The sequence below is a fragment of the Pinus tabuliformis genome, chromosome 9 (assembly GCF_031772625.1).
Source record: "Pinus tabuliformis cultivar Carrire ecotype Pingquan chromosome 9, CPIR1, whole genome shotgun sequence".
Classification (NCBI taxonomy): Eukaryota; Viridiplantae; Streptophyta; class Pinopsida; order Pinales; family Pinaceae; genus Pinus; species Pinus tabuliformis.
Window position 1 is genome coordinate 95,061,781 of NC_142307.1, and position 144,179 is coordinate 95,205,959.

A 144,179-nucleotide genomic window follows, 5' to 3' on the forward strand; every position below is an offset into this window, starting at 1 on the left:
TCCATGGGGATCTGGAAGAGGAGATCTACATGAAGCAACCTGAAGGCTTTGCAGTGAAGGGTAAGAAAGAACTGGTATGCAAGTTAAAGAAGTCTCTGTATGGGCTAAAACAGTCACCAAGGATGTAATATCAGAAATTTGATACATTTATATGGGGACTTGGCTTCACCAGAAGCAAAGGAGATCACTGTGTATATTTTAAATTAATTGGTGACCGTGTTATTTATTTGGTCTTGTATGTGGATGACATGTTGCTGGTTGGAAATGACAAAGAAATTATCCAGGATTTGAAGACCCAATTTTCCTCCAAATTCGACATGGAGGATCTTGGTGCTACAAACTATATTTTGGGCATGGAAATTAAAAGAGATTGAGCAAAGAGGAAGCTCTGGTTAAACCATAGGAAGTATGTCGAGACAATATTGCAGAGGTTTATTCTATAGTATAGTAATCCGATGAAGGTTCCTATTCCTGTAGGTGTAAAGTTCTCTGTTGAACAGTGTCCCAATACACAAGAAGAGGAAGCAGACATGTCCTGTGTTCCATATGCAAGTGCAGTCGGTAACCTGATGTATGCGATGGTCTGTACTAGACCAGACATTACACATTCAGTGGGAGTCTTGAGAACGTTTATGTTAAAACCAGGGAAGGAGCATTGGACAACAATAAAGCAGGTTTTCAGGTATTTGTGTGGCACTAATGATTATGGTTTGTGCTACCAAGGATGACCAAGATTGGACAGAGTTTTGGATATTCATGGCTTTGTTGATGCAGAGTGGGCTAAAGATCTAGATCAGAGAAGATCTAAAAGTGGGTATGTGTTTAACCTATTTGGAGGTGCAGTCAGTTGGATGAGTAAGAAACAATCTGCAGTGGCACTATCAACTACAAAGGCAGAATACATGGCAGCCACTCATGCAAGCAAGGAAGCAATTAGGTTGCAGAGATTGTGTTCAAGTATGGGGTTAGTACAGGGAGCTCTAAGGATAGACTGTGATAGCCAAAGTGCAATTTTCTTGGCAAAAAACCCTGCTTACCATTCAAAGACAAAGCACATTGATGTTCATTATCACTTTGTGAGGGACATGATAGAAGAAAAAAAGGTGATGTTGGTAAAGGTGGACACTTTTAAGAATACTGCAGATGCATTGACAAAATTCGTGAGCTCTAAGAAGTTCTATTGGTGTAGAAAAAAATGGGCGTTACAGGGCTAGATAAATGAATAAGCTCTCCTGTGGCCCCCTGTGGAAAGAAAACAACAAGTGGGAGGATGTTGGGTTGTGTTATAGTCTTTCCACAACTAGCCCCCCTAGTTAACTGGGGAGTTAGAGGGGGGGCAAAGCCCCCCCTTCGTTGCACCAATTGCGCAGCGCTGGGGTCATAGGGGGGCAGAAACCCTCCCTATCCAGGGGGTTTGAGGGGGGAGGGTAGCCCCCCTCTATGGGGTTTGGGGCAGTGCCTCGGGGAAAATGTTTTTGGACCCTATATTAGGTGCATAAAACCTACCTATGGTTTTGTGCATGGTTTTCGCACATGGTTTTGGTCGTGATGGTTTTCGGTCCATGGTATTGGATGCTTCGGCATGTATATATATGTATTGTAACATTGAAAGGAACATAATGAAAAGTCAATCTGGTAGCCCGAGTTTTGGGATCCAGGGGAAAATCTTTGTGTATATGTGTTTTATGTGTTATGCTCTCACATTATTTATTTTCTATGTTTTAGAATTTTTATGCAGGTAATTTATCTACAGGGTTAAAACCTACATCAAAGAGGTTGGAAATGAAGTTAAAACAGCCCAAGTTTGATCTTGTGTCTGAACTAAGAAATGTGTGCATTAAGATCCCATTACTGCAAGTAATTAAGGGTATCCCAATTTATGCCAAAATAGTGAGGGAGCTATGTAACAAGAAAACAAGAAGACAAAAGAGATAACTCTCTACAATTCAAGTAAGTGGAAAGCTTGCAAGTTTAATGTCCGCTAGATTTGTTACTAAAAAATATGCAGACCCCAGAATCCCTGTGGTTACCACCTTTATCAATGGATATCCCATAAAGAATGCTTTAATTGATTCAGGTGCATCCATGAATGTGATGACTATGGAGACTTTATCTCATATAGGATCCTTTGACTTATTACCTACTCCCACCATGTTAGAACTAGCAGACAGTTCTAAGGTAAAGCAAGAGATGGTATTAGAAGACATTGTCATCTCATTAGATTCTTGGGAGTACCTTGCAGAATTTTATGTTCTTCAACTGAAAACCAACTTGGGAGGGAACCTTTTAATATTGGGGAGGTCGTGGTTAGCCACAGAAGATGCCTACATAGGGTATAGTTCTAGAAACAGGACCATCACTCATGGAGTTGAAACAAAGCACATTAACTTGTATCCCCCTGTTCAACCCATCTTGAGATCAGAAAATAAACATTGGGTTGAAGAAGAGGAGCATGATTCAGAATGTACCTGAACAATTTTGACAATAGCCCAATCCATGAGCCTTAAAGAAAATCTAGAAGAAAATTTGGTAAATTGTTGTATTTTTAATCTTGATTTTTCGCAGCAATTAGAAGGGCAGTCTAGTCATAATTTGGATATCATTACTGATCTGTAGGATTTTCATGAACATAGTATAGTAGTTGAACTACATTCAACCCTCTTATCTACATTTACTACATATTCCTTGACTAAATGGGGGAGTAAGGTAATTGAAATTTTTCTTGAAAAATCTTTAAACATTAATTCTGTGTTAACCCCTAAACAAGAAAAACAGTTAATTCAAGCATTGAAAAACATTTCAGACACATTTTCTTGGGAATATACAGATATGAGAGGAATTCACCCAAACACATGCATTCATCATATCTATATAGAAGAAAATTCTAGGCCTGTGAGATAGCCACAAAGGAGGATGAACCCCGATTTAAGGAAAGTTGTGAAACACAAATTACAAGAATTGTTAAATCTGGGGTTCATTTATCCTATCTCAGATAGCCAGTGGGTATCTCCACTAGTTATTGTCCCCAAAAATAATGGTAAATGGTGAGTGTGTGTAGATTATAGGGAACTGAATAAAGCTACCATAAAAGATCACTTTCCCTTGCCTTTTATAGATCAAGTTCTTCACACTTTAGCAAGGAAAAAGTATTTTTCCTTCCTATAAGGGTTCAATGGATACAATCATATTAGGATAGCTCCAGAAGACCAGGAGAAGACAACATTCACATGTCCTTGGGGTACCTATGCATATAGGGTATTACCATTTGGTCTATGCAATGCACCAATCACATTCCAACGGGTAGTCCTTGGTATTTTCTCTGACCTTTTGCATGATTGCGTAGAGGTCTATATGGATGATTTTACAGTAATGGGTGATACTTTTGAAGAGGATTTATATAATCTAGAGAAATTTTTGCAGAGATGTAGAGAAACTAATCTTTCATTAAGTAATGAAAAATGTTTTATGATAATGTCTGAAGGTATTGTTTTGGGTCATCAGGTTTCTGCTGCAGGAATTAAAGTTGATCCAACAAAGATTGAATTTATTGTAAAGTTGTCCCCACCAAACAGTAAAAAGGGAGTTTGAAGTTTCCTTGGTCATGCAGGCTACTACATAAGGCTTGTTGAAAATTTTACAAAATTAGCCTCTCCATTGTTCAAATTATTGACTAAAGAATATGAATTTCATTGGAATGATGAGTGTCAAGCTGCATTTGACACACTCAAGGAAAATATTTCTTTAGCACCTCTCTTGAGAGGCCCATATTGGAAATTGCCCTTTCATATTTCCACTGATGCCTCTGATTCAGCCATAGGAGCAATATTGGGTCAAAAGGAGGATCCTGTAACCCATGCTATTTATTATGTTAGTAAAAATTTAACTAATGCAGAACTGAATTACTTAGAGGCATTAATTCCTTGCTGTAATTTATGGTATTAATAAGTTTAGACACTACATCACGAGCTATGAAGTTTTTGTACACACAGATCATTCTGCCATTCGATATCTTAGGAACAAACAAGTCACTAATGGCAAGATTACTAGGTGGATTTTGTTGCTACAGGAATTTGACATCATAGTATTGGACTAACCAGGAAAAGAAAATCGTGTAGCTGATTTCTTATCTAGGCTCAACCTTGTAGGTGAGGACGTTCTTGTTAATGATAGCTTTCCTGATGAAAAATTATTTTCTATTTCCGTCAAAACACCTTGGTTTGTAAACATGGCCAACTACCTTGCTACAGGAAAGTTGCCACATTACATTTCATCTAATAAGAAAAAGAGAATTATTAGGAAAAGTGTTCATTACTATTGGATTAGGGGAGATCTCGTTTTCACTGGACTTGATTTGATTATTCGCAGGTGTGTCAAGGAAGATGAGATCTATGAAATCTTGAGAGCCTGTCACGATGAACCTTGTGGAGGACACTTTGCAGACAAGAGGACAGCCTATAAGATCCTTCGCTCAGGTTACTATTGGCCAAGTCTTTTTAAATATGAAAAAGAGTATGTCTAGAAGTGTGATAGATGCCAGAGAATGGGGCAGCCTGTACAATCAGACGAGATGATTTTGTAGCCAGAGGTTCTCATAGAACCTTTTGAGAGGTGGGCTCTTGATTTTGTAGGTCCCATCAATCCTATGTCCAAAGGTAAGAAGTATATTTTAGTTTTTACTGATTATGTTATGAAGTGGGTGGAGGCAAGAGCACTACCTAGAGAAACAGAGAAAGCAATGGTAGATTTTCTTTTCTCAGATATTTTTGTAAGATTTGGGGTAACTAGGGAGATAGTTACTAATAAAGGTACTCATTTTGTGTCAAATATTATGCAGGAAATTGTGAAGAAATATCAGATTACTCATCGGAAGTCCACCCCTTACCATCCACAGGCCAATGGGCAGGTGGAATCAACAAATAAGGTGTTGGAGACAATCCTTACGAAGACAGTGCAATTACATAAGAAGGATTAGTTTGACTGAATTCCTGAATCATTGTGGGCTTACAGGATCACATGGAGGAATACCACTAGCTTCTCTTTGTATGAATTGGTGTATGGAAAGCAAGTTTTATTTCCCATTGAATTTCAGATCGGAACTTTCAAGATGGCAGTAGATTTGGGTATAGACCTTGATGAAGCTCAACATCAAAGAATCTTGCAACTCAATGAGTTGGATGAAATGAGGTAGGATGATTTTCAGCATAATGACTTGATCCAAAAAAAACGGGCTAAATGGCACGACAAGTACATGAACAAGAAGCAGTTCAAAGAGGGAGACTGGGCTTGATTGTATGATTCAAAATTTAAGAACTTTAAAGGGAAATTCAAGACACATTCGCTAGGCCCCTATGAAATTAAGAGAGTTTTTTATAATGGATATGTTTGGGTTAAAACCATTGATGATGGGAATGTTACCTTCTTGGTGAATGGGCACAAAATCAAGCTATATCAAAAAACCCCAATCTAAGGAGGAATTTGTGGAAGAAATTGTGAAGAAAAAAGAGTTGGAAATGGTGGGAGAAGGAGTCATTCCTTCCACTATCTCTTATCAATTTCCTACTGATAAAATTAGCTCACTTTTTTCCTCCTCATGCTCAGTAAACCATGAGAGGAATGCCTATTGGGTACAAGTTTATCCCTTTTTCTAGGCCCAATGGACTAGTTATGGAAAAGGAGCCCCTTGGAGTCTTCTTTTCCAAGTATTTCAAACTCTCTAAAATTGAAATCTGGTGAGCATGGACTGCCCTGGGCTCACTAAAACTATAGGTCAGTAGATCCTCTGGGATCCTCTCAATAAAAAATAAAAAAATCAGTTACTTTTTGGATTTCTCGTGTTGGACTGATGTGGGATTTCTTAAGAACATCCTTCCAACAATCTTGGCCCATCGACATCAGCAAATTATCTAGGTGTAAGATCAGAGTCTTATGATGCCTTGAAGCTTGTATGCCCTATGACAGGTTATCTCACTAGTAGCAATGGGGAATCACTATGGCTCCTTGACTGTTGGATCCTACATGAGGTTTGACAACAGCTCATAAATTCACACCTGATAGGATGCATCAACGTACCTTGGTCCTCACTCTCATTAATAGCGATGGGCCTTGCATTGGTTAACAATTGAACTTAATGGTTGGTAATATAATGAGATCATTTCACATTCGAAAAAAGCATATTCACTCATGTGCAATGAACTGTACATAAATGGGGGAGAAACGATTTTTCCTATAGAAGAATTTCCTGCAGAATGTTCAGTAGTCATGGTTCCATTTCCTGCAGCAATGTCCTAGGTTTCCTGAAGAACAAAAGTCATAGACAGAACATTAGTTTAAATTATTTGATAAAGTACTGACAGTTTTATTATTGGTCGAGGTCATGAATTGTGAGATTATACATATGATGTAATTTTTAAGTGGGTTATCATTTCAAAAATCAAGCAAATGTCATCCAAGGACTGGACCATTGGAAGGTAAGCTCGGTAAGGTACAACCAGTGACAAGACACTTAAGGTAAGAGGTAATTGATGCTTTAATTTTAAAAATTTGTGTGATTTAAGCTATGGTAACCCTTGCGGAAAAACATGGTCGTAAACCATTGCATCATAAATTAAGCTCCATGCCTGATTATCATGACTCTGACATGACTGATGGTTGTACTCTCGATATCCTTCCACAAGTCAGATCATGATGATAATCATGATCACGACCTATTTCTCGAAATCTCCATGCTCTCTGATATTTCCAATTTAACCCTCCCTAGTCGAGCGATCCATTGTGAGTCTTAGCCCAACATTTATGTGAGTTGCATTCATCATGTCTCTCCCGTACTTCATTATTTCAAAATTGCATGCCCCTGTCTGAATCGAGCTGCAACGACCTGCACTGTTGGAAGCCGACCCTCGCAGTAAAGCGAGACTAGAGAAAGCAGGATGGTTAACATTGTTTCAAAAATTCAATGGCCACAATTCAGAGGTTACAAAGTCCTTCGCCTTGAATTTGAATGGTAACAAAGCACAAGTCGGGAATGTCTAGTTTAGATTAACAAAGGATTTGGTCGCTCGGGCATGCAGAATTACATAGGAGGGGGAATGTTGGTTTAAGAATATATGTTTCAATAAGGGAATGTGCACATCCTTTCTATAGAAGGAGCATTCAAACCCTGACTGGAGCAAAGGGATTCTGCAGGATTCCTAAGAAGTGAGTATCGTCACCTATTATTTTTTCGGCAGAAGTATATAACATGTGAAGGTCACTTTGGTCTCGTGTTTTTATTTCACATTCAACTTCTCGCACATTTTAGAGATAAGCCTTTGAATTTTCCATATTATTTGAAGATGTACCTGATGAAAATGTCTACGGTCGCTAAGGAAATGGCAACCCATTTGGAGGAAAACTTGTATCACCATGGGTTGGTAAAAATCATCCTAATGGAGGTTCTAAAGGATAAGAAGAAGACGTGGGAGGATTTTCTGGCTAAGAATTATTTCACGGAGGATGAAGACTTTGAGCCTTCAAAGCCCATGGAGGAAACACCAGCGAAAAAACCAAGGAAGATGCCATGGACCTGTGGGTCACAAACAAAGGAGGACGAAAAAGATGAAGAAGTGGTGGTGACTATGGTGACTGTGGAGACTGCAAGTAAAATGCCTAAGTTGAATGGAACTTACACCCCCGCTAAGACATTCACAAGGAGCCAGGCTGTCAAGCTGGCTATAAAAGACACTGTAGAAGGGGAGGTACTGCCCGAGAAATCTGATAAAAATAAAGAAAAGCTTCACGACCCACCTAAAGGAAAAGAGAAGGTAGAGACAACTGAATTCATTTCCTTCCAAGATCCCCTATTGCATGAGAGTGGACATGAAATAGCAAAAGAACAACGAAGAGAGGAGGACCTTAGTATGCCCCAATATTTCCAAGGACATCATGAAGGGGAAGTAACTCCCCAGAAAAGGCAGTCTCTACAAGAATTAGAGGAGATTATCACTGAGCTCATTGTTTTGGAATGGGCTTTGAGGAAGGAGAATGAGACGCTGAAAGAAAAAAGCATACGCATGTAGAAAGAACATGATGAATGCCATAAGAAGGCAACCCGAATCATGAAGAAGGAGTAGGCTTGGATTGATCATCTGAAGAAGAAAAATGAGTTATACATAGGTCAGATTTAGGCAGAATCCAGTGGGAACCAATTGGATCAGTTGGCTGCAGTAGCTGCAGCCTAGGGCAAGGACTGATTTCCTTTTTTTTTGGAGCGTGAAACATTTTTTCTTGCATAACGGACATGCAAGAAGCCAGGTGTGGGGGAGATGTTGAGACCCAGTTTTGCCTAATTTTGACAACTTTCCTATACTTTATCTCTCCCATTTTGAACTCTCCTTGATGTTGGGTTGTGTTATATTCTTTACATGACTAGATCCCCAGGGAAAACAAATTTGGACCCTATATTAGGTGGGTGGACCTACCTATAGTTTTGTGCATCGTTTTCGCACATGGTTTTGGGTGCGATGGTTTTCGGTCCATATATTTTGTAGATCCGATCAAGGGAACTACGATTATGTTCCAATCCACGGTTAACGGATTGGGGTTTATGGATGCTTCAGCATGTATATATATGTATTGTAACATTGAAAGGAACACAATGAAAAATCAATCGGGTAGTCCCGGTTTTGGGATCGAGGGGAAAATCTATGTGTATATTTGTTTTATGTGTTATGCTCTCGCTATTTTTTATTTCTATGTTTTAGAATTCGTATGTAGGTAATTTCTATACGGGGTTAAAACCTACACTTAACCCCTAATTTTTCTTATTTCGGTTATATCATCTAGGTTTTGGCCAAAAGGGTGCTATATGCTTGAGGTATGTAAATTAACATAAAAAGTGTCATTTTACCTTAATCTGAAGTATTCCTTAATCTATTTGTTTCCTTATTGAATTATCATGCCAACTAATTTAGAAATAATATGCATATTTTCTTTGGTTTGAAACAGTCCCGCAATTTCCTGTAGACGGCTCATGCGGTCACATTTCCTGCAGACACTGCGAAATTCCTGCAAATGCAAATTCCCTACAAACGCCGAGATTTCCTACAACAAAATCGACTGTTAGTTATGTTCCACTTACTTCCAAATCAAATGAGAACATGGGTTTTGTGGGGAGTTTGTCATACATGGATGCTGTCCTATTGGCTATTTCAAATACACCATCGAAACTACCTAGATTTTCATACCTCTTCTCATTGGTTGCATGAGGAGAAACTCCAGCTATGTAACGAATTTTGTCTAATCCATGATTTCAGTCATGGATTAGACTTAGTAAGAGCTAATTTTGATAATCTATATCATTATTGATAGCTAATAGCTTAGTTTAGTATTTTTCCTCATTCGAGCCAAATATGGGCTTTTGAACTTGTATAAATTCGATTATGTTTCATATTGTAAGGGCTTGAGTTTGCTGATAGCACATATCCGATTGTACTCGGCTGTAATATATTCATATTAATATAATACTTGATGTTTTGTCTATTCTACCGAGCAATCCCTCTTACTCTTGAAGGGGTTGTGAGTGAGGGAGGGCCCCCTTTGCTCACAACCCCCTTAGTTGTAGTGTGTGTGCATTTTAATTCCTTTATGTAGTAATAATTTGTTTACACAGTTGATGTACTCTTTCTGACATTTCAACATCAAGTTTCCATTGATTGAATGTTTAAGTTTCCATGTTAATGTGTTGATTTCATTTAATCAAAGATTTTATTTACATTGTTAAATTGATTTCTTTATTGTTGTAAGTTTGATTTCTTACCTTTTCTAATCAACATCAACAATAGTCAAAGTTGTAGAGGGATGTTTGAATCCACTCCATAGCCTTTTTCTACCAAATGGTGATGCAAAAAAGAGACATTAGTTTTATATATGATTGACTGGTTTGATTAGTAAACACTCAAGGTATTAAGCCTACATATATTTTGCACAACATCTCACAGGCTTACCTACCCTGGGTTGATGATTTATGTTGACAAATTATAAGTCTATAATTTGACTCAACAGATCCCTGGGTAGGTAACCAAAACATGTCTAGAATGGTGAGATCTGTGTGTATGAATTTGTTTCTCGATTGTATGCATGTTTCACATAAGGAAGTTGTTCATCCCATAACTTGGGATGTTTTCCACAATAGCCTCGTAGCAAATGTACCACGATGTAGTTAACGAACTCTGTCTGCCCATCAGTCTATGGATGAAATGTCATACTTATTTTCAGCTTAGTATCCATCATTCTCCACAAGATGTTCCAAAAATATCCAAGAAAGGGAGGGTCTCGATCTGACACAATAGATGTGGGCAACCCAAAATGGACCCAAATATGTTGAAATAAAAGATAAGTAGTTTGCTCAGTAGTGACCTGCTTTTTACAAGGTATTAAAATACACATTTTACTAAAACGATCCACGGTGACCTAAAAATAATCGTGACCTTTCCTATACATAGGAAAACCACCTACAAAATCCATGGACACACTTTCCCATGGTGGACTCGGAATAGGGAGTGGTGTGTAGAGCCCAATTTTTCTATTAGAGGGCTTTGAAAGAGAACACAACACACAACCCTTTACAAAGTGTTGGCTTAGGGGGTCCTCACCCAAGTTCAGAGTTAGTCATCCCAACCAAAAAAACCTACACTACTAGCCCTTTTGGCAACAACCCGCATAGTGTAGGCTGCAGTCTCACATGAAGCAGTATGGGGGGATACAAGAACCAAGTTTCTCCATCCAGAAACTAGTGTGATGTCTTCCAGTGCCTTGAATCTGCCTCCGTGCAAATCAATAACTTCTAGGGAACATCACTAAAACTTAGTTAAAGTGTCCTTCAGACCTTCGTGAAGGTCCACAATCAGTCCTTGCAGACTCTTAACAGTCGATTTACCTACTTACGCACATCAAAAAGTAACCCTAGATTGGGGTTAGTGTAGATCTACTTTATTCGTTCGAAAACATAAGAGAAATGATCTAACACTTCGTGGAAGTGGCTAATAATTGATTTCATACATTATTAAGATAGATTCAATAAATTCGTGTAGCATTGAATCATTATTTCATAAAACATGTCATTCATTACAACATATAACATAATAGATACAAATGGAAATACTCAGTAATTATTTGGAAAATTGTCTTTATTGATCTTCAATTCACTGATTATAGACTCAAACTACCCTATGCACACAACTTCAGGGGTCCGCGCACTCAGCTGTGGACTCTACCCATGCCTCCTTGCACTCAACTGTGGGACCTCCCTTCTCTACCTAAGCATAGGAAGCAAAGCCTTCCTGCCTTAGCTCCTACCCTAAACTCTTCAATGAACCCCAATTCTCTATCAAAACTTAACTTTAGGCTCACTAAGACTCGACTATTTATAGATTTTTCCGTACAATGACATGGTCCGCGGACCATGGGTGAATCTCAAAGTATAGAATTTCCCACTTTAGATCAACAGATTATGCAATATACTAAAGCAAAATATAATATCTACTTCTACAACAAACTTGTGGAAGCTTAATCGAATATGATCAAGATCAAATAGAACACATATAACTGAGAATGAGAAAGCAATCACACATGAATACAGAAGAATACTCTAGGGAAAGCCTCAGCTAAAAACCTTGATCTCTGTAATATCATACAAGTGGAAATATGTTCAGATTACACAAATCTTCAGCTCACAAGCTATCCAGCTCTTAGTACAATTGAACAAATGTAGCTCACAGACTGAATAGACATGACATATGCCTTCCTCCAGCCCTCCAAGCCTCCTATTTCCTTGTGCAGTTTCTCTTGGGGTCCAATGTTGCCACCTTGTGTATTAGCCTCATCACACAACCATCAAACTCAAAAGTAACTGTGAAATCTACAAGAAATGAATTCCTTCTGCACGCAAGGGATATCCTCAATGGAATATTCCTGCAACTGATAGTACATTGTCCCATCACCTGATCTCAATTGGGTCTCTGACTGAACTGACATGTATGAGTTATTTATGAGAGAATATTCAATTATCTGAAGTGCGACAGTTACATGCATGCATGCATTAACTAATTGAACTCACAATCATTTCCACAAACTGTTGGAACTAATCTAACTAGACTTAACTCAGATAACTAAGCTAACTAATTACAACTCAAAGTACAACTCATCCCGATCTCCTTAATCAAGGGATAGCTTCCTCAATCAATGGAGAAACTGTTGCATGTCTTCACATAGACTTCATGTTTGATTTCCTACAACTAATTATCTCAATATGAATTAATTAATTATTTTACAAACAGCTGCTAAGATCAAATTCTAATTTTAATTCTCAATTTTAGTTTAGGGACTAACTAAAATTGGAATGTATCCCGAAATGATATTTATAGCAGTGCTATTTTTAGCACTTCTATTTTTAGCATTTCTTGTTGCTATTTTCAACACTCCCTCTCAAAAAGAAAGGGATTATCAGTAACCCTAATCCTGGCTCTGTGGAACTCGAACTTGCATTTTGACAATGCCTTAGTCAAAATATCTGCATCCTGTTCCTCGGTCAAAATATACAGCAATAACATGATCCTCTTCACCACGTAGTCTCGAAGATTATGGTACCGGATATCAATGTGCTTGGACCTGTCATGAAAAACTGGATTCTCAGAGAGTTTGATACAACTCTGATTATCGCAGTAGATCACAGTTGGATCCATCCTTTGATTAAACAATCCCACTAGAATCTTCCGCATCCAAATGGCCTCACACGCTACCTAATTGGAAGCCATGTATTTAGCCTCTGCTGAGCTAAGTGAAATTGACCTTTGTTTCCTGTTGTACCAGGAAACAACAACTGAACCTAGGTTGAAGATTCCTCCAGAAGTGCTCTTCCGGTCTAATGGACTCCTTGCCCAATCCACATCTGTAAAGCCCTGAAGCTTCACTCCCTCTGTCTGTCTGTACCACAATCCATACTGAGATGTGTCTCTGAGGTATCTCAGCACATGCTTCGCTGCCTTCCAAAATAGCTTAGTAGGCTGAACCATAGCTTGACTCAGCTGGTTCACCGCAAAGCATAAGTCTGGTCATGTGTTCACTAGATACATTAGTGAACCCACAAGCTACCAATAAATAGTAGCAGCCACTACCTCACCTGAAGTAGAATCCTTCTTCCTCTAGTTACCAGCTAGAGGAGTCTGCATGGGCTTGCACTTCTCCATGTGGAACCGCCTGAGTATCTCATTGGCATACTTTCCTTGAGACACAAAAACTTCCCCATCCTTCTACCACACTTCCATGCCTAGAAAGTAGTGCATAAGACCCATGTCTTTCATCTCGAACTCTCTTGCAAGGTCCTCCTTGCAAGACTTGATCAGCTGATCATCACCTATCAAAATCAGATCATCGACATAAAGAACAATGATCAATGGCTTACCTTCTACCATGATGTGGTAAAGGTTCGCATCTGCTTCACTCTTGGTGAAGCCCAACCTGGTGAAATAGCTGTCGATCCTGGTGTACCAAGCATGGGGTGCTTGCTTCAGCCCATACAAAGCCCTCTTGAGTCGGCACACATGCGACTTACGATCGAAGGTTTTGAAACCTTCTGGCTGCTCAATGTACACCTCTTCCTCAATCTTCCCACTGAGGAATGTTGTCTTCATGTCCATCTAATGGATCTTCCAACCCATCTGAGCTAATAGTGCCAACATCGATCTAATAGATGAGTACCTTGCTACATGAGAAAAAGTCTCATCATAGTCGATCCCCTCGACCTGTGAGAAACCACGGGAAACAAACCTTACCGTATGTTTCTCAACACTGCCATCAGCTACCTGATTTACCTTGTAAAGACATCTGGAACTCACCACTAACTTGTCCTGAGGTCTTGGGACAACATCCCAAACACAGTTCTGAATGATGGAGTCATACTCCTCCACCATTGCATCAACCCAGATTGGTTGTTGCACTGCATCCTCAAATTAAAAAGGCTTGGACTCTACACACTCCCGAACCAGGGTCATGTAACCAGTGTACCACTCGGGTGACCTCCTTTGTCTGCACTGAGAAGATGGCTGTCCCACATTCTCCCGCACATCCAGCATCAACCTATCAGCTTCCCTTGAGCATTTCCACCCATATCTGGAAGACTCAGCATGAGTGGATGTCTCCACTCTCGGATCCTCTGCATGCGGCTGCTCCGCATCAATCTGAGGCTCCTCCTCCTTAGGAACTGAAAGTTCCTCCTCTGCATGCAACTTGAGCTCCCTCTCAAGTGATACTCACATGGCTTTCTGCTTGCCGAACTTTAGATACATACCACTTTCCTCTGACTGGTAAGCAGGAACACCTGATAGTTGTGGGGTGTATCAGTGTACCCCACAAGTATCCCCAACTCAGCTGTTGGATCTAGCTTCTTATGGGCATCTTTGGTCTCATGGAAATAAATCGATGATCCAAAGATCCGGAAGTTACTCACATCTGGTCGCTTCCCGGAAAAGGCCTCCATAGGTGTCTTCATTCCCAGTTCTGCAAGTATACTACTGTATTGCATGCCTCAGCCCACAAATGAAGTGGTAGGCTTTGGTCATGCAACATCGCTCGAGCTACTCCCACTATTGATTTGTTCTTCCTTTCAGCCACCCCATTCTACTATGGGTTATGGGGTGCCGTCATCTCTCGTTTAATTCCTTCTGCAGCTCAGAAGTCCTTAAACTGTTGGGAGACATACTCTCCACCATTGTCGCTATGCAAGGCCTTTATTTTCTTTCCAGATTCTTTCTCTACCAAGGCTTTAAACTCACAAAACCTCAAGAAGGTCTAATCCTTATTTTTCATAAAGTAGATCCAACATCTACCAGAAAAATCATCAATAAAAATAACATAGTACCTTTATTTAGCAGTGGAGGCTGTAGAGAATGGTCCACAAACATCTGTGTGAAATCGCTCTAGGATTGCTCCAGCTCTACTGTCTCAATCCTGAAAACAAGATTTCACATACTTACCTAAGGTACAACCTTTGCATGTATCCGTCTGCTCTAGTTTTCCCTTGGGAAGTCCGGTAGAAATCTGTTGCATGATCTTCAGGACTCCATGGTGCAAGTGGCCCAATATTCTATGCCATAGCTCGCCAACATCTTGGCTCTACACCAACTCATCTTTGGAACTCAATGCAACACATTCATCTACATCCAGCTTGTAGAGATTCTTTACTCGAATTCCAATCCTCTTGGTCTGTCTAGTGCCAATATGCCTTAGGAATACCTTTCCTTTACTAAAGACTACATCATAGCCTTTATCTTCTAGCATAGCAACAAACACAAGATTCTTCTTCAAACTTGGTACATAATCTACATCAGTTAGGGTGAGAGGAGCTCCATGCTCCCTCTAAAACACAACCGTACCTTCACCTGAAACATGGTACTTTCCATCATCGCCCATCTCGATCCGCATCTAGAGATCCTTCTCCTCCAAGGTACTGAAAATATTCTTGTCACTGGATATGTGGAATGAAGCTTCACTGTCCAGGTACCAAACACATCCCACCATGGATGAAACCATGCATGTGATGAGAGAGAAATCCAACTCAAATTGTGAGGCCAGTGCCTCACCATCTGATCCCTTCGAGGATCCCTTCTTGGATTTCTTTTGTGGACAATTCGTAGCATAATGGCCCACCTCATGACAATGAAATCATCGCACTTTCGATTTTTCAAACTTCCTCCCACCATATGAATAACTGGATTTGGAATGGGACACCTTCCCTTTCCCCTTCCTTGCCTTACTCACTAAGGCTAGATTTTCCTCATCATCTTGCCTTGATGAGGATCCATCTCTAGTGCTTATTCTTATCTCCTCCTACATCAGATTTGACCAAAGTCATTCCCAATCAGGTATTTTCTCTCTTCCAATACTGAGTCTTTGTAGCTATGCCAGCTCTTAGGAAGACCGAGGAGAGCTAGACTCACCATTTCGTCATCGGCTGTCATGATCCCTACAGTTCTAAGCTCATCCCTATAGGTGGTGAGCTTATTTAGATACGTAGAGATCGTGGCGCCCTTTTCACAATTGATTTTCCAAAGCTTGTCCTTCAGTGCCAGCTTCCTCTAATCGTTGTTGTTCAGATATAGATCTTTCAATGTTTTCCACATTGAAAATGGTGTCTTCTTCCCATGGAGACTCGAGACTATGTGGTCTCGAACTCCCTCCAGAAGGATTCTCCTTGCTGTAGCCACACATTTCTTCCATTCCGCCAATTCTGTAGCATTAGCTACTACTGTCTTGGGGACTTCTTGATCAATGAATTCCTTTAGACCGTTATCCTCTAATACTACTTCCATGCGATCCTTCCAGGCTATATAATTCGAGCTGCCATCAAGGGCATACTCGAGTCTTAAACCGTTGAACACCATTGGTGAAATTGAGATGTGATAAGAACACGATTTCTATATTCAGGAACTTCAACCTTCGAACTTATCCCTTCTTTGTATATTGTTCTCTCCTTTGATCACCTTTGCTCCGATACCATGTAGAATTTCCCACTATAGATCAACAGATTATGCAATATACTAAAGAAAAATATAAGATCTACTTCTACAACAAACTTGCAGAAGCTTAATCGAATATGAGCAAGATCAAATAGAACACATATAACTAATAATGATAAATAAATCACACATGAACACAGAAGAATACTCTGGGGAAAGCCTCAGCTAAAAACCCCGATCTTTGTAATATCATACAAGTGGAAATATGTTTAGATTACATAAAGCTTCAGCTCACAAGCTATCCAGCTCTCAGTACAATCAAACAGATGCAGCTCACAGACTGAATAGACACAACATATGCCTTCCTCTAGTCCTCCAAGCCTCCTATTTCCTTGCGCAGTTTCTCTTGGGGTCCAATGCTGCCACCTGTGTGTATTGGCCTCATCACACAACCTTCAAACTCAAAAGTAACTGTGCAATCTCCAAGGAATGAATTCCTTCTGCATGAAGGGATATCCCCAATGGAATATTCCTACAACTGATAGTACATTGTCCCATCACCTGATCTCAACTGGGTCTCTGACTGAATTGACATGCATGAGTTATTTATGAGATAATATTCAGTTATCTAAAGTGCAGCAGTTACATGCATGCATGCATTAACTAACTGAACTCACAATCAGTTCCACAAACTATTAGAACTAATGTAACTGGACTTAACTCAGATAACTGAGCTAACTAATTACAACTCAAAGTAAAACTCATCCTAGTCTCCTTAATCAAGGGATAACTTCCTCAATCAATGGAGAATCTGTTGCATGTCTTCACATAGAATTCATGTTTGATTTCCTACAACTAATTAACTCAAGATGAATTAATTAATTATTTTACAAATAGCTGCTAAGATCAAATTCGAATTTTAATTCTCAATTTTAGTTTAGGGACTAACAAAAATTGGAATCTATCCCGAAATGCTATTTATAGTAGTGCTATTTTCAGCATTTCTTGTTGCTATTTTCAACACAAAGCTGGCTCAAAACTTTACTTAAAATAAAGGGCTAATCCCCTTTGACTCTTATTCATTTACGTGCTCTGTTTACATATATCGTGGAGAATTTACATCTTTTACAAAATTGTATACAAAATTTGGGTTAAATAACCCCAAACTAACCAAGGGGACCCCATCCCAATAGGCCCCCAACATAAAGATCATGGCTCGCCCTCGAGTCACTCAGCTGGTTCTTCCACTTTCTGGCAGAGTTCGTTGAATGCCTTAGTTAGCACCTTAAGCTTCACAGTACTCTTGTCAGCTTCTTTCTGTACTTCCTAGACTACTTTCTCGGTGGTTGGACCTTCTACTGCGAGTTGCATAGTCCACTGTGTCTGCTACATTGCCTTCAGCTTCTCAAGAATGTTTTGTGAAAACTGGTTGTCTTCCTTTGTCCAAGGCTCAAGTTATGCACTGAGCATAGACTTCTTCTTCTGCAATTCTTGTATCTGTAGCAATTTGGATTTTCCTTCCTGTAAGTGTGAAAAGATGGACTGGTGCCAACATCCGTGCTGTCGTACTGATCTCATCGTACTGTTGATGCGCTTCACTGAGTTCTATGCTCAACTATTGTACCGTAGGATCCTCTTGTAGTGTATCCCATAGGCCCAGTGCCTCAGTGAAAATCTTGTCACATCCTTGAATGACGAAATCTAGTTGAGCCATGGATGCTTTAATCATCACACCTCATTGTTCCTGAACCTCTACCGGTGTGTTCAGCTGCAACTTCAACTGCTGCTCAGCTATCTACATCCGTACATCGAAAGTCGCCTTGTCGATCTTCTCCTTTGAAGTGCACACAATAGCAGCTAATTTCCTTACCTTTGTTGAAGCCTCTGTATCATTGGGTATACCCAACTCAGGTACAGATTTGCAAGCCTGCTCAATCATTGTGACTAGGTTCTAACATTGTGTTCGTAACTCCTCCTACTCCTTCAGGGCCTGAGTCTTTCCTACGAAAAGTTGCTGGTTGTTGACTTTGAACTCAATGACGGAAGTGAGTGTGCATTATTCTCTGATATTTAGCTCATCAGTGACCCCCTGATGTAGCGCATGAAGAAACTCAAGTGGTAGCACAACAAGGTTCAGCCCCATATCTTTTATTGCATGAAGCACCACGTGATCCTCATCTGATTCCACATGGACCAACCCTTCAGATAAGGGAAAGACTCTGAGGTCCTTAGGATAGTCAATATTTGATATTTCACTCCTTCCATGTGTTAGGATTGCTTGCACATCACTCTCCTTCCCGACATCCACCTGAATTGTGTTCACATGGATCTGCAGCTTGTGTAGATCCTTCTGGATGCAGATGTTGCAGATCCGTCTAGATGCTCCCAAGTGTCTCATCTCATCGATATTTCCCTCTGCTAGCACCATGGGATCAACATGTGTCTGCTTATCTGAATTTTGTTTCTTTTGCTGCCCACATTTCTTCTCCTGTGCACGCTTCTTCAGGATCAAAGGAGTGGTTTGCTCCTCAACACCACCTTCTCATTGCTCTGACAGCTCTTGCTCATCAGTATGGCGGGGAGCAGACTTCTCACTTTCCTCTGCATCCTTCTGTTCTTGCTCTGCCTGTGCTTTGGCAGTGCGATCATCCTCCATACAAGCCTTCTCTGCAACTTCCATAGCAACCTCCTTCTTTTGCTCTATCAATGTGCGCGTAGCTTTTTGAGCGGCGACCTTCTGCTTTTGCGTAGTAGAGCTTTCTACGCCTATGCTTGTTCCTACATCTAATTCCGTAGGCATGCACCATTCCTGTGACAAAAGCCCCACAACTTCCTGGATATCTATATCCATCACCATATAAGGCAACAGGTGCCATTTCTACTCAGAGTACTTACACGCTTTGATCGAGGCCCTATGAAAATCGACTTTGAATTTTTCATAGGCCAATAGCTACACATACAAGGTGGGAGACAACAATGGCCGCTGGTTAACCACCATGTGCATGTCCATATCCATCAAAACCAAAAATAACTTTTTCTCCTTAACACACTTTGGATATTTTCAGGCCCATAACGAGGAAAACCGCGCTACCTCGGGCAATTCTTCTTTGTGCGGAGGAAACTAGCTATACTCCAGTAACCTTGAAGCAACCAAAATAATGGACAATAATAGCCAGGAATAATGAAATGGACTTCTCTCCTCCTAGGCCTCTCGGCAGTTTGCGAGGAACTCCTTACATAAATACTTGGCCCAGTTGTACTGAACCCCCTTCACGCACTGAGATGCAAGCGACATGAACAGCATCAGAACTTCATCCGCGCAACATTTTCTCATTACTTTGCCTGCTATAATCTAGGAAGCCAACTATACTATTAGTTTTTATGTGAACGTGATTAGAGTACCCTCGCAACTTTTTTATCAAACGAAACTCCTTCTTCATCTTATCTGCCAACTATTTCTCTCTGGTTTTTCCTACAAACTCTTTGGCAGGGTTGACCCCTTTGTAAGGTAAATTAGTGATCTTGTGGATCAACATGTCAGTGTTAGGGATAGGGTCTCTTAGGCACATGCACCCATCATGCACCAGCGCGAGGATCAAGCACACACGGATCGTATTAATGGGGGAGCGATGATAATGCATCACTAACAATAGATTGAGCAACCCTGACTGCTCAACATCATCAACCCAGTTCATAGGCTCCAAAATTGTAACCCTAGTGTCATCATCATAGATTTTCTACATATACTTGTGAGTCACAAAGTGCATAAACTTTGTATGGTCCACGAGGTCCCAATCTTCCATTTTCAGCAACGGAGTGTGTGCCAGCCTAGGACCCTCAAACACAACCTGCTCAGGCAACAAAGGTGTCGAAATTGAAAATTTCCCTGTATCAGGATCCTTCATGACTTTAGTTTTTCCCTTCTATGGAGGGATATAATCAGGTAGCCGCATCATATGCTCCACCCCTTTGGCATCAACATCCTCGATACTTTGGAATTCTTCCTCTTCTAGGTCCACTACTTTTTCTAGCAACTTATCCTTTTTATTCTTTGCATGTGTCTCGGTATGCTTCCTCAGTGACGTGCACACCAACACCGACTTCTTCGGTTTTTCCTTCACAAATGGTTTCTTTTCTTTCATAGCAGGGTTCTTTTCTTTAACCACAGTTTGTTTTGGTCTAGACAACCTCAGCATCGTGGGCACAATAGGCATAGCCTCCAGACTAGACACTTCCGGTCCGGGTGCATCGGACACAGCTACTTCTGAACTCAGGGCTTCGGCGGGGTCAGTGGCAGCCATTCTTTCCATAAATAACTCTCGGGTTGCTGAGGAACAGTTCATGAGCGACAAGAATTCTTCCCAGAACACTCGGATTATATGCATCATAAAGCAAAAGCCTAGAGCACTCAAAATGCAAAGTGTTATCTGCTGGACCAACACACGTAATTTATAGGGGAATTTTAATTCAAATCCAACCATTCCCCACACATTCGAATGATAAATGTTGTTTAGGTGGCAGATCTTCAAAGATTTTCACCTTAATTTCCACCACCCTGCTCCTCTTAACCGCTTTCTGGCCGTCAAATCATGAATAGTAACTCCAACAGTCATTTTCCTGCTGGGTTGCGTAGTACCTTCCCCCTTGGTGTAGCTTCCTGAGAACAACTTTATTTGTTGCATCCGTATCACTCTTCACGTAGTCAGGTCGCTACCTTGTTCTCCAAACCAGGCAGTGTGTTTTATAGTCCCCCATTCCCTTGCAACTGTTTGCAGCACTAAGATTGTCTTGCTACCATATAGTCATTGTGCAATATCCCCCATATACAGCTTCAACCTACTCCGATTCACTTTTCCCAAGAAGGGTTCCCCATTCAGCTTCACGAGATGAACTGTGCCACCATCTGTAATTTCCTTAACAATATATGGCCCTAATTAATGCATCTAGAATCTACCCAGAAATTTAGTGAAGTTACTAACATATAACAGTACAAGATCGTTTACCTTGAATGTGCGAAGCTTGATATGGTGATTATGCCATGCTTTTTCACGTTCCTTCTATAATTGTTGATGGAATCCTATCAAAAATCTGTCTTCTTTGAGCTCCATGAACTGCATGAGCCGTTCTTCCAGGGCCTCATGATCTGCCATATCCGTTAAAGCTGCTATGTGCAGAATAGGCACAATGTATTCCATTGGCATTATGGCTTCGACCCCATATACTAATCTAAACGACATTTGTCCTGTCAGCTTCTTACAAGTAGTCCTATAAGTCCATAGCACTGCAGGTATGTGTACATCCCAATCATTCTGTTATGCATTACAAATCTTTGTCAGCGCGTTATCCAAATATTTGTTAAAAGCTTTGACAGTTCCGTTTTCCTGCGGGTGATATGGTATACTCTTCTAATGGTAGACCTAATATTCATCAGTCAACACGCTGATCGTCTCATTCAGAAAGTGTGTATCCCTGTCACTCATCAACAATTTTGGGCATCCAAACCTTGTTAAGACATATTCAAATAAGAATTTTGCTGTTGTAGCCCTTGTACAATCCTTTACAGGCTGTGCTTCTGCCCATCTGGATAGATATTCCGTCATAGTCATAATGTAGCGTGTGCCAGTTTTCTTTCCAGGGAGATGAATTGGCCCAATAAAATCAATTGCCCACTTCTCAAATGCCTGCAAAGATACCTGAGGATGTAGTGGTAGCTCATCCCTTCGCGATGGTTTACAAGTTCTTTGACATGCATCGCACACCTTACAGTATGCCTTGGAATCCTTGTGCAATGTTTGCCACCATAAACCTGCGCGCAAAATCTTCTACGCAGTTTCTTTGCCTACATAATGGCCTCCCGCAGCTCCCCCATGAGCTTTGGCAAGAATGCTATCATGCTCAAAGTTTAGCAAATATCTCCGCAATATTTCATCTACACCCATTTTGTACAAATGTCCCCCAATCACTAAAAAGTCGGTTGCACGCACTACTAATTCCTTCTTCTGCTAACTTGTATATCATTCCGGTGCCATTCCTATAGTTAAGAACTAAATAATGTCTAAAAAATGGTCATCCATTACGTGCACCACAAAGAGCTATGCATCTAGACACCCTTCCTCCAAATTACTGGGTTCTTCGCCTATTTCAATTCGCGACAGATGGTCAGGTCCAACATTCAACCTTCCCAGCTTCACAATGACTTCAAATTCATACTCCTAAAATAATAACAACCATTTGCAAAAATTTTCCCCCAACACAGGCTTGTTGACCAAGTATTTTAAGGCAGAATGATCTATATACATCTTGAAATTCCCTCCTAACAGATAATTCCTAAATTTTTGTAGCGCGTAGACCATGGTCAGCCCTTCTCACTTAGTCGTTGAATAATTTTTCTTGGCCTCCGATAACTTTCTACTTGTGAAGGTTATAGGATGGTCCATTTCTCCTTCACCAGCCTGTGTTAGCACTGCACCCAGCGCAATGCAAGAACCATCCACATGTACATGAAACTCCTTTCTCCAATTGAGAAATACCCAGATTGGCACAGTTACCATCTTTTCTTTTAACACATCCAAACTGTGCTGACATTCTTCATCACAATAGAATGTCGCATCCTTATTTAGCAGCTTTTCCATGGGCGTGGTAATTTGAGAGCTTTGATAAATTTTCTATAGTATCTCGTATGTCCCAACATCGCATGTAGTTGCTTGACATTCCTAGGGGCCTCCAAGTTCACAATTACCGCAATCTTTGCAGGGTCCACTGTCAATCCTTGCTTGCATAGAACATGACCCAGCAAGATCCCAAAAGGAACACAAAATATTTTTCAAATTCAGAGCTATCTGGTATCTGTGACATTTATCCAACATAAGGCACACACTGGCTACATGGCACTTCACCAAGCCAGACATCGTCTATTCATCAAAGTACACTTCAAGGAACTTATGAATGAATTCTTTGAATGCTACTATGACTACGCAAGAAAATATTGCAAGTGCGTTCTTTAATCCAAATGGCATAACAATGTACTGAAAGCAACCCCACTCTGTTGCGAAGGTGGTCTTTCTTCTATCTTCTGGGGAAATCTTGATCTGATGATACCCGAAAAACCCGTCAATAAAGGAATAGGCCTCCTACCCACCAACATTGTCTAACACTACATCTTTAAATGGCATTGGAAATGGATCGTGAACACATGCATCATTAAGCTTCCGTAGATCTACGCAAAGCCTTATTTTTCCCTTTTGTTTCTTCTCTTGGACCACCATCGGTCTCACCCAATCAGATTCCTCAACTAGTTCTATGATGCCTGCCTCCAACATTTTATCCAGCTCTTGGCGAACATTTTCCTTATACTTAGGGTTAAAGCGATAAGGCTTCTGTTTAACAGGCTTCGTGTCCAGCTTCAGTGTGATCTTCATAACACCCAAATCGGCGATTATTCCCTTTAAATCTAAAAAATTAATGGGAAAGAGATCCTAGTATTCGCAAAGTAATTCAACAAATTTATTTACTGTAGCGTCGTCCCAATAATCTCCAATTTTCGTGAACTTCGATTCTTCTTCAGTGGCAATGTTTACTTGCTTCGTTTTCAAAGGTGCAGAGATGTCTGAGTTCTCTATTTATGGGCCTTCGTCTTCACGATGCCTTTTTGCCTTTGGAATATTGATATTCCTCCAGTATTCCTCCTCTTTAGTGGTCACATTATAGCATTCCAATGCGTTGCGCAACTGGGTGCTCCAGTCTGGGTGGGTCCATTCCATAGGTTCCTTCAGTGTTTTAAAGATAACTGCTTTAATATTTTGCAGCACATCATTGATGCTTGCAAATCCATGTTCAAAGCTGAAAGTTAATAAGAAACCTTCCTTCAATACATCCCATTCCACAGTGCCATGGCAGAGCTTCGTTTCAAGGCACCAGTTCATGGGGATTGTATCCAAGATATGAAAAAATATGTGTACCCATTCTAGATGTGGTTATGTCCCCCATGCCTTAGTCCATTTTTCCAAGCGATAGTGCAAATCATCCTTTCCATTATACTTCTTAGTCATTCTAGTATTAGCACGCCCAAACCATATATTCATCATTCTTCTGTAATCTTGCCATCCAGCAAAATTGTTCTTATGTGTACCCCACCATCGTGCAGGCGTAGCGCACAATGTCAACTCCAAGGCTTGAAAGCAGTGATCCTCAGGTAATTCACACTCAAAGTCATCTAAAAATAGGTCTACGTCAATTAAACCATCATAATAAGGTAACTTTCTTACCTCCGATGAAACACAGCACAACAAATTTGTCATCATATTGCATCACAATGTAGAAACTTCATGTAAGTGATTCTGCCAATGCTCTAATTCCTCGTCTAAATCAGAGGTGCGAACTCTCCTGGTCCTATGCAATCCTTCCATCTGTTGTTGGATTGATCTAGTCCTGATGTCACGTTGTTATCTTGTAGATTTGATCTAGCTCATCGTCACTTTCTTCATAGTCACGAATTGTATAGCGTGCTTCTTCTACAGGATCTAGCGACACTATAACCCGAAGCGATTTTCTTTCAAACAACATTGTCCTTTTCTTCAAATTAATGACCCCATTCATGTCAATATCCGAGTCGATTCCCAGGAGTGCAGGGTAAGGATTACTACCATCGACAATTTCTATAACGTCAAAGTCTGCTACTACACTCGCACCTTCAATATCAATGGTTACTCCATATAACCGTCCCATGGGGATGGTTTTCTGCTGATTCGCCATCTTGAGCTGAAACAGAGACCACTATAGCACAGGTCTCCCCATCCTTTCCCATGTCTGTTTCAGTAGAACATTCGCATTAGACCCCAGATCCGAGATGACCTGGTCCATTTCATAATCACCTATCTGTGTTGTTGGCCGCATCTATTGCCCTGTTCATGCCTTATTCTTACCAATCTTTCTGACCACGTGATGTTCATTAGGGGCTTTTTCTTTACTGGTGCATTTATTTATTAATTCTTGAAGTCCTTCCACAGCCTTGCTATCGCGTAACAACCTCATACAGGTCTCAAAAAATGTATTAAGTACAGAAGGATCAACCTTTGATGGCGCAATGATTTCTTGCATCTTGTCTTGGCTTCCTGAGGTGGAGGCCTCGGTGAAGATATTCTTGGCTTCCATAAATGTTTCCTTAGCGTGATTCATATCAAAGCCGGCTTCTTTCTCTGGAGCTTTACAAAGCCATCCATCTTCTTCAGGATGTTTACCTTTATCAGCACCAGTCATCATTCCAATTCTCAGCATAATATTAACGCTTTGATCTTCCTCGCAGGGTTGAGCCCTCATCATTTTTAAATTCTATGAAGGCTGTTGAGGCTGTGTTTTCTTCTCTTGCATCTTATCTATTAACACCACACATTCTTCTATGGTATGGTCGAACTATCTGCATTATTGACATGACGAGTGTGTAGGATTCTGGAAATCTTGTACAAAGTGCCCCAGATGTCCACTGTTGTAGCAGATAATATGACTACGACCTCTACCAGGTCCTCTTTCTCGGCCCTGTCCTCGGCCCTGAAAATCTTCACGCACTCCTCTGACACCTTGATATGGAGGCTGAGTCTCTGCTTGCATACGGTAAGTAAGGGTCCTTTCCATCATCATCTCATAGCTTCGACATTGACACTCATTGTGGCCTAGATATTTGTAGAAATTACAAAACAGCTGCTAAAGTTTTTTGAATAAACTTCTAAAGCAAGTGGAAATTATCCGTCACATGTTGCCTAGTAACTTGAAAAATGGAACACCATAGTACAACCCCCGTGCTTGGCCCTATTGGTGCTTCTGGATTCAGGGGAATTCCCCCCCCCCCCCCAATATAATTCGCGAACATGGGATAATGATCCTTATCGTGCCCATGGTCCTTGCACTTCAAACACCAAACTTTTGCGTGCATGTCAGGCTTAGTCTCCTTGTCTTTCTTCAAACTCTATAATTCTAGGTGTAGGCTTGCTAATTGTGAGTGGATCTGCTACACCCCTAGGTTCATGTCCTGAATAGGTGATGTGTGCAGCCTCATCGCGATCTCCAAGGCTTCTGCCTATGTATCTATCTTCTGTTGTGACAGAGCAATTCTCAAATGGGGCAAAAGCGACACTATAAACCAGTCGCAATGTTGGCTATCTGAGATCTGCATGTTAGCCTATCTGATCTGGCACTTCAACCTCTAATCAAAGTCCCAAGGCATCTCCTCAACCTTCATCATGATCTCTTTAAATTCAATCACTGACTGTGAGTCAGATTTGGGTTTACTAAACTCTTTGTTCAAAGCCATCTGAGTTTTTGCTAGCGATGCATGAGGATTGTTAGTACAATACTTAATGTACCAGGTTAGCACGCGATCCTGCAAGGTGGTAACCAGTTGAGCCTTCTTTATATTATCATCAGTGATTTTCTGCACTGTCCATACAACATTTGCAACAAACCAGAACTGCTCTGGATCTTCACTTCCTATGCCCTTGAATATTGGCATCTTCATTGTGTTTGCCATGTTAAATGGTGGTGATGGAGGTGGAGGTGTGGGTGAAGGTGTATGTGGTGGAGGTGGAGGTGGAGGTGGAGTGGATGGATGATTTGTCCTAGGAATACCCTAAGTTATTAGCTGAACAACACTTCATGGCATAGTCTGCACCGCCCCTTCGTCATTGCTTGAGGGAGGTCCAACCAATGGGCTATACTCTGGTCTTGATCCTACATGATTTCTAAATAATCTTCCACTTCGCGTAGCTCCAAACATAAAGGTAATGGCATTACCCGTTTTTCACATAATAGCATTTTAATCCAAGTATTCAATGATATTAAATAATTACCTCGTAGTCCTTTGAAGAATCTTCGCTCTGCTTCACTATAGCTGACTGAGGTATCAATTGCAAATTATATAGCAAATCCTCTGACAATTCGATTGAGCAAATGATCGACAACCCACGCGATATTTTTCAAAGACTTCTAATCATCACACTAATTCTAGAGTCCACACTATGGGACTATCGAGCTTCTACCTGCCTTGATTATCTGTCAATTTAGCTAACCACTCGTACAGTTCAATTGGGAAGGTGTAGAAGAAGATTCTTTGTATCTCTGTACATAGATATCTATTCAGCCAATATTCCTTTGACAGGCATGGATTCCTGTTTTCTTGCATTTCAAACTTGTGAATCTTCCGATCCACCCACTTTTCAATTTCTTCTTTGGTCGGGTTCGAATGATGCGACATCACACCTCTTTTAAGCAGATCCTGGTCCTAGCAATGGAACCATTTGCTATATTAGGGGGTCCTAACCTAGGTTCAAAGTTAGTCATTTCAACCAACAAAACCCTACACTATCGGAAACAACCAGCATAGCGTAGGCTGCAGCCTTACCTGAAGCAGTATGCGGGGATGTAAGAACTAAGTTTCTACATCCAGAGACTAGTGTGATGCCTTCCTACACCTTGGATCTGCCTCCGCGTAGATCAATAAATTCTAGGGCATGTCACTAAAACTCAGTTAAAGCGTCCTTCAGACCTTCGCGAAGGTCCATGATTAGTCCTTGCAGACTCTTAACAGTCGATTTACCTACTTACACGCATCAAAATGTAACCCTAGATTGGGTTTTGCGTAGATCTACTTTATTCGTCAGAAAACATAAGAGAAACGATCTGAAACTTCACAGAAGCAGCTAAGCATTCATTTCATACATTATTAAGGCATATTCAATAAATTTGCGTAGCATTCAATCATCATTTTATAAAACATTTCATTCATTGGGAACATATATCATAACAGATACAAACGGAAATACTCAGTCATTCTTTGGAAAAATGTCTTTATTGATCTTCAATTCACTAATTACAGACTCAAACTACCCTATGCACACAACTATGGGGGTTGATGCACTCAGCTACGAACTCTACCTAGGCTTCCATGCACTTAGCTATGGGACCTTCCCTTCTCTACCTAAGTGCAAGAAGCAGAGCCTTCCTACCTTAGCTCCTGCCCAAAACTCTTCAATGAACCCCAATTCTCTATCAAAACTTAACTTTAGACTCACTAAGAATCGAATATTTATAGACTTTTCCATACAATGCCATGGTCCACGTAGCATGGGTGAACCTCAAAAATGACTCAAAACTTTACCTAAAACAAGGGGCTAAGCCTGTTTGACTCTTATTCATCTACGTTATTCACTTCCATATATCGTGGATACTTTACATCTTTTACAAAACTGTATACAAAATTTGGGTTAACTAACCCCAAACTAACCCAGGGGACCCAATCCCAACACAAAGCGAGTCACAATGTTTTTCATATGAGGCCAAAAACAAAACCTCTATGAATGAAAAAGTTTTTTTCAACCCCAAAATGACCAGACACACGAGAGGTATGAGCCTCTTGGATTACATGTACCCCTGCATCAATGGGTATGCATAGTTTTCCAAGGTGTTACAATATTTTTTCCTGCAAATGATAACTATCCACCTGCGATCCACTGGTCAATTTTGCATAGATTTCTTTAAAATCATTATTGTTAGCATATTGTTCAACATAACCTTCTAACGATAAAGAATCATCTTGCAAAACTAGAGATGCATAAATAGAAGGGCGAGAAATCATATTTCCTACTTTGTTGCTGGTGCCCTTCTTGTATTTTATTACCAAATGAAACTGTTGGAAGAATCCCATCCATCTGAAATGACGGGCTTGCTAAAGCTTGGTCTATGACGGAAGGTACTGCAAGGGTTGATGATATGTATGAATGATGGTCTCCTTGCCGATCATATAGTGTTTCCACTTCTTTACACTCTGAACCAAGGTGTACAACACCCTATCGTATGTGGGATAATTCACAACAACCTAGGAGAAATTCTCTTAATGGTAACATATAGGATTTCTTTGTTGCATCAATATAACAACCATGGCATATCCGTCGGCATCCATTTTCCAATCTCGAAAGGCTACTGAAGGTCTGGGAAGGCTAACATAGGTGTTGTGATGATTTTCTCTTTTAGTGTGTCGAAGGATTTTTGTTGCTTTCCTCCCCACTCCCCACTGAAAGGTCTACTTCACACTGGTCAATGCATGTAAGAGAGCTGCGATAACAGAGAAGTTCACAATGAAACTTTTCCAATACTGTACCCCACCCAAAAAACTTCAAACCTCTGTAACATTTGTGGGCTCAGGCCACTTCATAATCACTTCTACTTTAGAGGGATATATTTTCAATTGACCGTTACCAACTATGTAACCTAAATAAACCAAAGAGGTCTTCCCAAACTCACACTTTGACAGTTTTACATACAATTTTTTTTTTTAAGAACATCAAGCACTTTCTTCACATGACATGCATGTTCATCCCATTTCCGACTATACACAAGAATATCATCCAGATATACAAGCACAAAATTATCAAGAAAAGGCCTTAACAGATCATTCATTAGCCTCATAAACATGGCTAGAACATTGCACAGTCTGAATGGCATCACCATCCATTCGAACAACCCCTATTTGGTTTTGATTGTAGTCTTTTAAATGTCTTGTTAAAACTATAACCTGTTGATATCCACTATGCAAATCCAGTTTTGTAAAATAGACAACATTTTTCAACTGATCTAATAATTCATCAATGCGAGGGAGAGGGTATCGATTTTTCACCATAATTTTGTTTAATGTTGTTGGGATAGGGTCCCTAGTGTAAATTTTGGCCAGTTTAATAAGTTTTTGGTTAAATTTTTTTAAAGAATGTAAAGTATCCATGAAATGAGGAAGCAGAGCACATAGCTAAGAAAGAGTCAAAGGGGCTTTAGTCCCTTGTATGGGTGAGTCAAATATTGGTTTTGAGACTCACCCATGGGCCGTGGGCCATGGTATTGTAATGAAAAATTTATATATATAGTTCAGTCATAGCGAATCTAAGGACATAAAAGTTAATAAAACAAGTGTAAGGGTAAAGTGCTAAGGCAGGGAAGCTCTGTTTTCCTGTGCTTAGGTGAAAGGGGAAGGCTCCTACAGTTGAGTGCACGGAGACCTTGGAAGTCCCAACTGAGTGCGCGAGCCCCTGCAGCTAGGTGCGCATGGTGGAACGACCTGTAAATTGATGTTGAATATAATAAATACTGTTTGGACTAAATCTATTGCATTTGTGCCTTCTTCTTATTTTTGTTTAAGTTTATGCATTGTCACTTAATGATTTGTTTTCTATAAAATAAAGTGTATTATCTGCATGAATCTATTGAATAGTTACTATCTATGCATGAAGTGAGTAATGAATTGTTTTCACGAAGATAGTAACTAGATATGTTGTGATAACTATTTAGACGGATAGATCTGCGCGAAGGAAGATCTAGGGTTGCTAGTAACTAAGAGAAAGTAGTATATCTACCTATTTTTTGTCTACTAAGCATGATCATGTACCTTCACGAAGACGTAAAGGTAAATTAGATAGAGTTGCAGACTTGGACAGAAGGAAGGTATAGATCTGCGCTGTTATCACTCAAGTTGTTCCCTTTGACTCCCAAGGGAATACGGCCGAGGTAACCACTAACCAATCTTTGGATTACAGGTTCTAGCCTACCTGCAATCAGAGAGGGCTCTCTCTTTAGGATTTAGCTTTGTTTTGATAATGTTTTAGGCTAGTTATGATGTACTAAAGTTTGTTTATAGTTTTGGTTGAATGATGTCTTCTAGCAGCTGAGATGAGATCTTCAGCGGGTTCAATCCATTGGGCAATGGAGTTTGTGATTAAGGGTTGTTTCAGGTGTTGAGTTAGAGTGATGAAACTACAAGGCCATATAGATGTATCATGAAACAAACTTCAAATTGTGAGTACGGAATATGTCCAGCCAGTGAGAGGCAGTTAAGAATCTTTCACTAAGATGGTGATGTGGGGAAAGGAAATATTACTCAGGAGCAGATTTGAATTCCTAAACAGTATTTACTGTGAAAGATTTAGTATGAAGGTGAGCAACTAAGAATTACACATTCATAACTGAGCCTGAAGAAAACATTCATAAGAGCATAGATTGAGTTCAGGGTGCTTTAATGAACAAATCCTGAACTATTCTTTTTATGTGCTATTAAACCTGTGAAATATGGAGCATGAGCGGATTATGAAAGAACGAAATACATAAAAAGATGGTTCAGAAAACTTATTGTGACATGAAACAGTGTAGGAATCCTGTAGCAGCAAGCAATCACACCAGAACACATCAAAACGACTCAGAACTTTAGAAATTCCAATAACTTCCTGTAGTAAATGTCTGAAATTACAGCATAGCTTCTCCAGAAGAAAAATCAACAACCCCAGCAAGTTCATGCGTGGGGATATATATACAATCGTTTTTACAAAATATCTTAACGCTGAGTCATTTGCTCAATAACTGCGTTTACCAACTTTCAAAAATAGCAGATACGAAAGTTATTGTTACTTAAATGGAAAATGAATGCCTTTTCAGCTCTGTCAGAAACTTTTTGACTTTTGGAGGAAACTGCGTCGGTTGGGTGCTTCGTATTGATTCTGAGTGATATGCCTTTTGCTGCTTTGTCGAGGTGCAGCTATCTCAGCCCCGTCATCTGCATCTGTAATCATCTGCTTTTGTAGTCAAGCTTGATTGCTGAGTTGTCCTTTTCAATTGCTTTCCCAGTCATAGCAAACATATATTAACTTTCTGAAATTGCTGACTTTCTGATGAATACAAAAATATGGTGAACAACCTGTTTTCTACAGCAGTGTTTGTATCATGCCTGTCCACTATTCCTGAGTAGGCAACTGGTGCCTTAAGATTGCGCCCAAAGTCTCATCTGCCTCAGTATATTTGTAGTAGTTTGGAGGCACTTCAAAAATATGTCTAATCTCATTCATAATAAAAAACAAATTCTCTAGTTTATCATAGAGAGTTTGCCCAGATGGAGGCCCTGTTTCCTCTCGGATACTTGATGCTGCAGTGATCTGATTTGTGGCATATGCATTTACCCTCTTGGCATAGTTTTCATGAGATAGTAATCTTCCTACACTGGTTACTAAGCTGGGAAGGCCTCTGTTATGCAATACTGTAAATTTCTCCATGAATTTGTTCACCTCTGTCTGCATCTCGTGGCACCTTCTGTCCAATGTTTGCACATGATTTCTCAAAGCGAGAACCCTCTTTACTAGTAAAATGGTACCAGTTCTGTTAGAGATACCCAATGCTGCCAGCTGGGGGCCTGTGCGATTGTTAAGGACATTGATCATCCTATTGGCTATCTCAGGCATATTGCCTAGAGATGCTCTCGCTCTTTGACTTTCTTTTTGGGCCCTGCCTATTAGATCCATATGCTCATGGATAGTTTCTATGTATTGCCATTGGTCTGTTATATATTGACCAATATTGGCCCACAGGATCTTCTTGATTTCAATTGCAGCCTTATCAAGAGAGAGTGCTTTTTCTTTTTCTAATTCCTTTATTTGCTTCTCCAGAGCCCTTACCTCTCTTGTCTTCTCAGCCACGCTCTGCTTTGATTTGTCATATTTTTCATTAACTGTAGCCAATTTTTCCTTAGCCTCATTTAGTTCTACCATCTGGGCCTCCAGAGCTTGAAGTTCTTTCATCATATTTTGCATATCAAGGCTGGGTGCCTGTTCTGATGTTGTTGCTGGTGCTGTTGCTTCTGTAGCTGGTGCCGGGCCTGAAGGGCCTGCCTCTGATGTTTGTCCTGTAGGAGGACCTGTAGCAGTAGTAGAAAGTGGCACACCTTCAATAGATGTAGATGTCTGCGCTGGCTGCATTGGTGCCTCACTTTGTCTTGTTTTCAGTGCCACCTCTAGTGCACTCTCTGTTTCCATTAACCTCTTGTATAAACTCAGGAGTAAAGCAACTACATCCTGATCCTTTTTCTGCTCTGCCACCTCTCCAGTTTGAGGGTGAAGGCCAGCTGGCAGCTTGATTAGCTTTCTCATAGCTGCTAAGTCTTCATCTCTTTTCTTCAACAATGCTTGCACACCCGTAGGGTTCCTTGGATCATGGCCCAACTCTATGATAATCTCTTCCAAGGACTTGATTCTGTTGTCCTTGGCCTGAGATGATGCTTTCTCCAATTCCAGTTGAGCTGCAGTGTTATGTAAAGAATTTTGTAATTGTTGTGCCAACAGGGTCTTATCAGCCAATGTAGAATATATCATTTCCCCTGTTTGTCTATGTAACTCAATTTGATCCAAGGGGTGGATATCTCTGGCAAAAATTTCCAGATTAGTTCTAATGTAATCGACAACTGTTTGAGGTTGCTGCATGGTGGGCTTGAAATGACTAAGAGTCATTTTTTGTTCTTGAATGTCATAGGCAGACATTAATCTCTGCTGATTTGTTGGCGCCATTTTCAGGAGATGGTTGTAGATTTGGTGCTTGAGGGGCTCATTCCTTTTCTTTATGTCAATGAATTGCTGCTTGATACTGGAGTCTGCCTTTGATTTCTGCCTAGAAGAGCTGACCTCTGTCCCATGTGGAATGTCCTGTCCTTGCTGTAAAGAACTGGTGGATGTCTCCATACTAGGAGGGGGCATATTGTCAATTGGCCTCTCTAAAAACTCCTCCTCTGAAAAAGGGTTTAACCTCTGTCTCTTTTCTCCTTGCTGGTCCATAGAGGTAGTGAGAGGAGTGTCCTCTCGCCTATCCCTTTTCCTTGTTCTTTCCTCATTAGCAGGTGTTTGTAATACAGAGGAGTCAACTGTTACGTCCTGCCTTGGAGGAATTTGTCCATGTGTTTGCTGTTCTGTGTGGGCAGGTTGTTTGGCTCTGATTTCCTGCTGCTCAGCCTACTGCTCTACAATTGGGGGTGTTTCTTCTTGCTGCACTGTTTTGCCTTAGTCATGTCTGTTGTTGGGAGTGTCTGCTCCTGCTCCACTTCTTTGCCCTTATCTGTGCTAGCTGCTTGAGTAGTGGTTTGAGCTGCTTGCTGGGGGGCTGTAGAGGATGAGGCAACTGCTCCAACTTGAGTATGAGGAAGAGGAAAAACCTGGGTTTACTATGACAATGGCGTTGACATGCAGGTGAATCCACGATGCCAGCAGCAAGGAGTAGTCTTGAAAGTTGGTGAGCGAGCAACGTAATCGCTCATGCAGGAGCACAGTGCATAATATTGCAAATAACGCGAAAAAATGGGTTTTTTGGGAAAAATAGTGAAAATTTGGCTTTTGGCGCGATTTTGTCGGATGACATCATGGGTGGGGACAGTACGGAGTGATGACGTGGCGGCCAGTGAGTGGCTCCATGTGGGTAGGTGACATGGCAGACAGCTCGGAGCGATAGTGGACGGGGCGATGATGCGACGCTGAGGTGGCAGTGACGTACGGGTGACATGGAGGTGACGTATGGCAGAGAAACAATGGAGGTAAGTGGTAATTTCGGACCGCTTAGAGTACGGGAGCGGTTTTGGCAGGCGGCCTCCCGATACGACCTGGGAACGACACGTGTCAGAGCCCTGACGTCATGGTCTGACAGATTTAGGGCGCTATTGTCCGGACATCGGAGGCGGTCTGAAATCATTGTGAGCCGTCGGATGGGAGGGCCCAGATCCGACGGACGACGGGCGGGCAAATTGCCAACATGATACGGCGGGACCCGACACATTTAAATAATATTTCTTTTGTTTTTTGTGGAATGCGCGCTGTAATCAAAACTTTGGATAAGCAGAGAAAATGGGTTTTGCGATGATTTATAATCCAAAATGGGTTAATTAACATTTGTTCGCAAAGCGGGGTTAGGGTTGTTAAACCAAGCAGATCTTGGTTTAATCCCGAAACTTTGTTTTTGGCGTTATTTTGCCTATTGCGCTTAAATCTCTTAGCGCTCCAACCTTTGGAATTATAAGGCTATATTGCCTAGGGGAAGGGGTATATACATAATTTTTGGGGTTTTTATATACAATAGTGCTATGATGATAGGGAAAAGGGGAGCATAGGGAGTTAAGTAATAATGAAGTTAGTGGTTAGTATTGGATGGGAGATATAGAAGAGGGGGATCAAACACTAAGCTCTTTAGGGAAGAAACTTAGTTATGAGAGTAGATCAAAATGAAAAGATTTTTACACAAGAAATGTGGCTCTTTATGTAACAAGAATCAACAAAAGAGTTTGACTTCTCTTATGAACAAAGATGACAGTGGGATGTTAGCAAGGAGTCTGACAGGGAGTGAATGGGAAGTTAGACATGCTTCACTTTGTTGCCACAAAAATGCTGAATAGGAAGATCTGCACTGGCCACCATGTGTTTCCTTTGCTTAGGCCAGTGATATGAAAGAAATCATGCTTCTGCAACCCCATCTACCTACCCATTCTATTGCCTAGCATTTTTTGTTACTTCAGGGAGGGTGCACTTGAACTAGCAAACCCTCAATTGCTCTTTTTCTTTTCTTTTGCATTTTCTTTTGATTCTCTATCTAAGGCTACCCTTATTACTTCCAAGGCCCCAACTTAAGCAGTTGGGAACCTTCATTCTCTACCTAACTACTGATCTGCCAAGATTAAACAGTTTGGACAGATTTCTTTCTCTAGTCTACAACAAAAATTGAAACATGGCATGACCCAGCTTAGACTGTTGGATCACCCATTCAGAAGTAGGACAGTATCAATCAACTGTAGATAGGTGTTTTCCACAAAAATATGAGATCTTTGCATCACCAAAGTAGAGCATATTTGGAACTTCCCCTACCAATCATGAAAAATGAAACCTATTGGTATAGGTAGCTAATAGTGGATCCACTTGGGGATGGTTTTTCAACTAGAAAGACCAAGAACAGCAGATCAGAATGCCTCGGCTCTTGACCTCTCATCGAACTTGAAGGTTTTCTCCTTGAATTTCAAAACTGGAATCTTCCACCATTGTGGAACTTCTGAAGTAAAAAGCCTTTTCCTGCTTCTTTGCAAAATTTCTGAAGCTGAACTATCTATACACTAAAAGAAAATACTATATACAACAGATAATGTACAGGGCACAACCATGTTATATACATGGAAAGTAGTCAAAATAAGGCTTTAACATCCGACCATTCACAGGGCCCTCTTCAGCTTCAGTGTCATCCAAATTCTTCAAAAAATAAGTGTTATTTCCTTGTACTGCTTGAATTACAAAAGGTCCCATCCAAAGGGAGTCAAATTTGCCATGCTTTCCCTTATCTTCTCTTCTTGAATCCCATTTAAGCACTTTATCACCAATAAAAAATTCTTCTGCTTTTGTTCTTCTGTCAAAAATTTTCTTTAGCTTCTCTTGTAAAATTTGAACTCTGTTGTATACCTGGTCTCTGGTTTGCTGCAAACAAATTGTTTGATTGATCCTTCTTTGCATGTCATTTGGTTCAGCCTGACTTTCTTGAAGCAGCTTCATGACAGGAACCCCTAATGATGAAGGGAACTTAGCTTCCATTCCATAAACCAACTCATATGGGCTGACCCCAATAGATCTCTTGGTTGTCAATCTGTCTGCCCATAAGGCGTTTACAAGCTTTTTATGCCAATTTTTCTTGTTTTCCTCCAATATCTTCTTGATGATGTTAATAAGGCTCTTATTAGACAATTCAGCTAAACCATTGCCTTGTGGGTAGTATGTAGTAGAATGGCCCAAAGTAATATGGAATTTGTGACAGAAATTCACCATCTTCTTGGATCTGAAAGCAGCAGCATTGTCTGTGATAATCTTGTCAGGACAACCAAATCTGGAAAGAATATTAGTCTCAAGGAACAGAATGATAGTAGAATCATTTGCTTGTCTGCATGGAACAGCCTCAATCCATTTAGTAAAATAATCTGTGGCTGTTAGGATCCATTTATGTTGGCCTGAAGATGAAGGATGAATCTCCCCAATGAAATCTAAGCCCCATTGCTGAAAGGGCCTTTCTGTTGCAATAGGCTTTAAGGGAAGTGGTAGTAACTTTCTTTTTCCCTCAAACATTTGACACTTGTGACATGAAGTGGTAAAATTTCTAACATCAGAGAACAGAGTGGGCCAATAGTAACCTGCCCTTAATATCTTATCCACAGTGGACTTCCAGTACAAATGTCCACCACAATCACCTGCATGAAATTCTTTTATTACATTGTTAGTCTCATCCATGTTCAAACAATTCAGCAATATACCTTCATGATTTTTCCATAGTAAATTACCATCTATAACACAAAATCTTGAAGCTTTCATTTTTAAAAATCTAGATTTGGTTCTGGACAATCCTGGGGGAGCACACAGGTTTTGCAATACATAACAGATATCAGAATACCAAAGGGATTGTTCAAAGGCTACATTGATCTGTGGATTCGCCAGCTCCGATTTGCTGTCCAGTTCATTAATATCTAGGGCTTCAAAGTTTGTCTCAGTCATAATTTTAGCTAAGCCCTACCCCTTTATCAGCTTAGTAGGTTTTATTTCAATGTCATACTCCAAGATACTAGCGATCCATTTTCCTCTTTTCCCTTCTATACCTTCTTGGGTCAATATGTCTTTGACAGTGGCATTAGGCACATAAGCAATCACATGGGAGTATAGAATGTAAACCCTGAAGTCTTTGATGGCTTTTACCAATGCATATGCTTGCTTTTCCATGATCTGATATTTCAATGGTGCATCTCTAAGGGCTCTACTAAAGAAGGCAATTGGCTTCTCATTTCCTTGATCGTCCTTCTGCAGTAAGACAACAACAATGGTATGCTGGGAAGCAAAAGAGAAAATGATAAATTCTCTGTCAAATTTAGGACTTGTTAAAACTGGGGTTTGGGTAAGGGCCAATTTAATGCCTTCAAAAGCTTGATTTGCTTCTACTGTCCACTTCACCTTAGAATCGTTTTTTAGCATGTTGTTTAGCAATCTGATCAATTCTGCTAAGTTTGGGATAAATCTCCTTAAAAAGTTGATCTTTCCCGAGAAAGCTTGTAATTCTTTAATATTTCTTGGATGGGGCATTTGCAAGATGGCCTGTATTCTGTCTGGATCAATTCTAATGCCATCCTTTGAAATGATATGACCCAATAGTTTACCCTCTTCCAAGACAAATAGAGACTTCTTGGGATTTAAGGAAATTCCATATTTCCTACAGGTTATGAATATTTGTCTCAAGTGTTTCAGATGTTCTTGGTCAGATTTTGAAAAAGGTGTGAGGTCATCTAAGTAAATAACAAGGAAATCACGAATATCTTTAGCAAAAGCAATATCCATTGCTCTCTGAAATGTTGCTCCTGCATTTTTCAACCCAAAAGGCATTTTGACATACTTGAAAGTTCCCCATGGGGTTGTGAATGCTATTTTATCCTGATCATCAGGGTGGACTAGGATCTGATTAAAACCTGAAAATCCATCAAGTAATGAGATTCTTGAAGCCCCCACCACTCTTTGGAGAATGTGATCCATTTTGGGTAAGGGATAGTTATCCTTAAGAGAAACTTGATTCAAGTTCCTTAAATCAACACAAAGCCTGATCTCCCCTGTTTTCTTCCTTGTAGGAACAAGATTAGAGACCCATTCTGAGAATCTAATGGGCGCTATGATACCTGCCTCGAACATTTTCTTTACCTCTTTCTCGATTGAGGGGAGAAGAACCGGGTTGATTCTCCTTAGCTTCTGCTTAAAAGGATTTTGCTTCGGTTTGAGAGGGATAGTGTGTTGAATGACAGAGGTGTCATAGGATTTCAAATCCTCATAACTCCATGCGAACACATCTTGGAATTCTTTAAAGAGGTCAACGTACTTAGGCTTCTGATCGGGAGGTAAAGATGTAGACAATTTTATTATCTTGGGTTTTTCAGTAGTTCCAATGTTGCATTCTTCAATGGCAGAATTAAGGGGTTGCATTTTTGGTTTCCTAGGAACATCATTTGAGTCAAAAATGTCCTCCAAAGGAGTCAGGCCTGTTGGTAAAAAATTGTCTTTTAGTTGTATGACTTCAGCCTCTGCACCAGCTATTTCATCAAAATGTAATTGTTTGAGTTCTTGTATATTTTCCTTGTCAAAGGTTGTTGGAGAAAGTATATGATTTGCTGTTTTGGGCGATATAGTTGTTTGGTCTTGTTCACTTAGTGGTTGTGTGTCTTTCACAGAATCAACATCAATGTTTAAGCCTGAAAATTCATGCTGCAAGGTCAAGAAACTATTTATCTGTGTGTCATCCTCAAATACTTGCCAATCTTTGACATTGTTTGGGATAGAAGGTCTGTGTTTTATCTCAGCTATAAAACAATGGTTGGGTTCAAAAGGCAATTTGCACGTACTGGTAAATGTAGCTAAACTATGTGCATGAAGGTTGTGGATTCTAGATATTTTGGTCATTTGAAATTCAGTGAAGGCCTTGAGTATTTCAATAGCAGCGGACCTGTATGATCTTAGTCTTTTGTCATTGGTGACAAAACTACCTTTTACTTGTTGAATAATGAGGTTTGAATCTCCCACGATTGAAACTTTTGTGGCCTGTAAGGATTTTACCAATTTGAGGCCTGGCAACAGAGCTTCATACTCTGCCACATTATTAGTACATCTGAAATTAAGCCTATAAGCTCGACCTTCTGCATGATTGCTTTGTTTGTTATGAATCCATACTCCTGCTCCTGCCCCTAATTTGTTGACTGATCCGTCAAACTCAAGAAACCAAAGGATCTCTTGATTTAGGGGAGGTTTAACAGCCTCTCTATAACTTGGGATTAAAAGCTGGAGGTCTTGTTTTTCATCTGATTTATTTTCTAGGACAGTCTAATCAATTGATTGCCCAATTTCAAGACCTTGGGTAACTGATTGCTGATTTGTATGCATGTTTTGTTCCAGAGTGAAAAGTTTGCTATCAGCTGTGAGACCTGTGTTATCATTTAACAGAATGAAGGAATCCATATCAGAATGGACTGCATAAATGGGAAAATTTTGAGGTTTTTCTTCACTGCTCACCATATATTTCATGAGTGTCTCTCTGTATAGCCTCTTTGGCTGCCCAAAGACAGAGATAGTTGCATAAGACATGTCTAATTGTAGGGACCCTTGGAGCTTGGCTCCCCATGGTCTTGATAACAACATTCCATATTTAGGTGGGATATCAGCTACCACCACATCCATTAGAATAGTCTTATTTGGATACTGGACAAGGGAAACACACAAATCTTTAATCAGACCCAGGCATTTGACTTGGCTGGAATAGAATGAGAATAGGTCCTTATACGGTCTTGTGATGTCTAGGTTGAGTCTCTCCATTACAGATTTAGGCATAAGATTATGTGAGGCGCCTGAGTCAAACATTGCATTGTGCAATATCTTGTCATGAATGTGCAAGCTAACGTAAAAGGGTAAAACTCCTGTGCTTGTTGCTTTCCCATCAACTTCTGGGCCAAAAAGTACCTCTGGTGTATCATCCAGCACATTGACATCATCTTTATTCTGAGTTAATTGGAGGGATTTTTTGATTTGCAGCTTGTAAATGTCATGCTTAGCCAGCTCTGAAAGAGGGATGGCTATCTTCAACTTACCAATTTCAGCTTCTAGGTCAAAAGGTTTGTCAGATTGAGTCTTGGCCTTGTGGTTAGCCGCTGTTTCTTTGTCCGTTGATTTTACAGAGGCACCCTCTTGGGTTTGAGTTTTATCTTGGGGTTTATCTTTTTTGCTAACCTTTTGAGGACTATTGCTTTGATTGTGCTCTGAAGGAGATGTTAGCGGTTGCTCTTGACTTGGGGGGTGTATTTCAGTTACATCCTCTACTGTAACTTCATTTGTAACAAAGATGGTTTTGTCAATTGGTTCTGTAACAGTGACCTTTTCCTTTGACATCTTGGGCTGTTGGTTATCGTTTGTTTTTTCAGGCTGTGTCACGTTTATAGTTCTGCTTCTCAGCTTGTATTGTTTATGGACTTCAAAAACTGCAGCGTCATAGCCCTGCTTGAAGTCAAATGTCTCACCGGATTTGGTTTGAAACCGATCATAATCATCATCTTCCTGATCCTCTTGACTTAGGAAAACTTGATGTCCATTATTTAGACCCATCAGATTAATGTGAGTATCATCTATCTGATCACTAGAGGTGGACACTTCAGCATAGTTATCTTGGAAAGGAGGTCTTATGTCTTGTTCTGGGCTGGCTCTTCCAGCATTTGGGTTTTGGTTTCTTCTAAACCCAGGATTTCTGACAGCATTGTTTTGTGGTCCCTCCCATGATGACTTTCTTTCGACTGATTCTACTCTATCTCCAAGCCTATGCATGCCAGTGATTATTGCATCTAGTTTCTGATCCCAGCCTGAAGGCTCTTCTTTGAAGGTATTCTTTCTCTCAGTCCTTGCCCTATTTCTCTTGGCTATCAGGTTGGCTTCCACACTGACCACTATATCTTGCATCTCAGCTAAAGTTTTGGGGGCTCTTTCTCGTAATTGGTATGCCATGTCTGAATCAAACCCATCAGGAAAGGTGTACAAGGCTAGATCAGGTGGAGGTCTCAGATTTTGGGGGATGGCGTTGTATACATTATTGAATCTAGTACAATAGTCCAGAACAATTTCTTGAGGACCTCTTTTGATAGAATTGTACTCAGAAAATATGTGAAGGGGGTCTTTCTTCTTTTCCCATCTGTTTAGGAAAGTCTGGTAGAGGGCTTTTGAATTAGCAATAGAATTTGCAGGAAGAGATCTAAACCAGGCCCTTACATCTCCCGTCAAACTCTAAACAAAAATCTTCATCCTAACCCCATCATCATCTATCTCATAGTTTTCAAAATAGTCCTGCATCTTTTTGGTATGTTGCAGTGCTGGATAGGAACTAGCGCCATCAAAATATGAGATCTTGGTCTGGTAATCCTGAGGCATAGCCCCTAGATTTGCTGGTAACTATAAAGGGGCATACCTGTTAGCCATATTTGCTGAGATAACTAGAACAACAGGAACAAATGGAACAACAGGAAGGAGGGGAACAGCTGGGACAACAGGGACAACAATGGCAGTCTGTGCAGTAGATGGAGGTGTGAAGGATATGTTTTGAGAGGTGGATGAGGAAGAAGGAAAAGATGAGGTTATGTGAGGATGAACAGATGGTTTAGCAGGGGTTGGGATATAACTTTGCTAAGCTGGCTCAGGGCTGGAATCAGCAATATCTTCTTGTTCTTCTTGTTTTCTAAGAAACTTCGGGATTAGGTTGGGATTGTCAAAAACAATTGGTGGATCTGGGTCAGGGTTCGACCTAGTATACCTAGTCTTCTTTTTAGGAGCCAGCTTCCGAACCTGTTTTTGGTATTTTTAAGAATATTTTCAGAATTGTCAAGGAACTGCTCAAATTTTGGAACAGCTATCTGAAGCAGACAGCAGTTAAAAAATTGGTTCGTCCCCAGCTGAGTCGCCAATAATGTTATCACTCAGGTTGTTCCCTTTGACTCCCAAGGGAATACGGCCGAGGTAACCACTAACCAATCTTTGGATTACAGGTTCTAGCCTACCTGCAATCAGAGAGGGCTCTCTCTTTAGGATTTAGCTTTGTTTTGATAATGTTTTAGGCTAGTTATGATGTACTAAAGTTTGTTTAGAGTTTTGGTTGAATGATGTCTTCTAGCAGCTGAGATGAGATCTTCAGCGGGTTCAGTCCATTGGGCAATGGAGTTTGTGATTAAGGGTTGTTTGAGGTGTTGAGTTAGAGTGATGAAACTACAAGGCCATATAGATGTATCATGAAACAAACTTCAAATTGTGAGTACGGAGTATGTCCAGCCAGTGAGAGGCAATTAAGAATCTTTCACTAAGCTGGTGATGTGGGGAAAGGAAATATTACTCAGGAGCAGATTTGAATTCCTGAACAGTATTTACTATGAAAGATTTAGTATGAAGGTGAGAAACTAAGAATTACACATTCATAACTGATCCTGAAGAAAACATTCATAAGAGCATAGATTGAGTTCAGGGTGCTTTAATGAACAAATCCTGAACTATTCTTTTTTTGTGCTATTAAACCTGTGAAATATGGAGCATGAGCAGATTATGAAAGAACAAAATACATAACAATATGGTTCAGAAAACTTATTGTGAAATGAAACAACGTAGGAATCCTGTAGCAGCAAGCAATCACACTAGAACACATCAAAACGACTCAGAACTTTAGAAATTCCATTAACTTCCTGTAGTAAATGTCTGAAATTACAGCATAGCTTCTCCAGAAGAAAAATCAACAACCCCAGCAAGTTCATGCGTGGGGATATATATACAATCGTTTTTACAAAATATCTTAACGCTGAGTCATTTGCTCAATAACTGCGTTTACCAACTTTCAAAAATAGCAGATACAAAAGTTATTGTTACTTAAATGGAAAATGAATGCCTTTTCAGCTCTGTCAGAAACTTTTTGACTTTTGGAGGCAACTAAGTCGGTTGGGTGCTTCGTATTGATTCTGAGTGATATGCCTTTTGCTGCTTTGTCGAGGTGCAACTATCTCAGCCCCGTCATCTGCATCTGTAATCATCTGCTTTTGTAGTCAAGCTGGATTGCTGAGTTGGCCTTTTCAATTGCTTTCCCAGTCATAGCAAACATATATTAACTTTCTGAAATTGCTGACTTTCTGATAAATACAAAAATATGGTGAACAATCTGTTTTCTATAGCAGTGTTTGTATCATGCCTGTCCACCATTCCTGAGTAGGCAACTGGTGCCTTAAGATTGCGCCCAAAGTCTCATCTGCCTCAGTATATTTGTAGTAGTTTGGAGGCACTTCAAAAAGATGTCTAATCTTATTCATAATAAAAAACAAATTCTCTAGTTTATCATAGAGAGTTTGCCCAGATGGAGGCCCTGTTTCCTCTGGGATACTTGATGCTGCAGTGATCTGATTTGTGGCATATGCATTTACCCTCTTGGCATAGTTTTCATGAGATAGTAATCTTCCTGCACTGGTTACTAAGCTGGGAAGGCCTCTGTTATGCAATACTGTAAATTTCTCCATGAATTTGTTCACCTCTGTCTGCATCTCGTGGCACCTTCTGTCGAATGTTTGCACATGATTTCTCAAAGCGAGCACCCTCTTTACTAGTAAAATGGTATCAGTTTTGTTAGAGATACCCAATGCTGCCAGCTGGGGGCCTGTGCGATTGTTAAGGACATTGATCATCCTATTGGCTATCTCAGGCATATTGCCTAGAGATGCTCTTGCTCTTTGACTTTCTTTTTGGGCCCTGCCTATTAGATCCATATGCTCATGGATAGTTTCTATGTATTGCCACTGGTCTCTTATAGATTGACCAATATTGGCCCACAGGATCTTCTTGATTTCAATTGCAGCCTTATCAAGAGAGAGTGATTTTTCTTTTTCTAATTCCTTTATTTGCTTCTCCAGAGCCCTTACCTCTCTTGTCTTCTCAGCCACGCTCTGCTTTGATTTGTCATATTTTTCATTAACTGTAGCCAATTTTTCCTTAGCCTCATTTAGTTTTGCCATCTGGGCCTCCAGAGCTTGAAGTTCTTTCATCATATTTTGCATATCAAGGCTGGGTGCCTGTTCTGATGTTGTTGTTGGTTCTGTTGCTTCTGTAGCTGGTGCCGGGCCTGAAGGGCCTGCCTCTGATGTTTGTCCTGTACGAGGACCTGTAGCAGTAGTAGAAAGTGGCACACCTTCAGTAGATGTAGATGTCTGCGCTGGCTGCATTGGTGCCTCACTTTGTCTTGTTTTCAGTGCCACCTCTAGTGCACTCTCTGTTTCCATTAACCTCTTGTATAAACTCAGGAGTAAAGCAACTACATCCTGATCCTTTTTCTGCTCTGCCACCTCTCCAGTTTGAGGGTGAAGGCCAGCTGGCAGCTTGATTAGCTTTCTCATAGCTGCTAAGTCTTCATCTCTTTTCTTCAACAATGCTTGCACACCCGTAGGGTCCCTTGGATCATGGCCCAACTCTGTGATAATCTCTTCCAAGGACTTGATTCTGTTGTCCTTGGCCTGAGATGATGCTTTCTCCAATTCCAGTTGAGCTGCAGTGTTATGTAAAGAATTTTGTAATTGCTGTGCCAACAGGGTCTTATCAGCCAATGTAGAATATATCATTTCCCCTGTTTGTCTATGTAACTGAATTTGATCCAAGGGGTGGATATCTCTGGCAAAAATTTCCAGATTAGTTCTAATGTAATCGGCAGCTGTTTGAGGTTGCTGCATGGTGGGCTTGAAATGACTAAGAGTCCATTTTTGTTCTTGAATGTCATAGGCTGACATTAATCTCTGCTGATTTTTTGGCGCCATTTTCAGGAGATGGTTGTAGATTTGGTGCTTGAGGGGCTCATTCATTTTCTTTATGTCAATGAATTGCTGCTTGATACTGGAGTCTGCCTTTGATTTCTACCTAGAAGAGCTGACCTCTGTCCCATGTGGAATGTCCTGTCCTTGCTGTAAAGAACTGGTGGATGTCTCCATACTAGGAGGGGGCATATTGTCAATTGGCCTTTCTAAAAACTCCTCCTCTGAAAAAGGGTTTAACCTCTGTCTCTTTTCTCCTTGCTGGTCCATAGAGGTAGTGAGAGGAGTGTCCTCTCGCCTATCCCTTTTCCTTGTTCTTTCCTCATTAGCAGGTGTTTGTAATACAGAGGAGTCAACTGTTACCTCCTGCCTTGGAGGAATTTGTCCATGTGTTTGTTGTTCTGTGTGGGTAGGTTGTTTGGCTCTGATTTCCTGCTGCTCAGCCTGCTGCTCTACAATTGGGGGTGTTTCTTCTTGCTGCATTGTTTTGCCTTTAGTCATGTCTGTTGTTGAGAGTGTCTGCTCCTGCTCCACTTCTTTGCCCTTATCTGTGCTAGCTGCTTGAGTAGTGGTTTGAGCTGCTTGCTGGGGGGCTGTAGAGGATGAGGCAACTGCTCCAACTTGAGTATGAGGAAGAGGAAAAACCTGGGTTTACTATGACAATGGCGTTGACATGCAGGTGAATCCACGACGCCAGCAGCAAGGAGTAGTCTTGAAAGTTGGTGAGCAATCAACGTAATCGCTCATGCAGGAGCACAGTGCATAATATTGCAAATAACGCGAAAAAATGGGTTTTTTGGGAAAAATAGTGAAAATTTGGCTTTTGGCGCGATTTTGTCGGATGACGTCATGGGTGGGGACAATACGGAGTGATGACATGGCGGACAGCTCAGAGCGATAGTGGACGGGGCGATGACGCAACGCTGAGGTGGCAGTGACGTACGGGTGACATGGAGGTGACGTATGGCGGAGAAACAACGGCGGTAAGTGGTAATTTCGGACCGCTTACAGTACGGGAGCGGTTTTGGCAGGCGGCCTCCCGATACGACCTGGGAACGACACGTGTCAAAGCCCTGACGTCATGGTCTGACAGATTTCGGGCGCTATTGTCCGGACATCGGAGGCGGTCCAAAATCATTGTGAGCCATCGGATGGGAGGGCCCAGATCCGATGGACGACGGGTGGGCAAATTTCCAACATGATACGGCGGGACCCGGCGCATTTAAATAATATTTCTTTTGTTTTTTGTGGACTGCGCGCTGTAATCAAAACTTTGGATAAGCGGAGAAAATGGGTTTTGCGATGATTTATAAGCCAAAATGGGTTAATTAACATTTGTTCGCAAAGCGGGGTTAGGGCTGTTAAACCAAGCAGATCTTGGTTTAATCCCGAAACTTTGTTTTTGGCGTTATTTTGCCTATTGCGCTTAAATTTCTTAGCGCTCCAACCTTTGGAATTATAAGGCTATATTGCCTAGGGGAAGGGGTATATACATAATTTTTGGGGTTTTTATATACAATAGTGCTATGATGATAGGGAAAAGGGGAGCATAGGGAGTTAAGTAATAATGAAGTTAGTGGTTAGTATTGGATGGGAGATATAGAAGAGGGGGATCAAACACTAAGCTCTTTAGGGAAGAAACTTAGTTATGAGAGTAGATCAAAATGAAAAGATTTTTACACAAGAAATGTGGCTCTTTATGTAACAAGAATCAACAAAAGAGTTTGACTTCTCTTATGAACAAAGGTGACAGTGGGATGTTAGCAAGCAGTCTGACAGGGAGTGAATGGGAAGTTAGACATGCTTCACTTTGTTGCCACAAAAATGCTGAATAGGAAGATCTGCACTGGCCACCATGTGTTTCCTTTACTTAGGCCAGTGATATGAAAGAAATCATGCTTCTGCAACCCCATCTACCTACCCATTCTATTGCCTAGCATTTTTTGTTACTTCAGGGAGGGTGCACTTGAACTAGCAAACCCTCAATTGATCTTTTTCTTTTCTTTTGCATTTTCTTTTGATTCTCTATCTAAGGCTACCCTTATTACTTCCAAGGCCCCAGCTTAAGCAGTTGGGAACCTTCATTCTCTACCTAACTACTGATCTGCCAAGATTAAACAGTTTGGACAGATTTCTTTCTCTAGTCTACAACAAAAATTGAAACATGGCATGACCCAGCTTAGACTGTTGGATCACCCATTCAGAAGTAGGACAATATCAATCAACTGTAGATAGGTGTTTTCCACAAAAATATGAGATCTTTGCATCACCAAAGTAGAGCATATTTGGAACTTCCCCTGCCAATCATGAAAAATGAAACCTATTGGTATAGGTAGCTAACATGCGCGAAGGCAACTCGAATCTATAAGGGCTTTAGAATACACATCACACGATCTTTGGATGCAGAAACCTAGCTCTAGCATCCCCCAATACTACTTTGGGTGAGACTATATCCTGCGCTACGCAGGTTGTTGCTGAAAGGGCCAGTAGTTAGGGTTTTGTTGGTTGGCACGAATAACTCGGAACCTAAGTCAAGCCCCCTTAAACCAACAAATGATTCCATTGTTGGGACCGGGATCTTTAGACTAAGAGATGTGTGATGTTGAATAAGTGGTTTCTTACGAAGAAAAAGATCGAGAAGTTGATTGACCGAAAAGTGCACGCATTTTCAGCTCAACAGAAAAGAATCCCTAAATTATCCAAGGAGAAGTGGTTGTAGAGATATTTATACACAGACGAGAGTGAAGCATTCTTTTGTTTCTTTCCTGACGAACTACACGAGTGGTTGTCTGTATTGGTCGATAGTCAAGGGATGTGGAGGCTCGACGGTCCTATAGTGTGGACTCTGGAACTGGTGTGACATCTGGAAGCATCAAAAAGCATTATCGCGCAAGGTGTTGATCATTTGCTTGATCGCACACTTGGAAGTTTTGTGAAAAATTGATCCGAATAGAAAATGGCGTCAACACATGGTATTCATCCACCCATGGAATTTACCCATGGTATTGTAAGTGAAATCCACCCATGGTATTCATTCACCCATGGTATTTTCCATGTTACTATGACATCCACCCATGGTATTCATTCACCCATGGAATTGACCTGTGGTATTGTAACTCAAAAAGACTATAAGTAACGAGTCGCATTTTGTAAAAGGACAAATTGTCCACCACAATGTAGCCTTTATAGTTATTATCAGTTTTAATAAAAAGTTTCTTTGTGGTTTTATTTACTGTGTGTTTTGTCATTTTCTTTCTAGCATTGTAATTATTCAGTTCTTAGGGGCCTCCTGTTATAAACATACTTAGGCACATCAACCCCAAAATTATATGTCGATGTATTAGGTCTCATCAACCCCTCAAAGAGTTGTTTCATACCCTAAAGAAACTTAGTCATCTGAATACATCATTCCCCAAAATTTCCATCTCAGAAATCATCCAGAAAGTGCCTCAATTGAACCATATTGACTGCTACACTGTCAAAGTGCGATGCATACTGACTGCTACACTGTCAAAGTGTGATGCATACTGTTTAGGCCTTCTATAGGGTGCGATGGGCGAGGATGGACAAATTTCTGGGACAGTTTGTTAAGTACGGGGAGGAGTTGCTGGATCTGCCAAAGGAGAGAGAGATCAAGCAAGGGACCAAGCGAAAGTTCCAGGTTGGTTTTCAACTATCTTTCTCTTATCTATTACACATAGGAAAAATCATTGAATTGCTTTAAACTGTTGTTTCCAGGGTAGTTGCCAAACCTAGAGGGTTAGTCGTTCAACAAGACACTAATTTTCCTCGGATACCTCGTTAAAAAATGAACCCAAGGGTATCCGCGGATAGTTCTTTGTCTTGTGTCAACCTCATTAAAAAATGAAACCAAGGAACATGAGGAGAGTTCTTTTGCTGTGTTAACCTCATTAAAAAATGAGACAGGTCCTAAGAGGATACTTCCTGGTCTTGTGTCAACCTCGTTAAAAAATGAAACAAGGAATATGAGGATAGTTCTTTGTCTTGTGTCAACCTCGTTAAAAAATGAAACCAAGGAACATGAGGAGAGTTCTTTTGTTGTGTCAACCTCATTAAAAAATGAGTCAGGTCCTAAGAGGATACTTCCTTGTCTAGTGTCAACCTTGTTAAAAAATGAAACAAGGAATATGAGGATAGTTCTTTGTCTTGTGTCAACCTCATTAAAAAATGAAACCAAGGAACATGAGGAGAGTTCTTTTGCTGTGTCAACCTCATTAAAAAATGAGACAGGTCCTAAGAGGATACTTCCTGGTCTTGTGTCAACCTCATTAAAAAATGAAACAAGGAATATGAGGATAGTTCTTTTTCTTGTGTCAACCTCGTTAAAAAATGAAACCAAGGAACATGAGGAGAGTTCTTTTGTTGTGTCAACTCATTAAAAAATGAGACAAGTCCTAAGAGGATACTTCCTAGTCTTGTGTCAACCTCGTTAAAAAATGAAATAAAGGGCATGAGCAGAGTTCCTTGTCTTGCGTCAAGCTCATTAAAAAAAAAAAAAAATGAAACAAGGACCCCTGGAGCAAAGTTCTATGTCGAGTCTTTGAGTAGAACTCGTAAAATCCCAGTCGAGTCTTTCACTTGATCTCGTAAAAGAACCTTCATTCCATCCACCTAATAGCCATGAGTAGTCTACTTAGGTGAATGTAATGAATCTTGGGGGGCATGCACCTAGTGGTAAAGATAAGTTACCCTATAGGTTATGTGAAGGGAATCATCCCATTCACCTTTGTCTATCTGGACGAAGCCAAAAAGCTGTTGGATATTCACCTTTGTCTATCTGGACGAAGCCCAAAAGTTGTTGGATAACTGTCCTGCTTCACTGCAGTGATTTCCATCTGGTTACTGGAGACTCTCCCTTTCATCATGCTGGGGGCATGTGAACCAATTCAAGCATAGTTTTCATTTTTTGTTTCAAGCTTGTGTAAACATGAAACTGAATCCAAGCATAGTTCCCTATGGTTCAAGCTTGTCTAAAAATGAACCCATTTCCATTTTTAATCCTCATGATTGCCATTCTATCAGCATTTTTTGTTAGATGAGCCTTGGTTGTTTCATTCCATCACCACCATCTCTTTGACCGATAATACGCTTTCACTTGGTTTTTTTACCCCTTTTTGAGGAACAGTTGCAATGAGTGGTCTTATTAGCCAGCCTCTTCACATAAATCAACATGTTTTGAGAAGTTCCAACATCACCGGAACCAATTGCTACCCTAGACACCACTCAATCATAAAAATAGAGTCCTCTTTAAACCCTTTTCAGACTCATTAAACATGAAAAGATTGTAGAGCGCTTGTCCTTTCCAGCTCGTTAAAGTATTGGAAACGTCGTCCCTCCTGTATTATTTTATCCTTTCTCGGACCTGAGGGATTACTTTATGAAAAAGAACTTATGGACTTTTCTTTTCATCCCTTTTCAAACTCTATAAACATGAAAAGGACCGAGTTATCATTGTTGTTAAACTCGTTAAAATAATAGCGATAAACTTGTCCATCTAGATAAGGTCGAGTTTCACTATCGCTAGACTCGTTAAATCATCAAATAGCGACAGGTTTGCCCGAAGGGTGAATTATAGAACAAGCATATGTTATCCTCCTCAAGCTTGACAAAAATAAAGAGGTACTGGTCAGTAATGACTGGGGAAAAAGGGAAAAAATCTTGAAGAGTTTATGGTAGCAAGTCGCTCTTGAACATGATACTTTCACTTCATCTCCATGATTGAGTTGGGTTGGGCTATTCCGCTCACCAGTCATCATACCATTGGTCTTCCATACCATCCATTTTTTGGGGTTAACACTACCAATTCATCTCAGTGTCGCTGACATGTTCAAGAGAATTCATCCAGTTGAGAAGTCATCCAACTAAATGTTCCATGCATTACAATACCTCGAACCTTCATATTTTCATGACCACCATTCCTGAACCTTGTGTCGTCAGATCATTTTCACCTCCAGAAATCATTTTCCTCGTTTCTTCTCGTAGATGTGGGATACATCAAGGCCCTCCTACGATGAGTCATTTCTTGTCGACATCAGCTCATTATCCAAGAAGTTGACTTAGAAACACCCTTCCAACGCTTGAAGCTTGTTTACATCAATGGCAAGTTACTCACTTCCGGCGACAGGTTGACATCAATGGCCTTCGACCGAAAGATTTTGCGTGGTGTTCGACATCGGATCATGTATTCACACCACGTGAATTGTACTGTAGTACCTTGAGGATCATTATCATTATTGGTGATTCCTCTCGCGTCTGTTAACAGCTCACATCATTGGCTAGTAATCAGGTGATGTCTTTCCATGTTCGACTTCAGAACATCTCTTCACATGGTTTAACTTGTACATCGAGCGAAGATTGAACGAGTTTGAAGACTCTGGATCTAGTTTCATCCATCTGGGCTGCGATATATTCAAGGATACAAAAACATCAAATGTACAAAAGCTCTACACAGATGGTCATCCTAATAATGGATGATGACTCTATATCTGTAGAATCATCAGTCTGTATCTACAGACGACTATCTGATCTATGTACATGAAATGAAAATTTATAAAATCTGAGCATGGGAATGCCTCCCTCAGCTAGATCATGAAAAATCATATTATGATGATGTATTGTATTGTAACTTATGCAGGTCACCTTCCAGTTCGAAACTTCGGATCCTCATGATAAAGCATTTCACCTGACATGAATATTTACGACCTCATGCTTTAGGGGGCAATTGTTATAGACATATTTGGGCACATCAACCCCAAACTTATATGTTGATGTATTAGGGCTCATCAACCCCTAAAAGAGTTGTTTCATACCCTAAAGAAACTTAGTCATCTGAATACATCATTCCCCAAAAGTTCCATCTCAGAAATCATCTAGAAAGTGCCTAAATTGAACCATACTGACTGCTACACTGTCAAAGTGCGATGCATACTGTTTAGGCCTTCTATAGGGTGTGATGGGTGAGGATGGACAAATTTTCGGGACAGTTTGTTAGTTGGTTGCTCATGGAATCTTCTAGAAACTTCTCTTGTGCCACTTGCCTCTCTGAATTCGCCCAAGGATGACCAAGGGAATTAGGAAACCATCTCCAACTCCCCTCTCTTGTGGAACCAATTGTAACAAGTGGAATGACACTAATCAAACCCCATGGATGACTCACACCCTTGCAAACATCTATAAAAGGATCCCCATCAAAGAGATCGAAGGGCTGAATTATCGTCGATTGCAAGTAAGTGCTGCTAGTTTTAGTATTGAGGAGAGAGCATTGTATTCTTGTTGGTGTGTTCTTACTAATTCATGAGGTGAAGAAGGATTGATGCTGGGAAGATGGCACTGGATCAGACAACTGGGTTGTCATTCTCCTTATTATTAATAAAGTTCTTCAGGATTTTTCCCAACTGATTGTGTAATTGTGAATGCTTTCATTAGTTCATTATATATCTGATTCTATAATGTTTATTTTGTAATAGATCATGATGATTTGACAGTTCTTTGTTGCTGTACTTGTGCAGGTACTCTCCAAGCATGTTAAGTACGGGGAGGAGTTACTGGATCTGCCAAAGGAGAGAGAGATCAAGCAAGGGATCAAGCGAAAGTTCCAGGTTGGTTTTCTACTATCTTTCTCTTATCTATTACACATAGGAAAAATCATTGAATTGCTTTAAACTGTTGTTTCTAGGGTAGATACCAAACCTAGAGGGTTAGTCGTTCAACAAGACACTAATTTTCCCAGAAACACCTCCCCCACCCCATTTCAATCTTTTAGATCTTGGGGGCCTCCCCCCAAGATCCGGATCAGTGGTATCAGAGCAAGTTATGATTCCATGGGAATGATGGTTTCACGCATATTTTAGTTTCAAATTTTGCAGAAATATTCAATAAACTTCAGGCATGTGCTACGTCCTCCACAGAGCATTTGCTTGGGCCAAGCGGGAAGAATTTTTCTTTTTTCATTTTTTTGCAAGAATGTTTTTGGGCGGCGAGTTTGCAAATCAGATCTAAAATTTTTGGTGCAAAATTTACAAAAACAAATAACATATCTGGATTCCTTCTGAAAAAATACCCAAATTCAAAAAAAATCGATCGAATCAGAGTCCGGATGAGGGAGATATCGTTGATTTAAAATCAGCTATGTTGCAAAAATGTTTATGATGAAAATTTGTGGACGACGGCTCTCCTATCTTTCTTTTTTGCAATTTTGGTGCATAATTTCATAAAAGTGATTGTAAATCTGATCTCCTCTCGAAGAATTTCTCCATTTCAAAATACAAATGGGTCGAATCGGAGTTTGGATGTGGAAGATATTGCTGATTTAAAATCATTTATTTTTTCAGAACTTTTGTGATGACAGAAAAGTTGCAGCGCAAATATGATATTCTATAGTGTCCAGATAAGTATTTCCAACACATGGGAAGCTGCAAAATGGTCCTTCTGTTTCCAAAAACAGGTTATAATAAATATTTTGAGTTATATTGACTGAGTTATGTCTATTTTAATTCTGGAGCAGCATTCATAGCGGGTTTCCTTTGGAGACGTGCCCTCCCACCCCGCTTTAGTAGGCACCTAATTCACATTCATCAATTTCAGCATAGCAGCATTCGGCTCGGGTTATTTGGAGATGTACCCTCCCACCCGAGGCTATGTAGGCACCTGCTCCTTCATCAATAACCAACATCATGGTTATGGGTCATCCACAAACCCACACTTCCTCGAAGTCCATTTGCTAGGTCGTACACTATCAGTATCAAAGTTGGTCACAAGCATTACAGGATATCTCTATACTCAGATCTTCATTCATCATGGTTATTGGTCATCCACAAACCCACAGTTCATCGAAGTCCATTTGCTAGGACACACACTATTAGTATCACAGTTGGTCACAAGCATTACAAGGTATCTTTATCCTCGGATCTTCGTTCATCATGGTTATGGGTTAACCACATAAAACCCTTCTCTTCAGTGGCTCTTCATATTCAACAAAGGCTTCGCAGGAGGAAAATTCATGCAATAGGGATCATTGCTTCTTAAGGAGGGAGGAATGATCTGAATAAAAAATGGCATCAATCCATGGTATTCATCCACCCATGGAATTTACCCATGGTATTGCAAGTGACATCCACCTATGGGATTCATTCACCCATGGTATTTTCCCATGGTATTGTGACATCCACCCATGGTATTCATTCACCCATAGAATTGACCCATGGTATTGTGACATCCACCCACGGTATTCATTCACCCATGGAATTGACCCATGGTATTGTAACTGAAAAAGACTATAAGTAACAAGTCGCATTTTGTAAAAGGAAAGCTTGTCCGCCACAATGTAGCCTTTATGGTTATTATCGGTTTTAATAAAAAGTTTCTTTGTGATTTTATTTACTGTTTGTTCTGTCATTTTCTTTCTAGCATTGCAATTCTTCAGATCTTGGGGGCCTCCCCCACAATATCCATTTCAATCTTTTAGATCTTGGGGGCCTCCCCCCAAGATTCGAATCACAAATTTCACAGCCAATCGAACTGTCAACTATAGCGAAGCAGAACATAGGCTCTTCAAAGGACCCCGAGGTAAATATCTGAAATCATTGAAAACATGGATTAAAATGTTGTTATTTGAAAAGAGGGTTATGCAATTACCTTGATGTTTGGAGCAACGTGAAGTGGTAAATTATTTAGAAGAAACGAAGGAACAAGCTCAGAGTACAATCCTCTGATCAAATTCCCATCTAGTGATGATGAAGGAATGGTGCTAACGACACTGAGAAGTGCAGTACAATTGATTAAGCAAGGTATACCGAGGATACTTCATCCATCCACTCCGCCTCCACCTCCAATTCCACCATTCAACATGGCGAACGCAATGAAGATGTCGGTTTTTAAAGGGGTAGGGAGCGAAGACCCCGAACAATTCTAGTTTGTTGCAGGAGTTGTATGGACGGCACAGTAGATTACAGATGATAACATCAAGAAAGTGCAGCTGGTCACAACCTTACAAGATCGAGCATTGACATGGTACATCAAGTACTGCACTGATAACCCCAATGCGACGTTGGAAGAAACCCAGCAAGCTCTAAACAAGGAGTTTAGGAAGCCTAAGTTAGAGGCGCAGTCAGTGACTGAGTTTAAATAAATTTGACAAAAGATAGATGAGTCACCCTAGGATTTCGATCAAAGGTTGAAATGCCTAATCAGGTAAGCTAATATGGTGATTACAAATTCCCACCATCGAGACTGGTATATCACGTGGCTATTACCACACTTAAGATTACCATTGTCACAACAAAAGATAGCAATAAAAGCAAAAATCCTTAGAAATCGTGATGAGGCTGGAGTCCTCACCCATACAGGATACAAACCTTGGAGCACAACAGATTCATTCACAGGTGGAAAACCTACACTTGGATTTGCAGAGCCTGAAGAAAGGAAAGGAAGCTCAGCCAAAGGTACATGCTGAAGTCTGGTGCTTGAAATGCAATGGTCATGGGCACGATAAGGACCATTTCTCGGTTTATCATAACTATATTATTTGGGAGGGCATGTTCCCTTGAAACCAGAGAATATCGTTGGGCCGAGCATGAGAGTTGCACTATCTGTCAGGTTACAAGACAACATGTGATGGATAATTTCCATTTACTACATATGTTTGTACAGACTCCTCAGTGGTTGTTTTGCAATTTCTGTAAATCTGTAGGGCATGACGAATGCCATTGTAGGAGTTATGAGCTAATGATGGATAAAACCCCTACCTACTGAATGCAGGTAGAAAACCATCCTCAGGATCAAGGCACAGGAGTAGCGCGTGGAGGATTCCAAGGCCGAGGATGAGGAAGAGGGGGCGAAGCTGGCAGAGGACAGGGGTAGATAATTTGCTATAACTGTGGTGAAGCAAGACACTTCACGTGAGATTTCCCAAACCCCACGCATCTGTCATGTCAGTATTGCAGACATTTCGACCATGTGATAGAGGAATGTTTGATCCTTATAAAAAAAATGCAAGAAAAGAAGACGCAGCCCCAACAACCCACACAGAACATTGAGATGATGAGAGCAGAGCCTCGCGAAGAAGATCATAGCATAAATATAGTAACAAGAAGTGGTATGGCCACTAGTGCAGATAAGGGCAAGGAGCCTGAGACTGATGGATGGGTTCGCAAGGCTTCCCAAAAATAGATATACTTTGATCTTAATCGAGCTAGAGAGACCTTCATGAAAGCAAAGAAGAACTTCGTTGAGGCCTCCACCTTAGGAAGCCAACAAAAAATGTTGGATACTAGTACGACACAAGAGGTAGATCCTTTAGTATTAACTACTTTTATAAAGACCTATATGAAGTTGTTGTGCGATAAGAAAGCAGTAGAAGGGATGCAATATCTAATTGATAAGTGTGCGAATAAACAAAATATCCCTACTGAACAGCTCACTATGAGAAAAATTGGTAAGCATAAGAAGCGAACGGGGCATGAGATGAGGCTGACCGCTCAAATAAGAGAATATGAAATGGACCAAGTAATCTTGGATCTAGGATCTAATGAAAATGTATGGGGAGGCCTATTCTACAGTGGTCTCCTATCTAGCTACGCATGGCTAATCAAGAGAAGATTATTCTGATGGGGTGCTTATATGGTGTCACGATAGACATTGAGGGTGCAAACGCACTTGCTGACTTTGAATTCATTGAAATAGTGGATGATGGTAACTCGTACTCCACACTACTGGCGATTGACTGGCCTTTTGATATGTACACGATAATCAACTTCAAAAAGCAGAAAACGATGTTTGAAAAGAAGGCACTCAGGGTTGTAGTGCCACTAGACCCTACTAAGGGAGCACATTATACTGAACCTGTTCACTTTGTGGAAGATGATGATGATCTGGATCATATATACAAGATCACAGCCTGAAACAAATATTGGATCAATACTACGGCGAATGGACGAATTGCGTGGGATAGGGATTTTTCCTGCCCCTCAGACTCAAATGAAGATCTTAAACACTAGAAAAATCGGTTGCATGAAATATCTATGTTGTCTTGCAATATGATGACCAAATCACTGCAGTGTGTCTCAACTGAGGTAAGGAAGCTTCCACATTATAATGGTTTGACTAATGTGGATCTATTTTTAGATGAATTTGAAAGGGAAGTACCTGAAGAACATCGCTTCCAAGCACTGGATTTGGCATTGTGCGCTGGTGGGGTATGCACAAGGAGAGCTTCGCTAGATGGAAGGAATATAGAAGAATGGTGAGATTAAGGTTTGGGTATGCTAATACCCAAATGATAGAAAAGTACAGTGGGAAGGACGATCGGCATGATGATTTGGCACGATGGACTAAGGCCTGGGGAACGGAACCACAATTAGAATGGGTGCAGATTTTTTGTCATACCTTAGATACAATTCCATGAATGAACAGGTATTTGGAAATAGAGCTTTGCCATGGGACATCGGAATGGGACATCTTAAAAGATATTTTTTTATTAACTTTCCTATTTGAGGATGGGTTGGAATGCATTGATAAATTGCTCTAGGAGATCAAAGCAGATATATTCATAATGCCTAAGGATCTGGTAAAATGGATTCAACAGGATTGGAGTACATAACTGCACCATGCACTAGAATGTTGCAATGTGATTGCTGAAGAGGAGGAAGATGATTCTTAGAATATTAAAATTCCAAAGGCAGAGGGACGACGCGAAGTTGAAGGACCGAAAGTAGAAACATCGAACATATCGGAGCCTTTGAAAACTAAACAAGTAAATAATCGACCTAAAGAAGAGCCTAAGTTCGCGAAGATAGGAGACTATTGAGACGAATATACAGTCGATAAGGTGGCCGAACTGTTGCGCAAATACCAGGACCTATTTCCAACAAAGTTTGCAGATCTGAAGGGGATCGTTGGATATTTGGGCATTACGAAGATTACGTTGAAACCTGGCGCTAAGACCATCAAGCAGAGACCTTACCAGCTCAATCCGAAGTACAAAGAAAATGTGCGCCATGAGCTTGATAAGATGCTCAATGCTGGAATTATTGAACCAATAGAGCAATTTGATTGGGTGAGCCCAATGGTTGTCCAAGAGAAGAAACAAAAAAGTGAAATTAGGATATGCGTAGATCTAAGAAAACTGAATGATGCATGTGTTATCACAAAATCTGACCCTGATAGGCTGCTGATCAAGTAGACTCTAAGTAACTCTTTCAAACCAATCTTTTGGTTGAGGCTTAGCCTCCTCAACCTGAGAGGGCTCTCTCAATAGGTTTAAGATTTTTAATTAATGATTAGATGGCTAACTCTAGGAATAAAAATGGACAAAAATGTATAACTGGTTGATTGGTTGAATCAAGGATTAACAAACATCTATTGGGCTATGGAGTCACAATAGTCTTCAACAAAACATCATGATCAGCAAAACATGGAAGTCAAGGCACTTGGAGTTTAGGTTTATAAGTAAAATAGTAACACAGTGAATCAACACAGTCTACAAGCATGTGAAGGAAGTTAGAGCATTTTCCAATGAATTCTAAGTATCACAAGCTCATACCACTATAAATAAGTAATTAAAAAAGGTGATATGAACATCAAACACATAAACCCCTTGTGAATCTTGAGTAGTAAAACTGATCTCTGTATTAAGTTTGAAAAACCACAGTTTCTTACAATAACACAACTTTCTTTTGCTAATAAAATTTCCAACCCTTGAGGAATTCGATTCTCATGCTTTGTATAGAGTTTTTACAACCTTGGATTCTATGATCCATCTTTAGGAGAGTTCGAATTCCTAACATTGACACCCATCTATTCATAAAACAAACTACTTAATTACAGCTTGATAGCTAGCTATCTTTAAGAGTCCTAATACAAATAGGAGTGAAACTCCTAAAACATGCTTTCAACAACCTTATCTATGACTTAAATACATTATTTAATTAGCTTCTATTCCATGTCTTCGAGCTTTATGATGTCTCCAGAATTGTTGCAAACCCTGCTGAGTCATGACCTAACTGTCCTGAAAACAAGGAGACAGAGTTCCTCCCTTTAAAGCCCTTGATCCTTTATGCTTATCTTCGAGCAGTTTTGCTAGTGTATATGTGGCATGTATTAGTAATCCATTAAAAATTCATTTTCCACCTGTGCAAAAAGGGAACCTCAAACATATGGAAAAGAGGATGAAACATGACTGTGCTACGAAAATAGTCTGTTTTCGTAGCACAACTTTTATATCACTTATGGAATACTTCTTGGAACCTTTCTTTCTGCATCACTGCCAACTAAAACTTCATCTATGATCCTCATATGTCTATTAGCAACATCAAAACTTGGAATTTATCAGACCTTACCTTCGAAATGCATCTATAAAGTGCTAAAGGGTCACCTTCAGTAGTTTTGTAGCGCGCTACGAAACTGCTGTGTATGCTCTTTTTTCAACACGACCTTCAAAAATCTGCAGTTTGGGAATTTTCAATATTTCATAAAGACTGACATGATCACCAAAATCAAAACAAATTAACCTTATAAGATGTTCTTCTTTAGAGATGACCTTCTTTTTAATACCAAAACTATTTTAAGCTATATCCTTTACTGCCCTTTTTTCATCACCCTATTTCATTATTGTTGTAGCCTTTCTTCAGCTTTTGATAACTATATTTCTAGGTCTTCAATTTGTCTCTTCAATCTCTTGTTAGTATCTCTCAACTAAGAATTCATCCTCCTTACAAATCTGGCTTCTTTGATTGCAGGAATAGTCCAAGTAAAGTACTGAGTTTCACTGCTGACTATTTCTGGTTTGGAAACTTTTTCAACTTCCTAGAGAGCCTTTACCCTTTTGAAATATGTCTTTTTAGTAGCATGCCTTCTTTCTCTCATCCTTAGTCTAGCAATTTCATTATTAGCTACTCTTAACTTTCCTTCCATTTCCTCGTAACTAGCTTTTTCTGTTTGAGTGGAAACAACTCTATTTTTTTCACCTTCACGTATTGGTGATGAAAGGTCTATCAACTCTTCCTGAATAGCTGAAGCTTCTTCTATTTTCCCTAACTCAATATTGGACTCTTGTATCTTTTTAGATTTCCTAGTTAAGGGCTTTCTCGGCTTGAACATAAATGTTGTAACATCATCCTCATATTCCAGTTTCTTAGAGGATTTCATTTTCTTTGACTTTCCTTTATTAGATTCTATGACGTCTGCCTGCACCAAAGGGGATTCTGCAATATCAATGGCTTTTAAAATATCTTTTAAATTACCCTTCAAGCTTGGACTTTCTCCCAAGATCACTGATTTACCCTTCTCCTTTGCAATTTGACTTCTAGTCAATCTCATTTGAACTAGTTTGGTAGCTGACTGTTCTTGTGTCCTTTCTTTAACTTCAGCTATCTTTTTCTTTGTGGATTTAGGAGTCTCAGGAATAACTACTGATGTTTTTCTCACTTGCTCTTTCACATGCTTTCTAGGTTTCAGCTTAACAAATCTCTTTGCCCTGGACATTACAGACTTGCTAGTTTCTACTGATGGAGTTTCTTTAACCTTAGGGCTAACGCTTGTATCTTGATTTTCCACTCCAAAACCACATAAAAACACAAATGAATACCATTCTCTGTTGATCCTTTTAAGTTCATGTAAAACTATCAGTTTAATTAGACCATGATGAAAAAGGGAAGTTTCATGTCCTTGAGATTTCATTTTCACTTTATTTGCCATCTTAGCTATACTTCGATACAGGAAGTAAGGAAAATCTAAAGAAATCATACCAGTAAAATGCAACAAGAGTTTAAAATGATATGAATAAACCTTATGATATTTTCCCTCACAGGTAAAATAACACTGAATGTTGAAGAGCAAGTTGGCATAGCTGTCTTTGATGTAGTTCCTTGGAATTTCCTTGGTTAAGTTTGTTTATGCAAACTCTGGCTTTAGGAACACTTTACATGGTTCCATGTCAAATATGAAGTTTTTGAACCATACATCTTGCCCCCTAGGAATCTTTGTCACCAAAGCTATAATTTCTGGAGAAATTTGCAAGTTTAGGATTCCAACCTTTGTGCTTGAGCTAGTGAAATGTAGTGAAAACTCCTTTGTCACCTAGTTATGTCCTCCCTGCAATTTTTTACAAAACTTCCAACACCTTGCTTTCTTGAAGGCTTCCACAACTGAGTTATCTCTGGCTAAGACCTCGGTGCTTTTAGGCTCTGTTCTTAAACAATGACCAGACCTGTGACTTTTCTTTTCTTCTGTCATCTTTGCTTCAGAATTCCTGTAACAAACCAGCCTAACTTGAAATTATGTTTATCAGCGTCACTTGCTTATGGTGGTCAGCCTCACTTGAATTATGGATGAGAGAAACCTTGGTAAGAAATTACCATAAGCTTACCATTCTAAAAATGATCTGTTTGAGGGTTTGCATGCAAAATGTGGTAAGAAACTAGCCAGCCCTTTTGAAATTGAAATTACTTATCATGATGACCCCTAATTTTGAAATGATGAGTTTTGGATGGTAGCATGCTTAAGGACTGACTCCTCGCTGACACTTAATAATGAAAATTTAATGAAATCTTAATGGATTGATGTTTTAACAAGACTGTTCTACAAACCCGCGCTTTCGTAGCGCAGGGAAAAGTGCTACGAAATGAGCAGTGTTTTCGTAGCGCAAAACAGACATTTTATACTATATGTGCTACGAAAACGTGGTTTCGAGGCTAATGCCAAAAATTTTCAAAATGGTTTAAGCTACGAGTTTCTAAAAAGAATGTAAGAGTTATGAGACATGGAATAAGGTTGTTAGACTTTATTTGGATATGCAAAATGAGACCTTTGAGACTCCTAACCTATCACATACCCATTAAAACATAGGATGACTTGACACTTATCTAAGGCCATGACTAGGAACAATGTAAACTCTTATTTTGGTGATAACAGCATGTGTGCATGGTCCGTTTCCAACACCATTTATAGATGAAGTGTTAGAGAATGTTGGAGGACAGGAGGCTTATTCATTTACTGATGGATTTTTAGGGTACCATCAAATAAATATCGTGTCAGAATATCGCAACAAGACAAGATTTGCAATGGAGTCAGGTTTCTTTCAATATACAGTAATGCCATTCAGATTGAAGAACGTGCCTGCAATCTTCTCCCAGGTAGTAATCATGACATTCAAGGAATTTATTCATAAATTTTTGGAGGTTTATTTTGATGATTAGACTATGTTTGGGTTGGGGAAGTGCCATGTTACAAGTCTGCGCCTTATGCTAGATACATGCCGAAGGTATCAGATCACGCTGAATTTGAAGAAGTGCATATTTTGTGTGCCCTTTGGAATTTTGCTCGGCCATGTAGTATGTAAGTAGGGATTGATGGTGGACCCTGTGAAGATCGTTGTGATTGTGAATTTGGAAGCTCCCAGGAATGTAAAATAGTTGTGCACAACCTTGGGTCACACTGGGTATTATAGAAATTTTATCAAGGCATATGCTCAGATAACTGCGCCGATGGAAAAATTATTGAAGAAATATGCGATGTTTTGTTGGGATGAATAATGTCAACGCAATCTCGATGTGCTAAAGGAAAAGATGGTGACTGTGCTTATCTTGGTGTTTCCAGACTAGAAGAAATAATTCCATGTGCATGTGGATGCCTCTTGCATTGCGCTCGGTTCTATATTAACACAGGCAGAAGAAGGAGAAATTGATCATCTAATAGCCTTCGCGAGCAAAAAGTTGTCAAAGGATGAGAACAATTATTCCATTATAAAGTGTGTAGGGTAGGAAATGGTCTATGCACTGCAAAAATGTAGACATTACTTGTTGAGCGAACATTTTAAAATGTATACAAATAACTCTACACTGAAGTACCTGGTCAATAAGCCTGTGTTGGGGTGGGGGGGGGGGGAATCTACCGATGGTTATTGTTATTTCAATAATATGACTTTGAAGTGCTTGTGAAGCGTGGAAGGCTGAATGCAGGACCATACCACCTGTCAAGGATTGAAACGGGCGAAGAACCAAATAGTTTGGAGGAAGGACTTCCAGATGCACAACTCTTTGCTGTGTGTATCACCGATGACCATTTTTCTGATATCATTCAATTTTTAACCACGATAAAAACTATGGAAGGACATTCCACTCAGCAGAAGAAAGAATTAGTAGTCCGCTCTGCAGATTTTTCTGTAATTCCAGGACAGTTGTATAAATGGGAATAGATGAAATACTATAAAGGTATGTTCGAGAGTTTGAATGCGCTAGTATCCTTGTCGAAGCACATGGAGGAGAAGCAGGAGGACACTATGCAGGAAAAGCGATTGCACAGAATATTTTGTGTGTAGGGTTATGGTGGCTGACATTACATAAGGTTTCCAAAGCGTAATGCAAGGCGTACGATGCTTGCCAAATACCGGGAAAGCCTTCACCAAGAGATGAATTGCATTTACATCCTCAAGTCTAGTTGCAGGTATTTGATAAATGGGCTATTGATTTCATAGGTCCAATACAACCACCAGGAAAGAAGATGGGTGCACGGTATATTATTACTGCAACAGAGTATTTAACTAGATGGGCGGAAGTGCAACTAGTTAAGGATTGTACAACTGCTACTGCTACAAAATTTTTGTTTGAATATGTCTTAACATGGTTTGGATTCCCTAAGGTGTTGATGAGTGATAGGGATGCACATTTCTTGAATGAAACAATCATCGCAATGCTTGAATAATTCCAGGTATACGACCAAAAGAGCATGCCCTATCACCCATGGGCGAATCGAAGGGTAGAAGCATTTAACAAAATATTAGAGAAAGCAGTGAAAAAATTCTATAACACACAGAGGAATGATTGCGATGTACGTGTACCCACAATTCTATGGGCATATAGGATGACTTGCAAAAAGATGACAGGCCAAACACCGTTTAGGCCGGTCTATAGTATTGAAGTGGTGATGCCTATGGAATATATTTTTCCAAGTTTATGTATTGCAACTTTGACAGAGATGGTGGATCGCCAGAACTTGGAGGAACAGCTCACGTAGCTACTGGAGTTGGAAGAGGAACACTTTGTTCCTAGATTTCACCAGCAAGTATGAAAGGAACGCGAAAAACCGTGGCATGATAGTAATATTAATATGTGCACCTTCAAGATAGATGATTTAGTGCTTTTATATGATATCAAGTTCACAAAGTTTCTGGGGAAATTTCAAATGCACTGGCTAGGGCCATATGTTGTTAAGGATATTATGTATGGTGGTGCAATTCATCTCGTGAATCTGAATGGCGAACTATTCCCTCGAAAAGTGAATGGCAGCAGTGTTATAGACATTTTTGGGCACTGCAACCCCAATCATATATGTCCATAAACCAAGGGCTCCTAGGCCCATAAAAGTGTTGCTTAACACCCTAAAGGAACAAGGTCAGCTGATTACATCATCTCCCAGAAGTTCTCCACAAAAAACTACTCGAACTGTACCATATAGACTGCTCAGTGCAAAGGGTGCGATGCATCTCACCTGCTCAGTGTAAAAGGTGCGATGCATACCGGATAGCCCTTCTATAAGGTGCAATGAGCGAGAGTGGACAAATGGCAGAGACAGTTTGCAAGGTGGATCGACATGGAATCTTCCATAAACTTCTCCTGTGACACTTGCCTCTCTAAATTCGCCCAGGAATGAGTAAGAGATCATCAATCTCTAGGTGGAATCAAGAACTATCAGAGAGAGGACACTAATCAAAATCCCAGAAGCTGACTCACCCCCCTACAATCATCTATATATGGATCCCTCATCCCAGAGATCCAGGGGCTGGAATTTTGTATCTTGTAAGGAAGTGCTGCTAGTTTCTTGGTGCAACATCATAGTGTTGGGTGATCTAAGCTTTTCATGAGGTGAAGAAGGGCTTTCATGCTGAGAGGATGACGTTGGGTTAGAACAATTGGTTGTAATCCTCTTTGCTTTTCTTGATATTAATAAAGCTATTCAAGTTTTCCTCCACATTCTTGTATGTTTGATGATATATGCATTTGTGTGGTCAATATATATCTGGTCCTATATTGTTTATGATTGTAGATCTCTGTTCTTCGATAGTATTACGCTGCTTTGATTCCGCGGGTGCTCTTTGAAGCTGGGTAGATGAAGGCAAAGCGGCAAGGATCTGTCAGAAGTGAGAGGAACCAAGCAAGGAGCTAAGTGCAAGACTGAGGTTGGTGTCCTTTGATCCCCTCTTATCTACTTCTCATAAAGGAAAGCGAAAGTAGTTTTAGTTTGTTTGTTTCTAAGATAGCTACCAGTCTTAGTGGGACTAGCAGCTCCGAGTGGACACTAGATTTCCCGATAACAAAATGGCGACTCCACTGGGAATGAATAGCTTGTTTGCTTTTCTATACTTGTTTGTGTTATAAACGTATAGACGAAGCCTGAAGTTAAGCCAGCTAGCCTTCGAACTGCATTTGCTATGCAAGTGCAAAGTAGATCAATGCTGCTTCAGTCTATCTCTGGGTTTTGTTTATAAACTGAACAATTGATTTGAAAACATCCTAATTTCCCTAGTGGTGGCTCTAGTAACCTCATTAGATCAACCCTTGTGATTTATATTTACTGATTATCACTTGCTCGGCCTAAATCCCTGAACTGAGCTGCAAACTGTGATCAAAAGCCAAGTAAAAGTCTCGCACTGGTACCATAACACCCTCTCTTCAAGGATATCATTATGCATCGCACCTCCCATGTGTAGTAGGTGGGATGCATACTGGATTCCCTGTGTAATAGGTGCGATGGTCAGAGAAGGTTAATTTTGCCTTCAGACTTTGGTTTTTCTTCACTCTCTTCAGCTCTATTCAGGAGTTTTGCTGTCTATAGTCAGTATAACTCTGTGGAAACCCCCTTCCTTTACATTATTTCACCTCCATTGTGCAAAGAACTGTAAATGTTTTTATGTATTGTGCGCCATTTTCAGTTCTCTTTTACAAAGAAGTAGCGTAATCGAACTGTCATTTCTTGATTTGGAAGTGTCAAAGTGTCATTTTCAATCAAAGAAAAGAATTCTATTGTTATGGACAATTGATTATATAGTTACTCTTGTATTTGATTTGAATTAGTATTTTTTCAAAGTGTTGAAAGCAGTTTTCAATTCAAAATAGTAAAGTGTCGTCATTATCTTCCTTTCGTTTTTGAAGAAAAACTTGTTAGTATTGTCGCTTTGAAAAGATAATTGAGATTTGTACTTAGCATTCTTCTTGTCATTCACACATTAAGAAAGCGAAAAACAAATACACGCATGTGCATTTGCATTTAGATTGCTTGTTGGTTTGATTTAGGACAGTGCATATAGTGTGTGCTCTCTGCTCTATGTTGAAATAATATCATCTCTCTTTCTTTAGTAGCTAGGATTTTCATTGCAAAAAGAAGATTAAACGATTGTTTATCATCTTAGATTGCATTTTAGGCATTGTATATCTACATCACGCGGTGAACCTGAAAGGCAAATTTCTTAAGCAAGATCAACTGTAAAATAAATTTAATGAACATAAAAACACTTTGGAATCTAATGCACAACATTTAGAAGTCTAGGCTAGAGACGTATTCCGACGTCGTAAAGCCTGGTAACTGTTGCTTTCATTGCTGGTTGGGTGATTGCTCCACTTTGAGACGACAAGTGCCAGTACAGACTTGTGCTCCCACGTACCATCGAGTATATATTGGGAGACCACAATAGGCTATATCCTTTATCCTTAGGAAGCTGTGTCTGCCGCCCTATCGATCGCAATGCACTGAACACAGCATTCGGGAAGATTGACTATCGCACCGTAAAAAGTATTATGCAGTTTTGCGATTGGTTTGGTAATCCCTCTATCTAGATTTCCAGAGTAGTCTCTTTCGTTCCTTTTCAGACTCTATAAAGGAAAAGGTCCATCTGAGCACTTTTCACTTTAGGCTCATTAAAAATCGAAGGCGACTAGAGTCATCTTTTGCTTTTTCTCGACTCTTAAAAATTGAAAAGACAAGTTGTGTCAAAGCATCTAAAATTCATTTAATTCAGAAATACTTTCCCCTTTATTTTTAGTTGATCGAGTAATCCTCAATCGTGGAAGAAAGTCAATTGAAACCCCGTCATTCGTGGAGGCTTACGAGTCAACCGTCTTTGTCTCCAGAATCAAAACTATTCTGGATGAAGCGAACTCGTTTAACCGGTTCAAAGTCCCCTGGTTAGGTTAGAACAAGTGTTCCGAGACCCTCGGAGACTCCAGTTACTCCAAACATTTCTGGTATCCCTGCCTTTACAGAAGAAGTTCCACAGCTACTAGAGGACAGTAGAACTGATCCTAGTGTGAAGGTAAACACTTCTATTCCTAAACCAGCTCCATCTACAGCTGATTCGGAAATTGTTATTCCCCAAACATCTGTCGCTGCAGAATCTATACCTTCTTTGACACCGGAAATATTTTACGGACCTGACGGTCTACCTCTTCCACCTAGATTGATTGCTATAGAAGAGATTGTGGAGGATCCCCCGTCTAGTACTCCATCGCATTTTGGAGTTGGGATCACCCTATATCCTTCTTCATCAGAAATTATTCTACCATTATCGGAAGCTCCTGTAGAATCGCTAGGAAATCTTTTGGATAGACTAGATATGTCTGAACAACCGTCGACATCTAGGACTGTGTCATCTGACACAGCAGCAGCAGAACTTCCTGCTATCACTCCAACAATGTTCGTCGGCATACCATCTGTCCCAACTAGCTCTCAATCGCTGGATGGATCCCATCCAGGGGTCGTTTCGACAATGTGATCTGTTCCCGTTTATTCATCCGGAATAATATCTGGAATCTCCTATGTTGAGTCTCAGCAAATTGATCCTTCGCGGTGTCAATTTGGGCAATCCGATCCTCAAGAGAAAATCATTCCTTTGAGTACCGGATTACCACCGTATGGGGGGAAATATACCCTTTCATTGTCACCTCCGGGAGAGCAAACATACGAGAGTTCACAACAGAATTCAGGTTATACTGGAATTACATCCAGTGGTTGGATGCCAATACTGCCTCAACAACCAAGAGTTGTATACTCAATGCAACAAAGTCTGCCTATGTCGAATATCCCCACTACACCAGCTATTGTGACAGTGTCACAAGTACAAGCATTGCCTGTTGTATGCCAACCTCCTCAGGTCGCAATTCAACAGCCCCTTGTCTCTACGATGCCACCACAATCATCGATTAGTGGCTCCCTAACTGGAGCGACCCAGGCTCATCGGGTATCATTACCCCTCATCTTGGTCAAACAGCCAGTATTGGACAATAGCAAATGGTTTCACAACCATGGCTGGTGCAATATCAACAAAAGCAATTCCAACAAGTTTACCAAGGATCTGAGCACCAAATCTTTGCAAGTAATGGGCAGCCGTATATTCAAAACGGTCAACATCAACCATTACATAATGGTTATGCCCATCAACCTGTTGAAGCCCCAAAAATTAGGTCAACAACAAGGGGGATACCCGCCTGGTCCGGACCTTGGTTGGCAGCTCCTTTTCCGTTTGGTATAGTGGGTCCGACTAGGGATATGGGACCAGTTTCCCAATTCAAGTGTGTGTGTGAGAAAGATTGATATTTCTGATCTAACAATTTCTAATTAAGATGCTCTAATTCTAACTTTAATCTAATGACATGCTATTGTATTCTAATAAACATAAACATCTAAGTCTACACTAACCCGAGGTGTAATCTTTCCTGTTATGCGATCTAAAATGATTTCAAATAACAATCGGTAATAAACATCATTCAATTGTTATGAGAAAAGAATTCAATAAGGATGAACCACTTCGTATAAAAAGTTAGATGAAACAGTTGTGAAAAACATATTGCATAATAAGCTACTCATACATTAAGCATAAATAAATAGCTATCACCGTACAAAAGTGCCAAATGATAACTCAGGCATTCACGCATTAATATATAAACAACTGAACTTGAATATCACTTTAACACACAGGCAGAAATAGTTAAGAGATAGAAGTACCATTTATAACTAGTCCTACTCATGAGCTTCAAGCGATAATGATTTATCTCTTCTTAATCCAACATCCACTAAGAGTACAGAAGTGCAACATCAGTAGCAGATATTAGATGCAAAAATCAATAAATCCTATTCCATTCATTCATCAAAACCTCCTCAGAGGGTACAAAAGTGCATGTTCTGGGGATAAGTTTTTGATAAATTTCAGGACCCTTCTCTAAATGCATGAGAAGGGTTTAAATACTACTAACTATATCTAAAAATAACTTATTACAAAAATTTTAGGATACGGTTTAAATGACCGTCCTTACTTTAGGCAAAAATAAAGCAAAACTATTTCTAAAATTAAATCTAACATCTAACTATTTCTGTATTTGCTCCTTAAAATCGCAAGCATTCAGCATTTGCCTGAGAAGAGTCGGTTGACCGACTTCAGGCTTTAATTTCCCTGTGAAAACGGAATTAGCAAGAGCTGGTGCCATCTTTTTGGAAGAATTGATGATGCATTTGAGAATCATATATTGGCTATGTGGCTTTACCAAGTATGCCCAGTAATAATCCCAATTTAACTTGGTTAACCTTTGGATTGCTTCTGCCTTTTCTTTAGCTTTCTGTTTCCAGTTTGTTTCTATCGTTTCTTTCTTGCAATTTTCGGGGCTTGCAGGCGACTGAGCAATTAGAAGCTTTCCTTTTCGAGAAATTTTTCTTAGTGATGTGCGATTAGCGCTAGGTGCTAATCGCGCATCAGAAACTGCCTCCGTTTCTTAATCCGGGCTTCCTTGATGCGTTTTTTGCCTTTTGCACTTCTTTCTTTTAGCGGGTATAAAGCTCAAAATTTGTAAAAATAATGATTTCATGAGCTCTTGACCCTGAGTCTTAAACTGTCTATTTTTAATGTCAGCGTTGTCCAGTACCCATTTAACCATATCTATGTAGGGGAGAATTTTGGGCCTTGCCGCTATCCGGTGTAAGAGCGAACAAGCTAAATCTGCAACTGATGCTTCAGACGACCTTGATGAGCCTGTAGTAGCCGCAAATCCCATTACCTTAGGATTCTCTTCCTCAAGTAGATTATATGTGCCTTCCCAGGTGGAAATACCCGCGTCTCTGTTGCATGCGATGTCTGTGTACAAGGGCGCCATTTCTTTATCTTCAGACATTGGAGCCTTACCTTTCTTCCCCATAGTTTCCTGCATACTGCTTTGTATAACCTTTTGTTCTTCGTTCCTGCAGTTTACAAGTGAGGTGAGAGTAATGATAAGAAACAGTGACGAGAAAGCTTTAAATGCCGAAGACATGCAAAATTATATCACCTTGCGTGAACTGGCTCTTCGGTAAACACAAAACCATATTTCATTAACAACTGGCAACTAACTCATTAATTAGCATTAAAGTGCATAACCAAGTTTCGTTTTATGGAAAAAAACTTTTTCTTGAATAATGAGCCAGAAAAATCTGCGATGGAGTGTTTTTGCGATTTGCGTTGCAACATCGCAGAATCATGACATGGTTTACTTGCTCTATCGTGAACTTTTTTAACATCGCATTATCGCAACATCACACTATCGCAGTATCGCATTATCGCAGGAATGTAATATATGACAGTCTTTGTCAATCTGTTTTCTGCGAAATGCAATTTGCGATATGCGTCATCGCATATCAGCAATTTTAAAGTTTTTTAACATAAGCAGTGTTTGATGCATGCGATGCGATATTCATCGTGTATCACGATCTCGCATTTTTAGAGTTCGGCTTGAAAAGGGGGTATCCTGTTATCCTTTTGCGATGCGATATTTCCGAAGGAACTCCTACATTATCATAAAACTTAGGCTTTTTTGGTTTTTTCAAGGGTATTCTCCTAAGCTTATGACGGTAAGTTTTATTATAAAATAAAATTTAAGCACTAATTGATTTTTTAAAATTTTTAACTAAGGGTCCCCACTTATTTAGTATTAGGAATAACACTAAAAAGAAGGGGGGTTATTGCTGGCCACAACAATTGGTGATTCATTTGGAAGAACCAGTTATCTCTGTCTTTCTTTTGAATTTTCTAAACTTCCAAAACAGAAAATTTTCCAGAAAGTTAAACTTTATTATAGAAAGATAAAGTACATTATGTTTTAACCTGTCAATGACATTTTGTTTCAACTATTTTCAACTTTGATTATTTGCTGCCTCAAGCTAGTCCTTGTATTTACATCAGTCATTACTTGGTTTGTAAAGATAAAACAAAGTCTTCTCTGTAAACCAGTTTTAAATATGCTCATTTGTCGTAGGTAGAGCCTCTGCTGCCAGCAGGCGTTTATAGCCTCGACAGGGTTACCTGTTACCCAACAATGATCCTGTATCCTACTTAAAGAAACCTACAATTCCCAAAGAAGAATCCACATCCACACTTATTGCTTTGATTTTCTTTTACTCTTAAAGAACAATGTCTTAGTTTGATAGCCAATTTATGACATAGTCGTTCACTTGATTTATAACTTCGCTAAACAAGTTGGCTTGTGACAAGACCCCTTGCCTTTTGATTGCAACAATCTTGAGTCATTGCCCTGTTGTGGTATGCAGTATTGGCAAAGTCAGCAAGTTATAATATCTGTGATTATGATAAGCCGGCTCGTGATGAGACCTCTCACTCTTTAAGATAAAGTGTATCCTTGGATTGTTCCTCTGAAAGTTGTGATTTCCTTAGTAGGGAGGAAGTCATTGTTTCCTTAAGATAGCTCTGGACGACAATAGTAGAGTTTTTGGAAATAGCTATTCTACAGAGAATCTTTATTTTGTTATTGATACCTTTCATTGCACTGATATAAAACAATTTCTCACTAAAGGTTGTTTTCATCAAATTTTATGAAGTTGAAACTAGTATCATATCTAGGCTAGAGTTTTTAACTGTATCTTTCAATAATAAAGATCAATTTTCCAAAAGATTTGCTATTTATACAAGCGAAAGATCAAAATCTGAAAGAGAATTGGTGTCTTTTTCATAAATGCCTAATGTAACCATTCACAACTGGTTTTATTATAAAAATAAAAACTAATTAACAAAACAGAAGAATAATCTTCTAAGGAAAATATTTCTTAAGGATCTAGCCATTAACAGGTAAAGAATCTCTTTTCCTTGCTAAATCCTGTAACATAAAAGTGGACGGACCTATGACTTCTACGATTTGTAAAGGACCTAGCCACATTCGTTGAAATTTTGTATGTTTCCCTTTTTCCTCATGGGCCTTGTCCCATTTTAAAACTAGATCTCCCATCTGAAAATCTTTTCTGGTCATCATGTTCGAATCAAAAGAGGATTTTACTAATGACTGATGATGAGCGTGAGTTCTTTTGGCCTATTCTCGTTGTTCTTCTAACTTAATTATTTCCATTTGCCTCAGCTGTAAGGAAGAAGTTGCTACTTCATCAATATATTGAACCAAAGCTAAAGAGGGAATTGCTAAATGAGTCAGAAGAATCACTTCTTTTCCATAGACAAAATTGAATGGAGAAGTGCCGATGGAGGCTTTTTGCGTTATTCGATCTGCCCATAAAGCATATATTAAGGACTTATGCCAATTTTTATGATTTTGGTCAACTGTGCATTTGATAATCCTGATTAGGTTCTTATTTTTAGATTCAGCTAACCCATTCCCCTGTGGGTAGTAATTGGCTGAATATTTAAGTTTGAATCCTCTTTTAAGTGCAAATTCAGTCATTGCATTTCCAGAAAAGTATGATGCATTATCAAACATTAAAGCGGAAGGCAACCCAAACCTGGTGATTATAAATTGATCTATGAACTCAATGATATGTTCAGCATTAGCCGTCTTGAGTGGAACTGCTTCTACCCATTTAGTAAAGTAATCTGTTGCTGTAAGGATATATCTATGCTGCTTAGAAGAGTGAGGAACGATCTCACCTATTATGTCCAATCCCCACTGATCAAAAGGTTGCTCAATGTTGACTGGCTGTAGTGGCAAGGATGGTTTCTTTTGTCTCCCAGCAGTGGTTTCGCAGACTTGACATTTTCTCACGTAATTGTACGAGTCTTTGAATAATGTGGGCCAGTAATAGCCTGCACGCAAGATTTTATGTGTAGTATCACCTCCAACATAGTGTCCACCTGCTGGCCCATCGTGGAGTTCCTGCAAAACTTTTTCAGCTTCAGATTTCTCAAGACATCTAAGGAGAAAAGAATCATAATTTATTCTAAAAAGAACATCATTCACGAGCTGATATTGTTTGGCTTTCAACCTTAGAGCTCTTTTCTTGGTATGATCGAGGTGTGAAGGAGCATATCCATTCTTAAGATAATAAATTATATCGGCATATAATGACTCATTATTGTTTAGGCTTACCTCATACATTTGTATGTCTGTAGATGGAATTTCAGATAACAGCGATGCTCCGGCCAGCATTTTGCAAAAGCCTTGACCTTTTACAATACTTGCTAGTTTGATTTCTACATCATATTCCTGTAAGGCAGTAACCCAATTGGCTCTTTTCTCACCCACCTCTTTTTGTACTAAAAGATTTCTTACTGCTGGAAACGGTACAATGATTTTTGTATGGGTTTTGAATAAAAAGGGTCTGAAATATTTGATTGTTTTGAAAACAACATAAGCCTATTTCTCCACATCTGAATAATTTAACTCAGCACCCTGTAAATTTGAACTGAAAAAAGCAATCAGAGCTTCTGATTTTTCTTGATTTGTTTGAGTGAGTATCGCAGCATATGATCTGTTAGAGGCAAATGTATATAAAATAAAAGGCTCTGAAAAATTTGGAGTTGCTAAAGATGGAGCATTAATAATTGCTTGTTTGATTAGATTGAATGCCTCATGTTCATCTTGGCCCCATTTAAAATTTGAGTTCTTTTTAATCATTGCTTGTAAAGGAGACACGATTCTTGAAAAATTTGGAACAAATCTCTTTACAAAGTTGATCTGACCAAGGAAATATTGCATGGCTTTTTTGTTGTGAGGTAGGGATATTTCAGAAATCTCTTTGATTCTGTCAGGATCAATGTGAATTCCAGATTTTGACACTATGAATCCTAGCAGTTTTCCTTCACTTAATGCAAAAAAGGATTTTTTCGGGTTAAGTGAAATTCCATACCTTAAACAACGTTGGAAGATTTGTTTTAAATCTCTAAGATGATTACTTCGTTTCTTGGAATAGACCGTTATATTATCCAAATAGAATACTACAGATTTATTAACTAAACCTTTGAATGCGATGTCCATGGCTCTCTAAAATGTGGCACCAGCATTAATCAAACCAAATGGCATCTTTTGATATGCGTATGTGCCCCATTTAGTTCTAAATGTAGTTTTTAACTGATCATTGGGATGTACCAACACTTTATTTTATCCCGAGAATCCATCCAAAAAGGACATTAATTCTGACCCTGCGACTGCCTGCAATATTTGTTCCATAGGAGGCAAAGGAAAATTCTCCTTTTGGCAGGCTTTATTAAGATTTCGAAAGTCAATGCAGATTCTAATATCTCCGTTTTTCTTTCTAACAGGTACCATATTGGAGACCCATTTAGAATGTCGAATGGGAAAGATTATTTTGGCTTTCAATAGCTTGTTGAGCTCAGATTTGATCTAGTTTTCTAGATTGGGATGGATTTTTCTTAACTTCTGTTGGACCGGTTTTTCATCGTCTATCATTGGAATAATATGTTGGATGATGAAAGTGTCATAAGTTTTGAGTTCATCATAGTTCCAAGCAAAAACACTTTTGTATTGTCTCAAAAGACGAATATATGCTAATTTTTCTTCAGGAGCTAGGCCAAGGCCTAGATTGATGTTCTGCGGTTTGGTATCAGTTCCTAGATTTACTAATTCGTAGTTCAAAGTTGAACTTTGGAGTTTCGAATTGGTAGATCTTTTAAACAGATCTTTCAAATCATAAAGGTCTTCTAACTTGACTACTGACTTAGGTATAGCATTGTTAGTGCTATCTTGTTGCAATTGTCGGTCATGCTGGTCTTCGTCAATTATTTGATTGGTGTAGGATCCTTCAGATGTGAGAAAACTCACGATGTCAGGATCGTCATTGAAAATTCTCCAATTTGTAATGTTATCAGGAATAGAAGGTCTAAAGATTAATTCTATTGAGAATCTATGTGGACTAAAATCTTCTGAAGGGATAAGTTTAGAAGCTACGTTAGCTAAAAGGTCTGCACTTGCATTCTGGAGTCTGGGAATTGATGAAATATTAAATGCTATAAAGTGCTCAGTCAGATCTTGAACTAAAGATTGATAATGTTTTAAATGACCTGATAAGCAATGTATAGTATTACGTACCTGTCTGACTACAATTTCAGAGTCTCCGAAAACTTGAAGGTATTTGACGTCTAATCCAATTGCTTTGTACAACCCTTGGACTAAAGCCTCATATTCTGTTGTATTGTTGGTGCAATCAAATTCGAGTCTGCAAGTTAACATAGTTTTATCTCCTTCTGGACTAACTAGCACGCATCCTGCTCCTGCTCCTTCGTTAGATTTAGAACCATCAAAAAATAATTTCCAAAATAAAGATTTATTTACAGGACTATCTAAAAAATTAATACATTTAGAACTATCTGTTTGTGAAAAAATTTCGACTTGAGATAAAACAGAATGTTCTAAGTAAGGTGACGTATGAGCATTAAAATTTCCTAGGAAAGAATCTATTGCGTAATTTCCAATAATGCTATTGTTATATGCTACCGGTTCATTTTCCCCCTCAAGTTTCGTTACTATGTATTTCTGATGTTGTTCTCGTTCAACTTTTATTTGATTTGGTTTACCATTGTAGGGCAGCCACATGTGTGACCAGTCAGTTGCGAAGTATCCATGAAGTTTTTTCTGACCAATCCCTGCTAAGAATTAAGCCATAAAATTCTGGAATATCAGCAACTAAAATGTCGATAACTTGACATACCTTTGGGTTGGATGACAGCCTTATGGTAACTTGATTTAATTCACCAATCACTTCGACTTGTGATCGATCTAGCTGGACTATGCGCACAATAGACTTCTGCGATTGAACGTTCAATTTTGTGCATATTGACTTTAGCAAAATATTCGATGAAGCTCCCAAATCCACTAAGCAATTATGCACGTTTTTATTAAAAATTTCATAAGTAAGGAGAAATGGGGGAGTATGAGATCTATATCTTCCTCCAATTAAGGCGATGTCATTTGGATCAACCTTATACATTACATTAGTTGGAGGTCTTCCCATGTCATGGGAAGCTTGAGAGATTACAGCGGCGGGTAAACGTGCAACTGGTACAGCATGTAATTCTTTCAAAAGTACTTTTTGCTGGTGTTTTAACTTGCTCAATTCGTAAAAAGTGATATTGGCCCTAGTATTTTTCATGTCTTCTATGATATTGTACTCCATTTCATCCGAAACGATCAACATTTTAGATGGAGTAGAATCTGTTTGGACTGGGCTGGTTTGAGTCGCTTTAGGTGTTGTTTTCTTGGCTGCGACTTTATCCTTCGTTGCCGAGCTTGCGCTCTTTGGATTAGGTATAGTTTGAGGAGGATCAAGCTGATTTCTACTTCGTGTACTAACCAGGGATGCTTCTTGATCTTCTTGTTGTGGGAGGATGAAATCCCACATTCCTTGTAACTCTACAACTTCTTCTTCATCGGTTTGCCCTTCAGTAGCGATTTCCTCTTCTTCTTCTTCAGATTCAGCACTTGTAATAGCATTGGGGGGCTTTGAATCAGTTGAAGGGTTTCTCTTAAAAGCTCTGTAGGGCTTTTGTGAAGAAGTTTCTGCCACTTGTTTCTTAATGTCGACCATCTCGTTAGACATGGTCTTCAAAACTTTTTTCAATCCTTGTAAATCGAATGGATCTTTCGATTGTTTTTTCTTGGGATCTTCTTTGAAAGAAACTTTCTTGGATTTTCGCTCCTCTATCACGGATTTCTTTTCTAGGGCTATTATACGTTTCTCTACTACTATTTCTTCTTTCATATTTTCGGCTAAAGTTGTCTTATTAGCCCTGTCCATGAAGATTGCTATGTTTTATGGTAAAGCAGTGATGTACCATTCACTTCGCACTTCTTCGCTAGGCTGGGAAGCAGTAGGAATTTTTTTTAAGATTTTATTGAAACGTAAATTGAAATCTTTGATAGTTTCTCTTGACTTGGCCCTAAGGGTAGACAAGTCATTGATCAGTGTCGCCGTAGACCTGTCATCACCGAAATTGGTCAGGAATTGTTCTTGGAAGATGTCCCAACTAGTGATAGATCCAGATGGTAATGAGAAGTACCATGATCTGGCTGTTCCTTGAAGGGTATAAGGAAAAAATCAAATAACAACATCTTCGTTGGTAACTCCATTGAAATTTATGGATAGCATAAAGTTATTTATATGTTCTTCCACTAGCATGCCTGCCTCAGGATTAAACTTAGGCAGCCATTTTTCAGGATGGGCCGAGATCTGACTCAAGGGTGCAGGCATTAAGACTACCCCTGGGTTATTCCATGGAGTTTGGGCCATCGTTGATCTACTAACAGAGGAAAGTGCAGAAGATGATCCCTGCGATTGGGAAGATGAGGATATTATGACTCCAGATGGTTGAGAAGGAGTTGTGGAAGTTGCAGTAGGCTGATGGACAATGATCTGAAGTGGAGGGGTGGACGGTTGACTTCGTGGTGAAGAAGTTGAGATGGATGATGATGATGAAAGAGTCTTGCTATCGAACTCTTTAGGTGATTTCCTTGCTCTCTTCCTTTTGGGTAGAGGTAACTCGTGTGGCTGAACACCAAACTTTTCGCTCTTTAATCTAGTAAGAGGATGAGCAAGGTTATATTGCGAAGTCACGTTGCCTTGAGATTTATCAGATCTTTGAGGAGATATAGAAAATCACTGAAGTTTTTGAATCAGAGATTCAACTTAAAGAGGTTCAATAGTAGATCATTCTGAAATGTCAGGGTTTGTAGCAGTGGCTATTGCTCCAACGACTTCCGACTCTGGATTTAAAGATTCTAAATGCAATGGAGAAGTTGGGGGAGATGGTGAGGGCGATTTACTCTCAGAATTGTATTTAGATTTAGATTTGCTTGCCATTCATAGTTCAGGCCCTCCTTCTAGCACCAAATATGTTGAAGCCCCGAAAATTGGGTCAACAACAAGGGGGATACCCGCCCAATCCGGACCTTGGTTGGCAGCTCCTTTTCCGTTTGGTATAGCGGGTCCGACTGGGGATATGGGACCAGTTTCCCAATTCAAGTGTGTGTGTGAGAAAGATTGATATTTCTGATCTAACAATTTCTAATTAAGATGCTCTAATTCTAACTTTAATCTAATGACATGCTATTGTATTCTAATAAACAGAAACATCTAAGTCTACACTAACCCGGGGTGTAATCTTTCCTGTTATGCGATCTAAAATGATTTCAAATAACAATTGGTAATAAAGATCATTCAACTGTTATGAGAAAAGAATTCAATAAGGATGAACCACTTCATATAAAAAGCTAGACGAAACAGTTGTGAAAAACATATCGCATAATAAGCTACTCATACATTAAGCATAAATAAATAGCTATCACCGTACAAAAGTGCCAAATGATAACTCAGGCATTCAGGCATTAATATATAAACAACTGAACTTGAATATCACTTTAACACACGAGCAGAAATAGTTAAGAGATAGAAGTACCATTTATAACTAGTCTTACTCATGAGCATCAAGCGATAATGATTTATCTCTTCTTAATCCAACATCCACTAAGAGTACAGAAGTGCAACATCAGTAGCAGATATTAGATGCAAAAATCAATAAATCCTATTCCATTCATTCATCAAAACCTCCTCAGAGGGTACAAAAGTGCATGTTCTAAGGATAAGTTTTTGACAAATTTCAGGACCCTTCTCTAAATGCATGAGAAGGGTTTATATACTACTAACTATATCTAAAAATAACTTATTACAAAAATTTTAGGATATGGTTTAAATGGCCGTCCTTACTTTAGGTAAAAATAAAGCAAAACTATTTCTAAAATTAAATCTAACATCTAACTATTTCTTTATTTTCTCCTTAAAATTGCAAGCATTCAGCATTTGCCTGAGAAGAGTCGGTTGACCGACTTCAGGCTTTAATTGCCCTATGAAAACGGAATTAGCAAGAGCTGGTGCCATATTTTCAACAAAATTGATGATGCATTTGAGAATCATATACTGGCTATGTGGCTTTACCAAGTATGACTAGTAATAATCCCAATTTAACTTGGTTAACCCTTGGATTGCTTCCGCCTTTTCTTTAGCTTTCTGTTTCCAGTTTGTTTGTATCGTTGCTTTCTTGCAATTTTCGGGGCTTGCAGGTGACTGAGCAATTAGAAGCTTTCCTTTTCGAGAAATTTTTCTCAGCAATGTGCGATTAGCACTAGGCGTTAATCGTGCATCGGAAACTGCCTCCGTTTCTTAATCCGGGCTTCCTTGATGCGTTTTTTTCCTTTTGCGCTTCTTTCTTTTAGCGGGTATGAAGGTCAAAATTTGTAAGAATAATGATTTCGTGAGCTCTTGACCCTAAGTCTTAAACTGTTTATTTTTAGTGTCAGCGTTGTCCAGTACCCATTTAACCATATCTGTGTAGGGGAGAATTTTGGGCCTTGCCGCTATCCGGTGTAAGAACGAACAAGCTGAATCTGCAACTAATGCTTCAGACGACCTTGATGAGCCTGTAGTAGCCGCAAATCCCATTACCTTAGGATTCTCTTCCTCATAGATTATATGTTCCTTCCCAGGTGGAAATACCCGCGTCTCTGTTGCATGCAGTGTCTGTGTACAAGGGCGCCATTTCTTTATCTTCAGACATTGGAACCTTACCTTGCTTCCCCATAGTTTCCTGCATATTGCTTTTTATAACCTTTTGTTCTTCGTTCTTGCAGTTTACAAGTGAGGTGAGAGTAATGATAAGAAACAGTGACGGGAAAGCTTTAAATGCCAAAGACATGCAAAAGTATATCACCTTACGTGAACTAGCTCTTCGGTAAACACAAAACCATATTTCATTAACAACTGGCAACTAACTCATTAATTAGCATTAAAGCGCATAACTAGGTTTCGTTTTATGGAAAAAAAAAAATTATTGAATAATGAGCTAGAAAAATCTGCGATGGAGCGTTTTTGCGATTTGCGTTGCAACATCGCAGATCGCAACATCGCAGAATCATGACATGGTTTACTTGCTCTATCGCGAACTTTTTTAACATCGCATTATCGCAGGAATGTAATATATGACAGTCTTTGTCAATCTGTTTTCTGCGAAATGCGATTTGTGATATGCGTCATCGCATATCGGAAATTTTAATGTTTTTTAATGTAAGCAGTGTTTGATGCATGCGATGCGATATTCATCGTGTATCGCGATCTCGCATTTTTAGAGTTCGGCTTGAAAAGTGGGTATCCTGTTATCCTTTTGCGATGCGATATTTCCGAAGGAACTCCTACATTATCATAAAACTTAGGCTTTTTTGGTTTTTTCAAGGGTATTCTCCTAAGCTTATGACGGTAAGTTTTATTATAAAAGGAAATTTAAGCACTAATTGATTTTTTTTTATTTTTAACTAAGGGTCCCCACTTATTTAGTATTAGGAATAACACTAAAAAGAAGGGGGGTTGTTGCTAGCCACAACACAACCTTACCAAAGTTATCAGCATCAAATGCATTATGCTGGTATGCAAAGACCCACTGCTTAGGCAATCCCATCTTATCCAGGGTATGCTTCGCCGAACCTGAATCAACAATTGCCCTTTGTGGCAACTTTAGAGTTACCAGATCTAAATAGGCTAACAAACGATCCAATCACTTACGCCCCATGGTGGCCAACGATTCCTCATAAACTTCCGTCAGATATCCCTAAATTTAATGGAAATCTGGGCGAAGACCCATCGAATCATGTGATGACTTTTCATCTGTGGTGTTCATCCAACACCCTAAACGATGATTCGATTAGGCTTCGACTTTTTCGGCGAACGTTAACTGGTCCAGCAGCAAAATGGTATATCAAATTACCTAGAGCTTCGTTTGATAACTTCAGTACCCTAGCCACAACCTTTTTAACCCATTTTCAGTTACCCATAAGGTACGAAACAGGAACAGAACTTCTTACCAATTTCAAGCAAACGATGGCCACTCACATATCCGATCATATTCATGAGTGGCGACGTCGTCGTAGAATGGTAAAAACATTTGTTCCTGATCAGCTGTTGGCTGAATGGTTTATTAAGTCTTTATTACCTTCTATTACGGAAGATGTGGCAAAAGGAGGAGTCGTCACTGAAGAGCAAGTCATTGCTCGTGCGCAATATTTAGACTTGATCTATACTCAGTCTGGCACGCTCTACGATAAAATCCCTGATGCTCCTAGACCAGAATTTTCCATTCCTCCTCCTCCTAAATCAAACAAAGACTCTCATGCCGGCGATGGCGTGATTGGTACGAAAAGCACAAAATCGACAAAGGCTACATCTAAAAAAGCCCGTAATATTTCAGGTCAAAATGCAAATGAGGAACTTCTAGCCTCAGAGGTTAATGCCGTGTCAACTGACAAAGGCAAAGAAACCAAGAAACCAGGAGGCAAGAAGAAAAAGAAAGGGAAGAAGAAGAAATAGGAGGTGTCGTCCCCTGAAAAATCTTCTGCAAACCCTTCTGGAGATAGGAAACCAAATCGTCCATGCCTTATATGTGATGAGGATCATTGGACAAGAGAGTGTCCATATAAAGCTGAGCTTAGAAAATTCTTCAAGAATTCAAAAACCTCGGTAGTATTGACTGATCCGTTCCCAAATCCAGGAACAAATTTGGTTGCTAGTGACAATGCTTCCCCATCCCAAGTGCTAATGTTGTCGATTTCGAAGCACCAAAATGATGCTTTGATATCGACAAGGAATAAAGATTACGGGAATCCACAGCTGTCGGACAACAAGACTAACGATCAACCTAGTAGTTCGACAACAACTTCGACTGAAGTTGTGCCACCCATCATTCCTGAACTAACGATAAAACTGCCAAAGGGAGTAGTACACAAATCGACATTTAATCCTCGTGCCAGAGCAGCACAACATTATAATATAGTGGAGGATCTGGCCCAATCGCCATCCGCTATGTTGACTCTTGAGGTACTGCAAAATTGCCCCTCCCAAAAGCAGGCTTTATTATCAGCAATAGGTGGGATTGACCCAACGGATTCCAATCTTGTGTCCTTTAATCACAAAGGATATGACCCTCAGTTGCCAGCTCAGCTAGCTTTCATGATTCAAGTGAAAGCCCTCAACAAAACTGTTCATCGAACAATTATTGATGAGGGGGCATCTACATGTATTATGTCGATGAGTTGCTGGAAAACTTTAGGATCTCCACCCTTGTCGTGATCTTTGACGACATTAAAAGCATTTGATGGATGAACATATACCCCATATGGCATTTTAAGTAACTTGCAAGTCGAACTGGGGGGTAAAACAGTAGAAATAGATGTTGAAGTAATCGACAGAAACCTCGATTACAACATCCTAGTGGGAAGGCCTTGGATATATGCTACGGCTGCCGTTGTGTTGACCTACTTCAGGAAGATTGCATTTCCCTTTCAAGGAGGAATTACAATCGTCGACCAACAAACATTTCTCCCCAATAGTTCACAAGTTACGGGAAGCATTCCCATGATCCATGGAAGCCCTCATTCGCTTCAAAATATTGGAGCAGGCCTGCTAAAAGACCCTATATTAATGGGGACTTTTTCCCTACCACCTCCAATAAATACGGTGGAAGTGGCAACAGTGGGAGCCTGCAATATGATATCTTCTATTCCAAAGATCTCTGCGAACGATATTAACATGGATCATCTGCAGGTATTGCCTCCAAGCCCAATAGAAATATTTTAGCAATCAATGTTTTTGGCATGGGAGGCAAACCCAAACCAACGCTCATCTAGCGTTTGGATAGATAGGTCTAAGGAATATGGTACCCCTTCAGATCCTTGGTCACAAGTACATTCTACAGACGAAGGAATTGTTCAGTCAATGATAATTGATGGGGCACCATGGGAAGACTACCACCATCGTTCCCATCTTCCAAATTATCAAGAAGATACTCCTAGTGACCTTCATCATCCCTCAATTTTTGATTTCCTATCAAATACTATAAACACGGTGGATTCCGAGCGAAACTTGTCCAATATTGAAGAGACTATCGCCATAAATATCTCGACCAAAACAAATGTTGTAGAGAATATTCATGTCGACAAATGTTGTTCTCCTTCAGAACTGGAAATATACCACACTCTTTTTCACGAGTTCAGAGATGTCTTTGCTTGGTCGTATGTTGAAATGCTATGCATTGACTCGAGCATAGTTGAACACGAAATCAAGATGTATCCAGATGTCAAACCGGTACGACAACGGCTGTGGCAGGTGCACCCCAAGAAAGCCGCTGCCATCAAGGCAGAAGTTGAAAAACTTCTCCACGCTGGTTTTATTTACCCGGTTCCTCTAACCGATTGGGTATCGAATATTATTCCTGTAATGAAAAAACAAGGAACGATTAGAGTGTGCATCGATTATAGGGATGTAAATCAAGCTTGTCCAAAGGACAACTTCCCTACACCCTTTATTGACCAGATAATTGATGAATGCGCTGGATGTGAAATCTTTTCATTTATGGATGGATTTTCCGGGTATAATCAAATAAATATCCGCCCACAGGACCAGTCAAAGACTGCATTTATTTGTCCTTGGGGCACATTTGCGTACCGCAAGCTACCCTTTGGTTTAAAGAACGCAGGGGCAACATTTGAGAGGGCAATGAATTATGCCTTCCATGAAAACAAAAACATCGTTCAACCATATCTCGACGATCTTCCGGCTCACTCGCGAAAGCGGAACGATCATCCGCAGCATTTGAGAGCGATATTTCTACGTTGCCGACACTACAAGATACGACTCAATCCACACAAATGTGTGTTCTGTGTTAGTTCTAGTCATTTGATTGGCTTTGTGGTCTCAAAGGACTGGATTCGTCTCGACCCATGTAAGGTTTAGGCAATCATTAATTTTCCTCCACCTTCAAATTTGCTTCAGATTCAGAAACTCCAAGGGAAAGCAAACTTTCTGAGGAGGTTCATTCCAAATTACGCCGAACTTGCTAAAGGTTATACTCATCTATCGAAAAAAGAAGTACCCTTCGTCTGGGATCAGGTTGCGCAAGCTTCCTTTGATGCTTTAAAGGAATCCCTGATAAAAGAATCATTAATGTACACTCCTGATTATCAAAAAGACTTTAACCTGTATCTGGCTGCAGCGGATACGACCATCGCAATGGTTTTAGTTCAAGAAGACAATGGAATTGAACATCCTATATATTATTTGAGTAGAAACTTAAATGATACAGAAAACAAGTACTCCTACGTTGAAAAGCTGGCTTTCGCAGCTGTTCAAGCGATACAGAGATTTCAACACTATGTCCTCTTTCGAAAAACTACCATTTTGTCAGATTGCAACCCCGTGACTTATATATTGTCGCGACAGTTGCTGGGGGGAAAATATTCAAAATGGATAGCAATTCTTCAAGAGTTTGATCTGGAATTTATTAAATCCAAATCGAAGAAATCCCTGGTTTTCGCGGAGTTACTATGCGACCTCCCATCCTCGTCCAACGACGCAACATCAGAAGAAGCAATCATGGATGAATCTTTGTTTCTGATATCCTCAAGCAATCCGTGGTATGGAGACATAATCATCTATCTCCAAACCCAAACATATAGGTCTAATACCTCGCGATTGGAACAATGACGCATTCGATACCAAGCAAAAGACTACATGATCATCGGTGATACACTTTATTGTCGTGGTGTCGATACAGTTCTGAGGAGGTGCCTCACCCACGAGGAGGCCGAAAAAGTCCTAAATGATTGCCATTCAGGCGCGTGTGGGGGGCATCAATCTGGTTACGCTACGGCGCAATTTTTTTTACAAGCAGGATACTTCTGGCCAACAATGTTCAAAGATTGCATAACCACAGTCAGAAGTTGCCATGCATGTCAAAGCTTTGATCGAAAAACCAGAATACCACCCGCACCTCTGCAACCAGTAGTTGTCGTTGGGCCATTTTCCAAATGGGGCATAGATTTCATGACATGTAACCCCACCTCGGCCGGGGGGCATGGGTATATCATAGTCACAGTAGACTATTTTACCAAATGGGCCGAGGCGATGCCTACATTAAACAACAGCGGCGAAATGGCTGCCCTCTTCTTTTTCAATCATGTAGTCTCCAGATTCGGCATCCCATAGGCCATACTCATAGATCATGGATCGAATTTTCACAATCACATGATGGTTGAATTGGCTACCAAATTAGGGTTGTCCCATGACAGCTCTACTCCATATTACCCGCAGGCCAACGGACAAGTTGAGGCAATCAACAAGGTCCTGAAGCAGATGCTGCAAAGGATGATTGGAGTCCACAAAAGGAGTTGGCACCTGATCCTGTACTCATCCTTGTGGGCATACCGGACATCGGTGAGGAATGCAACCGAGTTTACACCCTTTCAACTGGTGTATGGCCTGGAAGCAATCTTACCAGTTCAGTGTGAAATCTCGTCCCTTAAACTCGCTGTCGACCTTCTCCTTGGAACTTTAGAAGAGGAGGCTCATTTCTTGGAACTAATCCAATTGGATGAAACCCGTCGTGACGCCGCTTTGGCTAATGAAGCCCATAATAAATGAGTCAAGGTGCAGTTCGACAAGAATGTCAAACCCCGTGTCTTCTCATAAGGAGACCTGGTCTTACTTTACGACCAGGAGTCCGATAAATTGGGAGCAAGCAAATTCAAGTATTTATGGATGGGCCCCTATATTGTTAAGCATGTGTAAGCAAAAGGAGCCTATGAGTTAGTAGATTATGATGGGATTCCACTGGTGTAACCCTGAAACGGGTTGTACCTTAAGCATTACTATGCTTGACTCAAGATAGTAACCCCTATGCTTTTGTTACATTTTTGTTTTCGCTAAGGGTAATTGTTTTGGTTAAGTGATCCACTTTTACGTTGTTGCAAATGTCGGACCTATTGGAATCATTTGTTGGATATGCCGACGGAGCGAGTCGTAGTTCGCGGAACCTATCTTCTGTGGCCTAGGCCATCTTCGATCCAAGCGGCGAATTACTGAGTTTCAAAGGAGTATGTATTGGTCAGTCAATGAACAATATTGCTGAATACAACATGTTGATAGAACTCCTCTCTGATCCCATTACGCGTGGCATACACCGACTCGTCATCAGGCTAGACTCACAACTCGTCATCCTACAGCTCACTGGTATCTACTCCATACAGAATCCAGCTATCTATCGCATGTTCCTAAGGGTCAAGATTCTGGAAAGGCGATTTGATTCTATTCGATATCAACATATTTCCAGAAACTTAAACACATTAACAGACTCATTGGCAAATTATGTGTTAGATAAACATTTGCAACATTCATAAAAGAAGCATTTCATCAATATTTGCATCAAGATCATGTAACTCAACCAAAATAAAACTGCGAAAATCAAAAATATATATATATAACTTCTTATGGTTTATACATAATGTTCTGTAACCAAGACGAAATCGGTCAAATGACCCAAAACTCAAAATGCTAAGGGGCACCCTAGTCTAATGATGTTGGTGATAACAAGTCACCGCCTCTGCAATCATGCGTAAAAGCCTAGTCCATCGACTCGGCACACCAGTAGTATGTCGCTGCAACCTCAGAGGTAGCTCGTCGGTCATCACATCCAGAATACCGAGAGTGAGGCCCTCGATCTGATCCTACAATGCTGAAAGAGTCTCGGCCACATCAAGGTCGTGAAGGATAGCCCTCCCCACAGCCTCTCCTATTGGAACGGCAGCTGGTGCTCTAAGACGCACTGCTGGTCGAACTTGTCCAATATCTTCATGAGCACATGAGTTTTGATTAGTCCTGATAGAAGAAAGCACAAGAACATTATAAAAATAAACGATAAACAGATATATGGTCAGAAAATTTACCGATAGCACGCCACTGCTCACCAGCCGGCAGCACCAAATCCGGGTCACCCCGGAAATCCATACCAGCATATGGATACTCGAAAAAAACCATCTGCTAACGGTTGAACCACTCGAAGAAGGTATCAGAAAAGGAAACCTGGGACTGACCAGCATGTCGGGCCATAAGGTCGACCCATCTCTACATCTGTGGCTCAGTCGGTGGAGGTAAGCCAAGTGAAATGTACTGCGGCTGCATCAGTGGGATCTTTTCCAAGGTGAAAGTGGTCAAAATAGAACCATAGCCGAAGTTCTTGGATTTTCCGCTTTTTACCTTGGTCAGTTGTTCTTTCATCACAGGGAGTACTGCGTCACACCAGTTGAACACCTTTGGTTCAAGGCATTCCAAGGCGTACTGCATATAGGACCTGTTAGCCATGTGAAGAGTCGCACTACCAGCCAGTCTAGCAAAAGTGAACAGGATGGTCCTCAAAGACCGGTCAGTGACATCTCAGATGTTCATCTAGCCATCCCTACTCGGCTGAGATCCCTCTCTGCAATACCGGCGAATATAATCTCTCATGGATTCGCCCCCATGAGCGGAACCTGATAATGAAAGAGGGGCACCACACCTCGATAAACCGATCAAAAAATAGATGTCCATGACAGTCAAGGGGATGGACTTGCCTCTGATCTGAAACACCTAGTTGGTAGGATCCAATGCATCGAGAAGATATTGCAACAAGTTGATTTGTTGCCTCATGCTAGAGATGCAGAAAAACTTGAACATGCCATAGTTCTGCAGTGCAGTTACCGTAACTGGATCTTGTAAAGCAACCATGTCCTCTTCTTCATGCTCGCGTTCTCGCCATGTAACAACCATTTTGCTCGGATGAATCTCTGCAAAACAAGCAAGAGGAGAGTTAGGGTCCTGATTTGGCAAAAAACAGGCAAAACTTCCATGAGAAAAATAGGGAAACATGCTTAGAATTCAAAAAGGAAGGAATGCAACTGAAGAGCTCAGGTTTAGCTCCTACCTGGTCCAGACGGCGCCGAGAATCGTCCACAGAATCTCCTGGAATCAGCTGGAGAAAATCAAGGGGGAAAAGCACCTCCAGAGCTCCAACAAACCAAAGTTCAAATGAAATGGTAAAATAAAGGGTAAAAACCACTTTTAAATTACTTTTCACATAATTCAAGTAAAATATTAGTGTTTTAACTCATTTTTCAAGCATGCATTGTTCATTTCTAATCGGTTTGATGAAGCAATTGAATAGGCAGTACAACCTTTGAAGGAACAAAGTGGTTAGCGGTGAAATCAAATAATCAATGACCATTATCACGAGCAGTTTTTATGTGGAGTTCAATCTCGTTAAAAATTAAACATAAGCAATGAGAAAATGTTTCCCCTAGTGTTTAAGCTCATTAAAAAATGAACCAATGTGTGGTAAATAACCATTGTGAATGCATTATCATCAGCTTTTACGCCCTAGTCGTGTTCTCATCATCACCTCCACTCTGTTTTAGCCGGTCATTCACCTCCATTTGTTTGTTTACCCCTTTTGAGGAATAGCTGCGAAGAGTGATCCTGTCAACCATCCTTGTGACACTGCCATGATTGGGAAATTCCAAGCCTTACCTGGAATCAGCTGCTACCCGAAATTATCACTCGTTCCTCAAAAAAATGAGTCTCCTTTAAGCTCTTTTCATCTGACTCGTAAAATATGAAAAGATTGCCAAGCGATTGGCCTCTCCAGCTCGTTAAAGCAACCAGAAGTGCTATCCCTCCTCTATATTTTAATCTTTTTGGACCTGAGGGATTATTACACAAAAACATCGAGCGCTTGTTTTGTTCGGCTCATTAAAATTACTGAAAATTCATCCCTTTTGTATTATTTTATACTTTTTCGGACTTAAGGGATTATATGATGAAAAAGGATTATTGGAGTTTCCTTTACGTCCCTTTCAGACTCTCTAAAATTTAAAAGGACCGAGTTATCTTTGTCGTTAAACTCGTTAAAACCGAATAGCGACAAACTTGTCCATACAGACAAGAACGAGTTTCACTGTCGCTAGGATCGCTAAAATATAGCGACGGGTTTGCCCGAAGGGAAAATTATAGAACAAGCATATGTTATCCTCCTCAAGCTTGACAAAAATAAAGAGGTACTGGTCAGCAATGATTGGGGAAAAATTGGGAAGAAAACTTGAAGAAACTTTGTTGGTAGCAAGGTCGCTCTTGAACATGACACTTTCACTCCACGTCCGAGTCGGGTTGGGTTATTCCGTTCATCAGTCATATCACCATCAGTCCATCGCACCATCCATATTTGGGGTTAACACTACCAATCCATGTTAGTGTCTCCGGTATGTTCAAGGGAAGTCGTTCAGAGAATTCACCTGTGTCTCATCCGCTGCAATACATTCACGCTCCATTCTTTCATGACTGCCACCCTGAACCCTGTATCATCAGATTGTTTTCACCTCCGAAATCATTTGCTCCGTTCTGTGTCGTAGATGTGGGATTCATTAAGGCCTTCCTACAACGGGTCGCTTCTTGTCGACATCAGCTCATTATCCAAGAAGTCGACCTAGGAACAACCCTTTCAGTATTTTGAAGCTTGCACGCCTCAATGGCAAGTTTCTCACTTCCGGCGACAAGTTTACATCAATGGCCTTCGACCGAAAGATTTTGCGTGGTGTTCGACGCCAAGTCCCTTTTTCACACCACGTGAACTGTATTGTAGTACCTTGAGGGTCATCATCATTATCGGTGATTCCTCTCGTGCCTGTTAACAGCTTACATCATTGGCTGGTAATCAGGCGATGTCTTTCCATGTTCGACACCAGAACATCTTTCACATGGATCGACTTGTACTCCGAGTAAGGATTGGATAAGTTTGAAGATCCCGGATCTAGTTTCATCCATCCGGGCTGCGATATATTCAGGAAAATAAAGACATCAAATGCACATCATTGCTGCACAGATAATCATCCAAACTAAGGGATGATGGCTCTACTAGAATCATCAGTCTGCACACAGACGATTGTCTGTCCTATGTACATGAAAATGAATTTATAAAGCTAAGCATGGGAATGCCCGCCTCAGCTAGATCATGAAAATATTATGAAGATAATGTATTGTATTGTATCTTATTACAGGTCGCCTTCCAGCTCGAGAAAACTTTGGATCCTCACGACAAAGCATTTCAACCAACATCAAAAGATTAACGACCTCATGCTTTAGGGGGCAACTGTTATAGACATTTTTGGGCACTGCAACCCCAATCATATATGTCCATAAACCAAGGGCTCCTAAGTCCCTAAAAGTGTTGCTTAACACCCTAAAGGAACAAGGTCAGCTGATTACATCATCTCCCAGAAGTTCTCCACAGAAAATTGCTCAGAACTGGTCAAAACTGGACCATACAGACTGCCCAGTGCAGAGGGTGCGATGCATCTCACCTGCTCAGTGTAAAAGGTGCAATGCATACTGGATAGCCCTTCTGTAGGGTGCAATGAGTGAGAGTGGACAAATGGCAGAGATAGTTTGCAAGGTGGATCGACATGGAATCTTCCAGAAACTTCTCCTGTGACACTTGCCTCTCTGAATTCGCCCAGGGATGAGTAAGAGATCATCAATCTCCAAGTGGAATCAAGAACTATCAGAGAGAGGACACTAATCAAAATCCCAGAAGCTGATTCACCCCCCTGCAATCATCTATATATGGATCACTCATCCCAGAGATCCAGGGGCTGGAATTTTGTATCTTGTAAGGAAGTGCTGCTGGTTTCTTGGTGCAACATCATAGTGTTGGGTGATCTAAGCTTTTCATGAGGTGAAGAAGGGCTTTCATGCTGAGAGGATGACGCTGGGTCAGAACAATTGGTTGTAATCCTCTTTGCTTTTCTTGATATTAATAATGCTATTCAAGTTTTCCTCCACATTCTTGTATGTTTGATGATATATGTATTTGTGTGGTCAATATATATATGGTCCTATATTGTTTATGATTGTAGATCTCTGTTCTTCGATAGTATTACGCTGCTTTGATTCCACGGGTGCTCTTTGAAGCTGGGTAGACGAAGGCAAAGTAGCAAGGATCTATCAAAAGGGAGAGGAACCAAGCAAGGAACTAAGCGCAAGACTGAGGTTGGTGTCCTTTGATCCCCTCTTATCTACTTCTCATAAAGGAAAGCAAAAGTAGTTTTAGTTAGTTTGTTTCTAAGATAGCTACCAGTCTTAGTGGGACTAGCAGCTCCGAGTGGACACTAGGTTTCCCGATAACAAGCAAGCTGAATTTGTACACAAGGGATCTTGCCCCTACACAATGACTATATGGAAGAAGAATAGTCTTAGTAATCCAGGAAGCTACAAGGGATTGTGGGCCTATAAACTACACTACCCACGAAAAATAAAAACAAAGTAGGGAGGTTGCATGACAAAAGCAAGGAGTGAGCCAGGAAGAGCTATGCTCGAAGGGCTACACCTGGAGGGCTGCACCATGGAGGATGGTGCCACGTAGTCAAGTCCAAAAGTAGCCGTTGAAGTCACTATTCATGATTTAATAGCGAAAATCCCATTAGGAGGAGCGGGTAGATGACATTTATGGCAAAAGTATTTGAATATCTGCCGCCAAAGCTGCATTTATGAACAGAAAATGGAGGGAAAAATCAGATTTGAATTCAAAGTTGCCTATATATACAACATGCTGGGCTACCGTAGAACAATTTTCTCTCTGAGAAATTGGTATAAGCCCTCTTGTTTTCGCTATATGAATTGATAGGTTTGGGAGGACTTAGTTTCCAGTCTAGCATTCACAAAGTTGCCTAAAAATAGTCAGTGGCTTATTCTCGAACAAATGTCTGCTCCAGTGAGTTCTGAATCCATTGTTTCTCAAGAGGAATGCCCTGAAGTTGTGTCCATGGAAGCTACACCCATTGTGCCTATGGTGTTGAGGTTTCCCACGCCAAAGAAATCGGCTGCTAAGGAGAAGCAGAAGAAACCTGTACTGATGAGGTAGTCACCAAGGAAGAACCTGAAGGTTTGACAAAAAGAGAAGGATAAGGAAAAGAAGTCAGAGGAACCAGTGGACTTGGAGGTAGAGGAACTCCAATATGGCGTGGAATAATTAGATGCTGAGGAGGGCGTGCCTCTCACTAGGCTTTTGGCGTATATCCCTCAGTGAAAAGGGAAAGCCAAGGTAACCAAAGACCCAGATTCGGGAAAATTTACGATATCTACACCGTTGTTTCCTGAGGAAGTAGTTTTTTAAGGCGTTCTCTTAGCGTGCATTGGAGTATTAAAGATGGAGGATTGGGATTTTGACGACCACGAGAAATTCCCTCACCTAGCTACCAATAAGTACATGAAGAAGATTTATTATGAAAAAACTAGGGTCACAAGGGTGGAACCCATGAAATGGGTCAAAGGCGTCGAGCAGACTGGTTTACTACACATGCTTTGCATGCCACACTTCCACTGATTAATAATCAACACCGTTTGTGTGCGCCAGCTACTCCCACTAGTGCATGATGGGTGCTTATGGCTCAATGAACCCATCCCTATAACCGATATGCTAATTCATAGAATTACAAAGCTGCCCTATAAAGAGGCAGACCCCGCCAAGGAGTTTGGAGGAAAAAGAAAAGTAAAGGAGCTGGCAGATAAAATGAAGACCAATTTTGGGTTGATAAAAAAGTCACGTGGATATTCTATCTGCTCAATTCAACACCACACGGTGTAGTTTTCTGCCCAAATTTTAGCCGGGAATATAATGAGGAAATGTCAAGCAACAGATGATCTAGCGCCAGTAGTTTCATTGGCTGCACAGTGCATGAAGGGGGTGCAGTACAACTGGGCACAATACCTATGTAAAGAATTCCTAGCGAACTACCGCGAAGAATAGGAGGAGAGCAAGGCATTTCACTATGTTTGGATCTTGTTGCTAATTTTATTAGTAGTATTGCCACTATCAGAGAATAGTCAATTTCCTCCACAGGAAGAAAATTTACTGGAGGCAGTGAAGTTCGCTTTGCTGTGGTCGATGAAGCATCCAGAGAGGATCATGGAGTCAAAGGTTTTTTAGATTTTGGTTGAGATGGACCAACGCACAGTAATACGTTAGCGGCCGCGGTTTTCTCCAACCTTGTTTGAGTAGTTGAGGGCCTTCATAGAGTTTAAGGCTGAATTTCATAATGTCTCTATATAAGCAAGGCAAGACCCTAAGCAAATCTGACACAAGTTTCCATACTCAGTAACATAAACTGATGTGCGAGAGATTGTGGGACTATGGCCAGCTGAGTGGTGGGAGCCCACAGACCTTGGCACAGGTACCAACAGGAGTGGAAAAAGCTCTGTTGCATAGACGATAGCTGTGCAGAAATGAAAAGAAGTAGCATAGGCAGCGGTGAGGGCATTGGTCGAGCAAAGAAAGAAAGAAGCTGTTACTAAGGCAGCTGCTAAAAAAGAGCACACTGAAAAAGAGCACGTTGAGAAAGAGCGTGTTGAAAAAGAGTGCACCAGAAAGAAGGACACAATGGAAGTCGAAGCATCGGCCTCCCAGCATACCGAGGAACAAGAAATTTCCAAGTAGGGTGGAGACGGCGGGGATGAGAAGAGTACTCCCTTCACATTGAAGAAGCGGAGTAAGGAAACAACTGCCAGACCAAGGAAGAATCACAAATCAGATAAGCAAGCACACATTAACCCAATGGTCCTCACAGAAGGGAACCTCGACGAAATATGGGACAAAGTGAGGGACACCACAACGGAGCTATGGCAACAGTTTGAGCAGAAATACATGCAGATGCTAGGGAGCGTCTAGAAGGATCTGTGCAAGATACATATCCAAACAAGAAGGATTCAAGCCAGCGTAGGGCAAGTGAGCGGGGTGAAAGTGAGCCTAACACAAGTGAGCAAGAATGTATTGGAGACAGGAAGGACTCTGGACCTTAGATTCATCTCCTTACCAAAAATATCAGTCCGCATGGAGACAGAGGAAGATCGTGCTCTATTGGGCATGATCAAAGACATAGGCGTGAACATAGCCGCGTTTCCACTTTAGACCCTCCATGTGCCTCATCAGGGGGTCTTAGACAAGCTTCGAATTAGAGAGGAGCGCACACTTGTAGTGATCAATGAGGTTAAGTTAGAAAATTAACAAATATTCACTGAGAAGGCTCAGACCTTGAAAGAAAAGGAAGAGCTAGAAGCACATCGTCAGAGCTTGGAAACAACAAGTACACAAGCGTTTAATTCCATCACAAAGTTGCATATTCCAGAAGACGCCACCGCTACAATGAAGATTAGGAAATTGGCTACTGCAGTCAGAGAATCTAAAGATGAAATAGGGAGAGTAACATTTGACTTCCAGATGAAGACATCATAATTACAGCTGAAGCAACAACCAACTACTCCGCCAAAGGTCAGGGAGCATCGTGACACAACCATCAAAGAGCATATGAACACTATGGAGATTGAAATTAAGGGTTGTGACTTTCTTTTTAACCATGCCATGGAAATATGGGACACTTTTCAGGAGGACCCAAACTTGTGGAGATTGAGTACAAAAACTAGAGAAGCCCAACAGAAATATGATGAGATGAGAGTGACTACGCAAACCTTGGCACCAGTCAAGTGCTTTGTGGGCCTGTAGGAAGGGAAGTTGATCCAAGCACAAGTACAGTAATTGTAGCAAAAAGAATCAGTGTTAAAGGCTTGGCTTCAACCTTGGACAAAGGAGGCCAGCCAAATTTCTCTGACCATTAAGGAGAAGTTGAAAGCTTTATAGCAAACTCAAAGGACCATGTTCCTTGCGGTAGAGGGACCAACTATAGAAAAGTTGGTCGAAGAGGTGGAGAAGACTGCAGTACAAGGCATCGCGGAGCTGGACCCATTGAAGCAACAGTTCAATGAGCTTCGCCACAAGGTAGAGAAGCCAACTAAGTGACTCGAGGGTGAGTCATCAGATTTTGTTGGGGGCCTATTGGGATAGGGTCCCTAGGGTCAATTTTGGTTAGTTTAATCAGTTTTTGGTTAAAATTTTGTAAATAATGTAAAGTCTCCTTGAAATGAGGAAGCAAAGCGCGCAGCTAAGCAAGATTCAAAGGGGCTTTAGTCCCTTGTATGGGTAAGTGATAGGTTGGTTTTGAGACTCACCCATGGGTCGTGGGCCATGGTATTGTAATGAAAAAGCTATATATGTAGTTGAGTCATAGCGACTCTAAGTATATAGAAGTTAAGAAGAACAAGTGTAAGGGAAAAGTGCTAAGGCATGAAAGCGTTGTTTTCCTGTACTTAGGCAAAAGGGGAAGGCTCCTACAGCTGAGTGTGCGGAGACCTTGGCAAGTTTGTAGCTGAATGTGCGGGCCCCTGCAGCTAGGTTCGTAGGGTGGAAGAGTCTGTAAATTGAATTTTGAATCTAATAAAGACAGTTTGGATCAAATATATTGCATATGTGCCTTTTTCTTATTTCTCTTTAAGTTTATGCATCATTGCTTAATGATCTATTTTTTTATAAAATAAAGTGTATTATCTGCACAAATCTGTTGAATCATTAATATTTGTGCATGGAGTAATGAACTATTTTCGCGAAGATAGTAACTAGATATGTTATGATAATTGTTCGTATGGATAGATCTGTGCGAAGGAAAATCTAGGGTTGCCAATGATTAAGCGAAAGTAGTATATCCACCTATTTTTTGTCTATTAAGCACGATCGTGTACCTTCGCGAAGACTTGAAGGTCAATCAGATAGAGTTGTAGAATCAAACAGAAGGAAGGTATAGTTTTGCGCGAAGGAAAATCAGAGCTATAAGGTCTTTAGAATACACATCACGCATCTCTGGATGCAGAAACTTGGTTCTAGCATCCCCCAATACTACTTCGGGTAAGACTACAATCTGCACTACACAGGTTGTTGCCGAAAGGGCCAACAGTTAGGGTTTTGTTTGTTGGCATGAATAACTATGAACCTGGGTCAGGCCCCCTTAGGCTAGCAAGCACCTTGTAGTCTATGCACATTCTCCATGTGTCGTCTTTATTTGGCACCAACACGATCAGTCAGCCACAAGGAGAAGTACTCGGTCTCATGACTCCCTAATTTGACATTTCCTACATCTGTTTCTTGATCTCCTCCATCTTAATAGAAGCCATTTTGTACATGCCAACATTCACTAAGGAGCATCCTGTTGCAGATGGATCTCATTTTGGATTTCCCATTTTGGGGGCAATCCTATTGGTTCCTGAAACAATCCCTCATGATCAAAAATAATTTCAAACAATTCTTTCTTATGATCAATATTACAACCTTTGAAAGCATCATCCATCCCAACCTCTTTCGCTCTCACTATCATGATCATGCACCCTTTTCTAGAATTAACCAGTTGTATAATTTGTCTTGTGCTTACAAGGCTAGCATTAACTTTTGTATGATGAGCACTAACTATATACTCTACCCCATCCTTTGTGAGGTGGTATTTTTTTCATGTTGAAAGAAAACTACCTTTTTGTCATATAAATACGGTTTTCCTAAGATGATTCTACAGATTTTCAAAGGAACAACATCTAACTCTACCTCATAAATTAATTTAGAAGAAATAACAAATCTAGCCTCACACTTCTTGGTTACCTACAATTTGGCTTTATCACTTACCCAACCAAGCGGGTATGGACTCGGATGAGGCTTATTTTCAAGGCCTAACTTTTTCACTAAGGACTTTGTGATTAATTTTTCTTGGGAACCTGAATCGAACAAAATTTCCACCTTTGTATTTTTTTTTAACAACTCTAATGAGGAATAACTCAATTCTCTTTTGCTTATTACTTACAAACTCATTCAAATAACTAGTACTTGCAATTGAATTAGAATTATCATTAATAGAAAGAGTACCTTTTGCACCCACAGTTGTGATCAATGTCTCATCGCCGGAATCTGATCCAAGGTCCTGCATTGTAGCCACTATCTTTTGCTTCCCTTTCTGTTTAATCTCTTCAGTCTCAGCTCCAGATGCAGCTTCCAGTAGTGGCCCTCGTCATGACAATATTTCTTGTAATGAGTGCAAGATAGTGTTTCTCCATCCCCTTTCTTGGCTGTGATAGTCTTCTTATCCTTCCCTTTTATTTTCTTCTGGAATTTTTCACGTTGAGGTTTGAATGGTGTCTTCTTGACTTTATCATCTCTGTCATTCTTGCCTCCACTTTCAAGATGAATAACCATTACACTGGCCGCATCAATTGTAGTAGGCTCGAATAGTAACATAGTTACAATCTCGGGTGAATCTAATGAGTTGCCCAGATCAATGCTTGTTTCGGAAATTGTTCAGTGAAGCTTTTCACATTTTTGTCTTTACCTTGCCTTAGATATTTCCATTCCATAAGTTCCTTTTGTTTGTATCCCAAAGGGTAAAATTGGCATTTCAATGCAAAAATAAAACTAGACCAAGAGGACAGAAGGTTACCTGAATTTGTGCTACCCTTCTGCAACTTACTCTCCCACCAAATGAGAGCAGTGTCGCTCAACCAAAGAGATGCTAACTAGAGTTTCGCCTCATATTCCTCGATATGCTAGATCTGGCAGTAAACCTCTATCTATCTTATCCAGTTATTAAGTTTTTCTACACTGCATTCTCCATTGTACATGGGCAAGTCAAATTCTACATCTAACTTGAAGTACAGATTCGTAGAGGAATGCTTGGAATCTCTATGAGAGTGATGAGAGTTATCACTTGAAGAAGGAGAGGGAGGAGGCTCTTCTCCACCACCTTCATGATTTTTTGATCCATTATCATCGACATCCTTCTTATCATGCCCAAGTTCCTTTTCATACTCTAAAAACATCTTGTAGAATACCTTATGAAAATTTTATTTCTCTTCCCAACGAGCTTCTTCATTGGCCATGTTTCTTCTTCGCTATGGATGTCCTCATTTAGGATCAAAGGAAATAAGTTTTCCTTCTCCTTTTCGCAGCTTCTTTCGGGTTGGCATATACTAATGCAATTTGCATCTACAAAGACCTGCTCTGATACCAAACTTGATCCAAGATATTTTACTTACAAATGCATCGAAATTACATATAACAGAGCTAATTAACCATGGAACTTAAAAGCATATAAACAATGTGGAAATAACTAGAAGAACATGAAACCATGAAACAATGATTTGATTACGAAGTTCATCCAATTTGGACTACGTCTTTGGGCCCTGCTCAATAGTGGGGAGGCCTTCATTCATTAAGTGGCATAAAAGGAGATAAAAGTGCAAGCAAAATTCTTTATAATCCTTATACCTCCAAACTGGAAGATGGACGAAGAATGGAGAGCCCGACTTTAGAAACAGACAGTACCATTGAACTCCTAGCTAAACATCATGCGAAAATTCCTATCCAAACACCCACTTTGGATAATCACGCCTTTTGTAACTTCTCCGAACCTCCCTGCTAATCAAGGTGAGGTCCTGGCTTGCTACCAGGGTTAGGTTCTGCTACAATCTACTTCTCTGAACTACTCATTCAGTCCTCTCTATCTTTCTCCGACATGGATAGTCCTTTATATATGCTGGCGGTAAACCCCTCAACTCCTGGGTAGTTCTAAACAATAGACAAAGTTTAGCAAGCAGATTTGTTTCTTAATACAAGAATCTCGGGTCCCACATGATATGCAGAAACAAACCTTATAAACATGGAAAAACTCTTAACCGTGCATTTTTAAATTGATAGCTTCTCACTATCACGGTTCTCCATCAGCGTTTCCAATCAGAGGATAGCCCAAAGCCCATACATCAAGCACCCTGTGATAACCACAAACCCGACGAACTATTGACCACAATATATAATATGTTGGATCCAGGAGCCCATATCACAAATCACAATTGGCAGAAACCCAAGTTTGATTCAACATGTGATTGCTTCCACTTGCAAAATGCGATTATGATATCTCAAATCACAACATGATTCTTCGATTGCAACATATCACACCATAGCTAGGACTGGTTCCATGGGATGATTCTTTAACCCTTGTGAAATGCGATTGTGATTTGAAAGCATCGCAACAATGATCGATTTTCCTTAAGCCGTGGCCTCTTTCTTCTACGATCTGGGATATGCGGGACCAAGTGGCAGCCTGCCACTTAGCACTTCCCCATTTGTTGAGAGTGTCTACCACATCATCTCCTCCTACCACATAAACTTTGAATTCCTCTAACTTCTTCATATGAACTTGGATTTGAGTGTCATTCGCACTATTGGAATCACAATGACGAACACTTCAATCTGATGCTAAGTTTATCCAAATTCTTCCACTTTGAGGTTTAAGCCTTTCACCATGCCATTGATACTTTTTGAAGATCCACCTAGATCAATCCTCTAGTGTCCTCATGGATAAATCCTCTAGGATCCTCCTGGATCAGACAGAGATCCCCAATTTCACAGGAAATTTTGAGACAATTATTTTCTTGTCTTGGTACTCAATTAGCTCATAACTCATCTTATCATCCTTAATTTGACAACAAAATTGAGATAGTAAACAAATGTTTGGAAGGATATATTTGTTTCTTTGTATCTAATAAACAAACGCAATGGGTCAAGTGGTTACCTTTGGCATAATGGTGGTATAACACTTCCATACCACAGAAAAAATGACCCCATTTATGGCACTTTATGGATATCATCCACCATCCATCACATCATATTTAAGAGAAAATTCTAAAGTTCAAGTAGTGGAAGATCACATGGAGCATCAACAACAATTTCGCCAACTATTAAAGGATAATTTGACTGTTGGCTTATGGGGGCCTAACCCAGGTTTAGATTTATTTAGCATAACAAATCCCTACACTACTGGCCCTTTTGGGATCAGCCCGCGGAGTGCGGAATGAAGTCTCGCCCGAAGCAGTATGGGGGGATGCTGGAACCAAGTTTTCACACCCTTGAGATGGTTGTGATGTCAGTTTAGTCCAACTATACCTGCCTTCATGTAGGTTTCTTCGCACTCTGTTCAACCCTTCAGTACCCTCGCGAGGTGTCACAATCTGCTTTTTCGCAGCCCTAACTAGGGGTTGAAGTCCTTTCGCGTTGCTAGGGCAACGAACTGCACTAATTCAAGAATTAGACTAAGTATCTTACTTATCTTATCGACATATATTAATTATATTCATGTAAACAAATATTCTTACTTTCTTTCTCTTAACCAATACAAATATACACATTCGCACATCATAGAAACCTTCGAAGTGAAATTAATACCCAATATAAAAGATGCATAAAACAGGAAATAAAGACACATAAATGACAGAAACTTCTCTTTATTAATACTTCAGATGGTTATAGAGTCGACTTGCCCTGTGCACTCAACTACAGACTACTAGGCTTCTGCACACTTAGCTGCAGAGCCTCTTCCTACTCTATGACCCAAAACTAGACTTTACACTTCAGAGCTATCTCGCATACATCATATATTCTTCTTCTTAGATTATTAGATTTCTTAACTACTTAGAGCTTCACTCTATTTATACAATCCCATGGTCTACGGACCATGGGTAGATCTTCTACAGCCGACATTAAATTATCAAAATAAGGGTGGAAAACCTTATGACTCTTTTACAACTACACGCTCCGTGCCCACAAAATGTGGAGTCTTTACATTGGAATTACAAACTTGGACCAAAATCTGGGCTCTAAGCCCCAAAACTACCCTTGGGGGATCTCGCGCCCAATAGGCCCCCAACACAAAAATCATGACTCGCCTTCGAGTCACTCTATAGGTGCGGAGATATTAGCGCAAAGACCTCCCAACTCTGATTGGATCACTGCAAGTTTAGCAACGCACTGAGTGGCTACTTGCTGAACTTCCTCTACGCGTTGTTCAGTGACCGATATTGTTGAACTACTACCCTGAATCCTCTCCTGAGTTGCTTGCAGCCGTGCGAGCTTTGCTTCAATGGAGGTTGTAATGGCATAAGCCTCGTTGATCCATGGCTATAGGGGCGCTTTCAAAACTACCTCATTATGTCGAGCGACATCCACCTGCTCCTTGAGCGCCTTTGCCTCCTACATCCTTGCAAGCCTCTGTGTAAGGGAAACCATCTGCGCGGTACATTTTACCTCATCATATCTTTGTTTCTACTTGCATGCCTCTATTTCTAGGCACTCTATGTTTGGGTCCTCCTCTAGGGTGGTTATGACTTTGAACGACTATTCGAACAACTTCATACATTCTGTCACCGCACTGTCGACTGTCACCATTGTTGTTGTGATCACGGTGGTGCGTTGTTCTCTGACCTTTGGCAGAGTTAAAGGCTATGCCTTCAACTGCAATTCTGTTATCTAAAGATTCAGCTCCAACTGAACCCTGGCCATTTATGCTCTTGTGTCGCGCAACCCTGTTTCTAATTTTCGGATGCGCGCCTCCACCAGTTCCTCTGTTTGGATGGCCAACTCTCGGACCATCTGGAAGGCTTCCTCCACAACCTACATGATCTATTTGTTCTACTCCATAGCCTCATTGCATTGTAGGCTCAACTACTCAATGTTGATGCGTTGCTCGCTCATTACCTGTACAACGTGACTCTCCCTGGCCTGAAGCTCTACGGTGACTCCATCTTGCAAAAGATAGAGTGTCTCCTGAGGGAACACAACCATGTTTAATCCGACCCTTTTCAAGCTGCTGACCATAGGCCTGTCGAACGCGTTCTCTGTCATGAGTGCTCCATCTAGTAGCACTATTGTGTTGGTCACCCTGGCGCATAGCATTTCCTTGGCAGGTGAAGTGCCAACTGCGAGGCTGGTGGACATTATGCCAGCCTGTGGAGTGTGCACCTGCAACTCCTGTATTTGTACTTGGAGAGCCCCCAATACCAACTAGTGTTGCTCCTCAAACTGCTGGAGGGCCTCCGCGATGACATCCCTCATCGTTTCACCGATATCATGTAGATCCCCCTCAATGAGGGTGATAGGGTTGAATGAAGTCTTCGAGGCCTTTGTTTTCTTTCGTGGCCCTACTTGCTCTCATGGGCACGGACATTTTAGCTTGGTGGACATTGTCTATGGGTCCACACCACCTTGTTCTGTATCTGTCTCTGGTTTAGGTGAAGGTGACTTCTGTCCTTCGCGCTCTTCCTCTGATGTTTTTTGCGCGCACCGCCTAGGCCTTAGCCATTGCTTCTTCTTTTCTGCGCTTTTTTTCCAACTGTGCCATCCACAGTTTTGTCTCTTCCCTCTTCTACTGCGTGGCAGACTTCTCTGCTTCCACTGCAAAGCTAGCTGGAGCGTGCCAGTTTGGCGGCCAAGACTCAAGGACCACAAAAATTACATCATCGGTCACCAAGGTATCTCATGCCACGTTTTCGTAGGTTCCTTCTGCGCCCTGATGAAGACATGGTGGAAGTCTTCTTTGAACTTCGTGAAGCTCTGTAGACTATTGTAGACAGTGGATGATAAACATGGCTTGCGATTGATCCCCATCCTGATGTTCATCTCCATGAGCACCCAAAATATTTTGCTCTCCCTTATCCTCTGTGCGTCCCTGGTTGCCCACAGCGAAGTGTACTTCGTCGCCTTTGGAAGGTCCTACTGTTATAGACATTTTTGTGCCTCGCAACATGGAGCATGAAATGTCAATAATTACAGGGATCCTCAGTCCCTAAACATGTTTTTCTTACCCCTAGAGGAACAAGGTCAGCAAACCACAGCACTTCCTATCAGTTCTCCACCTGAAAACACTCAAAAACAGGCTATTTTTGGATCATGTCAGCTGCTCCACTGAGCACCTGCGCTGAATGTCAACTGCTCCTCCTTGTACCTGCGCTGAAAGTCAAAACCAATGAAGGCTACCTGCGCTGGGCGAGATTGGCCAAGTGGCACAGTCATTCTGCAAGGTGTCAATTGCCCAGGAAGCTTCCAAATTGACACTTGGTTCAGGGAATTCGCCCTGTGATGAGTTAGAGGTACTTGATCTCCATGTGGAAGCAAGGATCTCCAAGTGGACTCAAGAACTGAAGTTTAACTGAAGAGGGAGAGGACACAAGGCAGCTTTATGTCAGTCTCAAGCTGACTCATCCTTTCTCCTTCTACCCTATATATAGAGCTCTTCTATGAGGTCTAGGGAGGCTGGAATTTTGTGCAAAGTAAGGAAGTGCTGTTGGTTTACAGTTAGAACTATTGGGTGATTGCTTTTATAGAGGGGAAGAGGAGATTTCTTGCTGCTGAGGAGGTGCTGCTGGATTGGAGCCATTTATGGTTGTAACCTTCTCAGAACCTTTTCTTCTATCAATAAAGCTTTTGATGTTCTCCTATATACTTGTATTGCAATGATGTATTGTTTTTATCTGTATATTTGATTCATTCTAATCCATGCATCAGTTATGAGTACATGTTTCTTGTAGTTTCCCTCTCTTGTTTTTGCAGGATCTTTGTGTAGCTGGGCCGGCAAAGGGAGCAAGGAGCTGGGAACAAGAGGCAAAGAGAGAAGACAGGATCGACAAAAGCGAAAGACATCGGTTGGTCAATCTTTTCTTCCTTCTCTGTACTTTCATAAAGGAAAAATATCAAAGCTTTACTTTCAGTTGTTGCTAAGGAACTATCACCCTTAGAGTAGGGATAGGGTCATTCCGAGTCGGATACTTTTCCCCACAACAAACTGGCGACTCCACTGGGGATCATATCTGTTTGATTGTTTGTAGTATTTTGCTATTCATTTCCTGAACGAAAGAGTACCAAATCGAAAAGCTTTTGACTATATCAAAAGCGAAGTAGAGGGCAGCTACTCCAGCTCATTTCTGAGCAAGTTCATGATTTGAAGAGCTGATCTACAAGGATCCTTGTAAGCTCTTTGTGATAGCTTTTCATCATCTTAATCATCCCTTAGCTTGTACTTGACCTATAGCTTTTTATTTCAGCAAAAACAGTGAATTTTTGAGCTTTTTATGACCCGGAAATCCTTGTAAACGCAACTCTCGTGTCTCAGTGCAGGCTGCCCAAAGGCAGTCTGCATTTCAGCGCAGGTACTCCCTTCGGGAACTGCGCTGAAAGTCAGTTTGACAGACCAGAGCCTGCGCTGGACCAGTTAACCAGTGTCTTGCTGAGGTTTCCTACTGAGTCTTGGCCCTGTTTTCACTGTTATTTTTGCTGCTGATTGCTTGTCATTTGTACTTGTTGTAAACCAACTTTCCTTGACATTATTCCGCCTCAGTTGTGTGATGAAACTGTGATTGTTCTTTCAGTATTTCTTGCTTCAGTTATAGTTTCCCATTGTGAAAAGCAAACCAGTATAGCTGTGGCCTCTTAGATCCTGAACTGTAAAAGTGTCTTTGTGATCTTAAGAGCTAGTTTTATTACTGTTCATGGCTGTTTGAGTTTGTTTGTTTTTCATTTTGTGGTTTGAATCTATACATTTCCAGTGTCTAAACAAGTCGATCTTAAGGTGTCTTTTGATTTTGGACAAGCTTGTTTACTTTCGCTTGAAATTAGATTCAAAGTTATACAACAGTTTCCTTTTTGTCTTACATCAACATTAAGGATAAAGAAAAGAAATATCTGCATTGTGCATGTGCATTATTGACAGTTTGCATGTTGATTTAGGAAAAAGTGCATTTAGTGTGTGTTCTATGATCTGTGTGAAAAGTTGATGTCTTTCTTTTCCCTCAGTAGATTAAGGTTTTCAAAGTTGAAAGATTGAAAAGTTTTGCTTCTCATCTTAGATTGCATTTAGGAAGTTGTATATATACATCTCGTGGTGATCCTTAAAGGCAAACTGCTAAGCAAGATCAACATTAAAATAAATCCAATTTACATAACAACGCTTTGTAACATAATGCAAACATATAGAGGTCTAGGTAGAGACGTGTTCCGGCGTCGTTAAACTTAGTGACTATCGATTTCTACGAAGGTGGGTGATTCCTCCTGAGAGTCGGTGGCACTAATACAGACTTGTGCTCCCACGTACCGTCGCGTATATATTGGGAGACCCCTATAGGAACAAAGCCTTTATCCATAGGAAGCCGTGTTGGCCGCCCTACTGATCGCAATGCAGTGAACACAGCATTCACGAAGATTGACCACACGTACCGTAAAACGTATTCCGTGGTTTTGCGAAAGGTTTGGCACACCCTCTGCCTAGAACTCCAGAGCAGTTTCTTTTGGCCTTTTTCAAACTCTATAACTGAAAAAGTCCATCCGAGCATTTGTCACTTCGGGCTCGTTAAAACATCGAAGGCGACTAGAGTCATCTTTAGCTTTTTCTCGACTCTTAAAACATGAAAAAGCAAGTTTGTGTCTAAAAGCCTCGTTAATAAAATTTATTCTAAAGCGGAACATAATCACCTGTTATTCCCACGTTGATCTTTCAGTTGAAAAGTATGGAGCCCACCAACCAAGGAAGTAACCTTGGCGGAAGTCCAAATCCCTTCTCCTCTTGGGGAGATGTTGGTGCGCCTCATATGGCAACATTGTCACTTCCAGGATTGACAATTGGCCTACCTGTATGGCTCTTTTCAACTAATGTAGTCCAGATCGCCACTAATCCTGAGCAGTCGAATCAACAGTCAGATCAGTCTAGAGCTACCCACCAGCCTTCCACTTCTTACAATTCTTCCTCTGATCCTTCATCTTCACAAGGTAGAGCCGGCAAAAGTCAGCCTCCCATGGAGAAGAAGGAAAAGAAGAAGAGAGAAAAGAAGCAGAAGGGGCCTATGGCGAAGGCGACTGGGGGCAAGCAAAAGACAGCTGACAAAAACCCACACACTGCACCGACTGGGCCTAAATCGCCATGTGTCATTTGCAAAGGGGCCCACTTCCATCGTGATTGTCCTTGTATTCCCCGGATACTAAGGGACTGGTCCCCAAGATTGCACAATCCGGTAGCATCAACCTCTGGTAGTCATGTTGATTGCAGTCCATCAACTGGCGAGAGTGAAGGACGAAAAGGGAGACCAAGATCACCCTGTATGTTGTGTGAAGGAGATCACGCCATTCACCGATGTCCATTCTTAGATGAGGCGAAGAGAGTTTTGGAAGATCGTCCGGTATCACCGTTACGACTTCCTCCTGGATACCAAAAACTCATGCCTAATCCCTCGATAGTTGAAAATCCAGCTGACCCGCTCAAGTGGTCAGCTGAAGTGTCGGTCATTGAGAATGAACCAACTGAATCCAGACCAGACGAAAGTCTAAAGGTCGAAACGGCAGTTGACCCGGTTCTTCCTTCAGAGGTCTCATCCTCAAATGACATCGTCGTTGAAGATTCATCTTCAAATGACACCCTCACTGAAGAGGATAAGGATGACACCGTCCATATTCTTTTCATCAACACAGACTCTGATGAGCATCAGGGCAATGCGCCCATTCCTTTGTCGCAGGAAGGAACATCGTCAGGGTCGTATCCGGCCGTATATTCGGTCCCACCGCCAAGCAACCTAGTTGTATCCTTTGACTGGAATCAACTAGGCAGACCCCGGTTACCAGCCAGTATCCCATTCAGAATCATTGTCCAGATCTATAGAATGGTAATGGCTGGAACTATCATTGATGAAGGGGCATCTGTGAGTATCCTTTCCTCTGTTGCTTGGAAAGCACTGGGTTGCCCGGCGCTTTTACCTGAGATGAGAAATCTATCAGGTTTTGATAAAGGAACCAGTCACCCGTTAGGGATTCTCCCCAATGTTCCAGTTACATTGAAAGGGAAGACAGTTCATATGAACATCATGGTCGTCCAAGGACCCTTGGCATATAATTTACTCCTTGGACGAGACTATATATATTGCATGGAGGCGGTAGTGTCCTCACTCTTTAGAGTTATGTGTTTTCCGCACGAAGGAAGAATGGTCAAGCTCGTAGACCAACTTTCATTTCCAGGATCACGCATTGCAAATAGTCAAATACCATCCCTTAATGGTCTATTCACTCAAGGAACGCCTCCACCCCCGGTTCTACTTCCCGATGAATGCGAGTGATTCGGAAGAAAGAACTGGGACCCAGGGGGCATGCACCCTGGCCTGCCTTGGGCAGAGGAAACCTTGGGTATAAAGTTGATTTCCGCAGAAGAATATGACTAGTCCATACCCCATCCGAAAGAAGGAAGAGAGGGTTGTTCTAGAATAAGATTCTTTTGTCAAAGTTATGTGAGTGAGATAATCAGCTTCTCGCTCCCCTTGTCTAGATAATCAGGATACCAAGGGAGGGGACCATTTGTTGTAGCAAGCAGTAACCATCTTTGAAGACAAGCCTCACCCATTAAAACATATGTTTTGAAGGATAAGTAGGGGCAGCCTCCAAAGAAAGAGATTCTATTGCTGCAGCAAGTGGTCGCCATCTTTAGTAACCTAATGTTAGACATCGCCGGGAAAAAGAGTTTAGTTTGCGGCAGCAAATAAACCATTTTTCGGATAATAAGAAAGAGGCAGCGCCTCGAAATTATACTTTATACCTGGGGGCATGCGAACCTTTTGGAGTGCAAGCACGGGACGACTATTTATTTTTTTAAATTTTTAGGTCCTCCCTTTAAACCTGTAGGTCTAACCCGTTAAACTCGTAGGATTAGCCGTTTCCAGCTTGCACAAAGAAAGGGTGTGGGGCAAAAGTTAAAACTTGCCAAATTGGAGTAATTAGTGAGGTATCGCTCCTTAAATAAGATTACCTCACCTAAGGCGTTCCTTGTATTATGACTGGTATATTCGAGCAGTTTTAGCACATAGTTCATGCTCATTAAAAAATAAACGCAAGACCCGAGCAGTTTTAGCGCATAGTTCATGCTCGTTAAAAAATAAACATAAGTTGTGAGCAATCTTCCCCTAGAGTTCAAGCTCACCCAGAAAAAATGAACCGGTAAATAACCTTGGTAAAAGTAACCTTTGACTGCCATATTAAAAGCCCTTGGTCGTGTTTATATGCCATCACCTCCATCCGTTCATTTGGCCAATCGTTCATCTCCATATGATTGTTTACCTTCTTTTGAGGAACAGCTGCGAAGAGTGATTTCACTAAGCCATCCTTGTGACACTGCCGTGATTGGAATATTCCAACCTGTACCTGGAATCTACTGCTACCCTGTTCATCACTCGTTCCTCAAAAGGCGAGTCTTCTTTGAGCTCTTTTCACTGACTCGTAAAATATGAAAAGTTTGCCGAGTTTTGGCCTTCCAGCTCGTTAAAGCGACCGGAAAGCTATCCCTCTTCTAGATTTTAATCTTTTTGGACCTGAGGGATTATTGCACAAAAAGATCGAGCGCTTGTTTTGTTCGGCTCGTTAAAAGTACCGAACACCCATCCCTTCTGTATTGTTTTATACTTTTTCGGACTTAAGGGATTAGATGACGAAAAAGGAATTATGGAGTTAACTTTCTGTACCTTTTCAGACTCTCTAAAAATGAAAAGGACCGAGTTTTCCTTGTCGTTAGACTCGTTAAAATGATTAAATAGCGACAAACTTGTCTTTAGACGAGAACGAGTTTCCCTATCGCTAAGCTCGTTAAATCATAGCAATGGGCTTGCCCGAAGGGCGGGTTATAGAACAAGCATATGTTATCCTCCTCAAGCTTGACAAAAATTAAGAGGTACTGGTCAGAAATGACTGGGGAAAAATTGGGAGAACATCAAAGCTTAATGGTAGCAAGTCGCTCTTGAACATGACACTTTTCTTCCGTACCACATCGGGTTGGGTTGTTTCATTCACCGGTCTCATCACCATGGTCTTCGCCAAACCATCCACATCTTGGGGTAATGCTACCGATCCATCGCATCAGTGTCGTTATATGTTCAAGAGAGGTCATTCTGAAAGTGTCAACCGTGTCCCATCCACTGCCATACATTATCCTTCATCCATTCATAATCGCCACCCTGAATCATATGTCACAGTTTGTTTTCACCTCCACTAAAATCATTAGCTCCGTTCCGTGTCATTGATGTGGGATTCATTAAGGCCCTCCTTTGACGGATCGCTTCTTGTCGACTTCAGCTCATTATCCAAGAAGTTGATCTAGGAACAACCCCATCAGTACTTTGAAGCTTGCATGCCTCAATGGCAAGTTTCTCACTTCCGGCGACAGGTATACATCAATGACCTTCGACCAGAAGATTTTGCGTGGCGTTCGACGCCAAGTCCTTTATTCACGCCACGTGAATTGTACTGCAGTACCTTGAGGGTCATTATCATTATCGGTGATTCCTCTCGTGCTTGTTAACGGTTTTCATCATTGACCGGTAATCAAGCGATGTCTTTCCATGTTCGACTTCAGCGCAATTCTCACATGGATCGACCTGTACTTAGAGTGAAGATCGAACGAGTTTGAAGACCCCGGATCTAGTTTCATCCATCCGGGCTGCGATATATATTCAGGAAATATAAAAGCATTTGTCATGTACATCATTGCAGCAGATGATCATCCTATTCAAAGGATGATAATTTCAGCAGAAAATTATCAGTCTACCATCAGACGATCATCTGTTCTATGTACCAAAATGTATTTATAAAGCTGAGCATGGGAATGCCCGCCTCAGCTAGATCATGAAAACAGAATGAAAAATAATGTATTGTATTGTATTGTATTACAGGGCACCTCTCAGCACTTGAATGAACTTCGGACCCTCTGGATAAAGCATTTCACCCGATAAACGGCCTCATAATTTAGGGGGCAACTGTTATAGACATTTTTGTGCCTCGCAGCATGGAGCATGAAATGTCAATAATTACAGGGATCCTCAGTCCCTAAACATGTTGTTCTTACCCCTAGAGGAACAAGGTCAGCAAACCACAGCACTTCCTATCAGTTCTCCACCTGAAAACACTCAAAAACAGGCTATTTTTGGATCATGTCAGCTGCTCCACTGAGCACCTGCGCTGAATGTCAACTGCTCCTCCTTGTACCTGTGCTGGGCGAGATTGGCCAAGTGGCACAGTCATTCTGCAAGGTGTCAATTGCCCAGGAAGCTTCCAAATTGACACTTGGTTCAGGGAATTCACCCTGTGATGAGTCAGAGGTACTTGATCTCCATGTGGAAGCAAGGATCTCCAAGTGGACTCAAGAACTGAAGTTTAATTGAAGAGGGAGAGGACACAAGGCAGCTTTATGTCAGTCTCAAGCTGACTCATCCTTTCTCCTTCTACCCTATATATAGAGCTCTTCTATGAGGTCTAGGGAGGCTGGAATTTTGTGCAAAGTAAGGAAGTGCTGTTGGTTTACAGTTAGAACTATTGGGTGATTGCTTTTATAGAGGGGAAGAGGAGATTTCTTGCTGCTGAGGAGGTGCTGCTGGATTGGAGCCATTTATGGTTGTAACCTTCTCAGAACCTTTTCTTCTATCAATAAAGCTTTTGATGTTCTCCTATATACTTGTATTGCAATGATGTATTGTTTTTATCTGTATATTTGATTCATTCTAATCCATGCATCAGTTATGAGTACATGTTTCTTGTAGTTTCCCTCTCTTGTTTTTGCAGGATCTTTGTGTAGCTGGGCCGGCAAAGGGAGCAAGGAGCTGGGAACAAGAGGCAAAGAGAGAAGACAGGATCGACAAAAGCGAAAGACATCGGTTGGTCAATCTTTTCTTCCTTCTCTGTACTTTCATAAAGGAAAAATATCAAAGCTTTACTTTCAGTTGTTGCTAAGGAACTATCACCCTTAGAGTAGGGATAGGGTCATTCCGAGTCGGATACTTTTCCCCACAACACCTACGCGATCGACGGGAACTAGATATCTTCAAGAAACTCCCATGCCACTAGTACTAGTGAAAACAAGATCCATGTGTAATGGAATGTTTTGCCCTGCTCCTGTGCCTCACGGCAATTCATAAGGAACTCACTGTTAGTTCCAGTCTTCGCAGCCTGTTACGAGGGATCAAAATGAGCTCTTACTATGTCTAGTTTTCATAGATGTTTTGCACATGAGTTTTAGTGAAAATCATATCCTAATTATGTCCATCAAAATGAGCTCGGAAAAATATTTCCAGCAGTATATCATACTCCCGTAACTGGTTTCTGGATCAGAAGATAAGATCGAAATGAATGGTTGATTCTTGGTTATGCATGTTTTGAGGTCAGTTGCTGCACACAGGGACAAGTTTACAAAAAAATCATTTTGGACGGGAATTTTACAAAAGTGAAAGAGGTTTTTGTCCATCACATACCAAGTAACAAAAACCTCCTTCAATTTATGCACAAGTGTTACTATGTGGGAGATATACAGTGATATTTGAAGCCTACATTAAAACAAAACAAATTTTGCAGGTATTTTACTGTTTTAGTCATTTTAGTGTTGTACCATTTTACAACATATGGAAAGTAATTTTGAGAAACCCAAAGAGGCTTTCGTTAAAAATGAGCCATATAACAAAAGCCTCTTTCATTTTATTCACATGCATCGTGAATTGGAATATTGGACTAGATCTTTACAGCTCATTTTTACATATTTAAATTTTTAATGACTTTATGTTTTAGAGATGATTTTGTGGCATAGATTCCGAGAAACTGGAAAATAATTTCCAAAATTTGAGAGATTTTTTTCTCAAATATGACCTTCTCTACAAAAACCTCTTTCATTTTTGTAACAGGTGCTATGGTTCAGGAGATACGAGTTCATATTTGACACCTAATTTCAGAAATTCGATCCAAATTTAATGTAACTGATTCTATTTTGAGGAAGATGGTTGAGTTCAATTCCCTTAGTACAAAGATGAGCTAAATGTATATATTTGATGAATTTCATAGTGTAGAGGTTGGATTTTTGCAGCAAAGTGAGGCTGCCATTGGACTATGTAAAGTTTCCTTGAATATTATTTTAATGAAGCTTTTTCTGCTCTTTAAATTTGGGATTCATCACGGTGTTTAATGTGCATCATGTTTTTCTTGTAAATCCATTTCCATGCTTTGTTTTTTCTGCTAATTTTGTTACAACATTCTCTAAGGGAAGTGTTAGGAATCCATCCATGCATAATGCTCCTTTCACAATGATTATGTTGTTTGATGTAGTGGTTATCTTTTCAGAATCCATCCTCTGTTAGATGCTCTGTTGAGTAACCTTGTGCTTCTCTTTCTTCTAAAGTTGCCACTATAGATCCATCCCCTGATTGATCCCTGCAGGGCGGTGGTATTTTCCCTCTTTTCTTCTCTCATTATATCTTTAATCTGGTTGTACATTGCGCTTACTTTGCCCTAAGTTTGCCAGCAAAAACTACCCCCAAATCCATAGCCCAATAGTCCCTTCTCTTGCTGTTTTCAACCCACAATTTTCCACCAAATCCTTATTCTTAATAGCTAGCCTAAGATTCAGTTATCACAGCCACATTTTGTTGGAAAAGAGAGAGACCTCTCTAGTTTGGTAGGGCTAGATGCCAGATCAAAAGCTTGGTCTGTGGTTACCTCGGAGTTTCCTCTTCTCAGCCTTGAGGTTCATTCTGAGTGCTAACACTCACCACATAGATAGTTTGCCCAGTTTAACTAGACCCCTTCTGTGCATTGTGCTGCCAGTGCAACCACTGGTGTAGGCACCTCATCTGCGCGGAACTTTTGCATCACTTTTCCTGCCAATATCTGTGTCACGACCTTAACTACAGGGTTGTTGATGCTGGAGATGGCATACCCTCACTTCTTCTTCTCCAACTTAAATTTATTTTTCATGGCCTCCGTGATGGCCAAGTCATCACTTTTTCCCTCTGAAATGTTTGTTGGGTCCTCCCCTACGCAAGGTAGTCGTGTGATCTAGTGAATCAGATGATCTGTGATGGGGATGGGCTCCTCCAGCCACAAGCACCCATCATGCACCAAGTAGAGCAGCTGCCTGATGACGAAAATGGTTACTGGAGCGTGGTGGTAATGCTGCACCTAGAGAAGGTTTAGCAACCCTGCTTTTTCAACACCTCTGAGCCATTTGCATGGCTCCAACTCTATCATTCCAGCCGGCACGTCTGTCTTCTAGCGTATTAGCTGCATGGTCGCTAAATGTGGGAACTTATCATGGTCCGTGAGGTCCCAATATTCAAATTTCAATACGGGAACCCATCCCAAGTGTGCTCCCTCAAACACAATATCATTTGGGAGCAGCGGAGTTTACAGAGAGCTCTTGCTCTCATATATATCCTTGGGCACCTTGGCTTTACCCTTCCACGGAGGAACATATGAAGGTAGCCTGGTGAGAGGGTCCACACCCTGGGTTTCAACTTCCATCTCTACATCCTCCTCCTCAACCAATATTTCTTCAAACTCTTCCTCCTCATCAGCCTCCAAATCGATGGCCTTCCCCTTTTCTTCCATTGTGAGCTTTGTCCTCAGCAGATTTTTGGGTGAGACGTGCACCGGTTTCATGGCCTGCTTATCCTTCTTAGGTCTTGGCATGCGTGGTGATTTAGGGACTTCTTCGATTATTCTGGAGCTCTCTGGGCTTCTACTTCCGCAATTTTCTGCGCGGTTGCCTCGGCTGTCACTACACCTGTGTCCATGGCTTCGTTGGGTGCTTCCATAGTGTGATTCCACAGTTCTCTCAGTGTCTCTGGTAACTACTGAAGCAACGAATTCACTTTCAAAATATCGAATAAGTCTTGGTTCATGAATATCTGAGAGCGCAACAATTCAGTTCTCAAATTGCCAAGTGTTGTTTGCTAGACAGCCATTTGTAATTTATAGCGCCTTTTGAATTTGAATTCGACTGTTCCCCCACATTCAATCCATTAATGCTAGATTAGTGGCAGATTTTCAAGAATATAGCCCATAAAATTTGCCTTAAATGCCTGTCACCCGCTCCATTTGGCCTAAAACCAAGCATCACATCATGAATAGTGACTTTAACGGTCACTTTCCGGTCGACCCGCGTGGCAGCACAGCTGTCCTCGCACTGTCGCAAACCCTGTGATACTTCACTACTGCACACAGTCCTGATATCGTGCAGTTCCTGGGTAGAGTAGTTTATAGTCCCGTGCCTCCTTTCAGCTACCTAGAGCGCTAAGACTATGCTTCTATCGGCTAGTCAGATGGACGGGCCACCTGTGTATGGCTTCAAACAACTGCTATTCACTTTTCCTGGGAATGGATCTCCATTTAACTTTACCAACTGCACTGCGCCACCATCGGTAATCTCCTTAATACCATATGGCCCCAGCCAATGCATTCTGAGTTTCCCGAGGAATTTATCAAACTTACTATCATACAACAACACCAAATCATTCACCTTAAAGGTGCGCAACTTAATATGTCGATCGTGCCATGCCTTTTCACGCTACTTTTGGACTTGTTGGTGAAATCCAGGCAAAAATCATTCTTCTTCGAGCTCATCCAATTGCACGAGCCTCTCCTCCAGGGCTCCATGATTTGTCATACCTGTGAGCGCTGCTATGCGCAAACTAGGCACGATGTATTCCATAGGAATTACGACTTTCACTCCATAGACAAGCTTAAAAGGTATCTGTCCCATTAGTTTTTTGCACGTCATTCAATAAGCCCATAACAATGTAGGTATGCATAGGTCCCAATTACTTTGCTACGCATTGCATACCTTGGTCAGTGTGATTTCCAGTACTTTGTTGAATGCTTCTGCACATAGAATCTTCTACGCGATTTCTTTTCCTGCATAATGTCTTCCCAACATTAAGAGCCATCTGCAAGTTCACCCCCCCAACACATGCTTATTGACCAGGTGTTTTAGCGCAGAGTACATGTGCCTCTGCACAATTTGGGGTTCTTGTCCATAACCCTGTGTCAACTTGGCCAGATGCACGTGTAGATCATCCTACCTATCATACTTGTTTTTTATACGCATCCTATGCTTCCCAAAGCATGCTCTCATCATTCTCCTACATTCGCGCCAACCATCAAAGCTTCCCTTGTGAGTACCCCATCATCTTGCGGGCGTAGCGCAGAGCACCCGTTCTAACACCTAGAAGCGTTGCTTTTCCGGAACCTCCCTTTCAAATGAATCCAAGAAGGTATCTACCAGATTTAGACCATCATAAGTAGGCAGATCTCTTACTCCTGTCAATAAGCAGTGCAGCGACCTGGTCATCATATTGCAATTCAGTGTAGTTACCTCATGTAACTGATTCTGCCATCATTCCATTTCTTCATCATAATCCGAGGTGCAGGAGCTTTCGTGCTCCCATGTAATCCACCCATCCATGGTGGGATTTACCCAGTCTTGGTCTCACGCTGTTATCTTGTAGATTCAATCCAAATCATCATCACTCTCATAGTCATGAACTGGTTCCGTATAGCGCGATCCTTCAGCAGGGTCCAAGGGTACAATTACGCATGACTTCTTCTCAAAAATAATCTTTTGCTTCTTCAGATTAATTACCCCATTCATGTCAGTGGCCCAGTCAATTGCTAAGAGCGCAGGGTAGGGACTGCTGCCATCAACAATCTCTATCACTTTGAAATCTTCCAACGCGCTCGCTCCCTCAATATCCATAGTTATTCCCTGTAATCACCCCAAGGGTATTATTTTCTGCTGGTTCACCATCCTTAGCTGAATTGGAGACCATTGCAGTGCAGGTCTTCCCATTCGCTCGCATGTCTGTTTTGGTAGAACATTCACGTCTGATCCCAAATCCAGGATGACTTGATCCATTTCGTATTCTTCGTTCTGTGCGGTAAGTCTCATTTGTCATCCCATTCTTGTCTTATGTTTTCTAATCTTTTGGACTACACGCGGTTCTCCTAGCGCGGTCCCAACACATCTATTCATAAGTTCCTGTAACCCTTTCACAACCTTATTGTCATGTAGTAACTTCATACATGTTTCCAGGAAAGTCGTGAGCATAGATGGGTCCATTTCTGGCTCCAGTTTATCTTTGCTTCCTGAAGTGGAGGCATCAGTGAAGCTCTTCTTAGCTTCCATGAAGGTTTCTTGAGCACGCTCCAAATCAAACTCTGTTTCTTTTGTCAGGGCTTTGTGAACCCATGTACTCTCTTTTGACTATTTTCCTTTGTCATCTCCCATTGCGATTCCATTTCAGAGCACAATGTTTACATTTGGGTATTCCTCGTGCGGCTCAAACCTCATCATCTGTAGGTTCTGAGTCTGGGGAGGCAGTAGCGCTCCTTTGTCACGTATCCTAGCTATCAAAGTAGGACAATCTTCTATCTCATGATCAAACAACGTGCAATACTTGCACAACAAGCACATTTGATTCATGCAATTACGAGCATAGTGTCCTGGCCCTCCGTAATTGTATCAAATCAATTGTCCACAACCTCTACCATTTCCTCCTCCACCTCGACCTTTTCTGTGCCCCTAAAATTCTATCCATGCCATCCCTGCATTCTGGTCAAGGGGCCGCATTTCAGCCTGAACTCTGTAGGTGGGAGCTCTATCCATCATCAATTCATAACTTCTGCAAGTACGCTCATCATGTCCCACCAACTACAAAAGTTGCAGAAAAAATGTTGTGAATTTTGTGTATACTTCTATAACAAGTGGCAGTTGTCTGTGGCATGCTTTCCAACTATTTGATAGATCCCACACCATAAAGCAGGCATTGTGCTAGGTCCTGCTTGAGCTTCCGGCATTAAAGGCATCGGTCCCCCTCCTATGAGGTAATTTTTAGAAACCAGACAGTGGTCTTTGTCATGACTCTAACCCTTTCATTTCATGCACCACACTTCTTCGCGCACTTCTAGTCGAACTGTCCTATCCTGTTTCAGACTCTACATCTCAAGGCACAGATTCTTCAGCTGCGCATGGATCTGCTGAACTCCTAGGTTAGGATCCTACATCAGGGTCTCATGAAGCCTCATGGAAATATCCAAAGCCTCTGCCTAAGTTGTTATCTTCTGCTGTGATAGTGCACTCCTTAAATGTGGTAGTAGCAAAGCTACAAACCACTCGCGATGTTGTCCATCTGTCAGATTCATGTTGACTTTGCGGATCCCACAATCGATTGCGCTTTAGATTTAGGCCTGCTAAATTCTCTAGTTAGCGTTGTTTGGATATCTGCGACTCTCACATTCAGGTTATCGTTGAAATACTTAATATACCCGGTTAGCGCGCGATCCTACAAGGTGCTAACTAGCATCACTTTCTTTATATGGTCATCTGTAACACCTTGCGCTTCCCATACAGCCCTTACAACGAACCAAAATTGGTCCGGATCCTCATTTCCCAAACCTTTGAACACAGGAAGCTTCATTGTGTTTACCATATTGAATCGTGGTAGTGGTGGAGTTGGTACGGGTGAAGATGGAGGTGATGGCGGTGAAGTCGGTGGTGGTGTGGGTGGGGGTGGTATTCACAGAATTATTTGTCTTATCTGATGAATAGCACTTCGCGGAGAGACCTTCACGAACTCTTCCTCATTCCCTTGCGGAGGTGAAATTAAGGGGCTATTTTCTGGACCCTTATTTCCTTCGTTCCTGTAAACCTTTCCACTTCACATAGCCCCAAACATCAAGGTAACTACATAACCCATTTTTTTCACAACAACATTTTAATCCAAGTATTCAAATATTTTACGTACTTACCTCATGGTCCTTTGAGAAAGCGTCACTCTGTCTTGTTGTAGCTAACTGAGGTGTCGACCGCGAACTCAATAACAAATCCTCCTATAATGTGATCGAGCCAATGATTGATGGCACATGTGATCTTATCCTCCGATGCTTCCAACCTTCACACTAGCTCTGAGGTCCACACAATAGGACCATCAAGCTTCCACCTTCCTTGACTATCTGCGAGCTTTGCAATCCACTCGTATAGCTCAATAGGGAAGGACACGAAAAAAAATTCATGGATCTTCATATATAGGTAGTTGTCTAGCCACTCTTCTTTTGATAGTCGTGATTTTTTGTTCTCCTACATCGCGAACTCGTGAATTCTTCTGTCCAACCAGTCTTCGATTTCTTTCTTAGTTGGATTCCAATGATATGACATCACACATACCTTATGCAGCTTCTGGTCCCGACAATGGAACCATTTGTTGGCTTATGGGGACCTGACCCAAGTTCAAAGTTATTTAGCCACATAGATCCCTACAATACTGGCCCTTTCGACATCATCCTGCAGAGCGTGGACTGAAGTCTCACCCGAAGCAGTATGGGGGGCTGCTGGAACCAATTTTCAGCACCCTTGAGATGGTTGTGATGTCGGTTTAGTCCAACTATACCTACCTTTGCGCAGGTTGCTTCGCGCTCTGTTCCACCCTTCAGTACCCTCGCGAAGTGTGACAATCGGCTTTTGTGCAGCCCTAACCAAGGGTTGAAGTCCTCTCGCGCTGCTAGGGAAACGAACTACACTAATTCCCGAATTAGATTAAGTATCTTACTTATCTTATTCACGGATCTTAATTATCTTCATGTAAACAAATATTATTACTTACGTTCTCTTAACCAATACAATTATACACATTCGCGCATCATATAAGCCTTAGAAGTGAAATTCATACCCAATATAACAGATGCATAAAACAGGAAATAAAGACACATAAATGATATCAACTTCTCTTTATTAATACTTCAAATGGTTACAGACTCGACTCGCCCTACGCACTCAGTGGCAGGGGTCCGCGCACTCAACTGTGGATTACTAGGCCTTTGTGCACTCAGTTGCAGAGCCTCTTCCTACTCTACGACCCAAAAATATACTTTACACTTCATAGCTATCTCACATACATCATATGTTCTTCTTCTTAGATTATTAGATTGCTTAACTACTTAGAGCTTCGCTCTATTTATACAATCCCATGGTCCGCGGACCATGGGTAGATCTTCTACAACTGACATTACATTATCAAAATAAGGGCGGACAACCCTATAACTCTTTTACAAATATGCACTCCGCGCCCACAAAATGTGGAGTCTTTACATTGGAATTACAAACTTGGACCAAAACCTGGGCTCTAAGCCCCACAAATGCCCTTGGGGGATCCCGCGCCCAACACTGACTCTAGCACAAAATCAAATGAAACAAAGGAAAATCAACATTGCTCTGAAAGAATTTTTGACATAGGTGATTGGGTATTTTGATGGCTACAACCTTACAAACAAATTTCCCTCAAGAATTCTAAGAAGGTGTTGATGGTGTTGGATCCTCCAATATTCAAGGGATATCCCTGATATGAAGTCCCAACTAGACCTCGCACCGTTTGGAGTAGGAGTCCCAACAATGGGTGATAATGTTATGCCTTGACCGCAGAAACGCGCAGGGGGAAGTATGATAACTTTTGGTGAGATGAAGTGTGTGACCCTACGGAGAGTCAAGTGTAATGCATGAAGGTTCCAACACACAGAGGGAAAAGGGAGTGCACCCCTTAGAATCCTATAATAGTATGCAAAGGAACACATGAGCGAAATGACATCACAATATAAGATGTGAAATAGTCCACAAGTTGAAGTGATGAGTTAATCCAAAAATATACATTCAACAAGATTCATACAAATGAAAACAAAACAGTTCATAAGCATATGCATAAGTTAAATAACATACATTGCCAATACAACAAGAATAGTCCTACTACATTAATGACATATGCATGAAAGTGTGTTGGCTATGATTTTATTATTATAAGTGAAAGTTCCATCCATACATACACCATTGATGGCCACTAGCCCCAATAGTGGAACATTACAGTCAAGAAAGCTTGCTCCTCCAAAGAAGTATACTCACTCTATGCTATGGAGAAGCCAAGCCTCTTCACAATACTCCCAAGTTATTTCTAAGCCTAAGCCTAGCCAAAATCTTGGCTTGCAAAAGCCTGTTACATGCGTTATCAGGTTCTATTTATAATAAGAGGTGGTGACTCTTCAACTCCCCTCTGTGACCTTTGGACTACCCTCATGACTCTTCAACTTCTTCACAAAATAACACATTACATTACATGATGACTTTTCATATTCCAATATTGACACATGGAATTCCCCTTAGAACTTAATTACAAATAATATTGCATTTTATCCTCATAACCATATAGGAAAAAATATGGTAGAGACAACTTGGCAACCTAACAAGACAAGACACTATGATGCTTGAGTTTGGGAACACTCTAGCTTGGAAACATCCTCTTGATGCTTCTCAATCATGTATCGATGTCAAGCTTGGTACTATGCGATGAAATTCCCAAACTGCATGACGGTGTTAGGATGGAAGTGGAATCTAGCCTCCATAGCATCTAGGTACAATAATTTGGAATCAATTTTAACTTCTCTCTCAAGCAGGAGAAACATGGTTCTGATCTGGATGGGACCACCAATGTAGTTATGCAAGTTTTGTTTGTTCGACTCCAAGTCCTCCTTGGTGGAAAGCTATCTCAACTTCTCCAAGTACTCTTCAATATCCTGCATAAATTGGTGTTTTCATTTAGCTTTGGTGAGTGGGTTGACTAATGGGACCTTGTGGGTTCTCACATGAAGTCCAATACTATTGTACAATCGTACATATCGGTCCTGAATGTTTCCAACGAATGAGGCAAGTTTCTTGTTGTTTTGAATCAACATTTGAACTCTTTCTTTCTGCAACTCTGCCTATGGATTCATCTTCTTTACCAAAGTAAGTGGTTCCCCTTTGTATCCCCTTATCCATTCTTGCATGGTGGTGATAACAATTTACACATTCCTAATAGTCTTAACAAATTCCTTGCCTTGTTGTTGCAGGTTATGCAAGTGGACAACTACCTTATGTATGGTCATGAGCTCCTCATACAGGTCTCGCATGGTCTCTTTAAGTGTTGATACCTCACCAAGTATCATTGCTCTCATTTCCCCCAAGAAGACCTATGCGGGATCTGCATTCTGCACCACTCTATGGAGTTGTTCTATCCGCTGTCAAGAAACCTATAGATTTTGTATCAATTTCCTACTCTTGGTCATCAAATACTGCTTGTTTTATCTTTTCATACCCACAGAGGCAAATTTGGCTTTGGAAATGGAATTTGGATTCCTACTAGTGTCCACCACTATCATCCCTTCTCTAATGAATGTAGGTGATGCATGATCATTTATAGGGGCTAACGTTTTGGATGGAGGTGGTAGAGGTTGAGCGATAACCTGCGGGGCATTCAACATCAGGTCAATATCTTCATCATGTAGTTCCAGTCCCAACTCCATGTCCACAATTTCAATCAAATCTTCAATCGGTTGAGCAAGATCTCGGTCCTGCATCTATTCGCTCTTTCCATCTACTGTTGTTCAGTTTTGTTCTTGAATCGGTGTTCTTTCTTTTGTCAATACACATTTCCTTTCTTCTTCTTCCTACTTTTTCTTATCTTCCTGTTCTTTCCTCCTCAGGTCTCGTTCTTCCTTCGATTCTTGTTCTGCTTTCTTCGATCTTAGTTTTGCTACCTGCAAGTTATGATTTTCTCTCTTCCTTCGCTATGCTCTCTGTATCCTCTACTTCCTTTCACTTTTGCTACCAAAGCTTCTTGCATTAATATGGAATCTAATTTCACTCTGCAACTTTTTTCTTCCTCTATTCTATCAGAAAATTTATCTTTCCCTGATTTTGTACTGGATTTCTTCCTACTGCTACTACTGATGGACTTCCTGCCATGTTAGTGTTGCCTCCTTTTCTATGAACAATTGAGTGTTCGCATATATTGGCAAGTTAACTGGCGCTTACTCAACTGCTTCCCTAGTACTTCTTTCAGTGGTCTCTCAAGAAGAACCTCTCTTTGGTTCCATGGTAATAATGACCACTGGAGAGAAGTGCTTCACGAGTGTTGTACCTGTGGGATAGAAAGGACACTCATGGGAAGAAAACATTAGCTCTTGCAAATCTAACTTCACAATATGATCAAGAAGAAATCTAGAAATATGATGAGAGCATTTGCACAATTTTCACCTACAAGAGGGACTGACAAGATGTGAGAACTATGCATTGCATATTCCCAGCAGCCAAGGATGTAGCCTAAGGCTTGAGACTACACAATGTGTAGTTCAGCCTGGGGAGAGCTTGGAATAGATTATGTATTGCGCACTCTAACTTACTAAGCTTGACAGGCTGAGCCCTGGAACTGCACAATGCACAATTGGGGCCAGCTTGTACTATGCACTGTGAATTTTCAGAGGCAAATCTTGGAGCTTGAGCCTTAGCATTGCACAGTGCCCAGCTAGGCAAGGAAAAATCGGGCCAAGGGAAGTGCAAATTTGCCCAATGGAGGCGTGAAAAATGAGAGAAACTTAGCGATAATGTGATCTTGAGTGCATATCTAACTAAGTGAGTATAAATCAATGAAAAAAAAGTTTAGAAACTCAAGTATGTGAGGAGAGTCGTCGAGACGACAACCATTGGTGCAAGAATAAGAAAATCAATGCGATACTTGTAAAAGGTAAGTGACAGACTGAAACAACACTTCTACAAGCTAAAGAAAGTTAAAATGCTGGTAACCAAGAAGAGAAACAAGTGAAACAACACTCACAGAAGCCAAACTACAAAAAGTGACAAAAAGCGATAAAAGAAAAACTCACCTGGAAAAGAGAAGATGACTTCATCGAAGGTTCCTTGATCTCTACGAGAATGTTATAAATTAATGATCAAATGAACAATTGAGCTCTATAGGAATCCATTACATAGAATTGAGACAATTGGAATTTATGATGTGCATGCCTAAAGTCAAGGAAAAGGTGACAATTGGTGGAAGTATGTAAAAATAGTGAAAGTGTCTCCTTCAGGATACTAAAAATATATCCCTATTTCCCAAGGATGATTTTTTCTATTTAGTTTTCTTTCTTTTCTGGGGGGGAACTTTCCATACACACTGTAGGGAAAGTCTAGGCAATTCTGGGGAGCTGGGCAAATTTATGGCTTAGTGTACACTGTGCAATTTCTAAGATTAGTGAGGGTTGCGTAGTTTCTCGGATTAGTGTTGGGATTCCTTCTATGATTGTGTAGTTTCTGAGCTCAAGGCTCACTTCTAGTCTGATCTACGCAATTCTAATAATTAAGGCTGACTACCTTTCATGATTGCACAATTCTTGAGCTCAAGGATGACTACCAGTTTGAACTAGGCAATTCCAATCATTAAGGCTAGCTGCCTTCAAGGATTGCACAGTTTCTAGAGGCAAGACCAGAACTACTATGTGACGAGGTTGGGAGACTATCTTGTGACTTAGAAGAATAGGCTAAGTTATCAAACACAAGCGAAAATGAAAAGATAAGTCTCATTCAAAGCACAAATACCTGGATCAGTGCTAGATGAGCTACTATGGTTAAGAAGGAAGGCTCCAAAATCAAAGCATAGGAAAACATTAAGAGGGTGGTTGTAGCTGCTACAGTAGAAGGATAATAAATTATCACCCAAGTAATATGGTCCTTACAAGGTGTTGCAAAATATTGGTACTATGGCATGCAAATTGGAGCTTCCTACATCTTCCCGAGTACACCCAGTTTTCCATGTTTCATGCTTAAAGAAGGTTACAGGTGACAAGATCCCATTTCAAACAATATATCCAGAACTTGACATGGAAGGAAAAGTCATATTGGAACTTGAAGAAGCCATGGAAACAAGAACTCGGTAGATAAGAAATTGATCAATTTCAAAGTATCTCATTAAGTATAAGAACTTTCTCGTTGAATATTACACATGAGAGGATGAGAATTTTATACATAAGCATCTATAACTACTCAAGCATTAAGGAAAAAACTTTTTTCAAGGAGAGGGGCATGTTAGTTCCCTATATTACTAATGTAGCCCCATATTTTTATTGTTTTTCTCCATGTAGCCCCCGTATTATTATTGTTGTGCCCCATAGCAGCCTGTTATTGATATTGTTGTTCCCTTACATTATTATTGTTATGTAGGCCCTGAATATATTATGACCCTTTAGACTCATATATTTACCAAGGAGGTCTTTTCATTTGAATCATACAAGAATTTTTCATTTATGTGATATAAAAGGAGTTTGCCCCCTCAAAGAGGCTTATTTTCAAGTTGTTGATCAATATTTTATTTTTTTGGTATTTGGTCACATAACAGATAATGTGGTGAATAGAAAGGGGTCATAACAATAGACGGGCATAGCTTGTCATGGAAGAAGGACCTAAGTAAGGTGATAGAGTTGAGCTGGCCTAGGATATCCTTTCCCATCCTGTTCAAATACAATGCAATCAAAATTGATCTAGGATAGAGCGGCTCGAGTCGATTTGGAAAATAAGGCATGAGAACCAATGAAAATATAATTTAAAAATGATATGGTAATAAGGGGACCCTCATTATATATTTAATATATTAAAACTATCACCAGATTTATTTCCTAGATCATTTAAATAAGGGTGAATATATGATTGTTCGGGTCAAAGGGAGGTCGGGTTATCATGGCAGAGTGGGGTCACAAATGCCTTATCATAGGAAATAGTAGTGGCGTGGGAAATACTAATAAAAGGGAAATAACACTCAATAAAGGGTTGATCTGTTAAAGTGTTGAGTCATCCGAGGGTAATTTCCCTGGAGAGTTTGCAATTTATGGACGGCCCAAGTTAGTGACTATCAGGCTAAGCTTTAAAAAAATTAGTGTGCAGAGGTGTTTTAATTAAAAAGTGCTTGGTTTTGGTGGTTCTAGCCATAAGCCTTATTCATATATTTCTATATAATATAAATTATTTATCCCTAATACTAACAGGAATATAAAAATTAAGTCTTTTTTTGTTTTAAAGGGAAAAAACATATGTACACTAAAAATTTGAAAGGGTTCCCATTATTTTATTATGAAATAATAAAAAATTGGGGTGTTGTTTGCCACAATATGTTATCAATCCCTTTCTTTGATAATAAAATATATACTCCCAATCCTTCTTTATTTCTTCTATATTAGAAGGTCAATTTACCTATAGAAAAGAAAATTAAGGTTTCCATGTAAGTAAGTTTGGATGGCCTTCAAGAGAATAATGTCATAGTTTAATAAGAGGTGACCACTTTCATCCCAAACCAAGGCTTTATATTTCACAATAGGAACATAGTTAATGAGTTGAAATTTGAAGTATTGACATCCTTTGATACTAGTTATCTTGTAGTTACCATCCAACATGTTTGGATCTATAAAGCTTGGAAGTTAAAGAGTTCATCAAATAGATATGAAAAAAAGGAATTTTGGTCCTTACATGTTCTATATGTGTCCATCATCTATGGCAAATAAAACATGTCTTTCCGCTTTATTTTCCAGCTTATATCATCTCATAAGTTCCATCTATGTTCTCATGTGTGTGTTACATTGTAAGTGAACCACATACAAGAATGTCAAACACCCTTTTTGTTATTAAAAGGGATTTAAATGCAAAGACATAGTGAGTTTCATTATTCTCGAGCAATTATCAATTTGCTACATTAATATCGGTGGAACTTTCTATTTGACATAAAACAGTTTATATTAACAACTTTTACTTCATGTGCTTTCATTTAATCTTAGTTGTAGAATTCATAGTTTTCAAGATTAAGTTTGTAATAGAGCTTCATGCAATGGGCTATTTGATGTTTCCTTATTATATAAGAAATCCCCATATTGATCAACGATTGGTTCTTGAAGATCTTTGAGCCATTTAACTCGTGAGGGGACAATGAAGTTTGAACCGATATTTAGAAAGGAAAGGCTAAAGCAGACAAAGCCCCCAATTTTTTGTCCATGTTTAAGCATGCTAGGTAAGCAAGTTCATAGATTCATGACAGTATTAATAATGTTTTTATTCTTACCTAACCTTGGGATAGAATTATTTGCAATCTTTCCAACCATTTAATATTTAGAGTAGATAAATAGTTTATTATCATATTTTTATGTGTTTCTTGTGCCTTTCAATGTTCCACCAATTGTATATTTGAAAGTATTGTTACTGCTACTAGCCATGGAAATTTTCCACAATAGGTTATCAATCTCTTTATTTGATAATAAAATATATGCTTCCAATCCTTATTTATTTCATCCATATTAGAAGATATATTTACCTATAGATTTGACAATTAAGGTTTCCATGTTAGTAAGTTTGGATGGACTTCAAGAGAAGAATGGCATAGTTTAACAAGAGGTGACCACTTTCATCCTAAATAGATTCTTTATATTGTATAATAGGGATGTAGTTAATGAGTTGAAATTTGAAGTATTGATGTCCGTTGATACCAGTTATCTTGTAGTTATCATCCAACATGTTTGGATCTATAAAGCTTGGAAGTTAAAGAATTCATCAATTAGATATGAAACAAAGGAATTGTGGTCTTCACATGTCCTATATGTGTCAATCATCTATGTAAATGAAAATTTTATGTATTTCCACTTTATTTTCTAGCATATATCATCTCATAAGTTTCGTCTATGTTTTCATGTGTGTGTCACATTATGAGGGAGCCAAATACAAGAATATCAAACACCGTTATGAATATTAAAAGGAATGTAAATGAAAATACATAGTGAATTTAATTATTGCTCACAGAATTATCCATCTTATACATTAATATTCATGGAAACTTTCTATTTGACCTATAACAATTTATATTATCAACTTTTACCTCATGTGCTTTCATATAATCTTAGTTGTAGAATCAATAGTTTTCATAAGATTAAGTTTGTAATAGATATTCATGCAATGGGTTGTTTGATGTTCCCCTCTTATACATAAAATTCCCATATTGATCCACCATTTGTTCTTGAAGAACTTTGAGCCATATACCATCTTTAGAAAGGAAAGGCTAAGTCAAACAATGTTAGAAAAACTGGAAAGAATAAGAAAGAAGTGAATTAACCAGCAGCTCACAGGTGAGCAAGTTGCACCAACTGGATCGTATACTCTCCTATTCAATTAATCAAATATGAGACAATAAATACATCTCAAAAGAATAGGGAGGTGAGAACAAAATCCTACAACCTAGGAACTGTTGAAAATGGCAATAAGAAATGCTAAAAATAACATTGCTATAAATAGCATCTTAGGTACCAATGTTGGAAATAGCAACAAGGAATGATAAAATAGAAATGATAAAAATAGCATTGCTATAAATATCATTTCGGGATAGATTCCAATTTTAGTTAGTCCCTGAACTAAAATTGAAAAGTAAAATTCGAATTTGATCTTAGCAGCTATTTGTAAAATAATTAATTAATTCATCTTGAGTTAATTAGTTGTAGAAAATCAAACATGAAGTCTATGTGAAGACATGAAACAATTTCTCCATTGATTGAGGAAGTTATCCCTTGATTAAGGAGATCAGGATGAGTTGTACTTTGAGTTGTAATTAGTTAGCTCATCTGAGTTAAGTCCAGTTAGATTAGTTCCAATAGTTTGTGGAACTAATTGTGAGTTTAGTTAGTTAATGCATGTATGCATGTAACTACTGCACTTCAGATAACTGAATATTCTCTCATAAATAACTCATGCATGTTAGTTCAGTCAGAGACCCATTTGAGATCAGAGGAAGGGACAGTGTACAACCAGTTGGAGGATTTTTCCTATATAGGAAACTCATCCATGCAAAAGGAATTGTCTCCTTCAGGACTGCGCAGTTACTTTTTAGTTTAATGTGTTGTGTGAGAGGTAAATTCACACAAGTGGCAGCATTAGACCCCAGGAGAAACTGCATAAGGAAATAGGAGGCTTGGGGGGCAGAGGAGAAGGTTTGTGAGAAGCCTTTGACTGTCTATGAGCAACAAAGGAATTGTAGTAAGATCTAGATAGCTTGTGAGCTAAAGCTTTGTGTAATCCGAACATATTTCCACTTGTATGATAAAACATAGATTCGGGTTTTTAGTTGAGGCTTTCCCCAGTGTATTCTTCTGTGTTTCATGTGTGATTAAATCTTCTTCTCTGTTATATGTGTTCTATTTGATCTTGCTCAAAATTGATTAAGCTTCCGCAAGTTTGATGGCAGAAGTAGATTAAGTATTTTTCTTTAGTACATTGCATAATCTGTTGATCTACAGTGAAAAAATCTACATGGTATCAGAGCTAGCTGATCTATAAGAAGTTCTACAGGAATTAATCCTAACTTAAGGAGTTATGTTACAACCATGTAACCATTTCTCCATTAATACAATATAATATTAATTATTTTCAACTCTCCCCCTTAATGGAGAAAGGATTATCCTGAAGTCGTACCATCCCCCTAAACAATTCAACTTCACTTTCCCAAGAGGCTTTGTAAAAATATCTGCCATATTGTCACATGTTTTACAGTATTCAATAAAAAATTATTTTGACTGGACTTTTTCTCTTACAAAGTGAAACTAAGTATCTATATGTTTCGTATTCTTATGAAACATAGGATTGTTCTCCAGCTTAATGGAACTTTGGTTGTCACAATTGGTGACGCTCGCTTCTTCCTTCTCTTCTCCTCCATCATGGAGAAGCCTCCTAAACAAAATAGCTTCACATGTCACTGTGCATACTGCTTGGTACTCGACTTCAGCTGAAGATAAAGACACGGTGCTCTTCTTTTTACTGCTCCATTGTATTACCCCAGATCCTATGCTGAATGCATAACCCGTGATAGATCATTGATCATCCAGGTTACCTTCCCAACCAAAGTCTGAAAAACCTGCTAAAGTAGCATCAGATGTATCAGTGTATAAAATACCATAATCACAAGTACCCTGAAGATACCTCAATACAATCTTTGTTGCAACCCAATGACTTTCAAGAGGTTTAGACATAAACTGGTTCAACACACTAACAAAGTATGCTAAGTATGATCTAGTTGTAGCCAGATATATCATACTACCAACTAGCTGCCTGTACAAACTGGCATCCACCTCCTTAGAGCCATTGTCTCTGCACAATTTCAGGTTCTGCTGCAAAGGTATTGCTGTTGTCTTATACTATTCCATTCTGATCTTTTTTAGCAATCCTCTAACATAATTCCCTTGAGTAAGGAAATTATTCCCAGAGTCTCTCCACACTTCCAGACCTAGATAGTAATGTAAACTTATGAGGCCTTTCATCTCAAAAACCTGTGACATCTGCAGTTTGATTCCTTTGATTAATGCATCTGCATTACCTATTATAATCATGTCATCCACATACAAGGAAATCAAAATTATATTTCCTTGTTCATCATACCTGGTATATATATTTGGGTAATTCTTACTCCTGTGAAAACCATGATGTAAGAAAAATTAATCAATCTTCTCGTACCAAGACCTGGGTACCTGTTTTAAACCATAAAGGGCATTTTTCAATCTACAAACTAAATGCTTCTACCCTCGTTTAACAAACCCTTCAGGTTGCATTAAATAAACCTCTTCCTTTAAATCACCATTTAAAAATGCATACTTAACATCTAACTGGTGTAGCTTCCACTGATGTTTTGTAGCTACAACAATTAACATTCTAATAGCATTCATTTTGGCTATAGGAGCAAAGGTTTCTTCAAAGTCAATTCCCTCTTTATATGAATAACCCTTTGCTATCAGTCTAGCTTTACAGTTTTCTATACTCCCATTTGCATTAAATTTAGGTTTGTAAATCCATTTGCAACCTATTGGTATTTTTTCTTCAAGCAATTCGACTAGTTCCTAAGTATTATTTTTTATTATAGATTCAAATTTTTCATTCATTGTGACCCTCCACTCATGAGATTGACTAGCTTATTTATAATTTGTGGATTCTATAACATCTAAAATGTTTGACATTTAAGCATAGTCTATTGGGTCCCTATAATACTAGTGATTACCCCATTACTATTGTAGTTATACCTCTTATTTATATTGTTGTGCTCCTATTACCCCCCATATTGTTATTTCTGTGCCCCATAGAATCCCCCTATGGTTATTTGTGTGGCTTTATATTATTATTGTTAGGTCGGCTGGATTATATTGTGACTCCTTAGACTCCTATATATAGAAAGGAGGTTTTGTCATTTGTATCATCCAAGAATTGTTCATTTATGTAATGTAAAGGAGGTTTCCCCCTCGAAGAGGCTAAATTCTAAGGCGTTGATCTATCTTTTCTATCTTTTCTTGAGCTGGTTTCATAACATTTGGTATCAGAGCTTTCGATTCTAGGGTTTCGCTGCTCCAAACAGGTCATCGTGGCATTTTCGCTATAACTTTTTTTCTGTGACATTTCAGAAGTCGCAAAAAAAACCCATTTGAGAAGAATTGGTTCTGAACCTTGGGTCCAAATTTCAGAGCCTTTCGCGTGATATTTTCGGAGATATGATCTGAGGAAGTTGGCCTTTCTGTAGACTCCTGAATTACATTCAAAACAGGTGACCTGGGGAAAATCGTCATAACTCTCTCTCTGAGGATCGGATTGAAATTTCGTAAAAAGGTACAGAAAGAGGACAGACTGTAGTTTCTTTTATGTGTGTTTCAGATTCAAAGGTTGAAACAGTGACTCGTGGCATGTCGTACAAGTTCGCTCTACTGAACCAGTCTAAAAGCAAGTCACTGTGGGAGATTTCACATAACTCTTACTTGGAGAATCCAATTTGGCTCAGACTTGTGGCATTGGAAAGAGGACACAGAAGGCTACTACAGGTAGCAATTTCAGAACTGGATGATCCAAAATTACAGAGATACATCAGATTCAATATCAGGCTTCTATAAAGTGAAAAAAGGTGTGTAGTTTTTTTTTAAATTTTTATGTAAGCTTGGTTTAACGGAATTCAAAGGGCATAGTAAAGAATTATTATCGGTAACTGATGCCCTGAGGAAAGAAAATGCAAACACCTAGTAAGGAACCTGAAAGCTCTAGCATGACTCATGAAGAAGAGGAAGAAATGCTACATGATATATCAAAATTACAAGAACAAGTGCAACAAATGTCACGCTCACAAAAGCTAACAGAAGCTAAGATAAGTGGCGTGGAATCTAAGATAAATGGCATGGAATCTAAGATAAATGGTGTGGAATCTAAGATAAAGGGCATGGAAGCTAAGATGGAGGATTCGATGGTAAATTTGAAGATAGATTTGAAGACAGACATGGAAGAATTGAAGAACTTGCTACAAGAAAGGGTCACTAATGGTGAAAAGGTAGTAAAGGAAACTCATGATGAGAACAAAAGAAATGTTAATCATGATTCCATAGACTCTAATGTTGGATCGAAGACTCACCATGTTCCAAAAATCGATATGAGGAAGTTTGATGGCAAGGATCCCTCCACATGGATATTACAGATGGAGCAATTCTTCGATCTCAATAATGTGCAAAACACACAAAAGGTACGTATGGCAACTTTATATTTGGAACCAAATCAATTTGTATGGTATCAATGGATTTGTTCTTGTAAACAATTTATCACTTGGGCAATTTTTACGGAAGAACCGATAGCACATTATGAGGATACAAAAAGCAACACTTTTTTTAGCCACTTGATAAGTCTCAAACAAAAGGGTTCAATAATGGAGCACATTGAGGAGTTCCAAAAATTGAACATAAGGGTAAAAGATATTCCAGAGGAGCATAGGATTGATGTGTTCATAGGGTCTTTAAAGGATAATATCCAACATGATGTGCGCCTTTGGGAACCTGATTCATTAGAGAAGGCATTCAGGTTAGCAAGAAAAATGGAAAGCAAAATTATGGCAACTAGGAAGCATACCATTCACAACTATAAAGATGGAAGTGTTGTTGCCCATAGTCTTCCACAACCTACAAGGTTGACACCACAACAATTGGAAGAAAAAAGAGCAAAAGGGCTTTGTTACAATTGTGATAGCAAATACACAAAAGGTCATAAGTGTGCTGAGAAGAAATTATTCTACATAGATTGTGAAGAGGAAGAAGAAAAGGAGCAAGAAAGGTCAAAAGAAGAGGATATATTCTAGGAACAAAGCCTAGATGAAGAACAAATAAATCCGACCATATCTTGTAATGCATTGGCGGGAATTACCACTCCTCAAACCATCAATATAGAAGGACAAATCAAGAAGAAAAAGGTAATAGTGTTGATTGATTCAGGAAGCACCCACAATTTTATTCATTGTAGGGTAGCAAAAGAATTGAATTGCTTCCTATATCCAGCACCAGAGTGTCAAGTGATGATTTCAAATGGAGGAACAATAAATTGCTCTAGAAAGTGCCATAATATCAAGCTATCCATGGGAGAATATGTATTGACTAGCCCAATGCTTTCCATTCCAATGGGAGGTGCGGATGTTGTACTAGGAGTCCAATGGCTACAATCCTTGGGTACAATAGCTTTTAATTTTCAAGAACTTTTCATCAAATTTTCTTTGGAAGGAAAGGAAGTTGAATTAAGGGGTATTGCAGGGAAACCAGGAAAGATAATCAGCTCTCATGGTATGACAAAGCTTCTAAAAAGGAGCAAAGAGGTTTAATTGCACAATTATGCTCGCTAGATGTTTCCACATTGGAATCATCTATTTCTCCAGATCTCCAAAAAGTCTTGGACAATCATTCCAAGGTATTTGAGACTCCCAAGGGTCTCCCACCTATGCGTGATCATGATCATGCTATTCATCTGATTCCAGGAAGTGTTCCTCCAAACATCAGGCCGTACAGATATCCCTATGTCCAAAAAAGTGAAATTGAACGTATGGTTGCAGAAATGCTAGAGGCTGGTATAATTCAACCGAGTCAAAGTTCTTTCTCAGCTCCAGTAGTATTGGTGCACAAGAAGGATGGATCATGGCGCATGTGTCCAGATTATAGGGAGCTCAACAAGCTCACTATTAAAGATAAGTTCCCCATTCCTGTTATTGATGAATTACTGGATGAATTGCATGGATCAATTTACTTCACCAAGTTGGATCTTCGTTCGGGATATCATCAAATCAGAATGAAGATTGAAGACATTCCAAAAACGGCATTTAGAACTCATGAGGGTCATTATGAATTTTTGGTCATGCCTTTTGGCCTTACCAATGCACCTTCAACATTTCAAGGTTTGATGAATTCAATTTTCAAACCATTCCTTAGAAAATTTGTGTTAGTATTTTTTGATGATATACTAATCTACAGCAAGTCTTGGAAGAATCATGTTGAACATGTTGACAGGGTGCTACAACTATTGGAGGAGAAACAATTATATGCAAAAAGATCCAAATGTTTCTTTGGAGTCCAGGAGGTGGAATATTTGGGTCATATTGTATCTCATGAAGGAGTTAAGGTAGACCCTAGCAAAATTAAAGCCATTAAGGAATGGAAAATCCCCACATCCATAAAGCATCTGCGAGGATTTCTTGGGTTGACAGGGTATTATCGCAAGTTTGTTAAGAATTATGGGAGAATAGCAGCACCTCTAACAACATTATTGAAGAAAGATTCATTTTCATGGACTCCGGAAGCAACAAAGGCCTTTGAACATCTTAAAGAGGCAATGTGCCAAGCACCGGTCTTAGCTACACCGGACTTCACAAAAACCTTTATTGTGGAATGTGATGCTTCAGGAAATGGAATTGGTGCTGTTCTAATGCAAGATGAAAGACCCATTGCTTTTGAAAGTCGTCCAATCAAGGGAAAGTTTTTAAGCAAAGTTATTTATGAGAAGGAAATGTTGGCAATACTCCATGCACTTAAGAAATGGCGACCCTACCTAATGGGAAGACACTTCAAGGTAAAAAGGGATCATGATAGCCTTAAATACTTTTTAGAACAAAGATTATCCTTTGAAGAGCAACAAAAGTGGGTCACAAAGATGTTGGGTTATGACTTTGAAATCATCTACAAAAAAGGGAAGCAAAATGTGGTGGCAGATGCACTCTCAAGAAAGGATGAGGATGTGGAAGCATTGTTGTGTGCCATTTCTATTATCCAACCAGATTGGATTAGTGAAGCAAGGGAGGAATGGAAGAATGACGAAGAAGTGTGGGCACTTATTCGAAAGCTACAACAAGATTCCAGTACTTCTGATACATTTAGCTGGCAAAATGATTCGTTATGGTACAAAGATCGCTTATACCTCTGTAAGAATTCCCAGCTAAAACAAAAGATTCTTATGGAATTGCACACTTCTCCCTTAGGAGGGCACTCAGGATTTTTAAAAACTTACCACAGGGTTAAGAAGGAATTTTTTTGGGATGGCCTTAAATCAGATATTCAAAAGTTAGTGGCGGAATGTTTGGTTTGCCAGCAAAATAAAGTTGAAACAATTAAGACACCGAGTCTATTACAACCTTTATCCATTCCAAGCCAACGTTGGGAGGAGGTTTCAATGGATTTTATCACAGGTTTACCCAAGTCTGAGGGAAAGAGTGTCATCATGGTGGTATTTGACAGACTTACCAAGTATGCACACTTTTGTGCATTATCACATCCATTTAAAGCCAGTACAGTTTCTACTGCATTTATGGAAACAGTTCAAAAGCTACATGGAAACCCAAAGATTATTGTAAGTGACAGAGATCCCATTTTCACTGGAAATTTTTGGATAGAATTATTTTCTTGTCTTGGTACTCAGTTAGCTCATAGCTCATCTTATCATCCTCAATCTGATGGGCAAACTGAGATAGTAAACAAATGTTTGGAAGGATATCTTCGTTGCTTTGTATCTGATAAACAGACACAATGGGTCAAATGGTTGCCTCTAGCTGAATGGTGGTATAACACTTCCTTCCATACAACAACAAAAATGACCCCATTTATGGCACTTTATCGGTATCAACCACCATCCATCACATCATATTTAAGAGAAAATTCTAAGGTTCAGGCAGTGGAACATCACATCGAACAACAACAACAAGTCCTCCAACTCTTAAAGGATAACCTCGTGTTGGCACAAAATAGAATGAAACAACAGGCAGATCAACATCGCAGTGAAAGAAGTTTTGATGTAGGTGATTGGGTATTCCTACGGCTACAACCATATAAGCAAATGTCCCTAAAGCAAGCTAAGAAGGATAATAAATTATCACCAAAGTATTATGGTTCGTACAAGGTGTTGCAAAAGATTGGTACTATGGCATACAAATTGGAGCTTCCTGCAGCTTCTCGATTGCACCCAGTCTTCCATGTTTCATGTTTAAAGAAGGTTATAGGTGACAAGCTCCCAATTCAAACAATATTGCCAGAACTTGATGAGGAAGGAAAAATTATATTAGAACCGGAAGCAGTCACAGAAACAAGAACTCGACAGCTACGAAATCGATCAGTTTCAGAGTATCCTATCAAGTGGAAGAACTTATCCGCTGAAGATTCCACATGGGAGGATGAGAATTTTATGCAGAAGTATCCAGAACTACTCAAGCGTTGAGGACAACACTTTTTTGAAGGAGAGGGGCATGTTGGGTCCCTATAATACTAGTGATTACCCCATTATTATTGTAGTTATACCCCTTATTTATATTTTTGTGCTCCTATTACCCCCCATATTGTTATTTCTGTGCCCCATATAATCCCCCTGTGGTTATTTGTGTGGCTTTATATTATTATTGTTAGGTCGGCTGGATTATATTGTGACTCCTTAGACTCCTATATATAGAAAGGAGGTTTTGTCATTTGTATCATCCAAGAATTGTTCATTTATGTAATGTAAAGGAGGTTGCCCCCTCGAAGAGGCTGAATTCTAAGGCGTTGATCTATCTTTTCTATCTTTTCTTGAGCTAGTTTCATAACATAGTCTTTCAATCTGGCTGGTAGTTTAGTCCGCCTACCTAATCTTCTCGGTAAGGGACTCACCTCAAATCTATCTGCTTCAGACCTTAGCGGGCTCGACTTACTGATTACATCACTTGCCTCTTCCTCTTTCTGCAGTTGTTGTTGTTGTTGCTACTGCATGTCCTCATTGCTTTCTTCCATCAACAAATGGAATGTGCCACTCTTCAAGGTTATTCTCCTTATTTCCTTTCTCAGTCTTCTCATGAAATAACACATCTCAACTCACAAAAAAATTATGAGTCAAAGGATTAAACAACTTATAAGCTTTAAACTCAGTGTAGTATCCTACAAAGATGAATTTCGTGGCCTTAGGATCTAACTTCTTCCTATCATCCTTGGGAATATTGGCAAAAGATTTTGACCCAAAAACCCTTAAATGATTCACTGCAGGTTTATGTCCATAAAGTGCTTCAAAAGGTGTTTTAAAATTGAGACATTTAGTTGGACTCCTATTTTTCAAGTAAACTATAATGTTAAAGGCTTCAACCCAAAAACCATTGGATAGATCCTTACCTTGAAGCATACTTCATGCATACTCCACAAGGGTTCTGTTCTTGCATTCTGCAACTCCATTATGCTGCAGAGAGTGAGGTACTATGAATTGTTGAATAATCCCATGATTCCTGCAAAAATTGATGAACTCTCCCAATTTGTATTCTCCCCCTTGATCAGAGCAAAGAATCTTAATGAATTTCCCTGACTAATTCTCCACCATATTCTTGAATTCTTTAAAGCATTGAAGTGTCTGACTTTTATTTCTAATAAAATATACCCAAGAGAATCTAGTGAAATCATCAGTAAAGAGTAGAAAATAATATGCACCACCTAGTGACCTAGTCTGCATAGGTTTGAATATATCTATATGCACAAGCTCCAGAATATCTCTTTTCTTCCTATTAGCATTCAAAGGAAACTCTTCCTTATGCATTTTCCCTAATGCACATCCATCACAATCTAAATGAACATTCTGAAAAGCAGGTAGTCCATCAAACATACCTTTTCTTTTCAACAACATGAGATCTTGTAGGTTAAGATGACCAAATCTTTAATGCCAAATATTCTCAGCTGTCAGTCCTGTTGAAGCCAGAGCTTGGTATGGCATGCTCTTGACGTTCAACCTATACAGGCCTCCCACATGCACTCCTAATGCAATTGGTTCCTTCTTTATATCATTTATGACACAGTATGATTTGAAGAATTTGACTTGTAGGTCTTGATCTACCATCATTGAAACAAAGATCAAATTCTTCTTGATTCTGGGCACATACATCTCATTTTTAATATATCTAATATTACCATTAGGAAACATCATTGGAATATCATCGTACCCCTTGATCTGATAACCTTTGTGATCACCTAGATATATGTCAGCTCCACAAGTAGTCCTTCAAAATTTTCGAACCAATGCCTATTACCTGTTATATGTGATGGCGCACCTGAATCTATGAACCATATTTCAGCTTCGTCCTCCTCAAGAGCTGAAAGAGCATAATCATCTACGAATAATTGAAGATCATGATTGTGACCTTCATCAGAAAAGTGACCTGTGTGCTTTCTCTATTTATTTCTAGCCTCATCTTCCTGTTTCTTAAAGAAAAACGTAGCTAAATGATCAATTTTCCCATAGTACATTTAATGTCATATTTTTTACCATTGTTACTTAGAGACATACCTCTAAATGTTCTCTTATGAAAATTTCCCCGCCTTTCTATCCCTGTGGTTGTTTCCCTTTGTATGGATTCTTCTTTGCCATCAGAGCAAGATCGACACTTTGTGGTCTCAAATTCTGCCGCTGATCTTCTTCCTGTATCAGGATTCTTGTTAGCTCTTCAAATGTAGGGGCTTTCTCCCTTGCAGGCAAGCCTGTGATGAACATATAGTATTCATCTGTCATCTTGTTCAATGTAATTGTGACAAGATCGGAATTAGGCACCTTATCCCCGATGTCACCCAATCTTTCCTTCAAGTCCTTGACCTATACAATGAATCCAAAGACAGATTCCTTCTCCTCCATCCTCATGGAAAACAACTTACCTTTAAGTGACAAGACAGGATTGGTGTTATGCATCTGGTAAAGGTTCTTGAGTGTAGTCCATATCTCACTGGACGATTTATAGTCTCTAATATGTGGGAGAATGTTGTCTTTAACAAACATATTCAATAAGACTTTTTCCTTATTCTCCCCTTTATCCCAATCATGTATTAGTGCTTCCATACCACCTGTCGAAATGGTCAGCTTCTACTCATCACCGCTAATGATTGACCAAGAGCTCGATCCCTCGAGCAATGTCTGTAACTTGAATTTCCAATTAGTATAATTGGTCCCATCGATTTTTTTAGTCTCGTTGAGATAAGATTCTCTGAAATTGTTCATTTTCAACTAATCAATTTCCAAATCCCACGATCTTCAATCGATTCTAACCAAGTGAACAATTACAAGCTACAATAAAAAATAATCTCAAAACATACCAAAACCTTTGAATCAATCATAGATCTGTCTGATCTGCCACCAATATTCCCAATCTACCTCTAATCTGGTCAATCTACCACCAATCTACAACGATATCTATGTCTGCAGCTCAGATCCGCCACCAAACTGGAAAAATCTCAACCTTAGAACCATAAAAAACATGTCATCACCCTTTTTGCCTGAAAAATCACGATTTTTGGGGGCGATGAAGAAAATCGCTCTAAGTAAAGATCACATCATCGTAGCTTTGACCTTCATATCCGCAATGATCATTGCTACTACCAGGATGAAAAATGTGATGACTTCTTTGTGCTCAACTGGAGGTATGCTGAGACCTGTGAGTAAGGTATGTCACTCCCAACCACCTAGACTCCGAAAATGTGAGCACTAAGGCTCCTCTGTTGCCACTGGGGCACTCTAGCCATGAATTCTTTGTATCCATTAGGGCTCTAATGCTACCAATAAGGCTCTATAGGTAAATCAGGCTCACCAAATCTGAGCTCTGATACCATGTTAGAAAAACTGGAAAGAAAAGAAAGAATTGAATTAACAAGCAACTCACAAGTGAGAAAGTTGCCCTTGGAAGCTGCACCAACTGGATCGTATACTCTCCTATTCAACTAATCAAAGATGAGACAATAAATACATCTCAAAAGAATAGGGAGGTGAGAACAAACTCCTACAACCTAGGAACTAATCCTAACTTAAGGAGTTACGTTACAACCATGTAACTGTTTCTCCATTAATACAATATAATATTAATTATTTTCAACTGACAAAGCCCACAATTATGTGTCCATGTGTAAGCAAGCTAAGTAAATAAGTTTAGAGATTCACGACACTAATAATAATATTTTTCTTCTTACCTAACCTTGGTATAAAATTATTTTCCTTGTCCATTTTGTCATACAATTTTTCAAGTAGGTATGAGCATGCTTATCTAAATTCAATCTATGGGTATGGTACACACTATGACTTTTGTACTATACTTATCATGGTTCATCTAAATTACCCACAACCTTTTAAATTATTTGAATGTATTAATGATGGGCTTAAGTATGTTCATGATTGAGAAATAATTGTATCCCTCAACCAACATGTATCCCCTACCAAGGGGCAAATCCTTAAGAAAAAATTGGAAGTCCAAAAACCTAGAAACCATGAGTCTGGAACTTTGTTTTTCTATGCATTAGGATTTTCCATAAATTATATGTATATTTACTGATTTATCAGGTAGTGGAATCAAGACTATAGGGGTGGAAATTGTTACAGCTAAAAAATCCACCCCTTAGGGTCAAGGAGATAGACATGTCCTTTGCCTAGTCATAGGATCAAATTGTGATTGGTGACACAAACAAAAGGTGTTTTGAGGGATCAAAACTCCTACCTAGTTGTGGGAACCAAAGCAAGAGGTCTAGCAACACTTTGACCTAGTTGTGGGGACCGAAACAGTAGGCCATCAATTCCCTCTTTGCATTATAGGTCTGAAATAGTACAAAAGTTTGACTAGATAAGCTTAGATTCAGTCTAATTTATCAACTTTGGTTAAAATAATCATTGGTGATTAAAATTAACATTGATATGGTCTAACTCAACCATCACCAATGATATGGTCAAGAAAGTGTATAGGTCCAATGAAGGCTAATCATGGTGGAAATCTATATAAATGGACCTCTTCACTAGTCATAGGAGGATGAAAGGAACTTATAACGGGATGTTTCCAGTGTTGCGACCATGATAAACTTATGCATCGAGTGAGAATAAATATTAGGAAGCAAATCAAGGGCGGAGGCTTAGAGAACTCAATGATGTACTCAAGTTCTATTCAAGGAATAGAGTAATAAATATTCTCCCCATTTTCATCTCTTGTGTTCTGTGATATGTTATATAATTGATGTATTATGTTTTTCACTAATATTGTTTGCAAGAAGATCAAATTTGTTTCTTTCTCTGTCTACAAGTTATCTAGGATATCGAAGAGAAAATATCTTAGGGAGATCTTCCTAGAGCTAGTGTCATCAAACAAAGTTAAGGATCTAGCATTAAGAGGTGTGTTCTCTACTTTCTTCTTGCAATCTGAAGTACTTAGGTTTATCTAGTTTACTAAGCTCCACTTCTTCATTCACACACACCATCTGGGCAAGCCATAGGAAAGGCTTTTTGGGTTTGGTAACTTGGTACTATAGGTGAAATTTTCCCTTAACTAAAAATGGTGACCATACTAGGGAAATCCCAGTAACGAAATTTCTTTAGCCTATTGTACTTCATTTTGCTTTAGGATTTTTGGGTTCCTTGGTTTTTAAGGTGGTCATTAGTCTTCCAAAAATCTTGGTTTCGAAAACCAGATCTAAAAAACTCTTGGATCTAAGTTTGTTTCCTCTCTTTTACAACTGCAATTTAGACCATGGCATTAATAGCCTTATATTTTTGTCTACATAATAGCCATGGAGTGTTGATAGTCTCTCTGTTTCAATTAGGTCTTCTTTGATAGAGCATTGAAGACTCCTTTCCTTGGAAACTGAAGGGTTAAGCTTAGATATCTCAATATATTTTTGCATATCTTTGGACCCTGTAGGGGTGTGTTTTAAATCCAAAGCTTTGGGATTTGATCATTTATTTTTTTACTCATTTTGCATGTAAATTTGTAGACTTAGTTATTTTATTAGGGTTTGAGCCTTCCTCTTGGGTTTTGATTATTTTCAAGAACAATGGTGTTCATATACCTCTCTAGAATCATTATACTGATAGCCCTACACTAATTTTTTTCCGGTAGCTTGATTTCTTGGTTGAAAACAATTTTTTCACATCTTAGTGCATTCTTGTGGGTAGATATGGGATTTTTGGTTTTGGGTAGACTTTTCTTGGTTTCCTTTTGATTCTTTTGTTGCATTGTTTTGCAACTGGTTTTCTCTTTTCATTGATAGGAGAAAAGTGTCGAATGACAAATAAGTGAGCGATATGTGCATGGTTTCATATTGAAAATAAAATATATATTCCTTACTCTAGGTAGGATTAATCGAAACTTAATATTTTGCATCTGCGTATATTTGCTTGGTCTCTTTGAATCACTTGAGTCATAACATCATCAAAATTTCATCCATCACCCTTGAAGTAACAAAAAACCATTAAAATTAATGCACTTAACAAATTTAATTCAATCTTTTTCTCTTTCCTTGGTAGCACACTAACATCAGATATGCTAGGGTCTTAGGATAGGGGAGTGAGGTTAACTTCCACAAGATCTGAAAACAAACATAGCATCTTAATATAGGGTGTGTAAATCCACTTTCAGTGGCATGGTCTGGGAAGACCTTCTAACATAAGGATTAAGCTCTAGGCTATATTGGGACCTTCCAAGTGACCTCCCAACTCTATTTGGAACCAATGATGGTTATATCCAAGAAATACATCACACTCGTGGGGGTATCATTTAGGGAGCCGCAGGATCAATATGCTTCCCTTAAGTGTAGTTATATTTGATGAATGTCCCCCAGGATGTGTTATTGTTGGTGGTGACCTTAGTGGCCTTTCTTATGATAATATCATAAGTGATGGTGAGGGAATTAGTCCTTGTTGTATGTAGGGAAAATTTCAGGTAGAATCACTTGGTTCATCTAAGGGGTGCTCCACAACTTAGAATAGAACTTGGTTCTAGGTTGAATAATTACGTAGGTACCTATTATAATTGTCCCAACCATTTCCTCACCATTGACTTGTGAACGGATTAAGCGAGCTTCAGTGGCATTAGGATCCATTTCCCACTCTTTTTTTCTTGGTTTGTTGCTTTATGAGCCTTTTAGTGGGTTTTGTTTGTTCTTTGTATCTAGTGGCCTTAGAATTTTTTTGTACATTTTTTTTTCACCTTTGGTCATTGTCGTGGTGGATTCTCATTTGTGGAATTCTCATCGACTTGTGGCCCTTCCCCCTACAAGGTAGGTCTATCTCCCTGTAGATGTAGACATAGGTACATCATTGTCTCAGGTTACTTTGGGTTCTACTCAAAGGCTTGAACCTTTCATTCTTCAAGTGGTTGTCCATGATCTACCACCTCATCCCAAAACCTCTGAACCCATCTCCTTAGGTGGGGTGTTGACTTATCTACATCTTTGCATAGTTCCTTACCCAAGTCTTCCATGGATAACATTAATCATTTTGCGTAAAAAACTATTTTTTCCATATCTTTAGTGACTAATGGTCTTCAAGATGTCACAACCACATCCATTCCTTTGACCACGGAGAATTTCCACACTACATCCTTGTATGACTCTTTCTCCTTATTTAGGAATAATATTAATGGAATTATGCCACTGTCCACATCTAATATGGGCTCCTCCACATCAGTGACTTTTAGATCTCCATTCACATGGAGTGGAGGTTCTAGTTCCATGATGTCTAGTATACCTATGTCCAATGTTGTAGGGTCTGAATTTTCTTCCACATCTGGTTTCATGGACCCCATAATGGGTTCTAGTATCTCAGTGGGAAGTAGGACAATACCTGATAATGGATTTCATATGGTTAGAATCCTTTCAGTATAGCCATGTCATCATTTAGCAGCGTTGAGGGCATATTCGTTTCTAGTGGGTCAACTAATTCTTTTGGGATTCAACCACTTGGAGGATCTATGTTCCAGAGTCATACATTTGATCCTTATTATTCCTTTATGGGGGAAAACAATTTTTACATGTATAATCTGTGGGTTCCTAATCCTATCACTAACCCCTTTAGATACCTTTATGGTCCAGGAGCTCAACAAACTCTTGTGAATTCTTTTGCCACTAGGGTCATTTATCCTAGGGCCATTAACGAATCACAAGTTTACATGGACATTGGAGCTAACAATTTTTTCCAACCCACTCCCGTGAATAACCCTAATACTGGAAATATAATTATGGGGGGAGAACCTCCTCCACTTGGGTCACAAGAGGCCTCAAACCACTCCCAAGCTTCATTCACATCTCCTTTCTTGGAAAATATAGCTTTGATTGATCTTTCTAAGTTGATGAATGACCCCATACAACATTATATTGCTTGGCCACCTGTTCTACATACGATGCTAGTAGATATTCCAAAATTCGATGGACAACGTGAAGAAGACCATGTGGCTCATATCACCACTTAAATTTTATGGTGTTCATCCAAATATTTAATGGATGATAGTATTAAGTTGTGCCTTCTTCAGCGGACTCTCACCAGCGGTGCTTCTAAGTGGTATATAGATCTAGAATTTGTCACTTATGATACTGTCCTGTCTTTGGTACAAACCTTTGTAAATCACTATTAATTACTTATTAGATATGAGGCTAGTACAAATATTCTCACCACCTTTCATCAGGGTAACTCCACACACAACTTATTTGGTATCGAGCTAATCAAGCTCTATAGGTCCTAAGATATGATAATCTGTAATGGAATTAATAAGTGGCCAACCTCTATTCAGATGACTTGAATTCATGGTCTTGGTAGTAGTGTTGTGGATTATGTGATATCTAATACCCATTTTCTCAATCACATTGTAAATTTTGACCTCCTAAATGAACACAAGCTCGATTCTAACCACAAACATTGAACTTTAACTATAAACCTTGACATTTGCACCAGCCACATGCA